Source organism: Narcine bancroftii, chromosome 5 (assembly GCF_036971445.1).
Source record: "Narcine bancroftii isolate sNarBan1 chromosome 5, sNarBan1.hap1, whole genome shotgun sequence".
NCBI lineage: Eukaryota > Metazoa > Chordata > Chondrichthyes > Torpediniformes > Narcinidae > Narcine > Narcine bancroftii.
Window position 1 is genome coordinate 176,299,322 of NC_091473.1, and position 144,179 is coordinate 176,443,500.

Genomic DNA, 144,179 nt, shown 5'->3' on the forward strand with positions numbered 1-144,179 from the left:
TAATTGTGGGAGATTAACTGGTATGCGCAAATCCAATTTAAATGCAAATTGTTTTTTTCCAGTCGGAATTTAAATACTACACCCACGCGGTATATGCGTATGCACGTTATATGAAAATATTTTTACACAATTTATGATTTTCTGCTTGTTATATGTGTTGGTGCATTATATAAGTGAAAATACATATTTGTATAAGCCTTCATGGCCTACATTCAGAGACGATGATTATTGGGAGACTATCAATACGACGCTGATATACACACGTGCAAAGCTAAATATGGAAATCACCCACCAATGTCACATTTTACTTTAATGTGGTATTTGTTGAAAGAATTTTAATACTATTGTAGATATTAATTCCCTACTATCTGTACTGTAAAGGCCAATAAGCCAGAGAAACTAAAATTGCCATGGCCTCACCATAAGTCTTTTTTTAAATTCAATTTACTGTTATAGTTTTTAAAAAATATCTATTTGACTGCAGCAAGTTTAGTGCATTGTACAAGGTACATGATAATAAACTCACTATCATTAGAAATATTCCTTTTCTCTGATCCATCCCCAATTCTGTAACTTAAAACTAACTTGTTATTCTCTCTTTACAAAGTGAGGCAGAGAGAAATTATTCTGGAGAAATTGTAGAGATTTATTTCACAAAAATCAAAAAAACTGCAAATGCGCAATCTGAAATAAAACAAGAATTTCTGGAAGCACTCAACAGGTCAGGCAGTATCTGTGGAGAGAGACTGGTTGTAAGCTTTGATGAAGGGTCTTTGACCTGAAATGTTAACTGAATCTAATCAAATGAACAGGAGCCTTCTTGTACACTTGGAAGTGATTTGGTATTTTGATGATATTGTCACATAGCAGGAGCTCAGAAGTAAAGCTTGTAGCAAATAAACATTTATTTCAGGGTTTCCTTTCCAACATACAGCCAATTTGAAAAGTTCAACATCAGCACTGAACATCAGCTAGAAATTGCCCTCAATTTTTGGTTAATTTTTGTTTTTACAGGTTCTCCCTGACTTGAGACCCATGTGACTTATGTGTGACATCCACACATATGACACAGAAAATATATAAGAAAAATTTAAAATGTCCATGGGTTATGCTGTATTTAATAAACTATAACAAGGATACAGGGCATGTAAGAGCCGAAATGTGCGTACTTACCTCGTTAATCAGTTTCCCAGATCCGTAGGCTGGGTGTGGCCATCTTGATTCCTATGCACATGCACGAGTCTTTGGTTGCCACATGTGTGGTGTGTTCGTGTTTTGGTGTTTAGTTGGCGCATTCGTGAGAGTTAGGGGTGCAAATTCAATATGGTCAAGATGCTTAACTTTCGCGCTTAACTCTTGTGCATGCGTCAACCGAACTCCAGTACGCGAACTCACTGCAAATGTTCCAACTGAAGACTCATACATGCATACTGGAATCAAGATGACCATACTCAGGTTATGGACCCTGGGATGCCAACAAAGTAAGTATGCACATTTTGGCTCTTGTATGCCCTCTATCCTTGCTATAGTTCATCAAATACGACATTTGATTAAAAAGCTTGCTTTAAGACTTCAGTGCTCCATGTGCTTAGGCAAAATTCCAACTAACATCCATTTCGAGATACATCCGATCCTTTGGTCCCAATTATGGTCATAAGTCAGGGAGTACCTGTACTTGAATTATACATTATTTCTGAGGACATCAAACTATAAAACACAAACAAAGGAACAAAAAGCCACAGGAATCTAAAACCTGCAAAATGTAGAGATGCAGGACATGGCCAGTTGGTCATATCAGACTAAGCCCTGAGAGAAAGGCTGAGCCAATACTACAGGTAGATGATCTGATCAGTTCTGATACAGAAAGAGATATCGAACTTCCTGAATATGTAGAATTCAACCAGGAAGGATGCAATGTTTTCTCTGTTCAAATGAAGAGTTCTCAACTAGAAATATAAAATCTTATTCTCTTTCCATATTTCAAAGGACTTTGATTAACACTTAAGATGCCATGGTGGGGAAGGCTTTGGTCCAAGTGCTGGAAAATGGGATAAGAACATTTCTAGAAATCAATACTGACATGGTGGGCTCTCGAGCCCGTTTCTTACTGTAAGGTTTTGCTCAATCTGATCAGTACTTCCAAGACTTTCTCTTCGTATTTCAGAGTTCCAGCAATTTTTATTTGATTTACAAACTGCAGCCATCATCTTCAAGAGTGAACCAGCTCCAATGTGTTTGAAACTATGAGGCAGATAATGAATATATCAGACTGTAATGAAGTTTTAAATGCTATCTCCCTGACTTCAGTTCCCTATTGAATTGCAACAGGGGTGTTTAGCCGAAGTCTTCATGTTGCTGATGTTGTTACCACCATTCATCCAGCAAACCAATGATATTACATCTACCAGTAGAGAGTTACATGTCTGTGAACTCAGTGACATGCATACAATGCCAGTACAGACACAAAGTTATCAGTAGGTCTGGGAGTGAATTGATCCCATCATTTGCTCTAAACTCATTGAGTAGCTGTGTTCATGTCTTAAAATTACAACATATTACAGAGTTAGATTATAAACAGCAGCCTACAGGTCTTGTATTTTGTCATTTATATCTGGAATATCACCTGAACCATAGAACATTACAGCACAGAAACAGGTCTCTTCAGCCCTTCTAGTCTGTGCTGAACCATTTTTCTTGCTGACCTGCACCCAGTCCATAGCCCTCTATACCCCTCCCATTCAAGAACCTGTCAAAATTACTCTTAGATGTTAAAATTGAGCTCGCATTCACCACTTCAGCTGGAAGCTCATTCCACTCTCCCACCACTCTCTCTGTGTGAAGTTCCCCCCTCACGTTCACTCTTAAGCCATGTCCTCAGGTTTGTATCTCAGTGGAAAAGGTCTATCTACATTTACTCTGTCTAACCCCCTCATAATTTGAAATACCTCTCTCAAATCTCCCCTCATTCTTCCACGCTCCAGGGAATAAGGTCCTAACCTGTTTAACCTTTCCCTGTAACTCAGTTCCTGAAGTCCAGGCAACATCCTAGTAAATCTCTGCACTCTTTCTATCTTATTGATATCTTTCTTATAGTTAGGTGACCAAAACTGCACACAATACTCCTGAAATTGTTATTCTTTGCATTTGGCAATTAAACCTAATCCTAGCTGTGTTTATAACATTTTTGTCCATTTAAAATTTTCTAAAACAAGAAAAAATCTGAAATGAACTCTTTTTGACAATCCTCCTTAATCGGTGCATAACATTTTGGAGAACAGTCACTATGTTTGTAACAATTGGAGATCTATGCAAAAAAATAAAAATATGTAGACTAAAAGCTATGACTAAATACGTCTGAGAGTATTACCCAGAAGTTGTTGTCACTCCTGTTGACCAATGGCACTGGGGGCTACTGCCTGTGCTCTAATTCAGATTCTGCCATTCATCCTTCGGCCTTGCTCTTACTTTCCTATGTTGACTCCATTTAAACAATGCCTTGTTTTTAAAATTCTCTTCCTCATTTTCAAATTTACTCCTGCCCTTGCCTCTTCATAGAGACATAGGGAGGGAGGGATACAGTGCAAAAAAGGCCTTTCAACCCTCCAAGTCCCTGAAGTCCATCATTTACACCAATCATTCATACTGTCTTTTATTGGCCTTATATTCACATGGATTCCCTCAGATTCGACCACTTACCTGTACCCAAGGGGTAATTTACAGTAGTGCCAGTCGGGGGCAGAGGAGGTTAATCCAGAGGCGGGAGCAGGAAAGCCGATAATACTTCTGTAATCACCTCCTGTCCTACATCCTTCCAGATCTCTGTGTTGTTCCATACTTGCGCAATCCCACTGGAGTTGTTTCATCCTTGGTGGTAATACTTTTACTTGTCTAGATCTTAAGCTGTGGAACTCCTCACTAAATCTTCATCCTTATGTGCTTCTCCTTCTTCTAAGATCTATCGTACTCCTGGATTAAGCATCGGCACATCTGCCATTGCATCTCTTTTTGAATCTTATTTCCTGTGCATTACCTTTGCATGTTCCATTACAATGATGGCTCAATAAAATTGAACTCATCTGAACGGAAAGCACAGCGAGTAGAGCAACAATCTTCTCCTCCATGCAATTAGCATCAATGACCAGAGATAAACCCCTGACCCCTTTCCTCTGGCACATCATTCTACAATGCAGGGAACAGTTTCATTTAGAAAATTACAGTAACCTAAAAGAACAGCAAGAATGTTTGAATACTGAACATGTTATTAACTTTTCAGAGCGAAGGATTCTTATTAGGTTCTTTTCAATATAATGTAAATGAAACGCAGAGGGCCATTGTGAAACAAAGTAGATTAATAAGATTTTAATTTGATGCCATGAATGGTGTATGAAAAAGCTGCCAAGGAAAATGATTTCTACCCAATGTAAGCAATAAAAAATAAATTTGAACTGCTTGGTAATGAATAATGCAAGCATTAATGGCTGATTCAAAATGTTTCCATGGCAATGTGTCTGACATGAATATTTGTTGGCCATAATTTAACAGAGCAATGTATCCATTGATGTCTGCCATTAGTTAGACTTGACTCTGAATCATTAGGCTTTTATATTTTTTCTATGGCAAAGTTGCTGAAAGTCCAAGCTAATAGCTGGGATTTGAATGGAAAGGCCAAGAACTTCTGCATCTTCTTAATTCCCCCAGGTTTTCCAACTGAAGATAAGTTTCTCTAGGTGAATGTGGCAAAAGGGATTGCAATTGTATTAAAACAATGGATAATAGGGAGAGGGGAGCTAGAAACATTAAAGGTTTGAAATGGAGCTTAGTAAAAGCTGAAGACCAGTAGCCAAGGTTGGAGGTCAAAGGAAGGCAGAGGTTGAAAGTATGGAAGGCAGGGTGAGGGAGACGGGAGATTTTGTGAGGAAATCAAAATAACTGAATTTACTTCTGAGTGCAAGGTTTTGGTGATGCAGATAAATTAAATTCAGTGGTTAACGGCAAAGACACGGCTTCTGGATTCAGACTTGGTGTTCCTTCCACCAGGGACTTTTTCATAGCCCAGAATCTCATGCCCATGATTACGTTTATTATGTTATTTCACTGTGATGCAAACAACCTTATTATAATATCTAAATTGCAATCTGATCCATACAAGCAAGTAGTTTGCCTTGCCTTGAACCTGCTTCTATTTTAAACCAAAGTAGGTGGTTCGGAGGTAGATTGGGTTTCCCCTTCATTTTATTGCTGAAGACAATTTTAATTTAAAGAAGACAGGATGCAGACTGGAGGGGAGAACCAGTTGTGTGTGTGTGTGTGTGTGTGTGTGTGTGTGTGTGTGTGTGTGTGTGTGTGTGTGTGTGTGTGTGTGTGTGTGTGTGTGTGTGTGTGTGTGTGTGTGTGTGTGTGTGTGTGTCTGTGTGTGTGTGTGTGTGTGTGTGTGTGTGTGTGTGTGTGTGAGACAGGAGTGTCCTCTTGTGGCAAGACTTTGCAAAATCAAATAAAATTTTCCCCGAGTTTGCGATAATGGATCAGGTTATATGTTGGCAACAATTACTACATTGCTATTTTTTTAGACTAAACTAAGTTGTCTTGATGATCACCAACTGTGGCAAGTCCCATTCACCAATTATTCCTGGGGTTCTGTCTATTTTGACTTCCAGGTAAGCCACATATTAACATTCCATTTTATTGTCATGTACATAATACATAAAATGCATTAACTTTTTTTTACTGTAAAGGCACATGAAGAGGTGACACTAGCCCATCAACCCCACCAATAAGAAAAAGAGAAGCATAAGGGAGTCCCTTCAATATTCTTCCTCAGATCATCCCTACAGACCAAACAGGATTTATAAAGAATTGATAGTCATACTTTAATATCCTTAGATCAATTAACATAATTTATTCCCCATCATTTAAAACTCCAAAATGTGTGATGTGGTTAGATGCAGAACAGGCTTTGGAATGGAAATATCTGTTTGAAGTTTTGAAAAGATTTAATTTCAGCCCTGGTTTTATCTCTTGGATTAATTTGATTTATCGAGCTCCAGCCACTGCTCAAATTACGAATAATCAAAAATCTTCATTTTTTAGGTGATTTTGAGGAACTAGACAGGGTGTTCCTCTTAGTCCTTTATTATTTAATTTAGCTTTAGAATCCCTAGCATTAACACTTCTGGATTCCAGTGACATTCAGGGAATTAATAGAGGAGATGGAATTCACAAAGCATCCTTTCCTGAGAAATCTATTCCTCCAATGTTGTATTTGCTTTCCCAATTTGGTAGTCTCCCTAGATATAAATTGAATCTTTATAAGAGCAAATTATTCCCAATAAAATGTATGTACCTGTATATAATCATACACCTTTTAGAGTGGTTAAAGACCATTTTACCTATTGGGGTTAAAATTACCAAAACATTTAAAGATCTATATAAATTTAACTTTCTTCCTTTGATAAATTATGTGAAACAATCTCTTTCTAAATGGTCTTCATTGGCTTTATCTTTAATAGGTCATATTAATGCTATTAAGATCATAATATTACCTAAATTCTTGTATTATTTCAAGCAGACCCAGTTTTTATTCCAAAATCCTTTTTTTGTTAATATTGACTCTAAAATATCTTTTTATATTTGGAATAAAAGGAATGCCAGATTGTATAAATTCCATCTGCAGAAATTAAAGAAATATGGTGGTCTGGCTTTACCTAATCTTAAACTCTATTATTGGGCAGTTAACATCCACTATATCATTTTCGGGATCTACTATTCTGTTAAATTTGAACATCCTTATTGGGTAGATTCAGAACTGAATTCCATGCGGAGGTATCAGTAGCCTCTTTATTGGGAGAAACTCTTCCTTTTCTAAGATTAGTAAACATACCTTCAACCCAATAGTTAAACATACAGTACGGATTTAGTTTCAATTTTGGAAGTGCTTTGAATTGAAATTTTTTATTTTATCTTGCACAATTTTTCTTAGTTATTTTTTCAACCATCTATAATTGATCAAACCTTCTCTTTTTGGAAAATTAAAGGAATTATTTCTTTTTCAGATTTGTTTATGAATTATAGCTTAATGTCTTTTAATGATTATCTAAAAAATTTTATATACCCAAGTCACATTTTTTTAGATACTTCCAAATTAGACATTTTCTGAATACTTTACTGCTTAACTTTCCAACATCGTACCAAATGGATTTGGTTGATACATTTTTTTCATTCAAACCCTTCTCATAAGGGTTTAATAGTTAATAATAATAATTATTATTATAAGTTATTAAGATTGCAATCAAATTCTAATGACAAAATTAAAAGGGATTGGGAAAAGGAACGTTACATCTTCCAGAGGAATCATGGGAGAAGATTTTTGGGTTGGTTAATACCTCTTCAATATGTGCTTGTCATTCTTTGACTCAGCTTAAAGTGGTACATCAGACTCATATGTTGAAAGATAAATTAGCCCAAATCTTTTTCTATTGTTAGTCCTATTTGTGATAGATGTAAATCAGAAGTGGCTTTTATAACTCGTATTTTTTTGGTCATGCCCTATGTTGGAGAGGTATTGGACAGATATTTTTAAGACTTTGTCAGCTGTTCTGGATATTAGTTTGCAACCTGACCCATTGACTGCTCTTTTTTCAATTATAGATCCAGAAGTGGGATGAATTCCCACTTACACACATCGGGTTATAGCCTTTTCTACATTGTTGGCTTGAAGAGCTATCTTATTTAAATGGAAAGATTCTAATCCACATACTCTGATTCAATGGTCCTATCAAATTATGTCATGTTTAAGTTTAGAGAAAATTAGAAGTTGTACTTTTGATACTTCTGTTAAATTTGAAGAGACTTGGTGACCTTTTATAAATTATTTCCACATGACTTAGTATAATAATTTTCACTTCTGGACTATATTTAATTTTACTTCCTTTCTCTTTGTTGGTGAAGACCAGATGATTAATTGTTATTAATAAATTCTCTGGATAGGCTGCCCAGTCTTTTTCTTTTTGTTTTTTTTTATTAGATTAGGGGGGATTTTATATAATAAAATTTTCTTTTTTTTTAAGATTTCATTGAGGAGATGAGAACATATTCGTTAATTGTGGTGTAATGAAATATGTTATATGAAGTTGTATATTGATATTTTTCCACTTTTTGATTATGCACTTATTCTCCTCATGTATTGTTTACCTATAATATGATTAATAAAAAAATTGAAAAAGAAAGAAAGAGAATCTCTTCAGAGACATTGAGTGTCCATGTATTCACCTCCTTCACTCTCCTCCTGTCCATTTCCAGCAGTGAACTTGAGCCCCTGGTTCTGGAGCTCCAATATGATAAGGAAGCTGTCAACCACTGATGCTCTTCGGGAACACTGCTTACCATCAGCACCCTCATGAATGGTGGTCCCGATACCTGGTTCTCACAAGCCTGACTCCTGCAGCATCCATTATTTCAAATCCCAGAATGGATTTTCCCCTCCCTACCTCTGGATCTAAATCTGCCCTCTTGATCAAACACTTGTTATTACTCCATTGGTGGCTTTGCCTTCAGCTGCCGAGGCCTGAGGTTCTCTCTAAATGTATCTATCACTAATTCGTTCTTTAACATCAGCCTCTTTGGCCATGTTTTTGGTTATGTGGCCAGAAATCTGGCTCTGAGTCAAATTTTGTTCCTGTGACATGTCTGAAATATTTTGCTGGCTTTAAATTGCTGTATATTTACATTTAGATTGTTAACATATCCTTCTCTTTCACATAGCAATCAATATATTGTCCATTCCAGCATTTAATGGAACTATAAGACTGTATTTTCCTATAAGCAAATGACTGAAGAGCTTCCCTCCTTTTAGGTTCCTGCATTCACACAAAACCTCTAGTTATTTTTTTAAACTGTAAAGGACATCTTTAGCTGTTTATTTCTGAAATATCCTTCTTTTACTGTGATGACAGAGCTGTACTACAGAAATCTGTGCGATCTTGGCCATAGGGCTTTTGATCCATCCCATTCTTTGTCGACATTAGGTTCTCAGCTGGCTGCTGAAGACACAGGATAGAAATATATGCCTGGAAAATAACCATCTAGTGTTCATTAGTAGAGAGGATCTATTTTTGCTTTAAGGCATAATTATGGAGTTCTGTACACTTTTTAGCTGCAAATGCAGATAGTCTAAATTGATGTTGGTTGTAAAGTGCTTTATTTACAAAGGACAATTAAGCGTTGAGTGGAATAGCTTAGATTTAGCTTACTTTTTAAAATAAGCTTTGGATTATTTGCAATATGCAGTATTTAAACTCATGGCATAATTCAAAAGTTTTTTTTTGGCTTGGCACTAGAGATTGCATCTGTACCCAGCAAGAGGTTAGTAACTCTAGGAAAGAAGAATAAGAATAAAAAGATGCATTTGGCAAAAGTGTATAAAGTTTTGACTCCTTATAAACTCTGTGGAATCTTGAATTTATTCAAGGAAATAAGACCACTCCCTATATTTAAAAATGTAGTAATTATTTATATCATTAACTCTATTCCTTAACATCATCTGGTAAAGTCTTAAAATTCTTAGAAACAAGGCCCTTTGGCCCAACTTGTCCATGCTAATCAAGTGAGGCTGACTGCAATAGATCCTCTGGTGTTCAATGTTCGGACTGTTACAATAGTTGCAAAGTATTAAGGACCTGAAAGTGAATATGAAAATCAGCCGTAAGTTTGGAGATGATATATCATTTAGTTACATAGCAAATAGTGAGAAGTATAACAGCAGACCTCAAGTGGATGCTGATGTGCTAGCGAAAAGGACAGACATATGACAGATATTATGTTGTAAGTTTGTATGAGGCTGCAGTCTACAGCAGAAAATATGTAAAAATATTAGAAAGGACAATTGCCCAGAAATTAATCTAACATCACTAGGACTAAATATGCTATATAGTAGAGAGAGAGAGTGCATTATGCACTGCTTCTGAAATTAGTACCTTGAAGTTAACTTCAAAGATAATGTGCAGCAGAAGGTGGTGGGCATGTGGAACAAGCTGCCAGTGGAAATAGTAGAGGTGGGTACAATTGATATTTGGACAGGTACATGGATAGGAAAGGTTTAAAAGGATATGGGCCAAGCATAGGCAAGTGGGACTAGGTCGGATAGGGAACGGACAGTGTGGATGGCCATGATCAGAAGAAGGACCTGGGAGTTTGCAGGTGGAGCAGGCAATCAAGAAGGCAATCGAAATGTTGGCCTTCATCGCTAGAGGGATTGAATTTAAGAACAGGGAGGTGATGCTGCAACTGTACAAGGTTCTATGAGGTTGCGGCAGGAGTACTGAATAGAGTTCTGGTCTTCTTACTGGAGGAAGGGTCCACTGGTTTTGGAGGAGGTTCACCAGGTTGATTCCAGTGAAAAGGGGTTAGCTTATGAGGAGAGATTGTGTCATCTGAAACTGAAAAATCAGATCCAGGGGTCACAGTTTAAGGATAAGGGGGAAGTTTTTAGGACTGAGATGAGGAAAAATTTCTTCTCTCAGAGGGTGGTGGATCTGTGGAATTCTTTGACACAGGAAATAGTTGAGGCCGGTTTCTTGTCAACATTTAAGAGTAGTTTAGATTTGACCCTTGTGGCTAAGGGGATCAAGGGGTATGGGGAGAAACAGGAACTGGGTACTGATCAGCCATGATCATATTGATTGGTAGTGCCGGCTTGAAGGGCCAAATGGCCTACTCCTGCACCTCCTATTTTTCCTATGTTTCTATGTTCTATGTATTCACTTAAATTTAGAAGAATGACAGGGGATCTTATAGAAACATAGAATTATGAAAGGGACAGATAAGATCAGAATCAGAATTTATTGTCATGAACAAGTCATGAAATTTGTTTTTTTTGTATCACCATCATTGCGTAAACATACATATTATAACCGTCTTGCAACATAGCTATAATTTAAAAAAATTAAAATAGTAGTGCACAAAAAGTAAGGCAGTGTCTTCGGTTCATTGATCATTCAGGAATCTGATGGCAGCGGGGAAGAAGCTGTCCTTGTGCCGCTGAGGCACGTCTTTAGGCTCCTGTACCTTTTCTTGATGGTAGCAGAGTGAAGAGGGTGTGGCCTGGGTAGTGGGGGTCTTTGAGGATAGAGGCTGCTTTTTAAAGACACCGCCTCATGTAGATGTCCTCGATGGAGTGAAGTCCGGTGCCAGTGATGTTGCAGGCCAAGTTAACAACCCTCTTGTCCTGAGAGTTGGAGCTTCCATTCCAGATAGTGATGCAACCAGCCAGAATGCTCTCCATGGCACACCTGTAGACATTTTTGAGAGTTTTCAGTGACATACAGAATCTCCTCAGACACCTCACAAAGTATAGGTGCTGGCGAGCCTTCTTTGTGATTGCATCAACATGGAGGCTCCAGGACAGATCCTCGGAGATACTCACACCCAAGAATAAGTTCTTGACCCTGTCCACTACTGAGACCTTGATAAAGACTGGGTCGGGTTCCCCTGACTTCCTTCTGAAGTCCACAATCATCTCCTTTGTTTTGAATTCATACTGACTGGGGCTTTCTGATGAGAAAGTCCAGTTTCAGAGTGGCGTACAGAAGCCTAGAGTTTGTAGATTCTTGACCAGCACTGAGGGAATAATGTTGTTGAAGGCCGAACTGTAGCTGATGAAGAGCAGCTGTATGTATGAATTGTTGTTTTCGAGGTGGTCCAGAACTGAGTGGAGAGCCAGTGATATTGCATCAGCTGTGAAGTGATCGTGATGACAGGTGAATTGCAGTGGACCCAGATTTTTACTTAGGTACATATTCTGGCCATAACCAGCCTCTCAAAGCATTTCATCACAGTAGAAAGTTAGTGCTATTGGGCAGTAGTGGTTGAGGTAGCCCACACTCTTCTTGGGTACTGGGATGGTTGATGCCCTTTGAAGCAGGTGGGAACCTCTGACTACAGCAAGGAGAGGTTGAAAATGTCCATGAACACTCTAGCTGGTTGGTTGGAACAGATTTTCAGTTACATGCCAGGTGCGCCGTCAGGGCCTGACACCCTGTGAGGGGTCACCCTCTTGAATGATGATCTGACGTCATCCTCAGAGACAGATATCACAGGGTCCTCAGCCTTTTCAGGGATTCTACTAGGCTCTGTTTGGTTCTTCTTCTCAAAGCAGGCATAGGAGATAGAGGTAAAGTTTTTTTCCATTGGTGGGGAAGACTAGCCTCATAATTCAAGGTGGAAGATTTAGGACGGAGATGAGGAGGAACCGCTTTTCCCAGAGCGTGGTGAATCTGTGGAATTTGCTGCCCATTAAAGCATTGGAGGCTACCTCAGTAAAAATACTGGTTCTCCCAGATTTGCGACCTATGTGACTTATGTCCATCTGCACATTTTGACCAAATTTTTAAAAAATATAAAATTTACATGGATTCTATCGTATTTGACAAACATAACAGGAATACAGGGCTTGTAAGAGCCAAAATGTGTGTACTTACTTTGTTAGTCAACATCCCGGAGTCCATAAGCTGGGTGCGGCCATCTTGATTCCTGTGCACATGCACAAGTCTTCAGTTGGTGCATGCGCAGTGAGTTCACGTACTGGAGTTCGGTTGGTACATCCATGAATGTTAAGGGTGTGAATTCACTATTGTTAGGGTGCTGAATTCTCATGCATGTGTCATCCAAGCTCCCATGCATGAGCCCACCACCCATGCACCAACCGAAGACTCGTGCATGTGCACAGAAATCAAGATGGCTTCATTCAGCCTACAGACCCCAGGATGGCAACTAACAAGGTAAACATGGACCAGAAAAATGTGGAAAGATTCGTCAAGATTGATTGACAAATTCAGGGAGCATAAATTGTTACTGTAAAATTTATGATTAAAAAAAAGATTTGATTAAAATGTTTGCTTTAAGCCTTCAGTACTCCACGTGCACGGCAAAATACTTACTTACATCCATTTTGAGATAAGACCGATCCTTCGGTCCCAATTACAGATGTAAGTCAGAGAGTACCTGTATTTTAAGACAAGGTGGGATGGATAGTTGGGGAATTAAGGGATTTGGGGAAAAGATCAGCCATGATCATATAGAATGGGAGTGAAGGCTTGATGGGCCAAATGGCCTACTCAGCTCCTGTTTATGATGTTCTTATGTTCTAAGCCAACTAGTATTTTATTACCCAGTCCTAATTTTTGCACTATAGTGACACAAGGATGTTATTTAATGTCCGAAGAAAATTATTTTGCAGAAAGGCTGCAGAGTACTGGAAGATGAAGGGTGGAGCTTGAGTGAATGAGACTAGATTAAAGAGTAAAAATGTGTTCAACATGCTCATGTGCGACAAAAATAGAAACAGGGACCAAAATGCAGAGGGAGCTTCTCCCCTCAAGAGCTGCTTGTACACGGGAGAGGCATTCCAAACTGACTGAAATTCAATGGCTGGAGGTGAGGTGGGCCCAATTGCTTATTTTACAATTTACTGAACCCTCCACATTTTGACAAAATTCAAATGCTGGCAATTTGCTCTGTCTTATTGAACAGGTGCCTGCTTGAGCTTTGCATTAACTTCCCAACATGTAATTTATGATTTAATTTATTTTATTGCTTGTGGCCATGTGGAAAGTTACTGAACCATTTGAAAGTACTGAGCGGTATTAAATAGGCCGCACAGCCTTGGTCCAAACAAATCATACTCAAGGGACTGCTTCTGTACAAAATGATTTGAGTCTGATGCAATGGTATGAAATCCCAGAAACTCTACAACCTATATTTTGTCTCACACAATTTTGACCTTCATTCTCACTTACATGAGGGCGAGGGTGAATTGAAATCCATGAGGGCCACATTAAATACATGGTACATCCTAAACAGGTATAATGATTATTTTGTGAAAGGTGAAGGGAAGTATGGTTCTTACTCTTCTCCAACCCTATTCCCACCTTCAGAGTCCAATAGAATTCTACAAATCATATCATATTTAAGGGTGCAATTCGAAATGGCAGAAGGGAACAGAGAAATCTGTGTGTAAATGCTCAGAACTATTTGAAGAGTGCAGAACTGGTTCAGGGGATTCAAAACCATCACACAGGACACTGAATTTTATAAGGAAGGCATAAAAAATGTACAAGCAAAGAGGTTATAGCAAACCTCATGATACATTGGTTCACTGTTACCAGAATACTGCTTCCAAATCTACTGCAGCTATAAAGTCATTGGAGTAGGTGCAGAAAGATTTAGTGGAACACTCTTGTAGACAAGAGTTTTCGTTGCATCAATAGATTGGAGAGACTAGGATTCTCCTTTGTGTAGGCCGAAAGGTGATTTAGGAATGAAATACAGAAGTCTCCAGATGCTGTGATTGTAGTAAGAGCTGGAGGAACTCAGCCGGTCTGCAGCGTCCATAGGGAGGTAAAGATATAATACTGAAGTTTCAGGCCTGAACCCTTCTTCAAGGTATAAGCAAAAAGCAGGCAGGCATCTCAATAAAGACTGGGAGAGAAAGGAGAAAGAATGGGAGGAGGGAGGCATCCAGACCAACAGACAAAAGGTGTTAATTGGATAGGAAAGGTGAGAATTGATATTAGGTCTGTGAAAGGAGACAGAGGGAGAAAGGAAGAGAGAGAGAGGAAAGGAAACAGGGACAAAGATGAGGTGGGGGGGGGGGGGTTGTTTAACGGAAACCGGAGAAGTCGATGTAAATGCCATTTGGTTGGAGGGTGCCCAGTCGGAAGATGAGGTGCTGATCCTCCAATTGTGGGTGGACTTAGTCTGGCAGTGCACGAGACCATGGACAGACAGGTCAGCAAGGCAATGGTGACTGGGAAATGAAATAGGTGGCCATTGGAAGATCCACACTATTGCAGCGGACAGAGTCAAGGTGCTCAATGAAGCGATCTCCCAGTCTGCACCCAATCTCTTTTATGTAGAGGAGGCCTGCAGATTCACGTGGAGTGTTGCTTCACTTGAAAAGACTGTTTGAGGCCTCGAATGGTGATGAGGGAGGAGGGGTGGGTGCTCGTGGAGCATCTCCTGCGATCATAGGGGTAGGTCCCAAGGAGATGATTGGTGGGGAGGGAGGAGTGGACAAGTGAGTCACGGAGGGAGGAGTCATGGAGGGCGGAAAGCAGAGAGGAGAAGAGAGGGGAAGGTGTGTCTGGTAGTGGAATCACGTAGGGGATAGCGGAAATGGCAGAGGATGATAGGTTGGACATGGAGGCTGGTGGGGAGGTAGGTGAGGAAAAGGGGGATCCTATCTTTGTCGTGCGTGGGGGGGCAGAGGGGGCCAAGGTAGATGTGTGGGTATTGGAGGATATGCAGGTGAAAGCCGAGTTGATGGTGGTCAAAGGAAAGCCACGTTGTATGAAGAAATGGGCATCTCTGATGATCTGGCATGGAAGACCTAATCCTGAGAACAGATGCAAGGGAGGTAGAGGGATTGAGAGAAAAGAATGGAATCTTTACAGGGGACAGATATGAAGAGGTGTTGTCGAGGTAGCTGTGGGAGTTGGTAGGTTTGTAGAAATTGTCTCCAGAGATGGCGACAAAGAGGTCAAGAAAAAGAGGGGTGTTGCTAGAGATGATCCAAGTGAATTTGAGGTCAGGGTGGAAGTTGACAGCAAGGTGGATAAAATCGATGAGCTCATGATGGCTGCATGAGGCAGCACCAAAGTAGACATCCATGTAGTGGAGTAAGAATTGAGGGGCCTGTGTCACATAGTTGACCCATGCAACTATCCCTTTGAATTGGAGAAAGTGGGATGAGTCAAAGGAAGTTATTGAGGGTGAGGACAAGTTTTGCCAAGCAGAGGAGGGTGATGATGTTGGGTCTATTGTCGAGAAAGAAAGGCCTTTGGTATGAGGTTTGGAGGTTTGACGAATTGAATTGTTTATTACCATAGGTACTAGGATATAATGAAAACCTTTGTGTTCTCCAGTCAAGAAAATCAATCCTTGAGCACAGTTAAACATGAAATTCTGCAGACGCTATGATTTTGCACTACATTCCTTGAGTACAACTGATAGAGTTGTACTCAAAAGTGGAAACTATATGGTTACAAAGTTTAATTCAAGTATTGCAAGGCCAACCTCACTTCGAGGTCCATTTAATAGTCTGATAACTGTGGAGAATCCGAGTTAGAAAATGTTTCAGTTGGTTGAAGGCTTGACACCAATCTGAGATGAATGTCAAGGTACCAGGAACGTCACGGGGAAATGCTACTTTACACAGTGGGCAGTGGAATTCATAACAAACCTTTAAAAAGACTTGACAAGTTGCAGACAGGGTACTGCATCCATTTCTGGTTGCTGCCTGCCTCACAGGAAGGATGGGCATTAGAGAGGGTGCAGTGAATAGTGGTGAAAGCATGGCTTTCAAAACGGAATTGACGAGATGTGTATTGTGGGCCATAGGATAAATAGATGGGGAATAAAATTGATTGGGTTGTATTGGATAGGGCTGGTGCGGGATCTATAGGCCAAATATTATTTTGCTCTGCTGCCACATCTCGTGTTTGGATGTGATACAATTGGAATGCTGGATTGATCCGATGCAGGACACATCCAATTTGTCCACCAGCACAGTCCTTCTCGTGGCTTGTAGAAATGGCTGTGTGAGGTTGTGGATGTTAAGGAGGGAAAATCTCCAAAGGATATGCAGTCAGCAACTGTTTAGTTGAGGGACACATGAGGAGGCATTTGGACAAATTGCTTTTTACCCCCATGACGTAGAGGTCAGTTTGCCATTCCACAATAGTACTGCCTTTGTGTAACCAACCAATTTTCCCTTGCAACCGCTGCAACCGTGTCTGCCTGTCCCGCATCGGACTTGTCAGCCACAAACGAGCCTGCAGCAGACGTGGACATTACCCCTCCATAAATCTTCGTCCGCGAAGCCAAGCCAAAGAAAGATCACCAATGTATATAGTTACAGTATCTAGAGTGTAATGACTGTGCTTACAGCGATTGGCTGAGAGCTTTGCCACGCCTACTGTCTGGGCCTTAAAGGGTTGTGTCCCTAGCCAGGTCGGATCATTCCGGACTGTGAAGAGCTCCTGTCTTTTGCTAATAAAAGCCTTGGTTTGGATCAACAAGTCTTTGGTTCTTTCGACGAGCTCTACACTTTGCCATCAGATTCAATAATGATGTGGGGTTGTCCCTCAGCCAATCGAGTGTTGCACCTTCAGAAGGACAAAGACAGCAGTGAGTAAATTTAAATGTAGACATACAGCACAGTAACAGGCCCTTTTGGCCCATGAGCCCGTGCCACCCGATTGTACCCAATTAACCTACTACCCCCCATCCATACATTTTGAACAGTAGGAGGAAACTGGAGCATCTGGAGAAAGCCCACACAGGGAGAATGTACAAACTCCTTACAGACAGCGCGGGATTCGAACCCTGCTCCCAATCACTGCCACTGTTACTGCTTTGTGCTAACTGCTATGCTAATCATACCGCCCTGGAAAATTGAGAGGGTCAATGTTATGTCAAAGGTTAGCAATGAATAAATTGAATAGGGAAATAGGCAGAGGGAGGGTCTAAGTGAATTGAGAATTCTGAAAATTGGAGAAAGAGTCCACAGATGGGGATGAAGACTTCTAGTTAAAGGAATCCACACAAAGGCGTAGGCAGAGGTAAAAGGCCAAAATACCACAACTCTCTTTCTGCCTCACCTGCTGAGAATCTCCAGATATTTCATCTTTACATCAGCGGTCATGGTTTGCCTTTGTCTTGTCCTTCTAATGACTAAAGGATTCAGCGGTGGGTCACAAAGCCATAAATGAAACTGAAAATGTCTATTCGTATGTTATATGACCCAGGCTTTTCCCTTTAAAGCAAAGTAATAAACTCAGAATATCAACAACTAACTACAGATTAAATTATTCTATTCATTAACACCTTACACACAATATCGGATCATGCATAACTAATTTTTTACATAACTCATGCACTTGGTTAACATCTATAAATTTAGCTAAACATTTTTGTTTCTTACTTTCAATTATCTGTGTTCGGCAATGCAGTTAGCCATTCAGAAGAACAGGTAAACTTAGTAAATGATGAATTCAAGGAAAAAGCAAACTATTGGAGGAATTTAGCAGCTCAGGTAGTATCAGTGGGAAGAGAGATGGTCAACATTTCAAGACCCTACGCCAGGACTGAGAATGTAGAGTGGAGGTAGCTAGTAAGAGGCAGGGGCTGGCAGGCAATAGGTGGAACAAGGCGAAGAAGGAGATGAAACCAATTAATGGAAAGGGAGAGAAACTGGGCAATGGGTGGTTTGGAAAGGTGGGGCTAGTTATGAGAGGATCTGAGTGGATAAGAAGGAGAGAGAAAGGAACACAGGGGAGATCAGATACTTGAAATGGGAAAATACAACGTTCATAGCATTAGTTTGTTGGACAGTTTTTTCCTCACTGCTGTCTCTTTCAATTAGGAAATAATTTGCACCTGAGTTTCCTTTCCTGAATGGATTTCATCTTGCTTTTCACTCTCCCTTCCTACATGGTGCCCTGATTGAGGTCAGTGACATCAATAATCCCAGTCCTGAGGTGGCATTTTTCAAGGGATGCATGCAATCTTGAAATTGTTCAAAGTTCAGATTAATTATCAAAGTACATACATGACATCACATACAACCCTGAGATTCTTACAAGGCAAAATTCCACTCACTGGTAGTGCACCAAGGCTGGACTCAAGAAGGTATGTTCACATGCAAACAAATAAAGAAATGTATACAACCTGACCGTGCAAATCAGAGAGAGAGAGACAATCAATGAAGTGCACAAGTAAGAGTCCTTAAATGAGTACCTGATTGAGTTTGTTGTTGAGGAGTCTGATGGGGGAGCTGATCCTGAACCTGGTGACACCTAGACCTCTTTCCTGCTGATAGCAGTGAGTACAGACTGTGGCTGGTGTGCATCCTTGATGATTGCTGCTGCTCTCTGACGGCTGCATTCCCTGGAGATGTTCTCGATGCTGGGGAGGTCTTCACAAATCAACATCACCAGAGCAACCTGCGGAATGCGAGCCTTGTTCAAGCTTCTTATAATTGGCAAAGAAGCCACTCATTTATTATTGAATATATCTTGAATATATGGTTTGTGGCTGGTGGCTTCCATAATCCTCACAGCAAATGTTACACCTTTGTTGCCCACAACATGTAGTCTTTTCATTAAGGAATCACAGAAACATTACCGAAGACATGAATCCATATTTGATCATAGCATTCACAACATTGCCAAAAAAACCCAGCTTCATTGTTGAAAGCTACTCTGCTATGATTCATCTTGCTTTGTGAAAGAATGATATGATCCATTTGTGTTTGAATTGTTATCTTTCTTTGAATGTGGGTCGAGAGCAGCTTTATTGTAATCACCCTTGGCCTCCACTGCCTCTGCTATGAACATTGCCACGGTCTCCTTGGTAACAAAAGCCAATTACAGAGCATGCATTTGAGCTGAGTTGCCTTTTAGTCTTCTTCTGCCACCCAATGGCAATGCTAGGTTTTATCGGTTGGCCTCAAACTCTTGATTTTGAGCATTGACATCTTTCCTGGACTTGAATTGGGAGGAGATTTATCAGGCAATGCAACACTTAAATTGTGACAAAATAAATCTGCTGAATCATTTTGCACTGCATGTAAAGCAGAGTGGCATAGCTAGTTGTGGTACTCTCAAACCACTGTCTGTGTGAACCCTGCATGTATTCCGTGTTATCACACGTATTTCTTCCAAGTGCTCCATATAGGTCAACCACTGTAAATTGCCCCTAATGTTAGGAGAATCGACTACATAGAATAACTGAACTCCTCTCTGAGGGTGAATGACCTCTTTTTATGGTAACAAGTATTCTTCAAATGTCAGATATAACAAAGAAGGTAGGAGTGGAGTTGCTGAATATCATGTGATACTTAGGTATAGACCGCTGGTGTCATTGTTATCCAATAATTGCCCTTGACAAGTTCGTGACTTGTTCAATATTGTAGGAGGAAAATGGAACATTCCAGCTATTACAGCGCCAGCGAACCGGGCTGGAATCCAGCAAGAAGTTTGTATGTTCTCCTCGTGGGTTTCCTTGAGGAACCTCTCAGGTTCCAAAGCTGTTTGGGACTGGTTGCTCACTTGATTGCAGGGGTGCATTTGGCCCATAGGCCATAAGGGCTTGCTGTCGTGCTGAATCTCTAAATTTAAAAAAAAATTAAAATATAAGACTGCATCGAACCCATTTCTTCTTTGAATGCCCGTGCAACTACCTGCCATGCAGAATACTTAAAAAAAAATTTTTAATTACATTACTAATCAATAAGAAGTGTTGAAATTGAAACATAATAGCAAAGCTCATTCCGAAAAATGACTGAGACCCAGACTGAAATACAGGAAGAGAGAGGGGAACAGAAAGAGAAAGAGCAAAATGAGAGAGAAGATTGCAGGTGGAGGTTTTGATTTCTCGCATATAAATTTATTTTTTACATTTAGACATGCAGCACGGTAACTCCCCGTGCTGCCCCATTACATCCAATTTAACCTACATCCCCCGGTATGTTTTGAATGGTGGGAGGAAACTGGAGCCCCGGGGAAAATCCACGCAGACACAGGGAGAACGTACAAACTCCTGGCAGACAGCAAGAGATTCAAACCCAGTTTCCGATCGCTGGCGCTGTAACAGCGCTGCACTAACCGCCACACAAACCGTGCCACCCCCAATCTATTATGATAAATACAACATAGTGTTTCCTCTTTCATTGGGCTGAGAAAAGGTTATAGTAAATTTATTAAAATGAAAACAACATGTTATGTTCATATTCTACCATCAAAGAGATGGGTAATGAAAGTCTTTGATGTGCTGCAAAATAAATTATTTTCATGGCACTCTTGGGATCAATGTGTATATATAGATGTAGAATGATTAATGTAACTTGCGTTGGATATCATGAAGTAGAAGGCTTCACAGTGACCTTTATCTTGTTCGGTTGCATAATAAATTGAGAATCTATGTACCATTAAAATACAAATATTTTGTAGGTTAACGAAGAATTTAAGCAGGGAAGAGACATTATGTCATCCTTAAAAATTTGGTTGCAAGTGAATCTTGTGAGACAAACTGTAAAAAGAGGTGATCAGAAAATTGCAGATATGTTGAATTAATTCCTTCGTTATCACTAAAGGGAATTTGGGCATTCTAATACACAAGATAAAATTGACACTGAGTGCAAAGGGATATGCATAAAGAAAAATTCTCACCTAATAGTTGACAGAGTTAAGCACCCTAAGGCAAACCTTAAACATCAACAGCCATTGCTGACTATGTATCTAGGCCCCTCTTTCGGCTGATTATTTATATTCAATCTTGTTAATATAATGCAATTTTTTTTGTACTTGGAATGTTTAAGTAGGTGAGAAATCCTTTTATTAACAGTCCAGAAGAAGAAGGAATTTCCCAATAAATTCCACGGAACTAAGATGTACGTCTGGGGCCCTACCCTGACCACTAACTCCCACCATGAGATCTATGCAACTTTACGCAGACGTGCTTTGACCCACAACCTTCTGTTGATGCTTGCAGGAAGTATCTAGGTCACTCAACATTTTCTGACCTAACTACACAGCTGTCACTTTTACACCATGAATTTTGACCGTTTTCTTTCACTGCCCCTCTTTACTTGAATGCTGACCTTGCTGTTATGAATTAAAATAGGTTCCTGGATAAGTTGATTCCAAGAGCTCCAATTTTTCGTCCTCTTTTAAGTAATCTACTGGGGCAGTGATCTAAAGGAAGAACAAAATCCAGCCTGTAGGGTTACACAATCCAGTAAGACTGTAGATAATGATGAAAGGGTATTTTTCCAGGGGTAGATACATAGCCTGTAGTCACAGTTGGGTCATACCTTTATCAAATATCACTTTTATCAACAATGTTCACTGTAATCTATTGAGCAGCACTCTTGTTTCTGAGCTGTCCTTGTGCTACTGAGTGCTTGACTTCAGGATCCTGCATCTTTTTCCCAATGGTTGAAGAGTGAAGAGGCCATAGCCTGGGTGGTGGGGGTCCTTGTGGATAGAGGATGCTTTCTTAAGGCACCATGTCTTGTAGATGTCCTCGATGGAGTGGAGACTGGTGCCCGTGATGTTGCAGGACGAGTTAACAACCCTCTGGAGTTTTTCTCCTGTCCTGAGTGTTGCCACTTCCATACCAGACAACGATGCAACCAGACAGAATGAGTGACGTACTGAATCTCCTCAAACTCCTCGCAAAGTATAGCCGCAGCCAAGCCTTCTTCATGATTGCATCGACGTGGAGACTCCAGGACACATTGTCAGAGATGTTGACACCCAGGAATTTGAAGTTCTTGACCTTCTCCACTACTGAAGAGTACTGGGCCATGTCCTCCAGTGCAATAGTGAGAGTAGAGTTAAACAGGAAAGTCTGCAGATGTTGGGATTGTAGTACAATACACAAAAGTGCTGGAGAAACTCAGCAGGCCATGAATCATCTGTAGGAAGTAAAAAGTAACCAATATCTTTCCCTTGAGCCTTTAATCAATGTATAAGCATAAAGCAAGCAGGTGCCTGAATAAAAAGGTAGGGTTGGGGAGAGTAGAGGAGAGATGAAGGGGCAAGTGGATAACAGGTAAGGTGATTATGGGAGGGAGGGTAGAAGAGAAAAAAAGCTGAGGTGATAGGGAGCTGGAGGTAAGGAGACAGAGTGATAGGGAAATGGGGAAGGGGTATAAAGGAGACTGGAGAAGTTGATGTTAATAAAGTTGGTTGGAGAGCCCATACAGAATATTTGATTTTGTTCTTCCACTTTGCAGGTAGCCTCAGTTTGGCATTGCATGAGGCCATGGATAGACATGCTGGTGTGGGAATGGTATGTGGAATTAAAATGGTTGGCCACTGGGTCATTCCTGTTATTGTAGCAGACGGACCAAAGATGCTCAATGAAATGATTTTCCAGTCTGGATCCCATCTCTTTGATGTAGAGGAACCCACAATGCGAGCACAAAATGCAGTAGCTGACCTCTGCAAGTTCACAAGTGAAATGATACTTCACTTGGAAGGCATATTTAAGGCCCTAAAGGATGGTGAGGTAGGAATTGTTGGTGCAAGCGTAGCCTTTCCTTCAGTCAAGGGGGTGATTAGAAGGAAGGATGAGTGGGCGAGACAGTCCAGGAAAGAACAATCCTTGTGGAAGGCAGAGAGGGCAGGATTGTGGAATATGTCTGGAGGTGAGATTACAATATAGGTGTGGAAATTGTGGAGGATAATCTGTTGGATGTGGAGGCTGGTGGGGTGGTAGGTGAGTACAAAGGGAATCTTATCCTTGTTGGACAAGATGGGAGTGGGCTAGGGAGGATGTAGAGGAAAATAGTGAGGAGATGCAGGTAAGTGATAAGTTGATGGCAGTAGAGGGGAAACCATATTTTTTTGAAGGAGGACATCTCAGAAATTTTGGAATGGAGGACCTCACCCTGGGGGCAGATGTGATAGAGGTGGAGGAATAGTGACAGTGTACACTCTGTTAATGACACTGTCTTTGGAAGAGCTTTGTCTGCATTTTCAAGATGGTGGCATCATACTGTTTGAAATAAAGGAGGGAGTTACCTTCAGTGCTATGACCATTACCTTAGTCAAAATTACCAAAGCAGATTATCTGATCCTATTCACTTTACTCTTTCTGGGAACTTGATGTGCTCACTTTTGTTGCTCTTTCGTGTTGCCGAGCACAAATCATGTAATTACCCATGAAGCTCTCTGGGACACCGTGAAAGATCTATTGAAGATTCTATATGTACAAGAATAATTTTTTAACTGTTAAAAACCTGTCTCTTGCTGTGTACTGTCCATAAAGCATAATTTCATGTATAGTGCTAACCTCCCAATGTAACAATTTAAAATCCACATCCATATCATGCTCTATCTAAAAAGCCATTTTTAATCGTAAACAGTCATTGTGTGATATAGTAAAATTCCTGAGGCAGCCTCAAGCAACAGCAAAAAAAATCAAGGAAAATAAATTAAAAAATAATTAAAATACATAAGAATAAAATCATAAGTTAAAAATACCTAAGTTTAAAATTGTAAAAATTAATGTTCTCTGAAGTAACATAAACCTTTGGTGAAGGTGGGAGCAAATATTCAGTCAGCGGAGTGTCTTGGTCGTACTTTGTTCGCAGCAGTTGTTTGAATAAAGTTGTGTGAAGCAGCAATAGCATCACCCAGGATGAAGAGCTGGCTGACGTCACTCACCGTGGGGTGACTCGAAGTATCTCCTTATCCCAGCTTAGTAAGAGTCAACCCGGTCAGAGGCTTTATCTGTAAACTTGGGAGAACTGGGAAGGGGGTGTTAATTATCCTTATTATTCATCTTTTGGACAGCTCCGTGGAGGGGGAGGAACCTGCAGATGCAGCGATGGTTAAATGTTTTCAAAGGATGTGACTGAAAATAAAGTAAAATGCTTTAAGGTTGAAATATTCATGCAAGTGAAGTCTGTGAAGTGAAGTTCAAAACCATATAATATTTTTGTCTTTTGTTTTTTAAACTGTTTATTCTTAATGCAAGTATATTAGTTAGGCATTAAAGAGTAAGTCTCAAGCAACTGGAAAATTCACTTATCTGGCATCTACCCATACCCATAGATGCCAGATACCATGGATTTTACTGTTCTTTGAAACAGCTTGAATCTTTTGAAATAAGCTTCAGCTGATGGCGAACGTAAAGCTCATTTCCAATGCTCACATGGAATTTTAGTAAAGCTTTCTTTGTGTTGCATTGTCCTTTGCATTTAATGTACTGCACCTTCTGATTTTAGATTGATGCTCACAGCCATGAGAAGCTGACAGTCTAATATATTCTCCTAACTCTGCAACATCTTGTGACAAGGTCAAGTGGAATTCTAAGAGTGCTTCCTTCAATAAGTATCAGTGTTCTGTTCACTAGTATCTCATCCAGTTAATCTTTAATATAAGAAGGCCTTTAACAAACAGCCAATTCACAACTAATAAGGTCAAAGGATATACAGTATATATTTATTTGTCACTCGACTTAAATATGATCCTCACCCAACTTTAGCCCGATAGACTAAGATGCCAAAGTGTTCAAATGAAGTTTGCATTAGGTTTACCAATAGTTTAACTGTAATTATCCTGCTCTAATCACAATCTCCTTGTAGTCGTAAAGTCCTTTCTTCTTTTTTCTCACTTTATTTAATATCGACATGCAGATCAAAATTTGTATTATTTTGTTAATATAATGGATATTGATGTTTTACTTTTTGATTATTCTTTGTTTTGGCTGCATGTTGATTGAACATTCTCAAAATAAAATATTCAAAACAAAAGTTGTATGCCACGGCTTACACAAATTAATCACTGGTGATTACAGTCATATTGGGCACCTTGAGCATACTTTCTGTGAGAAACAGAAGGACCTTCACAGAAATTGCTCGAGACAAAAATTGAGAACAAATAACATTTATGATACAACAATGCAAAGTTGGGTGCTTTCCCCTTACCCTGGGAATACACACACACACTGGGGCTCACCCAACTTTTATACAGTTGATTTCAGTATAGAAGTACCCTCCCCCTTACATTCTTCTGCCTCCTGGATGAGTTTGGCATTAGGCAATCCTGTCTGCCTAAGTGCTGTTTCTACTTGGAGGACCAGGGGGTATCCTGTCTGTGTCCCATCATGTCATTGTCCTCATTGTCCTTATTCACAAACCTGCCTTTGTCCTTATTCACACCTTCCCAATTCTCAGGGCTTACTAACTTCTTATATGCAGAACTTGCTAGAAGACCCTTATCTTATTCAGACTAACTTTACTTCCTACATTCTATTATCTAGACCCTTATCCTATTCATACTGGCTTTATTCATTACACATATATCCATACTAGCTTTCTTCATCTCTCATATTTTTATATTAGTTTTACTCATCTCTCACACTTTCCAAAATGAGAATGAGTTTATGCACGCACATCTTCACCAAAATTTTTACTTGTTGCAGCCAAACAGATACAGCAAGTGCCTAAGGTGAATGAGCCTTCATAAATACTCTATGCTTTTTAGAGGAATGAGAGATAATCTCCAAGAAACATACATTGTTTGAAAAGCTTGACAGGGTGGAAATAGAATTGATGTTTTACCTCAATCAAGAAATTCTTTTTCAACACAGATAATAGGGAATCTTTACAACTATCTACCTAAGCTAGGGTGGCCATTTCCAAATTTCCAAAAAGGAGAACATGGTTGTAGGTTACCATAGTGTATTTTAAAAATATAGGCATATTTTAATAAACTTTAAAGCATTATGCAAAAACACTGTAAATATGACCATGCCCTCCTTTTGGAAAGCCCACCCTAGTCACTCAGACATTGTAAATATGACCATGTCCTCCTTTTGAAAAGCCCACCCTAGTCACTCAGACACCGTAAATATCACCATGCCCTCCTTTTGGAAAGCCCACCCTAGTCACTCAGACATTGTAAATATGACCATGCCCTCCTTTTGGAAAGCCCACCCTAGTCACTCAGACATTGTAAATATGACCATGTCCTCCTTTTGAAAAGCCCACCTTAGTCACTCAAACACTGTAAATATGACCATGCCCTCCTTTTGAAAAGCCCACCCTAGTCACTCAGACATTGTAAATATGACCATGCCCTCCTTTTGAGAAGCCCACCCTAGTCACTCAGACATTATAAATATGACCATGTCCTCCTTTTGGAAAGCCCACCCTAGTCACTCAGACATTGTAAATATGACCATGCCCTCCTCTTGAAAAGCCCACCCTAGTCACTCAGACATTGTAAATATGACCATGTCCTCCTTTTGGAAAGCCTACCCTAGTCACTCAGACACTGTAAATATGACCATGCCCTCCTTTTGAAAAGCCCACCCTAGTCACTCAGACACTGTAAATATGACCATGCCCTCCTTTTGAAAAGCCCACCCTAGTCATTCAGACACTGTAAATATGACCATGTCCTCCTTTTGGAAAGCCCACCCTAGTCACTCAGACATTTTAAATATGACCATGTCCTCCTTTTGGAAAGCCCACCCTAGTCACTCAGACACTGTAAATATGACCATGCCCTCTTTTTGAAAAGCCCACCCTAATCACTCAGACATTGTAAATATGACCATGTCCTCTTTTTGAAAAGCCCACCCTAGTCACTCAGACATTGTAAATATGACCATGTCCTCCTTTTGGAAAGCCCACCCTAGTCACTCAGTCACTAAGTGTAATAAAGGCAGAGGTTAATCAATTGTTAAAACTAAAGAGAATCAAGAAACATGGAATTAGTAGAAGTGGCTCTGAAGTAATGATTTGCATGGATCATCAGGTACGAAAGGAAGAACAGCCTATTTCTGCTTCTCTTTTTTCTATTTGTACATTTTTAATTGGGCCTCAGAAATAATTACAAAGCAGTAAAAATAGCTCAGATAATGTAGAACAAAAACTTGGATGAAATAACTTTAAATTAACTTCACTGTTATTGATTATGCTTGCTTGTGAAAAGGACAAGATCTAGTGGCAATAAAAACCTCTCAAAATGGCAGCTGCTGCAGGGCCCAGCAACATTCTCTTTGCTAGTTTAATGGCCGTTTGATACGTGTGCAAACATAGCAGCACTCCATGCATTTCATTGTCAGGACAGAAAATAATTCCTGAATATTATATATGGGTCAGAATTTTGCATTGAACAAATGGATGAAATTTGCTTTTAGATTGGAATTTAATTACATTCCTGAACTTCACTGCTATTCTCCTCTGTACATTCAATTCCACTCACTTGGAAGTAAATACACGTGATCAATATTCAAAGAAGGATTTTTCACTTTTGTTCAAAGATGAGCCTCTCCTCTTGATTCTATTGTATGAGAAAAGGTTAATTTGTAGTACTGGATCGTGTAAAACAGAGACACAGTTGTTGGAAACTCAAATTATCAGCCAGTGCTCATGGAGAGTGATTTTAGCACCAAATGCAGAACATCGAACTCAAGACGAGGGCCATGTGGTGAAATTGCATTAAAATCTGACACTTTCCGAAGATCTATTTGTCAAGACTGAAAAAAAAATCCATTTGCTGATGCCTTGTGAGTTTTTTTACCTGGTTTTGAACAATTAAATTGTCTCAATTAATCATTTGGTTCGCTGCTTACAGTAATAACATTAAAAGAGGGAATGTTAATGACTGTGTAGTCAGTATCATTTTCTAGCTCATTAAGGAACACGTCAAATAGAATTTTCAACTAATGTGGTCAGTGCTATGAGAGCCACAATATAAACAATGTTGTTTTAACAAGTATTATGAAGTACATATTTTAAAATAATAAATATTCTTCCATCTTGTTTCTCCCCAAACCCCTCTCAGTACTTATAGAGTCAACAAATTCTATGACATGGAAGCAGGGCTTCTTCAGCCCAACTTGTCCATGCCGTTCTTTTGACCCATATCCATCTAATCCTTTCCTAGCCATGTTTCTGTCTAAATTCCTTTGAATGTTACAATGATCCCTGTTCTACCTCTTCCTCTGGCATCTCATTCTATCTCCCCCCCCACCCTCTAAGTCAGAGGTGTCCAAACTTGCTTAATGTAAGAACCACAAATGATAAAGGTCAGATGTTTGAGAGCTGCAGGACATGAACAAAATTCACACGTACATGAACATTTTGTTACAAAAATTTTATATTTATTTTAAGAAATGCATATTAAATGCAATAATATTTATTCACACATGCAGTTTTTAAACTGTAAATTTGTATTAGTTTCAGTTATCACAAAGAGACAAATATGTAATAAAAGGTAAACCAAAAAATTAGAGATATTTTAATCAGATTTCCACCTTACAAAATTAGTTTTATTATAGTTATATTTTTATGACTAAAATACAATGCTACAAATATCAAGCTATTAAAGACATGAGTCGGGCAGGTGAGAAACTGGCAGCGCGAGTCAGGCGGGCGAGGTGGGGGGGCGGTCGAAATTTATAGAATATGAGAATTTTCCATGAGCCACATACCAAAGAACCGTATGTGCCTTGCGAGCTGCAGTTTGGCCACCCCTGCTCTATGTGAAGAAGGTCTCCCTCAGGTCAATTTCAAATCTTTCTCCTCTCACCTTAAATCTGAGCCTTCTCAGTTTAGATTCCCCTACCCTGAGAAAACAACTATGACTTATCTCTCCACCACCACCCCCCATGATTTTACAAATCTTTATAAAGCCTCCTAAATTCCAGAGAGAAATGTCCAGCCTATCTCCTTATAAATCAAATCTACCAGTCCTGGTAACCTTCTTGGAATCTTTTCTGACCCCTTTCCAGCTAAACGATATCTTTCCTATTGCTGAGTGACCAAATCTGCACACAATTTTCCAAGTGCCCTTACAGTTGTCGAGGAGCAAGTGAATAGGAACTTGTTCTTTTTTAAATTTCAAGATACAAAAAAATGCTTTAGTAGGAATTCATTCTTTCTGCTAATATTTTAGTTGATATTTTCTTCCTTTTTTCAGCAAATTGGATTTTTGTGTTCTTTTGCTATCTGTCACTGCAAAAGAGCAATCAATCAAGAAGGAATTATTTAAAGGGAAGGTGGTTACAACCTTTACATTACAGGTGAATGCAATGACATTTTCATTCTTTGTAAAATTTAGACATACAGGGTGGCTGCGTGCTACACGAAAGAACGACTCTCACAAGTGTTAACTCTTCTTCATTAGGGCTCAATCCCGACTTTTATATTGTTAAGTTCCCGCCGTTTACTGACGTCACATTCTGCATGACAAAGGCAGGTTTTCCCACACGTGGGTACCCCCTTGCATGACAATACCTTCTTCCCCGCGCACTACCCCAGTCTGTTGGCTGTACAGCGGGGCCAGCGCCATTTTAGGGTCGCTAGCCCTTTAGGCTGCTTCATTCGTTCGTCCACCAGTTTGCTTGCTGGGGCCAGTGCTGCTGCGCGGTCTGCTGGCTTTATGGTGCGCTCACTGCCCAGATGCACCAGCTTGCTCGCTGTGGCAGAGGGCCACCACAACAGCACGGTAACAAGCCATTTCAACCCACAATTAACCTACGACCCCCCTCCAATATATTTCGAAGAGTGGGAGGAAATTGGTGTCCCCAGAGAAAAGCTACGTGGACATGGGGAGAACGTACAAACTTCTTACAGACAGCAAAGGACCTGAATCCAAGTTTTGATCACTGGCACTGTAAAGGCATTGTGCTGACCACTACACCAACCGTGCCACCCCATTCAATGAAATCTTGGTGAACAATAGGCATGATCCTAAAACTACAAATGAATGAAGCACAGAGGGATCTAAATGTTCATTTCTATGTAACACAAAAAGTTAAAATGCAGGTGGAACAAGTAATTAAGAAGGAAACTAGTGTGCTAACTTTGGTTGCTACTGAGTTAGAATTTAAAAATAGAAGAATATTCTTAGAATTGTATGGAATGTTGGAGAGGCTGCATCTGGAATTTAACTCCTTATTTAACAAAGGATTGGAGACAGTTCAACAGAGATTAAGTTGGCTACAAATTTCCATGACTCGGGAGGTACAGAGTGCATTTTATGAAAAGGATGTCAAAATAGTAAGCGGGAACAAGATGAAGGTATTTGAAAATAAGATTGACCTTGAATTTTCTGTGCTCAGGTCCCACGTATGTCAACAGAAATGGTGTATATCAGGCAGTCAGGAACAGCAAAATACTGGATGAGTTGTAGTTCATTGAGTTGCAAAGTGATTTAGCTTGCTTATAAATATAAATCTTTACATTTTGCATTTGGTGGCCTATTTTATGTGAAAATATGTGATTTATGACTCCATTACTTACCAAGATGGACTTATGGTGTGATAAATCCTTCATGTACCTGCAACTGGAAATCCTCATCATGTAGCCTTAGTCTTGTAAACACCATTGCCCAACATCGTTCCCTGGATTGTAATAGGATACCGTCCTCTTTCTATTTCCCGTTGCCTTTTTACTTCAGCTGCCATTTCAGCTGACTCCTTAATTCCCCATGTCCCTGAGATTTGAGTTCCGTTTTAATGAATTCACTTCACTAAGGTATGCACAAGAAGCTTACTTGGGACTAATTGTTTACCTGTCCATTGGAAAAAAAAGTCTCATTGCATGAAAGCCATAAAATATGTATTTTAAAATTACTTATCAATGACATTATTTGAATTTGTCAGGTTATAGAATAGACCCTTCAAATTTGTTCCAGCCTTTTTTCATGCATCCTATATTAAACCCATTATGATTTTGTAGAAATATACAATATATCTTTAAAAATACATCAAGTTAAATGCTTTTTGAGAAATCTAGTGGCCCCATGAACAGTCACAACTTAGGGCTATATCCTTGAATAAGTCTAATGCTTTTCTTGTGAGTTATATTGTAATACAGGCCTTATTATTGCCTTATTTCCCTTGCACAGAATTTACACTCTGTTCTAAGGTGATTCAAACCATTCACTGTCGCTGCTGCACAGTGATAGCTGTTCTTGAAATACCAACAGCTCTATTTTTCAGCTCAGCTGTCAGTTCAAGTGAACCAGAAAAGGACCATTATCTCAGCCCTGCCATGACTGATCCGCTTCTGTCATTTTTTCTAATCAATCCGCACTTCATTCAGATTAGCAGCTGTTAAATAAGGTTGTTAAGCTTTTATTTTTTGGCCTGAGAGAAATGCACAGTAAAAGTTCTAAAATCTATACTGCTCGGTCTGGATGATCAAATTTTCAAGATTTAAGCAGTACTTCTAAATTTCAAACTTAAGGATGAAAAAAAAGAGATGAACAGATACATTTTGATAGTTTATTCGTTATCAAACACAGCTTGCTTAATTTACCAAAATAAGCTGTTTTAAAGAAAAATAAAGTCAACTTTGTCAAAAATGTAAACCTAATTTTCTAATTACAAAAAAGAGCACGCAATGCTTGAAATTATGTTTAAAAAATTAACTTTGTAAAATAAAAAAAAGTATACAACTGAATTTCTTTATGATAAGGTGAATGTATTAAGCATGGTTGCTTGTTACCACTGTGACACTTACACAGGCACACATGCACACAAAAGCCCACTAAATTTTATAAGTCTGAACAGTCTGGATTCTCAGATGGTCTGGATTTCTGGCATCCAGACTTTTGAACTTTTACTGTATCCCCCATCCATGGGTTTTGCCCTTGTGTTGACATGCAGAATTATCCCTGCTGATTGGCTGGTGAAGGAAAATTGCATGCTTCATGTTGGCAGTATGATTCACAGGCCTTCCAGTGCAAAAGTACGGTTTGACTACACAAGTCTATAATGCAAACATGATAACAAATATTCTATGATGCTTCTGTCCCATGCCTCTGCTATTGTAGATATTCATGAGCTGAGACCAATCTGAATATACTGGGTCAGAATTATTGGTGAATGCTGCCAGCTACCACAGGCATTTACTCCTGGAAAACATAGGAAATTTGGGAGTCCCTCCATAAAGAAGAAGATCCAAACCTATTGGGTAAGTTATACTGAAAATTTCCTGGCTCTCTTCTGACATTTGACCCCCCCCCCCCCCCCCCCACCACCACTACAGAGTCCAGTGATCGAACATAGGGTTAGTGGAATTTACTCATGATTCTCTAAGAGAAATCATCTACAGGAATAATAAATTATCTTGTTTAAACTGAAATAGACAATTGGAAAGAAGATGATCAGGACAAGGTCATAGACAATTTTTGGTGCTAGTGGGATTTGTTTTAATACTTTTAACTGTTTAATTTTTTTCAAATATTTTAAAATAGTAGAACATGTAATGCTTTAAATTAACATAGAATGTAACATCACAGTACATGCCCTTCTGCCCATCATGCTGTGCTGATCTATATAAGAATGCTCACCATCTAAACCTTACCTACTTACCCATAACCCTCTATTTTTCTTGCATCCATGTGCCTGACTGAGTCTTTTAAATGTCCCTATTGTACCAGTCTCCACCACCAACCCTGGCAATGCATTCTAGGCACCCACTACTCTGTATAAATTTTTTAAAAATCTCTAAACATTCCTCCACTCACAGATGTCTCAGGTAGTTGGCCCAGGATATAGGTGCTGGGTGTCCATCCTATCTTTGCCTCTCATAATCAGGTAGACCTCAATTCAGTCACCTCTCATCTTTCCTAGATCCAAAGAGAAAAGCCCAAGCTCTGCTAAACTTGCCTGGCGTTCTCCAATTCAGGAAACATCCTGGTAAATCTCCTCTGCACCCTTACCAAAGATTCCACATCCTTCCTGTAATGAGATGACCAGAACTGAGCACAATATTCAAAGTGTGGTCTAACAAGAGTTTCATAGAGCTGCATCATTACCTCATGACTGTTGAACTCAATTCCCTGACGAATGAAGGCCAGCGTACCATTAGATTTCTTAACTACCCGATCAAAGTGAAACACGAAAGTCTGCAGATGCTGTGATTGCAGTAAAAACACACCAAAGTGCTGGAGGAGCTCAATTGGTCTTTCAGCATCCACAAGAGATAAAGATATATTGCCAATGTTTCAGGCCTGAGCTCTTCTTCAAGGAATTGGCAAAGAAGAACAAGAATTTCTGGACACATATTCCGCTCTCCTTCCCTCACCTGATTTGGCAGAGACCACTCCTTTTGTGACTCCCTTGTCCACCTCTCCCTCCCCACCAATTGTCCCCTTGCTACCTACCCCTGAGACCACAGGAGATGATCCACTTGTGCCATCGCCTCCTCCTTCACCACAATTCGATACCCAAAGCAGACCTTCCAAGTGAAGCAATACTTGTGAATCTGCTGGGATTATCTACTGCATCTGGTGCTTTCATTGTGGTCTCTTCTACATGAGAGAGATTGGTCACAGACTGGGAAAACACTTTGTTGAGCACCTCAGCTCTGTTCACCACAATAATGTGGATCTCCCAGTGGCCACCCATTTCAATTCTCCATCCAATTCCCTTGCTGACATGTTTGTCCATGGTCTCGTGCACTGCCAAACTGAGACCACCTGCAAATTGGAGGAACAACACCTTATCTTCTGACTGGGCGCCCTCCAACGGGATGGCATTAATATCAACTTCTTTGACTTTCATTAAACCCCTTCCTCCTTCTTCCTCCTTTGCCTTCCCCCCAGCTCTGTCTCTCTCCCCTTTTTCTCTATCTCCTTTCTTCCAGGCATAATCAACTTTAGCCTCTCCCTTTATCACATTATAATTAACACCTTTTGTTGATCTGGTCTCCTTCCCCCAGCCAACACTGTCTCTATTCTGAGATTTCCTGTTGTTTTCGCTCATTCTGCTTATTCTTTGCTTCTTCCCTGAAGAAGGGCTCATGCCCGAAACTTCGGTAGTATGTCTTTGTCTCCTGTGGATGCTGAAAGACTGGCTGAGTTTCTCCAGCATTTTGCTGTGTTTTAACTACCCTATCAACCTGTGTGGCAACCTTGAGAGAACTAATGATTTGGACCTTAAAGACCATCTGTTCTTCCACAATGTTAAGAATCCTGCCTTTAGCCATGTACTCCACCTTCGAGTTTGACTTTCAAAAATCCATCACTTCACATTTATTAGGATTGAATCCGTCTGCCTCTTTTCTGTCCAACTCTGCACCCTGTCTATATTATGTTGTAACCTACGACACTATCCACAACACTTCCAATCTTGTTAACTGAAAACTTACTGACCCATCCCTCTACTTCTTCGACAGGTCATTTATAACTATCACAAAGAGCAGGGGTCCCAGAACAGATGCCTGTGGAACTCTACTCGTCACTGACTTCCAGGCAGATTACGTTCCATCCACTTTCTGTAGGCAAGCCAATTCTGAATTCACACAGCCAAGGTTCCGTGGATCCTATTCCTCACGACTTTCTGAATGAGTCTATCATGTGGAACCTGGCCAAATGCCTTACTAAAATCCACCCACGCCATATCTACCAGCCTACTGTCATCAATTTATTTTATTACTTCCTCAAAACACTTAATTAGTCTCATGAAGCACAACTTTCCCCTCACAAAGCCATGCCAACTCTTCTGATTGCAATATCTTCTGAATGTCAGGGCTATTCAGAAACGTTCAATTTTCCTTGTCCGGACATGTTCTGGTCTACTCATGTGACAGCAAGGCTCCATGCATGGATCTGCCATCACATAAGCGATACCATCAACCGGTGTCAACAATGAGGAATCCACAAAAAATAATTCCCTTTCTGACCATTTCTTCATTGCCATTCCCTTAAACTGGGAAGTTGGTTCCCAGTCCGTTCAGAATTTTCACCATTGTATCAGCTCCACCTTACATTACTGAAAACCTAAGTTTTTTGGATATTCTTAAATTCATATTTCATGTACATGTTCTTAAACATAGTCACAATTCATGCACTTTTTATTTGAACAATTCTGACACAACAAAGTCCCAAAAAAAGCAGATTCATTTTTTTTCTCCAATAATATTGAGCACGTGGAAGAAAATCAAAACCTTATTTCCTTCTGTAATTACAAAAGTGAATTAGCCCAAGGCAATTGAATACAGATAACAAGATAAATAGCCTTTGGAGTCACCCCTCACCACAATCTATCCTGGAAAACATGACGAAGACCCAAGGAACGCAAAGATTATTCCTAATGGCTTTCTACAAATCATTGTTCACCTTTCAGTCAACCGCTTCTCAACGGTCCGTGCTGATTAAATTTACAATGTTAGGCTAAAAACAAATATAAAAAATGTATTTTTAAATGGTATTTAATATGAATTTGAGACATTATCAGCAGGAAGATGCAATAATAAACTGTATAGACATTTTATTCTAACCCTAAATATCATTCTCTTTACACTTTCAATGCTCTGGGGAAAGGGAAACAGCAATTTTTTTTCTGTCATTTCAGCCCATGTTTAATTAAGTGGCTTCATAATTTGTATTGTCTTTCTGTAGAAGCCCTTAAACTCACATTCACAAAATCCTGATACAAAATAACTACTGCTGTTTTCCAGCGTCATCAGACTGTTACTATGGTGAGATAGAGCAAATGAATCCTCACAATTTGGAACAGGGATAACCTGCATATCAGTAAAACAATGCCTTCTGCTGCAGCGTGGTTCCGTCTGCAGACAGAGTCAAAATTATTTTGAGCAATTCAAATAGGTTGGTTCTGTGTTTTTCTTAATTAGATACCCAGTACAACCCTTAATTATATCCTCTTATAAGGCAATTTTGAGAGCTGTAAAAATGCAAGTTTTCTTTACTCAATACTCATTTGTTGCAGTGTAAATTTTTTTTTAAATTGAGACATACAATATGATAAAAGGCCTTTTCTGCCCAAAAGCCCACACCCTCCAATTAACCTACAACCCCCATACCTTTTGAAGGGTGGGAGAAAACTGGAGCACCCGGAGGAAACCCACGCAGAAAGTGCAAACTCCTTACGTCAGCGCCGGAATCTAAACCGGGTTGCTAGTAATAGCATTGGGCTAACCGCTAATTGTTATGTTGTTACGCTTCTAATTTTTATTCAGAAAAGCATTTGCCCCAAAAATTAGGCAAGTAGGTGACAACCAAGCTTTCCTATGTAAGTACTGCAGGAAATGTTAAAGTCCTACGGTGACTGGCAGAAATTCTAATTGTTTTTTGAATGACTTAATGGCAAGCATTTGGTAATTTATTGTGCTAATGTACTCAGCGTTAATTTAGTACAGATGATTAAAATCCTTCCTTATTTTTCACAGCTCTGAAATTAATGTTATGTGCTGGGAATGTTTAATATACTATGCCACTAGTATAAAATGATTATAAATGTCTGGTTCTTACGGCTCTTTTTGCAAGCTTCTTAATTTATGAAAATTGTGATACCTAGGAAATAATTTCATTCGGGTCATATTGTGTAGCACACTATTCAGCCCTTTTTGCAATTGTTGGCTTTTTAAAGCATTATCTAAGTAAACATACGCTCCTTCCTTCTCCTGCAATGCCAACATAAACGAAGGTGAGCAGATGCGATGAAATGCGTTATCAAATTCATAGAATGATTCCAAAATATCTTCTGTGAGCATTGTAGATTTTATTGTCAGAAGCTGAGTAATCATTGGAAAGATAATAAAATATGCTGGCCATACTCAGCTAGCCAGGCAGCATCTCTGGAGAAAGAAACAGAGTTAACAATCCTTGTTGATCAAACAGCACTTCTGTTCTCTGCACTATCAGTTTTACAGTCCTTTTATATTAAATACATCACCCAGCTGTGCTCATTATTGTGACTTAGGCATCTGTCATCACTTCAGCTGCAGGCATCTAATTTTCTTCTGGGCTCAGTCAAGGATCACTTAGTCCGTACATTTTGACATTTTCATTCTTTCTACAGAATGTTGATTTCTCCGTTCCTACAAAAAGCCTTTGGCTAAATTTTCTTGTTCAGCTTCACTGGGGCATGCAAGGTTCACTTCGTTCCTGTCCCCTATTTATGTAAATGAAAATAATTTATTTTGTTGATCAATATAGAATAATTTTAGACTTCTTTATTCCTTGCAGCTTTTTGCTACATAAGTTGCAATTATAAACCAGCTGATTCTCCTTTGAAAAACAAATTGCTCATAGGGCATGCGAAGGTTCATTATCTCAGACTAGACTCTTATTGGGAGAGGCATTACATGGAGGGGTCTTGGGATAAGAGCGTAGAAAGGGTAAATTTCTACAGATCTCTCCGTTGTATTAAAAAGTATTTTATTCTCACCTAACATCTCTGCATAACTGGAATGGTGGGGGCTGGTAAGAGTTTATTTTGGGGGAGGAGGGTGTTAAGTTACTGGTAGAAACACAATAGGCTGCAGATGCTGAGATGCTGTGGTCAAAACACAAAATGCTGGAGGAACTCAGCTGGTTTATTCAGCATCTATGGGATCTTTTGACGAAAAGATATTGCTGACGTTTCGGGCCTGAGCCCCTTCTTCAAGGAAAAAAATCGGAAAAGGCAGAAGCCGGATAGATCGGGAAGTTTCTGAATTCAAACAACTGGGGGGCTGGGGGGAGGAATCCAGACCAACAAAAGGTGTTAATTGGATGTGATAAGGGACGAGGTGGAACTTGTCATGTCTATGCGAAATGAGACAGGCAAAGGAGGGGCGACGGGGGAATCAAGGGGGCGGGGCAGGGGAAATTTTAACGAAAGCCAGAGAAGTCGACATTAAAGCCATCCAGTTGGAAGGTGCCCAGTCGGAAGATTTCTCCAATTTGGGTGGTCTCAGTCTGGCAGTGCATGAAACTAATAACAGATATGTCAGCAAGGGAGTGGGACGGAGAATTGAAATAGGTGGCCACGGGGAGATCTACGCTATTGCAGCGATCAGAGCGGAGGTGCTCAACAAAGTCATATCCTAGTCTGCGTCAAGTCTTCCCCATGTAGAGGGATGCAGTAGATGACCCCTGCAGATTCACAAGTGAAACTGGTGATGGTCGTGTCAAACAGTGCTAACCCTTCAGATTACACTGTATCATGTAGAAAGTTGGAGAAAAATTCAATGAACTTTTATTGAATTTAGTGTATTTAATTGCATAACGATGCTGACACATGGCGTAAGTTCAACTGACCTAAAAATATTTTGCTGCTAATATTCGTTTGTACTCAGCATCTGATCTTGTGTCAGTGTCCAACTATGGTCGGCCAGCATTGATGGATTCTAATTGCCCTGGTATCGCTTTTCTTTCCATCTGGATGAAGCTTGCCCAGGCAGAAGACTACATTTACATAGCACCTGCACTGAATACATGACCAGAAAAGCTTGCTTTGTGGGCAATATATTAGTAATCTTAAAAAATAGGTTATATCTAAAAGAACAGGAAAATTCTAAGGTGATTTTCATGACCAGCAGCCCACAATAAATAAAATACACCCAAAAGTGTTCAGAAAGAAAAATGTTTGTTTTCAACACTTGGAATAACACTGTGTATTGACATGATGGCAATTTTGCCTGGTCCATAGAAAAAAGAAGCTCAGGGTTATATGTGATATCATGTATGCATTCTGACAATGAATCTGAACTTTGAACTTTAAAGTTCACATGATCATGAAACTTAACTATTCAGAGGAAACTAGTTCTTAATTTAAAGTACCTCAGTTAGCTATTGTTAAGTTAATATAGGAGCGCGTATGATCTAATAAAACTGATAGAAATGACCATATAACAATTATAGCATAGAAACAGGCCAACTTGGCCCTTCTAGTCCAATCTGAACACTTCCTCCCACCTAACCTCACTGACCTACACTCAACCCGTAACCCTCTATTCCTTTCCCAGCCGTATGCATATCTAACTTCTCCTTAAATGCTAATATCATCTGGAAGCTTGTTCCACACACCCACCACTCTCTGAGTTAGGAAGTTCCCTCCCCCCCCCATGCTTCCTCTAAACATTTGACCCCAGACTCTCAGCTCATGTCCTCTCGTTTGTATCTCCCCCTTTCTTAAAGGAAAAAGCCTCTCCATATCAACTCTATCTATACCCCTAATAATTTTAAATACCTCAATCAAATCCCCTCTTAACTTTCTATGCTCCAAAGAATAAAGATGTAACATTTAGCCTTTCCCTATAACTTAGACCCTGTAACCCCAGCAACATTTTAGTAATTCTTCTCTGCACTCTCCCAATTTGATGATATCCTTCCTATGGTGACCAAAACTGTACATAATACTCCAAGTATGGCCTCACCAATGCCTCGTACAAGTTTAACATAATATCCCAGCTCCTATACTCAATACTCTGATTTTTAAAGGCCAACATACCATAAGCTTTCTTCACCACCCTATCCACATATGACTTCACTTTCAGGGAACTATGTACCATAATTCCTATATCCCTCTGCTCTACTGCACTCTTCAAAGCCCTACCATTTATCATGTATGTCCTATTTTGATTAGCCCTACCAAAATGTAGCACCTCACATTTATCTGCATTAAACGCCATCTGCCATCTTTCAGCCCACGCTTCTAACTGGTCTAAATCCTTCTGCAAGCTTTGAAAGCCTTTTTTACTATCCATAGCTCCATCTATTTTAGTATCATTTGCGTATTTACTAATCCAATTTACCACCCCATCATCCAGGTCATTTATGTATTTGACTAATAGTAGTGGACTCAATACTGAGCCCTGAGGCACACCACTATTCACCAGCTTCCAATCTGACAAATAGTTATCTACCTCAATTCTCTGGCATCTCCCATTCAACCATTGTTGAATCCATTTTCCTACTTCAATGTTAATACCTAATGGTTGAACTTCCTAACTAACCTTTCATGAGGAACTTTATCAAAGGCTTACTAAAGTCCATATTATACAACATTCACTGCCTTACCCTCATCAATGATCCTAGTAACTGCCTCAAAAAATTCAATAAAGTTTGTCAAACATGATCTTCCCCTCACAAATCCATTTTGGCTGTTCTAAATCAAACCCTGCCTATCCAAATACAGGTACACAATCCTTTATCCGGAACCCTTGGGGGATAGTGTGTTCCGCATTTTGGATTTTTCTAGATTTCGGAAAGCCAGATTTAAGCCATCCCGAATTATGCTGTCATATCCACCCCCACCCTCTTCAAGTCGCGCTGCCATCTCCCTCTCCCCTTGCCCGCCTGACTCGTGCTGCTGGTTTCTTGCCCACCCAACTAGCACTGCCGGTCTCTCCCCCTCACCTGCCCGACTCACGCTGCCGGTCTCTCTTCCCACTTGCTAGTTTTTGGAGCTTTCTGGATTTTAGATGTCCAGATAAAGGATTGTTTACCTGTATTTATATATACCATCTCTAAGAATACTTTCTATGAACTTACCCACAAGTGATGTCAAACATACAGGCCTATAATTACTAGATTTACTCCGAGCACCTTTTTGAAACAATGGAACTACATGAACTACCCTCCAATCCTCCGGCACTGTAGTGTAATGTTATTAGTTTGGCATTTGACTTGTTGATGATGTCATGAGGCAGCTTCAGTATCATGTTTATCTTGGTCATTGGGGATGATGGAGCTGAAGGAGGGGTCCCGCGTGAAAAGTTTACTGCGGGGTTGTTTTCAGTAAAAGTTCTAAATGCTAAGCTCAAAGTGGTCTTTATTATGTGTATGTGAACCCAACAGAACAGGGACCATTCCTGTTACTAACGGGGAGGGAGATGTCAGCGCGACTGGAAGACGGTGGCGGTGGATATGGCAGCACAATTCAAGTTGGCTTAAACCTGGCTTTCCGAAATTTGGAAAAATCCAAAATGCGGAACACACTGTCCCCCAAGGGTTCCGGATATACTGTCTATACTTTCTTTTTCTGAACCATATTTACAAAAACCCTTGAAAACCAAGGCTCCCTAAAACTTTTAACCTTTCATCCTAACAGGAACATACCATCTCTGTATCTTTAAATTTCATCTTTGAATGCCCTCCATTTTCCTTCTTTATCCTTCCCATAAAACAATTTATCCCAGTCCAGACCTCCTCAAAATTAGCCTTTCTCCAATTAAAAATCTCAACCCTGGGTCCAGACCTATCTTTCTCCATAATTATTTGGAAACCAGTGGTATTGTGATTACTGGACCCAAAGTGCTCCTCCACACACAACTCCATCACCTGGCCTATCCCATTTCCTAATAGCAGATCCAACACTGCACCTTCTCTAGTTGGTGCCTCTAATATGTAGAAAACTATCCTGCACACATTTAACAAACTCCAAATCATCCATCCCATTTACAGTATGGACAACCCAGTCAATATGTGGAAAGTTAAAATCTCCCAAAATCACAACCCAAGCATGAATTGGGGCTAAAATGCAGGTAAAAGATAAGGGAAGGTGATAAATCACCATACAGGATGGAGATTGAAAACTTGGCTGAATGGTGAACCAACAACAATCAGCTCAATGTCACCAAAACTAAGGAGCTGATTGTTGTCTTCAGGAAAGGAAAGCCAGAAGTATACAATCCAGTGCTCATTGGGGGATCAGAGGTAGAGAGGGAGAGCAAATTTAGGTTCTTGGGAGTCAATATCTCAGAAGATCTTTCCTGGATCCAACACATCGTGAAGAAAGCACATCAGTGCCTCTACTTCCTCAGGAGCTTGTGGAGGTTTGGTATGACACCAGAAACCTTGGCAAATTTCTACAGATGTGTGGTGGAAAGTGTGCTGAACGGCTGCATCACAGTCTGGTATGGAAACACCAATACCCCTGAGCGTAAAGCTCTCCAAAAGGTAATGGACACTGCCCAGGATATCACAGGCAAAACTTTCCCCTCTACAAGACTCGCACCACCAGGTTCAGGAACAGCTGCTATCCCTCCACCATCAGAGTCCTCAACGTCAAACTCAATCAGAGACTCATTTAAGGACTCTTACTTGTGCACTTTGTTGATTTTATTTTGTTCTCTCTGTATTGCACAGTCAGTTTGTTTACCTTCATTATCTGTTTGCAGTTCTTTTATTTATTTACATTTTTATGCTGTGAACATCTACATTTTTTGCCCTACCAATTAGTGGTAATTCTACCATGCCTGGAGGAAAAAGTAATCTCAGGGTTATATGTGATGTCATGTATGAACTCTGGCAATAAATCTGAAAGCTGAAAAAATTCTATTATTAGATTTGTTAGGCAGCTCAAGAATGATCAATTAGACTGCCACACTTTAACGAATGTGTCATGTTTCTCCTTAGACTATATGTGATTTTCACCAAGGGAATGTAATTCTGCATTTCCATATTCGAGCCACATCTGAAATGCATGGGCATGTAGATTGACTAGCTCCCCCTCCCTGTGAAATTATAGATTTTATAAAAATCCATCCCGGTGGGGAAAGGATTGGAGTGAAGGAAGTGGAACATGGTGCAGATGACGTGCGTGTTTTCTTTTTAAGTTTGTTTTAGTTTTGTTTTTCTTTTTGTTTTTTTATTTCTTACTTGTGTTATTTAGCCTTTTTTAAGGCTCTGAACCCCACTTGTATTTACTTGTATTGATATGAGCCCAGAGGAACCCCATAACCCAGCAGTAATAGATATTCACCAAGACAAATGGTTAGTTAAACAAAAATTGCTTTTAATTATCTTTAAACATGAAAACAGAATCGCACTTTAACTTAACTAATCTAACTTAACCCCCTCTAATTCTACTTTTGCCTGCATGTAATGTGTGTGTAAGTTCAGAAAAGTTATTTTGTTCACAGTCCAATCTCACATTCCCCCAAGTTCACTGGTTGCAGGTAATTCTTATACTGTGCACAGAATTTAACATTTATAAAGTTCACCAGGCTTGAAAGGTAAGTGGTTTACTGCTCAGGAGGGTTCTTGTCAGTTTTCCAAAAATGGGGCTTTCCATAAGCTTACCAGCTTGTCCTTTTCCAGTCCCAGCTGCTTTTCTCTCTCTCTCTCTCTCTCTCTCTCTCTCTCTCTCTCTGAGAGAAAGCCTGTTTGACTCTCTCTGCAAAAACTACTTGACCCTCTTACAACAGCTCCTGACAGAAGCGGCTCTGACAAACTCTTTCATCTGTTGCCTTTTGCAAACAACAATCCATTAGTGAAGTCTCTTGAGCACTCTTCAAAGCTCTTGCAAAAGCTGTGGAGCTGATAGGTCTAGCATGGGGCAGAGCTCCAGTATTTCAAATAAGATCTGTTTTAAAGTGTTTATATGTGACCTACTCTCACAAAGTTTTCCCAATTTATCTCCCAAAAACATATCTATATACTCGGTCACAGTACTTGTATAATGTTTAATTGGTCTGGTTAAATGGGGGAAAGGGAGGGAGCAACAAAACAAAGATTCTGCACATTCTATGAATGTTGAAATTACTTTATGAGTGTAAAAAATCAAAATAAAATATTTTTAAAAAGAATGTTCAATTAGATTTCCATCAAATGTCTCAAAGAACAACTGTTAAATACCAAGTCAGAATGGGAAGGATTATGTACTAGTTGCCTTTTCATGATTTTGAGGAATAACATTATGTTAATAGTTCATGGTACACTGGATAAGCACCACGAAGGTAGGCATTAATACAAGTGACAAATCTAATGAAGACAGCATCAAATCGGAGTTTTCACATTGTGCCAAAGGGCGAATGTGATTCAGAGCATTGACAAGCCTCAAACATATTATATAATGACATATAAAGGCAGGGAATAGTGATCCTAGTGTGGTACAAAAGAAAAACAGCAAAATTTGTAGAATTCCCTCAAGCAAACCCAAAATCAAATTCCATTACTATTTTTGAGTTTGACCTTCTATCTTCCTCCTTGCATGAACTTTATTTACAGCACAAATTATGTTAAGAAATCTAAATAAAACTTGCAGGGGGCTGATTAGTAAGTTTGCAGATGACTCAAAAAAATAACAGTTGTAGACTTTGAAAGCTGCCAAAGGGATATCGATCAGTTGGAAATAGGGATAGAAAAATGGTGAATGGGGTTTAATCCAGACAAGTATGAGATGCTGCATATTGTGAGGTCAAACGTAAAAGGAAAGCATAGAGTAAATGGCAGAACCCAGAGGAACATTGATGTACAGAGAAACCTTTGGGTGCACCTTGAAAGTGGCCACACAGTGGATAGGGTGGTAAAGAAAGCAAATGCTTGACTTCATCTGTCAGGGCACGGAGTATAAAAGTAGAGAAGTCTTGTTGTAGCTGTAGGCCACATTTGGAGTATTGTGTGCAGTTCTGGTTCCACATTGCAAGAAGGATCAGTGAGGGTGCAGAAAATATTCTGCAGATGAGGTCAAGTTTGGAATATTATGCGCAGCTCTGGTCTCCAAATTATAGGAAGGATATCAATAAGGTAGAGAGGGTGCAGAGAAGATTTACTAAAATGTTGCCTGGATTGCAGTATCTAGAATACGGAGAAAGATTGAGTAGACTGGGTTTTTATTCATTGGAGCGTAGCAGGTTGAGGGGGATTTGATAGACGTATTTAAAATTATGAGGGGGATAGATAGAGTAGATGTGAATAGGCTCTTTCCCTTGAGGGTAGGAGAGAGGGGTCATAAGTTAAAGGTTAAGGAGTAAACCCTTACAAGTAACATGAGAGGTAGCTTCTTCACTCAGGGAGGGGTGGCTGAGTGGAAGAGGTGGTTGCAGCAGGGTCAATTTTATCATTTAAGAGGAGGTTGGATGAGTACATGGATGTGAGGGGGTTGGAGGGTTATGGGCAGGAAACAGGTAGGTGGAACTAGTGAAGTTTCACTTAAATCGGTGTGGACCAGAAGGGTCAATATGGCCAGTTTCCGTACTGTAATTGTTATATGGTTATATGGTTATAGGATGTTGCTTAGTTTAGAGAGTATTAACTCTAAGGAGAGGTTGGACAGACATGGATTGTTTTCTTTGAATCATCGGAAACTGAGAGTGACTTGGGAGAAGTTTGTAAAATTATGTGAAACATAGACATGGTAGATAGTCAGAGTCTTTGTCCCAGGTTAGGAACGTCAAGTACCAGGGGGCATAGCCTTAAGGTAAGAGGAGTAAAATCTAAGGGCGATGTGTGAGGGAAGTTTCATTGAGAGAGTGGGAGGTGCCTCAAACACCCAACTAGAGGTGAAAGTAAGTCTGATGGTAACTTTTAGCATGAACAGGTTGGGAATGGAGGGATATAGACCATTTATGGGTAGATGGGATTTGTTCATTTTGGCATCTGAGCTGTCTCAGACATCATGGGCCTGAAGGGCCTGTTCCTTTGTTGTTCTATGTTCGCAGTGTAACTCAACTTCTGGCACCCAAAGCCTTTCTGCCAGCCATAGGGAACAAATCAGAGCATGATTCACTTGCCTGGATGAGCGCAGCATCAACAACTCAAGAGACTCAACAATATTTTAGGTAAAGCAATTTGCCTGATTGACATCTAAACATTCACATTTACCCTCTCCGCCATGGACACAGAGTGGGGTACTGGCTACTGTTGGAATCTAGGGGTTAAAACAGTATGAAATAAATGATTAATTAATAAGTGTATATTTACTGCATGGTTCAGGGAAAAAGGAATGTGATTAAGTGGCAATCACAGCATGGAGCAAAGTTGGCTGAGCAAAATTGTCTGCTCCAAAATACAGGGAGAGGAAATGCATAAAACGATTTAGGAGGAATGCTCAAACTAAAGGAGGTGGTGAGTAGCACAGGAGACACAGGCCAGATCAGAACAAAGAATGGCCTGCAAGAAACAAAGGGAATGGAAAACCAGTCTAGGAGGAAGATTAAGGCAGGAGGAGGTGTTAAAGAGAACAGCAGAAATTGGCCGGACAAGAACAGAATGGTGATTAGAAATATCTGGGGATGAATTAATTTCTGATCAACACAACGGGATAGTCTGGCCTGGAGGATTAAGATGGGAGTGCTACACCCCAGATATCTGCAAAACAGGAGATGACTTGTGATAACCCTTATGCAAAAAGATCTAGCAAAGGAAGACAACTTTTGTTCTGTATGATAATGAAATCTAGCAAAGGAAGCCAACTTTTGTTCTGTATGATAAGGCTGACCTATATAAACTGAACCAACTGGACAATAGGGGTCAGTCTTGGGGAGTAGCTCACTGTGCAGGTGACCTATGAACTAATGAGTGACCCAGAGCTCTGTTAAGTTTTATTCTTGTGCTGTGTAATAAATTGACTGTTGAACCGAATACCTTCTCCTATCACTTCATTCAAAGAACGCGCTGGACTCAGACTACACATAGACTAAATTAAGAGTAAGGTAAAGCCAGAGTCCAACACTACAACATTTACTCTTACAGGTTACTCCTACAGCACCTCCCGAACTTCCAACCTCGACCACAGGAGCAGCACAGCAGCACATGTGTGGAGCATCATCCTCTGTAGGTTTCGGTCCAAATTCACACAGCAGCCCCCAGACTTGGACATAAATCAGCATTGCTGCTGGCTCTAAATCCTGCAAATCTTCACCAGAGAGGGGCAACAAGAAAACCTGATCCAAACCCTAACTCAAACCCATAACCACCATCGCAAGGGTAATAAATGATAGCCTATAAATACTGGCCTTGCTGTTAATGGCCTTATCCCCAAAGTGGACATGTGAAAAAGAAATACCGTAAAGCCCTCAGTATCTAGCATCTACTGGGTTTGGTGAATAAGTGAGAGAAGCGAGCTTTCCAGTTGCTTGAGACCCACCCTCTTGTACAATCTTGTGCAAAGTGAAATATTATTTATTCATAATTAATAAAAATGGCCATGAGAAAATAACTCTAAACTAAAATAAATATAATATATAATGAATGTGTATGTCTACATCACTACCTCCTTAATCTGACTTTACCTGCCTTATTATCATAGCCTTTAACAAATTCTACTCTACAGGTGGCAGCAGAGCTAGACTAAGGGAAGAACATTTCCCATAGCCCTCCCTCCATGCCATCCAGCCAAACTGCTCCGACACTTTTGAAGAGCTGTGAGAATGTGATTGAATTTAAACGGCTTTGCCCCTAGACCTAGGACGATGCAGTAATGTCCTTTGATCAGCAGTAAGTGCAGATGGTGAGTACCGAGAGCAAGTCCATGCACCAAGCATGGGTGGAGACAACAGAGTCCAAAATAGGCAGCTTATCACCTCAAGAAATTCTGGCCAGTCTACTTTTTCTTAAGAGCCCAATTATCGGCAAAAATATTTTGCAGAACTCTGTCTCCGTAGAATTCTGACTATCACGATACGTTATCGTTTCACTTATTCCCTGTGTTTTTCGTTGCTTATTCTTGTACTTACGAGTAACTGATTTTTTTTCCCAGAAATAGGAAAATCTGGCGCCTTTTGAAGTATATGCAAATTACACTAAGCCAGAAGAACTGATTCAATTCAATGGCCTCCCAGGATTTATGGTAAATGCGATCAAACTCTCTCTCTTGTTTTCCAACTGGTAATTTGCATAGATTTTTTTCTCTCCCCCCCTCCCCCCCGCCCCACCACTCTCTCTCTGAAGCTGCTATTGTCCTTTAGCTCATTCAGTCAACCAATACCTATGAGCTGTTTACAGCATTAAATCTGGTACTGTTTCCCAGTGGTCAGCTTTGTTTCTTGGGAGGTCGACTACTGTGATAAGGGACGTGGATTGGCTTATGTGAATGTTGGGTGCTGGAATACTGACAAGTATCTCGAAACGGAATGATATGAACAGCGGTAAAAATGCAGCAGGAAAATATCTGACTGCCTCATGGTGCTCAGAGGTACCATCGCCTGCGAGCAGGACAGGTGGGGTGGACATGGGCGGCATGGTTAGCGTAGCGGTTAGCGCAACGGCTTTACAGCAACAGCGATTCGGACTGGAACTGGGTTCAAATCCCTTGCTGCCTGAGAGAAGTTTGTATTTTCTCCCCATGTCTGCATGGATTTTCTCTGGCAGCTCCGGTTTCCTACCACCGTTTAAAATGTACCAGGGGTGTAGGTCGAGGGGCTGTAAATTGGGCGGCATTGACCCATGCTGTCTGTTTGAATTAAAATTAAATTAAATTAAAAATCTACTTGGCCAGCTTAGACCAGAAGGCCTACGATCAGATATCACAAAAATAGGCTTTGCGGATGGAATCCGAAATTTGATTAAACTGCTCTTCAAGGACATCTGTAGCACAGTCGAATCAGTGGATGGGAAACAGATAACTTCTCCATCAATTCTGGAGTCAGGCAGGACTGCCCACTCTCTCTGGTCTGATTTGTGTGCTGTATAGACCCTTTGCTAAATTCATCAGGAAGGATGACGGCATAAGAGGAATGACATTGCCAGGCAGTGGAGGAACTCAGTCCAAGGCCTCCTGGTACATGGGCAATGTCACTGTCTTTTGTTCAAACGCTCGATCAGACCACAGATTGATCAGCATCTGCAGCCAGACTGAGTCTCCATCAGGCGCTAGGGTAAACTGGAAGAAGAGTGAAGCAATGCTCTTCAGTAACTGGCCCAACCAGTCCACGATCTGCTTCACAGTCAGATCTAACTGCCTAAAGGTGTTAATGATCTATCTGGTTTGGAGGATTGTAAATGTCCACCAGAAATTGCGTCAGTGGGCATGGTATGGTCCCTCTCAATAACAGGGAAGAACCCAATCATTAGGTGCGAGGTGCTCTCGGCACAGCTGTATGTGGTGCAGGTATGACCCATCCCCCGTCACCAGAGCAGTCTTCCAGTTCATATGTGGATCCAAAATGGAAGAAGTCCAAAAGGTCCACATGTACAAGGCACCAGACAATGCGAGCAGGTATACCCAACATGGTCCTCATCTTCATTTTAATATTTTATTCTTTGTTTTTTTTCCATAACTATACGTAGCAAAGTCTCATATATATAAACCTTTTCTTACAAAAAAAAACCAACCAAAACAATCCCTCCTCCTTCCCTTTTCACAATATAAATCCTCAAACTGTCAAGGCTCAAATTTATGTTGACCATAAAAAAATACTATGGGGAAGTTATTTGCATTTATACCACAGCAGCATCTATTATTGCCCTTTTTATTATTATAATTATAATTGGGCACCAATATGGTTGAAATATTGCTGTCATATCTTGATAAATATGTCATATTTGTTCTTTAAGTTAAAAGTATTTTTTTCCATAAGTATGCAACTCTTCATCTCGTTCTATAAATAGAGGGGAGTAGGATTTCCAAGTAATCATGATACATTTCTTTGCCACTGCTAAGGCTATTTTAAGAAGTGACATTTGGAATTTAGTTAATTTATTGCTTCTTTCAATAAAGTTGCCCAAATACAGTTTCAATTGCACATCTAAACCACATGTCTGATTATTTCAGATTTTGATTTATGTAATTTTTATGGTGTGAGATGTAATTTGTGTAGGAAATTATAGTGTACTAATCCATGTCTTGCATTTATAATTGATGTCATGCAATCCAAACACCAATCAGACCAGCCTCTTCCCATTATTGCAACTCCCATCTCTCTCTCTTGATCTCTGTAAACCTGGTTTTGCACTTTCATTCTGGAGAGCAAAGTACATCTTAGTTATAAATTTAAGTGTATTCCCCAGTCAAACCACTTATTCCATTTCACTAATTTCAGGTGAGGCCAAGTTTGGTCCCCATCTTTCTCTTAAGAACGATCATAACTAGAAAAAACAAAAGAAAGTCCTATTAGCTACTCCATACTTATTTCTTAATTGTTCAAAACACTTGAGAGGTCCTTCCATATAACAATCATCAACATACCTTATTCTTTTGTCATACCGTGAATTCAATATTTTGTTACCCAGATTCAAATGCAGCCACACATTTTTACATAATGGTGCCTTCAGCGATTTACCTGCTTTTTTTCCCCAATACACATTTATTTCTTGCTATTGTAACGTCTCACCGGAGGCTGAATCAAACCGGCTCAAGAGGTTCCAAGTGACGTCGTGACATCACAATGCGATGACGTCATTGGGAATACACGGGGTTTTCAAAAGCAGCAGGTGACTTTTACGGAATTTTGACTTGACTACGTCTGATAATTTTCTCGTTGTTCATTTCGCTCTGCGACACAGTTGATATATTGGTGACCCCGACAGACCCAAACAAATTTAGGACCCAACATGGACAATGCAGTGGTTTCATTCAAACTGCCTGTCTTTTGGACCACTCAACCTGAAGTTTGGTTCAGGAAGGCTGAGGCGCAGTTCCACATTCACCACTAAGTACTATCATGTGGTTTGCGCCCTCAACCAGGACACAGCCAGTCGAGTGGTGGATTTCCTTCAGCTCTCGGCAAGTACAAAGTCCTAAAACCCCACCTTGTCTGGATTTATGGTCTCTCATGTCACGAGCGAGCTGCACGACTACTCCATATTGATGGCCTGGGGGACCGTGCCCCTTCGGAGTTAATGAATGACGTGTTGTCACTGGCAGATGGCCATAGGCCTTGCCTGCTCTTCAAACATTTGTTTTAGACCATATGCCAAAAGACATCCACCTCATGTTGGCTGACGAGGACTTTGATAACCCTTGAACAGTGGCTGCCTGTGCAGACATTTTGTGGCACATGAAACAACAAGGCAGAAAGTAGTGTTGCATCACATCCAAAGGCTCAGGCTTCACGCGTACTGGCAATGAGGGCGCACGTTCCCCCAGACAAACATGACTCCATGACAACCACCTGGTGTTTTTATCATCAACACTGAGGTTCTGCAGCTCACCACTGCCAACCCCCTTGCACTTTTCTGGGAAACACCATGGCCAGTCATCACTAATAGCTATGGCGGCTGGCCACTATAACAGCTTGCTCCATGTCTGGGACAAACTCTCCTAGCACAAATTTCTAGTTTTTTTTTAATTATTTTTCACACTATTAACCATATTGACCAAGATACATACAGACATTTTTTCTCTTGAATATATACAATGTCATTTTCTCCCCCTTTTTCCCCCCTCCCTTCCCTCCCTCCCTCACCCCCTTCCCATTTATTTGAAGTTCAATCTATAATATACATTAAACCCGTTAAACAATGTTGTCACTTAATAAAAATAAACAAGAAATTTTACTGAGTCAGTTCTTTTCATTATCTTCTCCTTCTGTCATTTTAGGTGGTGGAAGTCCACGGTAGGACTTCTCTATTGTGTTTCATGTATGGCTCCCATATTTGTTCGAATATTATAATGTAATTTCTTAAATTATATGTTATTTTTTCTAATGGAATACATTTATTCATTTCTATGTACCATTGTTGTATTCTCAAGATGTCTTCTAATTTCCAAGTTGACATAATACATTTTTTTGCTACAGCTAGGGCTATCATAGCAAATCTTTTTTGTGCTCCATCCAAATCGAGTCCAAATTCTTTATTTCTTATATTACTTAGGAGGAAGATCTCTGGGGTTTTGGTATATTGCTTTTTGTGATTTTATTTAATATCTTGTTTAGATCTTCCCAAAATTTTTCCACTTTCTCACATGTCCAAATTGCATGAATTGTTGTTCCCGTTTCCTTTTTACAGCGAAAACATCTGTCTGATACTGTTGGGTCCTATTTATTTAACTTTTGAGGTGTGATGTATAGCCTGTGTATCCAGTTAAATTGTATCATGCGTAACCTCGTGTTTATTATATTTCTCATAGTTCCGGAGAATAGCTTTTCCCATGTTTCATTCTTTATCTTTATGTTTAGATCTTGTTCCCATTTTTGTTTAGGTTTACCGTTTGTTTCCCCATTCTCCTTTTCTTGCAGTTTGATGTACATGTTTGTTATAAATTTTTAAATTATCATTGTGTCTGTAATCACATATTCAAAATTGCTTCCTTCTGGTAACCTCAGACTGTTTCCCAATTTGTCCTTCAAGTAAGTTTTCAGTTGGTGGTATGCAAACATTGTATCATGAGTTATATTATATTTATCCTTCATTTGTTCAAAGGATAATAATTTATTTCCCAAAAAACAATTTTCTATTCTTTTGATCCCTTTTCTCTCCCATTCTCTGAAGGAAAGGTTATCTATTGTGAAAGGGATTAGTTGATTTTGCGTCAATATTAATTCTGGTATTTGGTAATTTGTTTTATTCCTTTCTACGTGAATCTTCTTCCAAATGTTGAGCAGATGGTGCAATACCGGTGAATTCCTACATTGCACCAATTTTTCATCCTATTTATATAGTATATGCTCAGGTATCTTCTCCCCTATTTTATCTAGTTCTAATCTGGTCCAATCTGGTTTTTCCCTTGTTTGATAAAAATCTGATAGGTATCTTAATTGTGCGGCTCTATAATAATTCTTAAATAGTTGTAAGCCTCCTTGTTTGTACCATTTTGTTAATTTATCTAGTGCTATCCTCAGTTTCCTCCCTTTCCATAAGAATTTCCTTATTATTTTCTTTAGCTCCTTGAAGAATTTCTCTGTTAGGTGAATTGGTAACGATTGAAATAGGTATTGTATCCTTGGGAAGATGTGCATTTTAATACAGTTTATCCTTCCTATCAGTGTTAATGGTAAGTCTTTCCAATGCTCTAAGTCGTCTTGTAATTTATTCATTAATGGATGATAATTTAGTTTATATAGATGGCCGAGATTTTTATTTAGTTGTATACCTAGGTATCGCATTGCTTGTGTTTGCCATCTAAATGGTGATTCTTTTTTAAACTTTGTGAAATCTGCATTATTCATTGCCATTGCTTCACTTTTATTTGCGTTGATCTTGTACCACGATACTTCTCCATATTCCTTCAATTTCATATGTAATTCTTTTATTGATATTTCTGGTTCTGTTAAGTATATTATAACGTCATCTGCAAATAGACTGATTTTATATTCCTTCTCTTTTATTTTTATCCCTCTTATTTTATTTTCTGTTCTTATTAGTTCTGCTAGTGGTTCTATAGCTAACGCGAATAGTGAGGGAGATAGTGGACATCCCTGCCTTGTTGATCTGCTTAAGTTAAATTGTTTTGACATATATCCATTTACTGTCACTTTTGCCAATTGCCCCTTATATAATGCTTTAATCCAATTAATATGTTTCTCTGGTAGGCTGAATTTTTGTAGTACTTTGAATAAATAATTCCATTCTACTCTGTCAAATGCCTTCTCTGCATCTAAATCAACCACTACTGTTATAGTTTTATTTCCTTCTACTGCATGAATTAAGTTAATAAATTTACAGATATTGTCTGTTGTTCGTGTTTTTTTAATAAATCCAGTTTGGTCTAGATTTACTATTTTTGGTACATAGTCAGCCAATCTGTTTGCTAAGAGTTTAGCTATTATCTTATAATCTGTGTTAAGTAGAGATATTGGTCTATATGATGCTGGTGCAAGTGGATCTTTCCCTGTCTTTGGTATTACTGTAATTATTGCTGTTTTGCATGAATCTGGTATGTTTTGTGTTTTTTCAATCTGGTTGATTACTTCCAGGAGGGAAGGAATTAATAAGTCTTTAAATGTTTTATAGAATTCTATTGGGAGTCCATCCTCTCCTGGTGTTTTATTGTTCAGTAGGTTTTTAATATCTCCTGTAATTCTTCTATTTCAAATGGTTTTATTAATATATTTTGTTCCTCTGTTTGTAATTTCGATAGTTCAATTTTAGTTAGAAATTCATCTATTTTGTCTTCTTTCCCTTCATTTTCAGTTTGATATAGTTGTTCATAGAATTCCCTGAAGTTTTCATTGATCTCCGTTGGATTATATGTAATTTGTTTGTCCTTTTTCCTTAATGCCAATACCATTCTTTTAGTTTGTTCTGTCTTAAGCTGCCACGCTAGAATTTTGTGCGTTTTTTCTCCTAGCTCATAATATTTCTGTTTTGTCTTCATTATGTTCTTCTCCACCTTATATGTTTGTAGTATTTAATATTTTATTTTTTTGTCTGCCAATTCTCTTCTTTTAGTTGTATCTTCCTTGATTGCTAATTCTTTTTCTGTATTTGTTATTTCCCTTTCTAACTGTTCTGTTTCCCGATTGTAGTCCTTCTTCATCTTTGTTACATAACTTATTATTTGCCCTCTGATGAATGCTTTCATTGCGTCCCATAGTATAAACTTATCTTTCACTGATTCCGTATTTATTTCAAAGTACATTTTAATTTGTTGTTCAATTAATTCTCTAAAATTCTGTCTTTTAAGTAACATGGAGTTTAATCTCCATCTATACATTCTTGGTGGGATGTCCTCTAGCTCTATTCCAAATAACAGGGGTGAGTGATCCGATAATAGTCTAGCTTTATATTCCGTTTTCCTAACTCTCCCTTGAATGTGGACTGATAACAGGAATAGGTCTATCCTTGAGTATGTTTTGTGTCTACCCGAATAATATGAATATTCCTTTTCCTTTGGGTGTTGTTTCCTCCATATATCCAAAGGTTGCATTTCTTGCATCAATTTAATTATACATTTGGTTACTTTGTTCTTTCTGTTAGTTTTTTTTCCAGTTTTATCCATGTTTGAGTCCAAATTAAGGTTAAAATCCCCTCCTATTAGTATGTTCCCTTGCGTATCTGCTATCTTCAAAAGATATCTTGCATAAATTTTTGATCTTCTTCATTAGGTAAGTATACATTGAGTAAATTCCAAAATTCTGAATATATCTGACATTTTATCATTACATATCTCCCTGCTGGATCTATTATTTCCTCTTCTATTTTGATTGGTACATTTTTATTGATTAATATATCTACTCCTCTGGTTTTTGAATTATATGATGCTGCTGTTACATGTCCTACCCAATCTCTCTTTAATTTCTTGTGTTCCACTTCAGTTAGATGTGTTTCTTGTACGAAGGCTATATCAATTTTTTATTTTTTTCAGTAAATTTAACAGTTTCTTCCTTTTGATTTGGATATGTATTCCATTAATATTTAAAGTCATATAGTTCAACATAGTCATTTCATACTTTGTTTATCTTTCCTTTCCATTTCCTCATCACCACCTTCCCTTCTTATCCATTTCTGCTTTCTTTTTTTGAACACATTATAAGACAACATTTCTAAAACATAAAATATTTCCACTATTCTCATATCTAAAATTCCTTTAACCCCAATAGTCCCTCCCCTTTTTGAGTTGCCCTTTGTCCCTTGTCGGGCAACCACATCTCCCCTCTCCATTTGGATTTGCGAATCCGCTCGCAAGCGTCAACTGATTTTGCAGTGACTGTTATTCTTCCCCACCCATCCCCCCAGAAAAGATTTTAATCTTCATATATAACAAAGGTCACTCGCTTAATTCCCTCCTTACTTCCTTTCTTCCCTTTCTTTCCCTTCTTAGTTCTTACTTATACTCTATTTTATATTCATATATATATATATATATATATATATATATAGTTTGTTGTCATTTTTGTTCTTGTTACATCACTTCATCTCTCTGTCTGTTTTGTAGTTGTTCTGCAAATTTTCGTGCTTCTTCCGGATCCGAGAATAGTTTGCTTTGCTGCCCCGGAATAACTATTTTAAGTACCGCTGGGTATTTTAACATAAATTTATAACCTTTTTTCCATAGGGTCGTTTTTGCTGCATTAAACTCCTTCCTCTTCTTCAGGAGTTCAAAACTTATATCTGGATAGAAAAAAAAAAATTTTGACCCTTGTATTCCAGTGGTTTTTTGTCTTCTCTTATTTTTTCATTGCCTTCTCCAATATATTTTCTCTTGTTGCATATCTTAGGAATTTTACTAGAATGGATCTTGGTTTTTGTTGTGGTTGTGGTTTAGGGGCTAATGTTCTGTGTGCCCTTTCTATTTCCATTTCTTCCTGTAATTCTGGACCCTGGGGATCCATTCTTTTATAAATTCTCAGCACTTTGTTGTTCAATAGGAATTGCCTTATATAATTATTTAATAATTTAAAGAAAGTTTTAGGTCGTGCAATAGGCAACGATTGAAAAAGATACTGTGATCTGGGCATCTCCTTCATTTTAATACAATTTACTCTTCCAACTAGAGTAACTGACAGGTCTTCCATTTCTGTAAATCTTTCTCTATTTTTTCTAAAAGAGGAGTGCAATTTATATAATTTCCGTAAATTATTAGTCGTCATTATTCCTAAGTATTTGATTCACTGAATCTTCCATTTAAATCTACTACCTTTTGGATATCTTTCATAGTTAAAATTCATCAATGGTATTATCTCACTCTTGTGTCCATATTTATTTTATAACCTGATATCCTCCATATTTTTCTAATGTTTTTTATAATTTTATCAATGATTCAGTTAGGTCCAATGTTGAAGCCCTCAATATTTGAATCTCTTCATATAATCTCTGCCAGTGGTTCAATAGCTAGGGTAAAAAGCACTGAGGACAGAGGGCATCCCTGTCCACTCAATCTACTCAAGAGAAAAACTACTGACATTTGATTAATAGTTATGATTTTGGCTTGTGGTTTATCAAATTTATAACATTTCTGCCTGCAGCAAAATTTTTCCAATGTTTTAAATAAGAAAGACCATTCTAAACAGTTGAATGCTTTTTCTCTGTCTATGGAGACTGTTATACATGGATTCAACTTTGATTTTGCCATATGTATTATGTTAAATAGTCTACCCAGACTATTTGAAGAGCATCTTTCGTTAACAAATCCCACCTGATCTGGATCTATTAATTTTGGTAAATATTGTCCCAATTTATCAGCTAGCACCTTTGCCAATATTTTATAATCAGTATTCAGGAGTGATATAGGTCAATATGATGAAGTTCTTAATAGGTCTCTACTTTTCTTCGGTAACACTGTAATTATAGCAGTTGAAAAAAATTCTGGGAGGGTCTGGGTCTCCACTGCCCAGTCCAATGCATCCATCATAAGGGGCATCAATAAATCTTTAAATTCTCTATAGAACTTGGGAGGAAACCCATCCTCCCCTGGAAATTTGTTTGCTTGAAAATACCCAAAGCTTTCTCAATATCTTCTCTTGTGAAAGAGGCATCTAAATCAACCCATTCTCTATCTTCTAATTTTGGAAGTTCAACATTTGTTAAAAGTTTGTCCATCTCATTTTCATCTCTTAATAATTCTGATATATAAAATATTGTCTAAAAATATTATTTAATTCTTTTTGATTATGTTATAATATCAGCCTCTGTTTCTATTGCATTTATCATTCCAAATGATTCCTCTGCCTTTACCTGCCAAGATAAAACTTTTTGTGCCTGTTCTCCTAATTCATAATTTTTTTTGTTTTTAATATAGTTTTTTTCCACTCTATATGCTTGTAAAGTTATCTCTTTTTTTCTCTAATAATCTGTATTTTTCTTGTAACTCCATTTTTTGATATTCTTTTTCCAGTTTTGTTATTTTTTTTCTAAACCATCCAACTCTGTACATATTCTCTGTAAAGATTTTATGTATAAGAGATCCCATATTAAAAAGATATTAATCAGTAGAAGAAAGATTCGTTTCATAATATAGTTCTATCTGTCTCTTAATTAACTCGTAAAACTATTTCCTTTTCAACAGTGTGGCACTGAGGTGCCACTATACATACCTTCTTATTTTTCCATTATCGCAATAGTTAAAGTTAATGAACATGGTCCTCATCATGATGACCACCCTCATGTGTGGATGCATCAGGCTGTGGAACAAAGTACAAGGGCACCAAGTGTTGCTATTTGTTGAGGTTCTACCAGTCCCAGGTGTTGCAAAGGATGGTCCTGGCCCTGTTGCTGTGCAACATCCCAGTCAGCTGGACTTTACCACAACACTTATCCTTTGAGGAAAATATTCCAAGCACCTTTGACGCCAAGGTCAGCACAGAACATCCTGCAGACACTGCGAGATGAGGACTTGATAGATACTAGGTGATGGCTTTCTGAGCAGACTGTCCACGTTATCAGGTGGAATGCCTCATCGCCAGAGCTCACAATCAAGAAGTTTTCAGAGGAGCCCTCCTGGTCAGATACTGCCTGTACAACCAGAATATCATCCACAATGCAATTTGTCCCTGAGATGACTGCGTTGGAGTGGAAACAGTCACCCACCTCTTTGCGGAATGCAGAAGTTGGTAAGAGAGTGAAGGAAGAAAGAAGAGACTTTATGAAACATACCAAAAAGCCAATGTTCTTTGAGAAAAGGAATCACTTGTTGGCCAGAATTGGAAAATCATGTTGTGGAATGGGTACGTAAACAGAGGCCAGATTGCTACATAGTCACTTCGAAATAAAATAAGAACATTTGCACTGCAGTGGGCCAAGTCGCACCCAGACCACAGTGAAGATTTTGAGTCTACAGTCGGCTGGTGCAATCGTTTCATGAACAGGAAAAATCCAGTACTGTGCCAAAAAAACAAAAATTGCACAGAAACTACCAAAAGATCTTGATCATAAAGTTGTAAGTTTTCACCAGTTTATCATACATAACCGGCAGAAACACCAGTTTGCATTGGCAAATATCAGAAACATGGATGAAACCTCCATGAATTTCAACATGATAGGCAATAGAACAGTGGAATGGAAAGATGTTAAAACTGTGCAAACCAGAAGTACAGGCCCCGAAAGGACCAGGTTTACCGTGGTGTTATCGTGCATGGCTGACGGGACATAGTTAAGACCCACAATAATCTTCAAATGCAAAATTAAACCAAAAATAAAATTCCCTGCAGGTATTTTTGCAGATTTTCATGAAAAAGGATGGATGGGTGAAAATGGTGTAAAACTATGGATAGACAATGTGTGGAACAGGCGGCCAAGAATGGAGTTTGCTGTTCTGAGATATGTTTTGTAGCCACTTAACTGAGAAAACTAAAAGTAGATTAGCACAAAATAATACTTACATGGTGGTTATCCCGGGTGGTTTCACAACTCTATTGCAACCTCTCGATGTCTGCTTGAACAACCCATTCAAAGACCATGTGCGCGAGGAATGGAATACATGGATATCAAGTGCAGAAAAGCTGTTTACCAAAGGTGGGGCAATGTGTGCTGCATCACTTGATAAGCTCAAGCCATAGGACAAAAAATGTGATTAAAATCCTTTAATAAGTGCAGTGTCTCTTATGTAATTGATGGCACGAAGATGATTTACTGTGGGACACTGACGACAAAGCTGAAACCGCCTCATCAGATACAGACTGGGATCTGTACGATGACTGGATGTACTTACTGCCATCTTTGCTTCAGATGGTGATGGTGAGAGTGATTTTTGAAGGGTTCTAAATGTATTTTTGTTTTCAGAAAATTTTAGTGATTTTGAAGGGTTCTAATTGTGTTGTTTTCAATGAAAATCTGCCGCAGTCGGTTTTTTTTTTATTTTCAAGGATCGACATTAACAATGGCGTGAAGCAAGGCTGTGCTCTCGCACCAACCCTCTTTTCAATCTTCTTCAGCATGATGCTGAACCAAGCCATGAAAGACCCCAACAATGAAGACGCTGTTTACATCCGGTACCGCACGGATGGCAGTCTCTTCAATCTGAGGCGCCTGCAAGCTCACACCAAGACACAAGAGAAACTTGTCCATGAACTACTCTTTGCAGACGATGCCGCTTTAGTTGCCCATTCAGAGCCAGCTCTTCAGCGCTTGACGTCCTGCTTTGCGGAAACTGCCAAAATGTTTGGCCTGGAAGTCAGCCTGAAGAAAACTGAGGTCCTCCATCAGCTCCCCACCATGACTACCAGCCCCCCCACATCTCCATCGGGCACACAAAACTCAAAACGGTCAACCAGTTTACCTATCTCGGCTGCACCATTTCATCAGATGCAAGGATCGACAATGAGATAGACAACAGACTCGCCAAGGCAAATAGCGCCTTTGGAAGACTACACAAAAGAGTCTGGAAAAACAACCAACTGAAAAACCTCACAAAGATAAGCATATACAGAGCCGTTGTCATACCCACACTCCTGTTCGGCTCTGAATCATGGGTCCTCTACCGGCATCACCTACGGCTCCTAGAACGCTTCCACCAGCGTTGTCTCCGCTCCATCCTCAACATCCATTCGAGCGCTTTCATCCCTAACGTCGAAGTACTCGAGATGGCAAAGGTCGACAGCATCGAGTCCACGCTGCTGAAGATCCAGCTGCGCTGGGTGGGTCACGTCTCCAGAATGGAGGACCATCGCCTTCCCAAGATCGTGTTATATGGCGAGCTATCGACCTCTCCACAGAGGTGCACCAAAGAAAAGGTACAAGGACTGCCTAAAGAAATCTCTTGGTCCCTGCCACATTGACCACCGCCAGTGGGCTGATATCGCCTCAAACCGTGCATCTTGGCGCCTCACAATTTGGCGGGCAGCAACCTCCTTTGAAGAAGACCGCAGAGCCCACCTCACTGACAAAAGGCAAAGGAGGAAAAACCCAACACCCAACCCCAACCAACCAATTTTCCCCTGCAGCCGCTGCAACCGTGTCTGCCTGTCCCGCATCGGACTGGTCAGCCACAAACGAGCCTGCAGTTGACGTGGACTTTTACCCCCTCCATAAATCTTCGTCCGCGAAGCCAAGCCAAAGAAAAAGAAAAGAATTGTGTTGTTTTCAATGAAAATCAGCCGCAGTCGGATTTTTTTTTATTTTCAAGGATCGACATTCGCCGAATTTGTTTTTCAAGGGTCGACTTATACACCGGATCAGTGGGGATTGGATTTTGAGCTGAATTTAAGGGATCAAAAGTATATCCAGCGTACAAGTCGACCCCATCTTTTGAGAGGTTTTTTTCGGGGTTTCATGATGAAATAAGCAGTATCTCAAATTTCCGTCTGTTGATTGAGTTCTGAAGTTAATTGTAAAGAAAGTTGCACATTGGAACATACTATGAGGGAGCAGAGAAATGGAGACAACAAACTTGCAAATTCCTGAACTCTGTTTCAGAGTTGTGATTCAGCAACACTGATTGATTTGTTGTCATCTCCCTCACTGAACCAGCTCAGCTGCTGTTCTTTCGAGCTGCTTGTAGATCTTCAATTGCCCAAAAGGACTTGAGGCTTGGTGATTCTTTGATACTAGGCATGAAAATCCCAGGCCTAGAAATCCAGCAAAGTTACTTGTCCATTGTGGAAGCATGAAGTGTAGTACCTTAACGCTGCTGTTGGGTGACCCCAGGCTCTTGTGTTGGTCTGTTGGGGCTTAGATGTTTTGGTAGAAGAGAATGTATTTGTATTCCCATCAGGGCACAATTATCGCCATTTGCCAATAAACATCACATGAGAATAAAGATCAAAGCAATTGTGCCCTGTTAAGTTTTCCTGAGAAGGGGGATGGGGGGGGTGGGGTGGGGGTGGAGATCCAGATAAAAAGGAAGTGAAGAAAGGAATCTTGGAAGTCACATATTAACCTAAAATCATTCGAGGAAATGGAGGACAATCCATGTATGCAATGTCAACAGAACAGACTTGAGACCAGAATGCAGAGCAGTGCAAAATGGGATGAATAAACATGGTTCCCCACTGGTAAGTCAGGATCTGATGGGCCAAATGGCATTTACCAATACTGTATGAATCTATGACAACATAAACAAACTAAATCAAGTACAGTATTAAAGGGGGGTGAGGGAGAACATTTTGTTCAATAGCCTGAAGGGACATGAGAAAAGTTTTTTTAATTGAAACCTGAATTGACGTCTGAAATTATATTACTTGCAAGATGCAATACATTTTCTCCACTAGAGCACCCCATGATTAGAGTCGTGGAGTCACAAGCGGCTTGGGAACAGGCCTTTGGTCCAAATTCAATCCATATGCCAGCAAAGCTCATCCCATTTGCCTGCATTTGTCAAGTAATCCTCTAAACCTGTCCTAAACATCTACCTGTCTGAATGTCTTTTAAATGTCATAATCATACCATCCTCTACTACTTCCTCTGGCGGTTTGTTCCATATATGCACCGTTCTCTGTAGGCAAAGGTGAGTCTCCAGTCCTTTTTAAATCTATCCCCCCCCCCCTCTTCAGTTAGCGTAGGGGTGGCACGTTTAGCGTAGCGGTTAACGCCACACTGCTACGGCGCCATCATTCAGGACCAAGTTTCAAATCCCGCGGTGTCTGTAAGGAATTTGTACTTTCTCCCTGTGCCTATGTGGGTTTTCCCTGGGGGCACCGGTTTCCTCCCACCGTTCAAAATGTGGGTCATTTGGGTGTAACTGGGCAGCAAGGGCTCATGAGGCGAAAATTAAATTAAATTAATTAAAATTCAATACACCACCTTCAGCGAGATGATAAAAGAAATCTTAAATCTATGACCTCCCGTTTTAGACTCTCCTACCGGGATAAAGACTGTGACCTTTCACTTTATCTGTGCATTCATAATTTTATATGCCTCCTCAAAGTCACCCTTCATCCACCTTTGGAAAAAAAACTCTTCCGACTCTCCTTAGAACTCGAGCCTTCCAATCTTTGTGAGTCTTTTCTGCACGCTTTTCAGCTCCAAATGTGGTTTCAACAATGTCTTGCATAATTATAACATGACGTCCCAGCTCTTGTACTCAGAGCTCTGACCAATGAAGTCAAGCATGTTAAATGCCTTTTTCACCAAATTGCCTACCTGCCTCCCCACTTTCCTGGTCTTTGTTCCACAACGTTCTCCAGGGCTCTTCCATATACGGTGCTGCTCCTGCCCTGGTTTAACTGACCAAAATACAACTCTTCAAGTCTGCCATTTCTTAGCCCACTGCAATAGATCTATTTTCTCCTGTCACCAGAAGCTTATTTCAACATCAGGAAGATTTGACTGATCCTTTCAAGCCGTGGTTGAGCATTTGATGTTGTACATTTAAGAAAAATCTCCAAAGGTCAGAACATGGTAAAAATTCTTTGTTGAATAGCAGTCAGCTTCTTTCAAAGTCTGATGTTCCTCTATGTAGGAAGCTGTGCATCTAAATGCTGCAAAGGTCAGAGCTTGTTAGTGAAGATGCAACCTGCTCGCAGGCATATATCAATTTGGGAAATGCTTCTCATTTCTATTTCACTACAACGGTTGTGAGCTGACCTGAATCTGAGCCTGCAGTCAGTGCTCACAATCATGTTTATTGGGTAGCAGCCCTCTGCATGTGATGGTCACATAAAGAGGTCCAGACACCACTGCCAACGACATATTTCTAACAGGCATCAAAGCCAATGACAGAAGCAGGGCAATGTCAGCTAGTACTAATGATCAACATTTTTAATATAGTTGTGATGGAGGCACCAAAACACTCTAATAAAGATAACAAGATATAGTAGCAGAAGTAGGCCCATTGCCTCATCGAGACTGCCCCGCCATTCTATCAAGAGCTGATCTCTCCTCCAACTCAGCCCTACTCCCCGCATTTCTCCCTATAACCCTTGATGCCCTGATTAATCAAATACCCGCCAATGTCTGCCTTTTTAATACATCCAATGACCTCGCATCCACAGCTGCCCATGGAAACAAGTTCCAGAGACTCACAGACTTCCTCTGACTGAAGAAATCTTTTCCACATCTGTATTAAATTGATGCCCATTCATCCTGAAGTTGTGCCCTCTGGTTCTAGACTCCCCTACCACGTCCACTCTCCATATTTCTTAACAATTACAATTTAGTATTGCTTTAAATTGGTTAAAACACAAAAAAATTTTGAAAATATTAAAGTCACCCTTTATCACCTTTATAAAGTTATTTAGCTTCCCTTAAATCTTTGCCCTGCAATTCCTATTGAAAGCAGAGGGGTCTTATATCCCACACTGCCTAATCTTGCCCAGAATCTCAGACTAATGCTGGAGAATGCCAAAAATGCACAAACCTGCAACCAGGCTCTATGTATATTGTAGGGGTTGACCAGATACAGATTTAGCCTCTTAGTAAATTCTATGCCTTCTGCGTATGTTATATATTTCAACCACTGAATAACAGTCAAAATCTCTGACAACAGCCAGCATTATCCAGTCTATTATTGGATTTATTAGTGACTGTCTGAAACTAAAGCTCTCTCTCCTTTCAGAAAGACAGCTGGACAATGTGAGAGTTGAATAACTTCAATCTCTGTGCCATTTATCTCAAATTATGATAGCTAAATTAAATGAAAATATGTTTCCAATTCATCAATGTCTGGAGTTTGAATGGAGCCGACTATAAATGATGCCATCCAGCAGCTGAGATATGTGAACTTTCCAACGACACTACAACAAGAGGTCATACAACACCCTGAGCTTTCATTCATCACAATTTTGTTTTGCTACAGACTTGTTGGGTGAAACTCAAGTACCATTGTGCCTGCTGTGGGGTTCATCTGCGTCCATTGCTGTCAGAAGATCCTCTCAACCTGGTCGCATGACAAAATTAAAGAGTAGCAGAAGATATTTTTCAAAGTCAAAACATAGGTGCAGCACACAGTCACCATGATAGTTTTTGCCAACAAATGCCAATGAAGGGTCTGGGAACTTAAGCAAATGCAGTACTCCTCAATTCACTGGCCAAACTCTGAGTAGGTTTGTAACTTCCAAGTGCAATCATGAAGTAAGTTGGCCAGCAGTTAGATTTCATGAGGAGTTAGAGAAGGTTTGGTTTGTTACCAAAATCTCTTGCAAGTATCTACAGGTGTACTGTGGAGATTGGTTGCATTACTGTCTGGTACGGAGGTGCCAATGCACTGGATGGGAAGAGGCGACAGAGAGTTGTGAACTCGGCCAGCACCGTTATGGGCTCTAGTCTTCACTCCATTCAGGACATCTCCAAGAAGCGGTGTCTCAAGAAAGCAGCCTCTATCCTCAAGGACCCTCATCACCGCTGCCATCAGGAAGGAGGCACAGCAGTCGGAAGGTGAACACCCAATGGTACAAAAATAGCTTTTTCCCTTCTGCCATGGATTTCTGAATGGACAATGAACCACAAACACTCCCCCTCACTTCTCTTTTGCTCGAATTCATTTTTTAAAATATAACTTATGGCAATTCTTGCACTTGTAATGCTGCAGCAAAGCAACAAATTTCATGACACATGTTCATGATGATAAATTTTGATTCTGATTCATTTCAGTGTCCCAAACAGATGCTGAGAATCCTTGACAGTTCTGAGGAAAATCTTCCTCCATCAGCCAATCACGTCATGCACAGCACTCCCAAGCTCATTGACTTCAAAGGGGATTGGAGAAGTAAAAGTAACTTTGTCGAAGTTTTCAAACTTTTTAAAGACGTTCTAAATGAAAGTTAATACTTGTCCCATTTTTACCTGTTTCTGAATGGCAGAAGCACTTCGTGTTGACAGCTGAGCAGGTGGCAGCTGGGGTTCTTGAGGGGTTTAGTAGTTTTCTTGTCTGTTCGTTCACTACTGGAAACATTGACACTTCGAAGCAGCCAAGGAAGTGGCCTCATCTGGACGAGGTATACTTAAGAGAATAGACTTCATTGTGGTGGTGTGCCGGTACCAGTGGAATCTGGGTTTGAGATCTTTGTCAATGGTTAATGTGTTTTTAATAACAGCCTTACAATCTGGTTTACTGGGAACAGCCTTTGGTACTGCGCTATTAAAATAACATAAGTCAGTGAAGTGTATTGAGTGCAATATAGACAAGAATCTTATTTTTTGTCATATTTACACAACGTCCCTTGGATTCATACATCAAGGAGCCCAAGCTGTAAGGTGACTCTATATTTCCCTGAATTGTGCTGTACTTAAGTGAAAGTTGTATTTTTCTAGGTCATTTTATTAATCTTTACACTTTTAATATTTAAATATGCAATGCATGACTTTTAATATTGTGGACTTTTTTTTGCTATGGTTACCATAGTTACAGATATTGAGTTCCAATGGGCCAATTGCTTGCTTGGAAGATTATTCAAAAGAGATTTGTGAGTTTAGCATTTATCTAGTCAGCTTTACAGCATCTGTTTAGCAGATAAAAGTCCAGAAAATAAGTTTGATTGCAAGAAAGTTTCTTCTGTTTAATTAGGAACTTAATTGTGAACATTTGCAGGGATTAGTGCATTAATAAATGACTTCAAAAAGAATCTCTCTCGATTGCATAATCCAAATCCATGCTTGCATTCTGCCAAAAGGAGTAAGGAAGGCCAATAGTTAGAGTATCGGTACTTAATTTCCAGAATATGTGTGTGTGGTTGGAGATGTTCATGTGGTGGAATTGCTGTAATGGTCACTGGTGTGGACTCAGGAGAAGTGGGGAGAGGAGACAGGCCTTTCAATGTTCCTCTGCAGGTCAAACGTTGAGTACAGTCTTTTTCCACTACCAATAAGTGGTAATTCTGCCTTGCGAAAAAGAATCTCAGGATTGTATTTGAAGTCATGCATATGCTCTGAAAATCAGTCTGAAAAAAATCTGAATATCTAATGCCCAGCCGTCCCACCTGATGATGCCATGCAAGTTTAAACTGCCTGTAGAAAGGGGCTGGCCGCCTTTTTTCATAGGCGATCCCATGGAGGTTTGTGCCCATGCTCAGCAGTCCAGACCATGAGGGTCGGGGGTCCAGGGGAGCAGCAGCCAGTGTAGCCACCAGAGCGGTAGAACACTCCCATGCCCCCTTTCAGTTGAGAAGGATAGGGGATCACAACAGCAGACCAGTGCGGGGATTAGTACTGGAGGACTCACTCCAGGCTGTATAACTGCCTTGTGGGAAGCAGTATTGGGGGAATCGGGATTCATAAGGGTGTCAATGACAGCTTCTTAATTGCATCAGGTATTCAGAACCAGGGTCTGAGGAGGATGATTTGGATGCCTTGAGCTCAGGATCACCGCTGGAATGGATGGAGGCAGTGCAGCTACACAGGTTTTGGGAAGGCAGGAGGCAGTGGGATCAATGAACACTTGATGTCAGATTCAGATTTCAGATAGATTGTCAGGGTACATACATGACATCACATACAGCCCTGAGATTCCTTTTTTCCAGCAGGCACGGAAAAATTGGTAGTGCAAAAAATAAACTATACACAGCATAAACATGTAAACAATCAAAATAACTGTGAACAGATAACAATTGTAAACGAACTGACTGTGCAGAACAGAGAGAACAAAAGAAAATCTATAAAGTGCACAAGTAAGAGTCCTTAAATGAGTCTCTGATTGAGTTTGTCATTGAGGAGTCTGATGGTAGAGGGGTAGGTGCTGTTCCTGAACATGATGGTGCGAGTTCTTGTGGCAACTATGCCTTTCCTGATGGCAACAGTGAGAACAGAGCATGTGCTGGGTGGTGTGGGTCCTTGATGATTGCTGCTGCTCTCTGATGGCAGTGTTCCCTGTAGATGTACTCAGTAGTTGGGAGGAGGTAGTGGTTTGCCTGTGATGTCCTGGGCTCTATCCACTTCCTTTAGCAGGGCTTTACACTCAGGGATATTGGTGTTGCTATACCAGACTGTGATGCGGCCGGTCAGCGCACTTTCCACCACACATCTGTAGAACATTGCCAGGGTTTCTGATGTCATACCAAACCTCCGCAAACTCCTGAGGAAGTAAAGGCGCTGACATGCTTTCTTCACGATGCCATTGGTGTGTTGGGTCCATGAAAGTTCCTCTGAAATTGTCACCCACTCTACCTCTGATCCCTCAGTGATCTCTGGATCGTACACCTCTGGCTTTCCCATCCTGAAGTCAATAATCAGCTCTTTAGTTTTGGTGACATTGAGTACAAAGTTATTATTGGTGCACCATTCAACCAAGCCAAGCCACTAAGGGAACTCTCTTTTGCTTCTCTTTCTCATCCTGTCAGGGGCACTGGACTAGTGTACCTTGACAGGGCAAACAAAAGCAATCTTCAATCTTAATATATGGAAGTGTCACAGTTTCACCCAATCCCTTTGGCTTGGCTTCACGGACGAAGATTTATGGAGGGGTATGTCCACGTCTGCTGCAGGCTCGTTGGTGACTGACAAGTCCAATGCGGGACAGGCAGGCACGGTTGCAGCGGTTGCAAGGGAAAATTGATGGGTTGGGGTTGGGTGTTGGGTTTTTCCTCCTTTGTCTTTTGTCAGTTAGTTGGGCTCTGCGGTCTTCTTCAAAGGAGGTTGCTGCCCGCCGAACTGTGAGGCGCCAAGATGCACGGTTGGAGGCGATATCAGCCCACTGGCGATGGTCAATGTGGCAGGCACCAAGAAATTTCTTTAAGCAGTCCTTGTGTGGCCAGTTCTTTGGTGGCCAGTGGAGAGCTTGCCATATAACACGATCTTGGGAAGGCGATGGTCCTCCATTCTGGAGACATGACCCACCCAGAGCAGTTGGGTCTTCAGCAGCATGGATTTGATGCTTGCGGACTCTGCCAGCTCGAGTACTTCGATGTTGGTGATGAAGTCATTCCAATGAATGTTGAAGATGGAGCGGAGACAGCGCTGACGGAAACGTTCTAGGAGCCGTAGGTGATGCCGGTAGAGGACCCATGATTCGGAGCCGAACAGGAGCGTGGGTATGACAACGGCTCTGTACACGCTGATCTTTGTACACCCAATCTACATCATATTTAATGATCGTTGTCTTGAGAGTGACTGATTATGTCCCAGCTGCCCATGTAGAATTCAAAATGGGTGGATTCTTCATTCCAATTGCCATTAAAGGCCGAGTTGTAAAGTTAAAGATTTTGTTTGCTTTAACCTTCCCAAGCAAAAGCTGTGCAGGATTTGCCTCATTCACAGCCCAGAAAATAATCTTCTTTCAAAGTCACTGGGCCCCCACAGTTGTATTCAACTAAAGCGATCCTATCTTGACCCTAGAAACATATGACAGGGTCAGGGCCAGAAGTCACTGGTGCAACATATGCTGGTGGAACGCGGCCAAGGATTTTTGCCCCAATGTGCCAATGGTGACCTCCTACATTGGGTGGAATTATTACCCAAGCTAACGTTTGACAACTAGCTCTCATGGCATTGTGGTGGGAGGACAGAGGCCTTCTTGTATTTTATTTGTTGATCTTATCCATTATAACCAGCTCTTCTGCCACGCTCTAGCAATTGCTCATGTTGAATAGCTACAAAGGAAGCCCTGAGGCTATCTGTTATGAAACACTAAGCATCATTGAGCAACAGTCAGTTTTTTTTGTTACAATTCCTCAGGCTCTTTAGCCAGTTGCTACTGCTATTCTCTGAGCATGTTTAACAGCTGACAGAGTGAATTATCTTGGGCTGCTTTGCAGTGGAATTCATATTGGAATTTGGACAAATTTCAGTCAGTTCTCATTTATGTTCTGAGCTAAAAGATTTTGTCACAACTCAGAACATGTATTTACTAATTTCCTTGAGTACCGAAATCAGTTTCTTTCCTTGCCTATTTCCATTTTGGCATTGATTTATTATGAGGACGTTCAAATCCTTGGTGAGACACAGCTTGCAGGAAGATCCTTCATCCTTCCTCGTGCATCCAAAGTTCAGGTAGGAATTTGGATAATGAGTGCTGTTGGGCTATTTATCGAGGTGAGCATCATATTTGAGCTGAAACCTGCTCATAAAGCTGTCACCTTGCTCCAGAGAAGCATCTTCAACTCAATTTATCGGTTCCTCACAAAGGATGGTTAGAGCTCCCCAGCATTATTGTGAGAAACAGACCTACTTCCCCACTCCCGGCGCTCCTCCCAATGTCCAGGAGCTGGCACACAGCTCCTAACATTTCCCTGCTGTCCCTCCACAACTTCCTTGACTGCCTGCATCAAAATCTTAGCCTTTCCTTTCTGTTTATCTTCAGACCTCTGGACGTATGCCCTTTGTGCGATCTGTAAAAGATGTGCTATTCCCTGTTCATGCCAATTCTCTGTCTTTTGTAATTTCTTCCTGATATCTGGGGCAATCTATTCAGAAATGCAGAGGGGGTCTCCTCGGGACCTTGGGGAACCTCAAATGCCTTCTTAAAGTTCTGTCCTTTTGGAACAGACTCCTTCATTCCTTTTATTAGATTAATCCTATACTCCTCCATTCGTGTGCGACCATCATTAGTATTCTTATCCCAATTCGAGTTTACCAGGGAGAATTTAAGTTCCCCAGGTATTGCCTCTGGTCCCCCTTTGTGTTTCCGGGAGGTAATTTCCTTCTTAAAATTGCGCACCTCCGCACTAGTCAGAGGCACATTTACGAACCCGAGACTCCCCACATCCCCTCCCAAGGGGACCTCTCGTAAAGGTCTCATCCAGTTAATTTCTGGCTTATCCCCTCTATGATGTTTAGGTTCCTGCCCTCTGGGAGAAAAATCAAAGGGTTCTGCCCTTCCCTCCCGAAGGGTCTCACACTGTTCTGAATGACCTTCATAATCAAAGTCTCCTCCCTCTCGTGTCAAGTGAGGCGGTAATCTTGTACTCTGTGAGCGGGTCATCATACCACCCCTACTTTCTTCTTCTTTCTCTAACTGTGGAGAAGGAGGGGAAGGTAAAGAAGGGTAAAGCATAGATGAGAGGGGGGAAATAGGAGCCGGCACAGGGGGAACATAAGGTGGAGGAAGGGAAGGTTCCTCATCCTTCTTGTTCTTACATTCCTTTTCGCTCAAAATCATTTGATCAAACGATCCACTGAGCCAACAGGCTGCATATTCTCTGCTCTCGGTATTACCTCCTTGATTTTGGTAGAGCCAGATGTTCAGTGCCTGACACATCCAGTCCTCGTCAGATCTGAACTTTGGCCAATATACCAAACTCCCTTTTATCGGATTCTTAACTGTAAGGTAAAACATCATGAGATGGGAATGTGTAAGGAGTTACCCTGTACAGGGCTGTAACAAGATGTGAATGCATCCTTGTACTTACAAGATAAGAGAGACATTGATGGATTGAGAGGCAGGAAGCTAGCAGGGAAAGGATAGCAACAGTTTTAGTCATTGGACAAGTAATGATATGATGATGTTCTAAGCATGTATCCAAGGGTATAAAAAATCACCATTTTGCTGATAACGGCAGAATGCATTCTCCGACTAACATGGTTAGTTGCAAGTGTTACAATCCGGTAATAAAGAACAAAGAACCCTGATTTCGACTCAGTCTGGTGTTTGTCTCACTCATTCATGAACAAAGCAGACCTAACATAATCCATTCCTGACAGCAATACCTGACCATGGTCTGTTTATCTTTCCCGCGGGTTTTCCCCGCACCCCAGTCAGATAACATTAATCCTAATGGACTATGTTTAGGTATCTGATCTTCCTGTCCTTCTTTAGGACTGTTTCCCTTGCTACTTACTCCTCCCATACTAGCAGGTAAATAAAATTTCTCTTACCGGGATCCAGTAGCTATTCCTAGCGCGCTTCCTTAATGTTCTCCCGTCGTTTGTTCTCAATGCCTCTTCTCAGATATCACTCGCTTCGTCCACTGACCAGTCACCCGTCATCCAGGAGTCCAGCTGAATCAGCTGGAGTGCACCTACCCCCATCGTCGGGCACTCTGTCAGTGGAGGGAGAGGGATACCGGACGAGCCCCCAATTGTGAAAAACAGAAGCACCTTCACAGATTTTGCTCGAGACAAAAATTGAGAACAAACATTTATTGTACAACAATGCAAAGTTTGGTGCTTCCCCTTACCCTGGGAATACACACACATACTGAGGCTCACCCAACTTTTATACAGTTCATTTCAGTGTAGAGGTACCCTCCCCCCCTAACATTCTTCTGCCTCCTGGATTGGTTTAGCATTTGGTAATTCTGTCTGCCTATGTGCAGTTTCTGTAAACTTGAAAGACCATGGGGTATCCTGTCTGGGTCCCACCATGTCATTGTCCTTATTCATGAATCTGCCTTTGTCCTTATTCACACATCTCAACCCCCAGGACTTATTAATTCTATATGCAGAACTTGCTAATTCTGTCTATCATTATAAGACCCTTATTCTATTATACTTGCGTAACCCTTCCTCACACTCTTATCGGAATTCATCCCTACTCAGCACTTACTTAACTTCCTCTAGTCTAGTCTAGTATTCCTTATTTCATTCATACTAGCTTTACTTCCTATATTCTATTATCTCTCACATTATGTATATATTCAGTTGGTACGATTGCTCATCAGGCCACATAAACCTTAGTCTTTTGAAACCAGAACCCTGAAAAGCAGAGAGAGAGACACACACACAAAACCTACAGAACTGGAATCTCAACAGACAAAGAATTGCTGGAGGAGCTCAGCAGGTCCGACAGCATCCATGGAAATTGTTAGCCAATGTTTGAAGTTGAGTTATCAAGATTCGAAATGGGACTGGCCATTTCTATCCACAGATGTGGTCTGACTTAATGATTTCCTCCAGCAATTCTTGGTCAGCTCTGGAAAGTAGAGCTCAGTAGATGTGTAATACTGCACAGCCAACAGACAGGGGACAACGCGAGGGGAAGAATGGCATTGTTATGCAGGGAAGTACCCACGCGTGGGAAACCCACTTTTGTTATGCTTGTGGTGACGTCAGCCAAGAAAGGCCACGGCGGGAACAATGCAGGTCTAAAAGTTGGGCCTGAGCCCTAATAAAACTCATACCTTAACCTGACTGGACTACTTGTGTGCGTCTTCTTTCGAGTAACGTGCGGCTACACTATCAGTGATGCACCTGTGGAGGTTGTTAAGAGATTCGGAGATAAGAATGCTGCACATAGGTTACAGGTAAGAAAGAAATACAGTAAATTCCCACGTATCTGGCGTTACAGGGATTGTAGATACCGGATATGTAAATTTTCCGGTTGCCTGAGACACACTCTTAAATGCCTAACTAATACCCTGCATTAAGAATAAACAGTTTAAAAGACAAAAGACAGTGCAAAATGTTGTAATGTAAAAAAAAATTGGCATTGTAGTCCTTAATTTTATAAAGTTCACTTTAATCAAGTAATTCCCATAACTTACAAAATTTAAATTTAAATTTGAACTCCGGTCACTAGCGCTGTAACCATGTTGTGCGAATCTCTACGCTAACCATGTGCTGACATAATTAACTCCCCAGCTGCCTCAACAGCTACCACCCAATAGCACAAGTTTACAGATAAATTAATAAAGATTCTTAGGAGGCAGGGATAGGGAGACACTTTGGGAGAGTCGCCCCAGTGGCAAGTGGCATCAGCCGGCTCTTCATCCTGGGCACCGCCATTTTATTCAAACACAACTTTATTGAAACTTTATTCAAACAGCTGCTGCGGGCGGGGCACAACTGGGGCCCTCTGCTGGCTGAATGTTTGGTTCCATCTTCACCAACATGGTTGTGTGTTGCTTTGGAGAACATTTACTTCTACAATTTTATATATACACCAGCTATGGCAGGGAGTCCAGGCCATTACAGCCTACGAAGCGAGGGAAAACACCAAAGATGGCTGTGATGCTTCATTATCCGATGAGCTGAACACCTTCTATGCTCACTTTGAGAAGAAGAACCAAACAGGGCCCACTAGAATCCCTACAAAGGCTGAGGACCCTGTGATATGTGTCTCTGAAGGCGGCATTTGAACATTATTCAAGAGGGTGAACCCTCGCAAGGTGTCAGGCCCAGTCGGCATACCTGGCCGGTTACTGAAAATTTTCACCAACCAACTGGCCGGAGTGTTCACGGACATTTTCAACCTCTCATTGCTGCAGTCAGAGGTTTCCATCTGCTTCAAAAGGGCATCAACCATCCCAGTACACAAGAAGAGTACCATGGGCTGCCTCAACAGCTACCACCCAATAGCACAAACTTTCTACTGTGATGAAATGCTTTGAGAGACTGGCCATGGCCAGAATTTTAAAAAAAAGCAAAGATCTGGACCCATTGCAATTCACCTGTTGTCACAATCTCTCCACGGCAGATGCAATATCGTTGGATCTCTACTCAGCTCCGGATCACCTCAAAAACAGCAATTCATACATATGCTGCTCTTCATCAACTACAGCTTGGCCTTCAATACCATTATTTTCTCAGTGCTGGTCAAGAAGCTACAAATTCTAGGCCTCTGTACCCCCTTCTGCAACTGGATTCTTGACTTTCTCATTGGAAGACCACAGTCAGTACGAATTGGAAACATCTTCTCCTCACTGATCATCAACACAGGGGCGTCCCAAGGATTCGTGCTTAGCCCACTGCTCTACTCATTATACACCCATGACTGTGTGGCCAGGCACAATTCCAATGCCATCTACAAGTTTGCCGATGACACCCCAGTTGTTGGCATAATGACAAATGGCATTGAGGAAGCGAACAGAAGGGAGATAGATCAGCTCGTGGAATGGTGTAATGACAACAACCTTGTGCTCAGTGTCAGAAAAACCATGGAGATGTTTGCTGACTTCAGGAAGAAGTCAGGGGAACCCGACCCAGTCCTCCTCAAGGCCTCAATAGTGGAGAGGGTCAAGAACTTATTTCTGGGTGTTAACATCTCTGAGGATCTGTCTTGGAGCCTCCATGTTGATGCAATCACAAAGAAGGCTCGCCAGTACCTATAATTTGTGAGGTGTCTGAGGATATTCGGTAAGTCACCAAAGACTCTCGTAAACTTCTATAGGTGTACTGTGGAGAGCATTCTGGCTGGTTGCATCACTGCTTGGTATGGAGGCACCAACTCTCAGGACAAAAATAAACACCAGAGGGTGGTTACTCTGCTTGCAACATCACAGGCACCAGACTTCACTCCATCAAGGATATCTACGTGAGGTGGTGCTTTAAATATCAGCCTCTATCCTCAAAGACCCCCACCACCCAGGCCATGCCCTCGTCACTCTGCTACCATCGGGGAAAAGGTACAGGAGCCTAAAGACGAGCTCTCAGTGGCACAAGGACAGCTTCTACCCGGCTGCCATCAGATTCCTGAATGATCAATGAACCAAAGACACTGCCTCACTTTTCTTGCACAATTATTGTTTTAATAGTAATGTTGTAAAATGGTTATAATATGAATGTTTGCTCTGTGATATGCTGCCACGAAATATCACATTTCATAACTTGTTCATGACAATAAATTCTGATCTTTTATTTAAATTTGTATTTATTCTTATTTATTTTAATTTTTAAAATGTATTTATTTCCTCTTTTTTTTGCCTGTTGCTTGGGGTAGCCACTTGCTTGAATTCTGGATACTGGATTTTTTTTATTGTAGAAGGATATACTAATCAAGTAAGATGAAGTAGACTGCGAGGAGGTAAAAACAGGCATAGAATATTGGAATGAATGGCTATTTTTCATTTTATTCCATACACATTATTTTCCAGCAACAATTATCTATCTTTTTTTTGAAAACCCCTTAATTTCTCTCCAGGATTACTCTGTCAGTAGTTCTTCCCTATGCTCAGTGGACTGTTGCTTGTGAGAAAGATGTTCTTCTGTCCTCAACTATGGTCACTATATATTGCTTTTCTTTGTTATATCACACCTCAAAGATTGAGAATGTTCTTGGCTTTTTCTTCCCTGTCCAAATTTAGGGATTTAAACATCATACTAAACCCATAATCACTTCTGTTTAACAGATTTCCTTGTCTCCGTGTGGTGTGCATGTAGGTCGCATGGTGTCTGAATAAAAGCATCATTACTGAAGATAAATATCTGAGAGTATTCTCCCAAAATACTCTATAATTGGCATCCATAGTTTGCCCAAAGTAACACTTCAAGTTATCAAATACAAACCTTTCTGAGCTCCAGATAGAATCCAATAGCATAATTATCTAATATTCTTCCAAAACCTTCAGCTAGTCCTTTAAGCTTAGCTCTGGAAATCTTTTTTGATCAGAAAGGATTAAAAGTTTTAGCCTGGGGGAAGAAGGCCAGGTTTTAGGGAGGCTGATTACTTGACATGACTTTCTCAGATGGCTTAATGGCTCTAAGCAAAGATAAAGTGGAGCTGCAATTTGATAGGGCTTAGCAATACCTACTTGGTTTCTGCTAAGCCATCTGCATATAAAATTATTGCTCTGTCTCTAAGAAGTTGAGGATGACGGTGAGCAAGTTTTAATAGCATTTTCTTGAGATGATTAATTTTATGAGCTGTTTCCATAAGATAAACATAGCGTATTAGTTTCAATTGTATTGAGTCTCATCTTTAAAAATTTTTAACATTGATGTTCAAAGGGACTAAGATGCAAATCACTGAAAGCCAACCTGCTGACGCAGCAAGTAAAAAGGAAAACACATGAAGAATTTGTAAGGGTATCACTGCATGTACTAAGATCTTGGTGAGACTGCATCTAAGGTATTGTGTACCACTTTGGTCTTCTTAACTAAAAATATGAGTTCCGCTCTGACTGGTCCCACAGATGGTGAGTTTTTACCATTTGAGGGGAGACTGAGCAAATTTGGACCGTGTTCTTCAGAGTTTAGAAAGAAGAGAACAGATTGGAAATTACAGTACATTTTTTTGGGTTTATCAGGCCTGTAATATAGTAATATAGTTCAAGTTTATAATCATCTGTCCATATACAACCAGACAAAACTGTTATGTTGGACACAAACATTCATTATGCATTTCTCACACAGTACAAAACAATCAAATAAAAGCATGAGAGATAACCACATGGAGAGATTTTGTAATCAATACTTTCCTTAATCACCCAATACTCATTGTAGAGGCTGGACAGCAGAAGCTACAAAACATTACTAACTGGAAAAGGTGCAGAAAAGATTCATGAGAGTGCTACTAGGACTGGATGGCTTGAGCTATAGGGAATGTCTGGATAGGCTGGGACTTTTCTCCATTGAGCATAAGAGGCTGAGGGAGAACCCACAGAGGTTTATAAAATAATGAGAGATGTAGATAAGTGGAATTGGTGACAGTGTTTCTCTAAAACCAGGGGGCATAGATTTAAGGTGAGAGGGGAAAGATTTAAAAGGGACCTGAGGTCAAACGTTTGAGAGAGAGGGCATGTGGAATGAGCTGACTGAGGTGGGCACCCTTACAAATTATAAAAAGGAATTATTTAAAAATAATTTAGACAACCACATGGATAGCAAAGATGGCGATTTGGGCCAAATGCGGGTAAATAGTATGAGCTCGAGTAGACAAGTTGGTTGGAATGAACAAGTCAGGTCAGGCCAAACTCTATAATTATAGAATTAACATTGCCTGCATCTAATTGGCCCCTGTTCATTGCTGTATCATTGCATTGTGTATTCATTCTGAACTATATATCTTCAATCGGATCAGACCAGATCAAATACTATTTATTGACACATAATACAACAGAGATGTAAAATTACATGAAATTGCCTTTAGTCTGCCATGAGGCAGGCAAAGATTCCCATACTTTGCTCTAACTTCCTTCAGCAATTCACATTTATCGATCTCATTAGAGAGCTCCCTATTGTATGATGGACCGGTACAAGATTGGCACTGTCACTCAGACTGTTGTCTGAACAAGTAAATGGCACAGGGAAAAGAGTGTCGACTACATATTGATTTCAGAGCTGGTGACTCCAATGTCCTCCATTAAACAAATGATCTAGCTCAAGCCTCTATTTCCACTTTATCTTCATGAGCTCTAGACAGACTTTAGTACTCAGAATAATTTCTTAAAATATTTGTTTGTTTATGAGCTGTTAGATATAAACGAGAAGTGCATCCAGTTGCAGGTCCTGACAAACCAAGTTAAGGAATTGGATCTGAAGTTGGATGAACTCCGAATCATTTGGGAGGCAGAGAAGGTGATAGAGAGGAGTTACAGGGATGTTATCACACCAAGAAGGCAGGAGGAGGGTAGATGGTGACAGTCAGGAGAGGGAAAGGGAACAGGCATGCAGTGCAATGCACACCTATGGCCATTCCCCTCAATAACAAGTACTGTATATAATTTTGGGTACTGTTGGAGGGGAGCACCTACCAGGGACAAGTCACAGCAATCAGGTCTCTGGCACAGAGTCTGGTCCTGTGGCTAAAAGGGAAGGGAGGAGAAGAGGCAAGCTGTAGTGATATGGATTCTATAGTTAGGGGAACAGATAGGAGGTTCTGTGTAAGAGATCAAGTATCCCAGATAGCATGTTGCCTCCTTGGTGCCAGGGACCAAGATATCTCAGACTGAGTTCATAGCATTTTCAGGAGGGAGGGTGAACAGCCAGATGACATGGTCCATGTGGGGACCAATGACATGGGTAGGAAGAGTGAGGAGGTCCTGCAAGGAGAGTTCAGGGAGTTGGGCGCTAGGCTGAAGGACGGGGCCTCCAGGATTGTGATCTCAGGATTGCTGTCCGTGCCACATGCTAATGAGGTTAGAAATAGGAAGTTAATGCAGCTTAATGTGGCTGAAGACATGGTATAGGAGGGAGGGCTTCAGGTTTATGGACCATTGGGCTCTCTCCCAGGGAAGGAGGGACCTGTTCCAACAGGACGCCTTGCATCTGAACTGGAGGGGGACTAATATCCTTGCAGGAAAGTTTGCTAGTGCTGTTCCAGGGAGGTTTGAATTAGATTTGCAGAGAGAGGAGAATCAGAGTGCCAGAGCAGATAGAGGAAAGGAGGAAGGAAAGGATGATGTGAAAATTACAATGGATTGTACGTGGTGGAAATATTCTCAGGTGCAACTATTTCAATGCAAGGAATATTGTAGGAAAGGTAGATGAGCTTAGAGCGTGGATTGGTATGTGGAATTATGACATTGTGGAACTTGGTTGCAGAAGGAGCACAAATGGCAGCTCAACGTTCAGGCTTCCACTGCTTCAGACGAGATAGAACGGGGAGATGGAAAGGAGAGGAGTGACATTGCTCGTCAGAGAAAATATCATAGCTGTGCTCAGGCAGAACAAACCAGAGGAGGAGGAGCTGAAGAACACAAAAAATATGACCACACTCATGGGGTTGTATTATAGATTGCCCAATAGTCAACTGGAATTGGAGGAGCAAATCTGTAGAGATAGCAGACAGCTGCAGCAAACATGTTAGTGATAGTAGGAGATTTTAACTTTCCACATATTGACTGGTATTTCCATACCATAAAAAAGGCTGAATGGCCTGGAGTTTCTCAGATATGTTCAGGAAAGTTTTCTAAATCAATTGATTGAGGTTCCAACCAGCCAGTAGAGCCCCCGGTCATGCCCTTCCTGCAGTTCAGCCAATGGAGCCCTCCCCCGCCTCATCATGCCCTTCCTGCAGTTCAGCCAGAGGAGCCCCCCAGCCGCCCTGCCATGCCCTTCCCGCAGCAGCAGTTTCAATAAAGTTGTGTTTGAATAAAAATGGCGGTGCCCAGGAAGAAGAGCCGACCGATGCCACTTGCCACTGGGGCGATTCTCCCAAAGTGTGTCCCGTGCCCCTGCCTGATAAGAGTCTTTATTGGTAGGAATATTAGTAAGGCTTTATCTGTAAACTTGGTGGTGGGGGGGGGGGGGTGTAATTATGATGGGGGCACGGTTAGTGTAGTGGCTAGCATTACAGCGCCAGAGACCGGGGTTTGATTTTAAATTTTGTAAATTACAGGAATTACCTGATTAAAGTGAACTTTACATCAGACACAAGAATACTGATTCTTTAAAAAATTATTTTACATTTTGCACTGTCTTTTGTTTTTTTTAATGCAGGTCTATTAGTTAGGCAGATAACAGTAAGTCTCAAGCAACTAGAAAACTCGCATAATCCATCCACAACCCCAATAGGTGCCAGATACAGGGGCTTTTATGACAATAAATTTGCATCTCATCATTCCAGGGCCAATGACCACAAGCACCAATAGAATGGATTCCCAGCTGTCTTTTGGTGACTACACACACAAATCCACCTGCCACTGGCCTGCCGACATCCAAGGTCCAAATCTTGGTAATCTTCTTCTTTTCTTCTTCTTCTTTCTTTGGCTTGGCTTCGCGGACGAAGATTTATGGAGGGGGTAAAAAGTCCACGTCAGCTGCAGGCTCGTTTGTGGCTGACCAGTCCGATGCGGGACAGGCAGACACGATTGCAGCGGTTGCAAGGGAAAATTGGTTGGTTGGGGTTGGGTGTTGGGTTTTTCCTCCTTTGCCTTTTGTCAGAGAGGTGGGCTCTGCAGTCTTCTTCAAAGGAGGCTGCTGCCCGCCAAACTGTGAGGCGCCAAGATGCACGGTTTGAGGCGTTATCAGCCCACTGGCGGTGGTCAATGTAATAGGTTCCAAAGATTTAGCTCATGTTCTCTATTTAAAATTGTTTCAGTGATCATCTTTCCTCTCTCATCCATACCACGAGTTACCTGTCAGATTTGAATAGATTTAGCTTGCAAATATTTTGGAGCAGCCAGATAAAATGTTAAAGGAGCATTTGAATCCAAAACCAGAGAATGTGCGAAGGGATGAAGCGCCATTATCAATGCAGAGTTCTGGTCTGAGTTCGTTAAGGCAATCAGAGTGTCTGCTTTTATCATAATTAGGCTGCGCATGTTAGTGTGTGATAACAACAGAGTAACACTGGATAATTCAGTGTTCTTGCTGCTAGACAGTCGCTAGGTTTCTCCTTCAGAATCAACACGTGAAGGGACAAAGGTCTCCAGGGAATCATTCTTTTAATGGAAAAGTTCACAGACCATAACAAAATATATTATACTATTATAAACAGCACCGTTGGCTGTTAAGTGTACACATCAGATAAGGCGTAGTGACACAATGAATAATCTTTTATGAAAAAGGTAGCAGGAAAACAGATAAGACTGTTGACGGATTCAGATCAGAGGCGGAAGTGAACTGGTACGAAAGTGGCAGCCCTGACCTCAATTAAAGAATTACCTCCTCAAATTAATTACTTTCACAACATCTTCTTGTCACTGTTTTCAGGAAGAAGGTCCAGGAGCCCGAAGTCCAGCACCTCTTAGATCAAGAATAGTTCTTTTCCAACTTATATCAGAACTTCACCTTGCTAATAATTATAAATTAAAAGTGTAACATGCATTATTTTGCTTGTCGTAAGGCAGATAAAGAATTGCCTTTCAAATTGCCCATTGTTAGACATTCACACCAGAGGTCACTCAACGTACCAACTAACACACCTTTGGCAAGCAGAGATAATCAGGGGTCTCAGCAGGTGAGACGGCATTGATGGGCAGTCAGTATTTCAGGATGGGACCCTTTTTTGAGACAACCTTTTCCAACAGTCCAGGCTTGAAACGTTGCCTGTACCTTTCCCTCCGTGGATGCCTCCCGACCTGATGATTCTCTCCAGCTTCTCCTTCCAGCAACTGTAGTACTTGCGCTTCTTTTCTTCACCACATCTTCGGGATGTGGAAGGAAAACAGAATTCTTCGGGAAACCCAGGTAATTCCAAATAGAATGCACACGCTTCAAAAAGTCAGAAACTATGTTCATTAAGTCATAAAGTTCTAGTGGTACCATACAAAAATGGCCACGTCCATGGCAAACTCTTGTCCATTGACATGACTCATTGAAAGCTGCTCATAGCATGTACCACTTCCAATTGGGGAAGAACTGTTGAATTATTCTGAAACTAGCCGTTAAAAGTGATTCAGCAGCAAACTAATTGATGCTTTGTCTAAATACGTTACACAGTTGGGATGGAGGGCCTCGATACCTCATTTTTCTGTAGGAATGTTTAAGCTTCAATTAATTCTTGCATAATTATGCAATGTTACTGGGATTATAAGAGTTCATAAAATACTCAAATTTAGTTCAATATCTTTGGAGGTGAACAAGGAATAATTTGACCATAGGAATAACAGATCAAATTCCTGTAGCAGGAATGAAACATTAAGAAATCCAATGAGTGATATCCCATCGGACTTGATTTTTTCTGCTTTAAATAGAGAACAAACAGTAGATTTAGTCAAGCGGTGAAGCTAATTTTGATTAGATCAAAACAAATCTTAGCAAGACTGCACAGTGTAGGACCTAATGAAGAATTGTGCGTTGGCTGCTCCAATTACTCAGGTACCAGCTCAGTCGATGCCGCTGTTGAAAGGAGGAAACAAAATCAATCAATCATGAAGAAGCTTGTCAGTGCTCTCAGCTAAGGCCAGGGAGCAGGTTCTGGTCGAGAGAGAAAATGGGATGATGAGAAAATATATCCACCCAAAGCAGAGATTCCTTTGCTTTCAAAAGAAAACAAAATTATGACCGAAAATACTTGGAATTACTTTGCATTCTTTCTGACGACCACATCAAATATTTGCTTTGGTAAAATTGCGCATTTTTATTACTGTTAAATCCAAATCCATTTCTAAATGCAAATCACATTTCAAATAAAAGGTACCACCTTCATACATTTTTGTACTTGTATTTTACTTCTGGTGAAATGCTTTCAAGTATTTTTGTATGGAAGCTATAAGATTCCTCCAGATGTTCAATCATAATGATTCCACATGAAATACCACCTTTGGCTGTTGTGCATTTATCATTTTTCAAGTGACGTGTAAGATTTTAGTCCTCATAAGCTTCCTTTATCAAGCGTGACACGAAAATCAAAAGGCCCTGCTGAGATAATTACTGCAGTACCAGCAGAGCACATTAACAGAAGGATAAGTCACTGAAGGAGAAAACAAAACTGATGGCTCAAAAAGCAAGAGAATTTAAAGTATTTAATATTATACAGTCCAAGAATTTGGGTCAGATTTATTTTAGATTTATTTTTAAAGGTTTCCAAGAAGCAAAGTAGCAAAGGCTAATAAATGCAGTTGGATTGAGATCAGCAATGAAGTAATTGAATGGTCTCACCAGGCTGGGTGTTTGAAGGTCCTGTTGATTCTATTACCAAATGTACTGTACATCCTTCAGTCCTGTCACACATGAACGGCGTGATCTTGTTTCAAATTTTGCGTTGGGAATATTCTTACAACTTTGAAATATGTTAGAACATGAAGTTCAAAGGATCTACAGGTGCTCCTCAACCGATGATGGGATCACGTTCCGGCAAGCGTAAATTGAAATCGTAAGTCGAAAAAAATTGGAAGTCGAGAAAGAATACTGCACCTACCATTTTTGATGTTTTTTTTGCAGTGCACTCGTTCATGTGATCGCTACAGAGATTGCGAGCTTGGTTAAGTCAGCATCACGGGAGAGTATGCTGGACGATACTCTCGCGCGCTGCTGCCATTGCCCAGCATCGCAACAGAATAGCATGCCACATATCGCAAGTGCAGGTACAGATCGGAATGCGAAATTGAAAGTACGGATTTGAACAATTGTCGCTTCGAAAAATCTTAAGTCAGACCATCATAAGTAGGGGAATCACCTGTATAAATGAAAAAAAGATAATTGGACCATCGCCACAGGTTAGAGATTCAGAATGTGATGTGATCCTTGTGGAGTTGAAGATTGCTGCTTGTGGCAAGGTGCAGACTATACATATAATTAAAATCTGTAAAGCAACCTAATGCTGAACAAAGTAACTTGTTTGTAGAGTAGCTCAGTCATTTTCTTTTCCATTTATTCAGTTTGTGAATGTCTCCCTATTCTTCGACATCCACAGGAAAATTGAATGGGAAGATTGATGAGTTAAATTGGATCACCCCTGAAAGCGATCTAGGGTGGTGGTCCATAAATAACCTAAATGAGTGTTGTACAATGCAGGCAGCGTATCAACTTTACGTTGCCTAATCATCTACTCGATGACGACATGCAGCCAATTCTAACGGTGCTGTTAGGAGTTGTCTGCCTCAGCTAGGAGCCCAATGCTATGGTTGGCTGGTACCATGGCAAGCTGGCCATGAAAGTCATGAAATGTGGCAGGCAGCCTACAGCACAGCTGGCCTGGGACACAGAACAGTAGAAGAACGGGAGAGGGTTAGGGATTTTGATCCACATAAGGCTTTGTTGGAGAAGGTGCAAAATTTAGATGTCTGGAAAAAACTCCCTTCCTCAGTCTAGTGGCACTAGAACCCAATACTCATTCTACAGAGGTCAAGTGAAATGAATTTCGAAGACAAGGAGGAAAGTGTTAATGTAGCACGTTTAGAGCTATTCATTGAGGATAGATTTCTGTGCGTTGGAGGACCAGGAAGCCCACTGGAAAAGGAATAGGAGGAGATAGCTACAGCAGCCAACCTCAACCCCAAAGTCAATGTCCTGAGGATTCTGATGGTCAAAGCACCTTCGGGCACTGCATTTGTCTGGTCAAGATTAGTATTCTGAATGTCACAATACCCTAGCCTCTCACACTAATTCAATATGCTGCACCTTCCCAGCCAATTACCAATGTTGTGCAGGGCACCAAACTTAGAGCAAATGTCAGAGATCACTAAGGCTCCTTTGGGAAGTGGAGACAGAATGTTGCTGGTATAGTACAGGACTCCCAGGCCCTGGAACAGGTTGGGGCTACACAGCCCAAGGTTATCATGCAAGGCTAGTGATGTCATCACAAGTTCTCTTTTCCACCTGAGTGGCTCTGCAATGTTAAGAGAAAGTCTATACCATGGGTGTCAAACTCAAATTCACCGAGGGCCAAAATTAAAAACTTGGACTAAGTCGTGGGCCGAACTAAATATTTATTGAAAATTTTCAACAACGTCTGCATGTTTTCTCTTCTTTCAACATGTGTAATGTTAAACTTTTTCTTATTAAAATAAATGTTTAATAATAGTTTTGGTTAAACTCTTTCCAGAAGAAGCATTAACAAATGAGAAATAAAATATTCAATCAATAATATTTCTCTATAGCCTTTCAGCTCCTTTTAAATGTTTTTTTTTTCACAAGCCAACAAGTTAAAAAAATAACAACTTGCTTCAATCTTTCAACTATGAACAGTCCAAAGTTAACCAAAGAAAATATGAATCCAAGCTTGGCTTGCTACACTGTGATTTACTCTGATCCACCTGGGTCTAAACCAGATACTTGGCATCTCTTCTTAGATGCAAGTTCATCAAACTCTGGGGTCAGAGTTTGCCTCCCACCTGTCTTGAAAGGTCCTGTTTTCTGTCTTTCGTTTGGCCATTTTTCGTAAGGGGTTTATTACATGTGAGTTAGGCGACAGGTCGCAGATGTTAATGAAAGTAAAGAGAGGAGGTGGGGGCGATCAGCGGGCTGAGGGGCCGGCGCCAACGCATTTGCAAAGCATTCTGGGATTTGTAGTATTAGCTGTGCATGCGCTATACTGGCGCGGCAGCCAGCGGGCCAGCTCTAATACATATTTGATATGATCTTGTGGGCCAAATATAATTATATCACGGGCCAAATTTGGCCCGCGGGCCTGAGTTTGACATGTGTGGTCTATACCTTGGTGAAAATATTACTATGTCTCTGAGTATGAACTGTGACAGAGTATTTAGAGGTGGTTTGGGAGGAATTGTGAGAACAGCTTGCGCACACACACATTTTAAAACACAGAATATTTGCAGGACTTTTGCAGAATGCTTTTTGCGGGAGGCAACAAAGTATCGACAGCTGCTTGCCTGGGAGAGCATGTGATCTTTGCAGGCAGAGGAGAAGAGTTTGGCTCTCAGAGAGGGAGGGTGTGAAACAGAGAGGAAAGAGACAGAAATCAGTTCCAGAAGGACAAGCTGGCAAACTTTGGAAGGCTGCCTGGTCAAAGGAGAAGACTAGCTGTCTGAAAGGTGACCTGAAAGAAAGAAGATCATCTGGAGAACCCTGAAGGGGGAAAGTTTCATCATCAAGACTGATTGAGAAGGAATCAGTTGCGGATGTCCTGGAAAAGGAATCTCTCTCTGAAAATCAGCAAAAACCTTCCTGAGTGGTAACCATTTGCTGTTAAGCACCAAAAACTGGTGAACTTTGTTAATGTTAACGTCTGTGCACAGGACAAGAATTGCCTGCAACCAGTGAGACTGGACTGTGATCCAAAGAACTTTTCTAATCTTAAATATACATTGCACACACCTTCGCTCAGTATTAGAGGGGGGATTAAGTAGTTAGGTAGGTAAAGTAATAAGTTAAAGTTTTATTCTGCTTTGTTGTTCAAATGTAATTAAAAACACCTTTTGTTTAAGTAACCCTGTGTTTTAGTAGGTATCTATTGCTGCTGGGTTTTGGGGTCCTCTGGACTCCGTAACAGCAGTAAAATCCCTGTTGTCCAGAATTCAAGCAATCAGCAAAAGAAATTGAGGAAAATAAATAGATAATAAAACATGAGATTTAAAATTTTCGCCGCCTAGCGGATAGTGCGCCAATGATGCAACATGCAATCCCAAGCAACCGGCAAATATACTTATCTGGCATCTACCAAAAGATGATGTCACTGATTATTTTTACTGCAAAAGGTTATCGCAGGTGCTTACTGGTTATTCCCCAGGGGGGCATTACTCTGCCTGGGTCTGACTGATTAATGGATGCGCACGTGGCGACAATTAGTTTTTGCAGAAGCGTTGGACTCAAGCCAACTTCTTCAGCATGTTTCACAGGGCAACCTGTAGAATTGACCAAATCTAAAAAGAACCAGACAACAGAGTAGATAATAACTAACTGATGGAAGTATTGGATGGGGATGCATTAGCTACTTCATGTTCAGTTACTTCAATTTTGATTAAACCATCATCTTTAGAGTTTAGCTCCTAAATGGCAGTAGTTTGTTCACTTCCAGCTGCACCTACACTAAAGAAGTAACCTTCGGCCATGAATGTGTGCACATGTAATGGAAACTGTATTAAGTCTGTTTCTGCAATTCCACAACAAAGGAGTTTAGTAATCTGTATTTTCAAAGAAAATGATCATTTTTGGGTAGTTTCTGCTTGATTAAAGTATAGATTTATTTCTAAATAATAAGAAAATGGCTTTGCCATCTAGTCTATAAGAACAAATTTTAGGGTTGAGGTTGACTATGTACCAAATTGAATTTTTACATTGGGCTTTGGCTGTTTGGCTATTACATAGAAATCTGATTTGGTTTTAGGAATGCAAAGATGGCACATTGAAATGAAATCTTGATTTCCTTTAGAAAAGATAACATATAATTTGAGGGATAAGTATCATTTTTTTTGTAGAAGTGTGGAGCCCATATTTAAAAACTTTTGGAATTTAAACTTTGATCTCCCAATCTGCTCCGGTGGGTGTCTCAGTTGCCACAGCTAAAAAGTTGATTCTTATTATTTTTAGTGAGGATCTCCTTCTTTCTTTCTTTGTAGGTGGGTAGGGGGGAGGAGGGTGTTAGTGGGGTGGATGAGGGAGGTTGGGGGGGGGGGGTTCATTTAATTATATAATGATCGTATCAATATAACGTATAAAATTGTAAATAAAATATTTTTAAAAGAAATTTGAATTTTTGCTTATGTTGTGTTTTAAGACACTCGATTCAAAGTTAAGATGGGCAGAAGGCAAAATTATTAAGAGATATGACTATGTTTAAAATTAGCCACAGTAGGCTACTTGTTGCCTTCATGATTAGTTATAGTGGGTGTGAATGCTTCTTGTAATCAACTGCAGGACACATGGTCAACGTATCTAATCGAAGTAGGCTTCCCAGCATTGGTGACATCATTTCAAGTGACACCTTTCAGGCACTGGCGTGTGTGTTTTGATATCTTGGTGGTTTTTTCCTTTAGGCAACTTTTTGTTCTTCCCAGTCTGTGACCGGCCTAGTTTGTTAGGAAGAGCATTTGTAATTGATTCATCTCACAACCTCCTCCAGTATCAGAGCTTCAGAGTCATAATTATCCTGCGAACGTGTTCCAGCGAACTCAATTCTTTCAAACAGAAGTTTCTTACTTCAACTTCCTATGACTGATTTCATTTCACTATGAGTTTAGATTTCTGATGGCATATTTGCTCTTGAATGTGGGAATAGCAGACTGGTTATTGTTTAAGAACTGAACGAAAAGATGTGAGAATCAATGTGGTCCTCATGTATTATATTTTTTTTCCAATTAAAAATAACAAAAATGACCACATTGGTTTTTTTCTGAATTTTATTTTATTGGCATATGTAACAAAATTGCATACCGAGCTAAAAATTCAATATATCAAAATAAATAAATGCTTTTTTTTATAATTTTCTCCCCCCCATCCATTCCCTCCCACACAGAGAAACCCCCAAAGAAAGCAAGAAAAGAAGAAAGAAGAAAAAGAAAGAACAGAAAAAAGTAAGAAAAAAAAGAATAGATTAATTTTAAAACCATGCTGGATATTACCTTATGGTTAAATTATGACCTAATTATTCTGACACCTAAAACTAGCATTATAATCTTTTAAGTATAAAGTATATAGTAAAATAAAACAGTGTAGCACTGTGACACACACGGAAACATACCACTGGACACGGTGGAAGTTCCAGTAGAACTATTTATTTGAATTTTGCGTGTGCCCCTTTAAGGCCGATGGGAGTTCCGCCCCGCGCAGTGGTGACATCAACCCGTTGCCCAGGGCGCAAGCTGTGGCCTAAGCCATGAGGCAATGAGCGAGCCCCGACGGCGCCATCTTTCTGCAGCTGCCCCGTCAGTGTAGCGGTACAAGCAGGGCCGATTCGCTCACAGAGACGTGCACCGTCACACAGCCCCCTCTCCCCAGAACTGGCTTATGGGTCCCGCTGCTTACACAGCCAATCACTCTGTTGGGCCATCTGCACGGGTTGGGATCTCACCTCCGGATTCTGCGCCCACTCCGGAAAAAAATCCCCTGGTAGCGACAGTGGTGCACTGTAGACAAGTTCTGCGGATGAAGCCTGGAGGTCCTCTTTTGGAGCCATTTGAATGCCTAGCAGGACCTACGGCAGCTCATCTGCTCAGCTGTGTCCTTTTAGCTGTGCCATGAGAGACGCCTTGAGGTGCCGGTGGAAGCACTCTACGAGTCTGTTCATCTGGGGATGATAAGCCATGGTGTGGTGGAGCTTGATTCCCAAGTGGTTTGCCAGATGCACCCAGAGGGCAGAGGTGAACTGGGCACCCCTGTCGTTGGTCATGTGGGCTGGGACGCCAAACCGGGTAACCCAGTTAGTGAGCAGGGTTCTGGGGCAGGACTCGGTGAAAGTGTCCTTGATGGGGATGGCTTCTGGCCACCTTGTGGTCCATTCAACCACAGTCAGGAGGTAGCGGGCATCACTGGACACCGGTAGGGGGCCCATTATGTCAATGTGGATATGGTCAAACCTCCTGGCTGGCAGGTTGAAATGTTGTATCGGGGGTCTAACATGGCGCTGGACTTTGGAGGCTTGGCAATGCATGCAATTCCGCACCATCTAGGTCACTTGTTTTTTAATTCCGTGCCAGACGAAATGTTCCACCACCATTCATACCGATGTTTTGATTGAGGGATGGGCCAGGTTGTGAATCATCCAGAACCCTTCTGCCTCCACTGCGGGGGGACTACCGGTTGCAGCGAGCCAGTCGAAACATTGCACAGGACCGTGTCCGGCAGCTTCAGGTCCTTGAGACGCAGGCCGGTGATGGCGGTTCGGAAGGCCTACATCTCTTCATCATCCCTCTGGGCCTGAGCTAATTGGGCTAGTTCAGCCTGGGGAACAAGTTGTGGATGGTGGGCTGAAGAGCACATCGGCAACGACATTATTCTTACCCTGCCCTGTGTCAGATGTCGGTAGTAAACTCCGAGATATAGGAAAGATGTCGCTGCTGATATGTCAACAAGGGATCCTTAGCCATGGTGAGGGCCTGAGCGAGCGGCTTGTGGTCCGTGAAGGTGGTGAACAGTCAGCCCTCCAGGAAATAGTGGAAGTGCCTGATCGAGAGGTACAAGGCCAGGAGTTCTTCATCGAATGCACTGTACTTCAGCTCGGGTGGTTGGAGGTGCCGGCTGAAGAATGCCAGCGGGTGCCACTGCCCATTGATTTCTTGCTCAAGGATGTCCTCGATTGCCATGGTGGATGTGTCCACCAAGAGTGCTGTGTTGGCGTCGAGCCAGTAGGGTGGCACTAGCGAGGGCGGCCTTGGTCTGCATGAAGGCTGTTTCGGCCTCTTTCAGTCACTTGAGGTCTTTTGCTTGACTGAGATCAGGGCAAACAATGGGCAGATTATGTGGGCGGCTCCCAGGATGAAGCAGTGGTAGAAGTTAACCATCCTGGTGAACTCCTGTAGGCCCTTGCGTGTGTCTGGCTTGGGGAACTGTTGTATGGCCCTGATCTTGTCCTGCGACAGTGCTGCCCCATCCATGGTGATGGTATGGCCCAGGAACTGTAGCAACTCCTTCCCGAACTGACATTTTGCCACATTGACGGTGAGGCCGAATTCAGGCAGGCGAGCGAACAGTGTGCGGAGATGGGTCTTGTGCTCATTGTGATCGCGACTGGCGATGAGGATGTCATCGAGATAGACGAATATGAAGTCCAGGTCTTTACCCACTGTGTCCATGAGCCGCTGGAAGGTCTGGGCTGCGTTCTTCAGACCAAAGGGCATCCGCAGGAATTCGATAAGGCTGAACGGGGTGTTGATGGCAGTTTTGCCAATATCATCCAGGTGTTCAGGGATTTGATGGCAGCCCCTCATCAAGTTGACCTTAGAGGAAACCCTGGCACTGTGTAGATTGGCTGTAAAGTCCTGTTTGTGGGGGATTGCGTCATTGAGCTGGCGGTAGTCACCACACGGGTGCCAACCCCAGAGGCCTTTGGGACCATGTGCAGGGGAGATGCCCAGGGACTGTCTGAACTGCGAACTATGCCGAGTTCCTGGAGAACTCTTCTTTCGCAAGCTGCAGCTTCTCCGGCAGCAGTCATCTGGCCTTGGCATGGCGTGGGGGGCCCTGTGTGGCGATGTAGTGGTGGGTGCCATGCTGGGGCATGGTGGCAGTGAATTGTGGCCGTAGAATAGCAGGGAACTCATCTAGGATGCAGGAGTACTCATTCCTGGGCGTGCAGATGGTGGCTATCCCCAGGCTGTGGGTGCTGGATGGCTCGAGTCAAAGGGACTAGCAGGTACAGGCATGCATGAGTCTCTTGCCCTTCAGGTTGACCAGCAGGCTGTGCGCTCACAGGAATTTGGCTCTTAGCAATGCAGTTCTCAGGTGACCAGTAGGAATTTCCAGCAGTATTTATCCTGCCCGAGGTGTACCTGAATGGTCCATGTGCCGAAGATCTTTATCTTGGTGCCATTCGCTGCCTGCAGGGTCGGGCCTCGTGCTTTCGTGCGGGATTTGAGGGCGGTCGGCGGAAGCATGCTCAACTCTGCTCCAATGTCTATCAAGAAACACCGCCCATTGGTCTTGTTGACCACGTGTAAGAGGCTGTTTGTGTGGCCACCCATCGCAGCCATATCAGCGGTGGCTGGCCTGATTGTTTCCCTGGTACGACCAGGGTTGGTGGCACTTGCGGGCTTGGTTCCCCAGCATTGATGGTAGAAACACCAGTTGGTTTGGCGCTCCTCCAGTTTCTGCCTGAGGGTGGGCTGTGGTCAGCTGGGTCCAGGGTGGGTGACCTGATTCACAGTGGCCTCGTTCTCCCGTTTGGTTTGCCACAGCATGTCGGTGCGGGCTGCAACCTTCCGGGGTTCCTAGAAGTCCTTGTCTGCTAGTAGGAGCTGGATGTCCTCCGGCATTTGTTCAAGGAAGGCTTGCTCAAACATCAGGCAGGGTTTGTCGCCTTCTGCCAGTGCGAGCATTTCGTCCATCAGCGTGGACAGGGCTCTGTCCCCCAGGCCATTGAGGTGCATCAGCCTGGCCACGTCCTGCTGACAGGAGAGACCGAGGTGCCGAGGAGGAGGGCTTTGAGGGCAACATACTTGCCCTCCTCTGGAGGATCGTGGATCAGGTCATCCACTCTGGCTGCGGTTTCTTCATCAAGGGCGCTCACCACATGGTAGAACATCGTGGAGTCAGAGGTGATCTGTCTGAGATGAAATTGCACCTCTGCCTGCCACGTGCAAGGTCGATGGGTCCAAAAGGGGCGAGTTTCACAGAGACAGCGCTGATCGCCGACGAATTCATATTTGGAGACCAGATAACATCTGGGCTCTGCAGGGTCACCAATGTAGTGGCTACTACATACATGGAAACACACCACTGGACATGATGGAGGTTTCAGTTGAACTGTTTATTTGAATTTCACCCTCACCCATTTAAGGCCAACGAGAGTTCTGCCCCGCACAGCGGTGACGTCACCACGTTGCACGGGGCGCGAGCTGTGGCCTAAGTCACGAGGCAATGAGCAAGCCCCGATGGCGCCATCTTTCTGCAGCTGCCCCGCCAGCATGGTGATACAAGTGGGGCCGGTTTGCTCACAGAGATGTGCGCCGCCACAACAGTACTGTGTAATACATAATATTTAATCAAAATCTAAGTATATATAAAAATATATATATATATAAAATATCTAATTAAATAAAATAATATGAGATACATTAAGGTGAGGCCGGGGAGTGACAGAGTTCACACCAAATTTCTACCAATTGATATAATGTAATTACTGTTAAAGTTATAACATTAATCTGTTGCATATATGGGAACCAAATTTTGAAAACATTATTATATTTGTTCTTTAAGTTATATGTAATCTTTTCCAAGGGTATACAGTTTCACATTTCACCGTGTCATCTGTCTAATAGCAAATCCATGACCCTCCGTGTCCAATTTCCATTAAACTGCTATACATTTCATGGCAACTGCCAATGCAACCTTTAAAAATTCTTTTTGAAACCAATCCAATTTTAAATCTGGGCCAATTCTTGATATATCCCCCAAAAGAAACAATGTAGGGTTTCTTGGAAGTTTAACACCTAATACCTGTTACAAATCAATTAAATTAGTCCAAAAATAATTCAATTTGGGGCATGTCCATATAGAGTGTAAAAAGGTGCCTGTGTCCTGTTAACCCAAAATTTCCAACCAAGTCCCTTTTTAATTTTTGATGCTCTTTTTCAATTAAGTGTGTTTTGTGTAGAAAAGCAATATCTACTTTCAATTTTTTAACATATGTCAAAACTCCCCTGACAATGCTACCACCCTCCATTTGTTGGGTTGCAAAATAATGTTCACTGTTCAGCAAGAACCAATCAGCATGTCTCCAGCTCCTCTGAGTATATTAAATTTCTTTCACCACAAGGATATAACTTTCCATCTTCAAGTGTCCACTCTTGGGGTTAATTCTTGACACGTGTCTGGCAAACTTTCCACATATCAACATTTTAGAAGAAATATTAGAGGTGGCTTTTTCATTCAGCGAGTGGTGGCAAAATGGAATGATCTTCCAAATGAGATCATTGCAGCAGGGTCCCTTCTGTCATTTAAGAGAAGGTTGGATGTGTACATGGAGGTGAGGGGGTTGGAGGGTTATTGGCGGAGAGTGGGAGGTTTGAGCTAGTGGAGTTGTTCTAGTGAACCGGTGCAGACTCAAAAGGCCGACATGGCCTGTTTCTGCTCCGTAAATGGTTTATATGGCTTTATATGGTTTATATTCTTGAGTATGTTCCGGATTCATAAAAAATCTACTTGGACCTCCTTGAACAAATACTTTCAGAGTTGCAGGATAACGCAGAATAAAAGTGTATCTCTTCTTCCACAGTATATTTTCAACTGGATTAAAACTCGTCCTTTTCTTCAATAATTCAAAGCTTATATTGGGATAAAAGAAAATCTTGTTCCCTCCAAATTCTAATGGTGCTTTTCTTTCTTTACCCTGTTTGGCTGCTAATTCCAATTTTTTTCCCTCACTTGATAATGAAGAAATTTGATCAAAATGGTCCTCGAGCTTTGATCCAGCTGAGGTTTAGGTCGAAGGGCACTATGGGCTCAATCCATCTCAATATCTCCTTTAAAATGCTCTTGTCCAAAAGTCTGAGGGATCCAAAGCTGTAAAAATTGAATAATATCTTCTCCTTCCTCTCCTTCTTTCAAGCCAATAATCTTAATATTATTTCTTCAACTAAAATTTTCTAATGAATTCACTTTTTCAGACAATTGCTTATTCATTGCCAACACTTTATCCACTTTATCTACTTTTTCTTGAAGAATTTGATTTTCGTGATAAGGTCAGGCCAGGATGAGAAATCTGGCTCCTCTGAGAAAAAGTTAAAAAAGTGAAGAGAAAAGCTTGATATTCATCTGAATTAGTCAGAGACCAATAGAGTGTGATGCAACCAAAGGAAAAAACTCAATGCTTCTAAAGAGAGACGAAGAAGCAGAGGAAATTACAGAGAAGATGAAAGAAAAACAATAAGAAGAAAAAAAAAGGGCCTACCTTGGAGAATAAGCCTGGACCTGTGGTGAAGCCTAGTCTTCAGATGAAGAGGGCCTTGCGACTCACCTCCCAGCGAGCTGCAGCGTCCCTGCAACAGCAGGGATGTCCGGACGAGTAGGGGAGAGGTGCGACCTGACTGTGCATGCTCGAGGAGTTGCGCTTGAGCAGTCGACAGCCACAGGAGACCCTGTTAGAATGGTTCACTAACCTTACTAGACAGGCTCCCGGGCACTCCAAGAGACTGTCTGAGGAGGGAAAATTATTAGAGCTGGCAGAAAAAGGAGAGGAAGGAGAAGAAGAACAACAAAGCTTAGAGGAAACGTTGGAAGAAGAAGGGGTAAGAAAGAAAGTTAAAGCTATCCCTAAAGTTCAAGACACACTGATTATGATTATGGAAGAGTTAAAGTTAATAAGATGTGCAATTAAGAAATCAGAGGCTAACGTTAATAAAGTATGTGAATTTGTTAAAGAGATGCAGAAAAACCACTAGGAAGTGGATGAAAAAATTCGACCACATTGTTTTTGACAGACATTGGAAATCAGTTGAGTGTGATTCAAATTAAAATAAAAATTCTGCATCAATAGTTCTACTCAAAGTCAAGAGACTTTAATTTGAATGGATATCTAACATACTTCTTCAATTATTCAGCAAAAATATTTATAAATCACATTGTATATGTGGCGCGCTGAGGTCTACCATATGGTCCATCTTCTGGTGAAAAACAACGACTCCGTTAGTGACCCCAAACTGGACCCAGCATTACTGGTAGAGGCGCCCATCTGCCTCGAAGGTGGTATATGATTTATCCTGGACGTAGACAGGGAGCTGACTTTAGGTCAATTGTCGAGAAGACCTTATAGCAGGCTATCTCATTGACCATGTCAGCTATTCGGGTAGGGGGTAGGCATCCAGTTGGGTGTACCAGTTTATGGCCTGGCTATAATCAATGACTATCCTTGGTTTGCTACCCCCTTTTACCAATAGATCTTGAGCTCTCCAGGGACTGGTGCTGGGCTCTATGATATCGTCTGCCAGAAGCCGCCTCACTTCTGCCTTAATGAAAGCCCAGTTGGCCGCGCAATAGTGCCTGCTTGGCAGCTATGGACTTGCAGGCTGACGTAAGGTAGTTGCAAAGGGCAGGAGGGGTTACCCATAGCATGGAGAGGCCACAGGTGGATTGAGGGCAGTCGCTGAGCTATGGGTTGTGGAGTGTGAGTGGGGGGAGGGGCCTGCCGAAAGCGAGGGTAATACTTTGAAGGTGGCACTGGAAGTCCAGCCCTAAGAGGACTGGGGAACAGAGCTGGGGCACGATCAAGAGCCTAAACCTTTGGTATGTCCCCCCCCCCCCCCCCCCACCCACTGTCAATTCCACTGAGCAGCACTGGAGGGCTGTGATGGATTGGTCCTGGGCAGTGAAAGCGATGTAAAAGTTTGTGGGGTAGATTTTGAGTTTTAGTGTTCAGGTGCACAAAGCTCTCAGTTCTACTACTATAAAACAGGCATTTTGTTACCTTCCCATTGAGAGCGATGTCCATCATTGAGTGCCCATGTCCATGGGGAAGGTCCCTTTTTAAGGTGGTGGACATTAGGACCATCTTGGGGTCAGAGTCGCTGCTCCCTGATGGATGAGGCGAGTAGCAGCCAGCGGCTTCATTCCGGGGCGTGGGGTGCATCGGGTGAGTGATCGGGTATGCGCCCATGTTGACCATGTCATCCCGTCGATGGGCGGGCTAGCTCACACAGGACCCCAGATAGACATCTGCCGTCTCACCTGGCTGCGGGGACCTGATGCTGAGCAGGTACTGGGCGTAGACTACGATTATCGGGGGATTGTACCTGCTCTCCAGGACGGCAGGTTCATAGTCCATGCAGTCTTTGATGGCCTGGAAAACTCGTGGGCCCAGCTTGGTGTGGAGCACCATGAGCCATTTCCGGTTGGTGTTGATCATCTCAGCCTGTGTTAGGATGATCGCCTCAATCGCGTGCTTCCAGATCTCAAAGCGTGCCTGGGCATCTGGGTGTTGGGGGTCAATCTCCAGGCTCCCGATCGTCAGAAGCTTCTCAATGGCCTCTTCTTAAAATTTTTACTGGAATAAATTGTGGGGTGCTAAGGTAGCAGCGAGCCAGCACAAAACTCAAAAGACTGTACCACAGTCTTTTATTCCAGTAAAAGTCTGAACACCAATTCATGCCTTGGTGGCTCCCTGAGTGACAGGCTTAGGAGGGGCTGGCTCAGGTCTATATTCAGGTCATCTGATTGACAGCCGGCCAGGTGGAGTCAGCCCCCTAGGCTGAATTCCTGTAGGTTGAGAGATCGCCTCCTGCAGTAGGTTGGTGGTCGTATCACCACAGTAGAATAATCTCCCAGAAATAATTTGAATGGATTCACATTTACTTCTGCTGAGGGCATTCAACTGACTTAAATTTTCAGTGCCGATATTTCTAGAAAGTTAAGTTTTCACCAATGGCTTTTTCATAACACTCCTTTTCCTTTGTTTGTGTGAGCTGATCTCAACTCTTGTGCCAGGATTCTCTATGGCATCCTGTTAGCACAGCCTTGGGGTGGCTTTTCCAGTAGAAATCTGGTTCATGTACAAAATGATTAATGTGCAGAAAATGTTGTGTTTTGTGGCTCTTTTTGTTCCTTTGTGTTCAAAAGCACAATAAAGTAAATTAATCTAAATCACTCTCAACTGATTTCCTGCATCTGTGCAGAAAGAGACATAATCATTCCTGACAGCTTTTATTGCTTAAAAATCTTTAATATGTAAGGAACACATTTTTTCCCACAGAATTTTACTTGAGTTGCCAACTTCTGCAAATGAAGTACACGATGAGTGTACTTTTTTTGAGAGCTCATTAGTTCCAAATCGATAGTATAACATATGGATAGATTGACTTGATTTATTCCTTACAAATAGGAAATAACTTGAGTTTTCAAAGGGGTATTGTCAGTGACCTTTAGACTAGGAGTCGACAGCTGGCAACATACAGTTAGATCTGATCATCTGGGTTAATGTCATTTTTGCCAACCTGTTTCACCCTTTAACATAATTAACTATAATTCGGGAAGGAGAGAAATTCATTTATTGACAATGAACACAATTCCCATTAATCTTTCATAATTAGTGGGACTACTAATAGAATTAAATTCTTAAAAGCGCCCTGTTGTTCAGGGCTGGTAATTATGGTAAATAACTGAAATTCTCCAATTTGTCATCAAAGACAAATTCTTGAACAACACTTGTAGAAATATGAACTAAACAGCACAAAGCTGCAAATCAACGACCCTGACATATGTCGACCTGCCTGGTTTAGTGCAACTTTTCAACACTAAACCTTTAGCAGCTGGAAATTGACAATCACACAGCACCTGCCAAATGGAACAACCACCCCTACCATTAAAGATTTTTAAAAAAATATGTGATTTAGAAAACGATTGTTCTGAGAACGTATTTTATGTAGTACTTCAGATTGCATGTTCTTAGTAGTTATGAATAAATAAGTTAATGATCAAAATGTACAATAAAATGAAAGCCTCTCCTCCAAGCCTCCTATTGTACAACAACATCTCCAAAACTAGAGTATCTCCTTAATTGTGAGATGGTTTGTGGTATTCTGAAGGCCAAATAAAATGTGTTCCATAAATAAGTCTTCCTTTCTACCTTCATATCACAATTTGTCATTTCTTCCAACTAGAAAAGCCACAAATCTCCACATTTTGGCAATACAGGTGCTTGCACTTCCATGACCCAATTTCCAATTCTTCTACAGTTTTTATGCTTTCTATATCCATCTATATCCTCCCACAACAGTCTGGGTTCACAAGTCCTCTTCCCACAGAGGACACCAATCAATCTTCCTCCAGTGCTTGGTGGTTTATGATTTTCTGCCAGGAATACTGGGGAGACCACATGCAGATTAATTACGTTGGGGGGTTTCTCTCCTTTACATTCCCCTATAATTTGTGCAGTAGCTGGCTCCTTATCTTGTCCATAAAATGTTTCCATGGAAGTTCAATATTAAACTGTTTTGATGAAACTTAAAGGAAATGTCTGCATTGAACACAGTAAATAAACTGGGTGCATGGTGCCACCAAATTTGTCCCCAACTTAAAAAGTGTTTTTTTATAGTTCCCCCTCAATCCCATTTGCACATTGCGAATGAACAATGTGATGCAAACCAGTGGCACTCTAGAATACAATTCCAAGTAATTTTTTTGTCATGAAAAGAATTCTTTGATATATATGAATGAAATTTTGGTCCAATTGATCAATTCAATTACAAAGAGATTTATCGCAATAAATAAGATGCATTTGTCAGTGTATCAGTCCTCTCAATGCATCACCAGATTTCTAAACTTGCAAAAATCACATTATTGTGAGATCTATAGTGCTGTTTGCTTGTTACATTGGGGTGGAGTAGCCATTATTAATTTAAAAAAAAAACCTTCAGAGAGATTTTAAATATTGCTATTAATATCCTTGCACAAAAAAGACCAGTTTAAGGCAATGTCCCATTGTGGTCCCTTGGAGGGCAAGGCTTGCTTCTCCAGCCATTCCTTTTAAATTTGTTTGAATGACTGTAGAAAACCCAATTACTTGGAATACAATTTTGCACTTGGAATTTCACAATCTTTCCAATTGCATATTGATATCAGAAAAAGGTTGTCACTCAAACCAAGAGATGAGACCTCAGACCAATATGATTTAGTTTTCCTGGGCATTTTTATAGCTCTCTGATCTGATCATTTTCTTTGTGTGTCCCACTCCATTTACTGTATAAATGGAATGTGTTTCTAATGTCCTAATGTCCACCACATTAAGGGATATCAAGAAGGGAAAATCAGAATCAATTTCTCCTATTCCATGTTTCCTTATGACTTCGAAGGAGTTAATTTTGGTCCACAAAATCTAAGCTTGCTCACACTAAGCTTCAATACAGCTGTTGTGAAAAAAAAGCTGAACATGATTAGAGGTGTTCACAAGAGGAATTGAGTGTTGCCAATGGCAGCAGAGCGACAAAAATAATGTTAACACAGCAACGACATCCCAAACAGCTTCATAGAAGCATGACTGAATAAAATAAATTATACCCTTCAATTTATGGAGATATTAGAATAACTGACCAAATGTTAGTTAAAGGGGTAAATATTTAAGCACCATCAAAACAGAAAAAAGGAAAGTGGTTGAGGACAATGCAGACCTTTGACCTTTTCCTGCTGATGGTATCACAATGGGTCAATAAAAATGCCAGAATTAGAAGAGGGCTGGACCTCAGTGGACAGAATGTGTTGCTGTTTGATGTAAAATTTTGATAACCTTGGAGTTATGGATAACAGAATGGGAAGTTCACCATTGGAATAGTCACAGTCTGGGGTAAGAAAGTGTTTTGTCAGCAGATGAGCTGAGGCACAGCTGGAGCTGAGAAATGCAGTGGAACAAGAAATAATGGGAATCTTCGAGATGATAATGATAAATTCAACCAAGCATCACATAGGGTACCAAGGCTCTGAATTGTCTGGCTCAGTTTCAGAATGCTGCCATTGAGAGGATTGAATAATAGGGAATGGAGTTTCTGTTGAGGACAGAAGCAAATAGATCTGGTCTTCCCAAAATTTAATTAGAAGAAATTTCTGCTCATCCAGAATTTATGTTGGGCAAACAGTCTGACAACTTAGAATCAATGGAAAGATGATGAAGGTGAGGCAAGGGACAAGCATAGTTCTAAGGCCACACGTTTGGTTGTTGTGGAGCAACACATCATTAACCTGAAGCATTTACCTTGTTTTCGCTCTTGGACTGCTGAATAGTTCTAGCATTTTCTGTTAACTCCAGAGGTAACAGAAAGAGATACCATAGCTTGGGATCCTCCACCCAGGTAAGGATAGACAAAGACATAACTAAGCAACTGGAGCCATAATGAGCTGGATAACAGTTGAAAGGCTTTGGACCAGGTACTGTTATCAATCACATCAAAGACTGCAGGAAGTTTGGAGAAAGATATATCCTAGAGAAAGGGACTATTCATTTTATTCTAACAGACATGATTCCTATTCTAGAATTGATATCAGCAAGACTTCAAGGTAGGGTACAACAAGTTCAATATAAGGCAAGGCTAATATCAGATCATTCTCCTTTGTTCTTAGCATTATATTTAGAAGACAAGCAGGATGGGAGTATTAGATCGAGGTTTAATAGTATGTTGTTGAAAAAGAAAGATTTTGCCAGTTTATTAGGAATTAGATAAAGCAATTCTTGGACTTTAACGCTGATTCTATTGGTAATAAATTTTTCTATGGGATGCAATGAAGGCGTATATATGTGGACAGATAATATATTTTTCTTCTAAAGTTAGAAAGGAGTATATGTCTCAAATTAATAATTTAGAGAGAGAAATATCAACTCAATAACCATATAACCATATAACCATATACAGCACAGAACAGCCCAGTTTGGCCCTACTAGTCCATGCTGGAACAAATCCCCACCCTCCTAGTCCCACTGACCAGCACCTGGTCCATACCCCTCCAATCCTCTCCCTTCCATGTAATTATCCAGTCTTTCCTTAAATGTAAATAATGTCCCTGCTTCAACCACCTCCGCCGGAAGTTTATTCCACATCCCAACCACTCTTTGCATGAAGAAATTTCCCCTCATGTTCCCCTTATAATTTTCCCCCTTCAATCTCAAACCATGGTCTCTGGTTTGAATATCTTCCACTCTTAATTGAAAAAGCCTATCCACGTTGACTCTCTCTGTCCCTTTTAAAATCTTGAACACCTCCATCAAATCCCCCCTCAATCTTCTACGCTCCAGAGAAAAAAGCCCCAGGCTGCTCAACCTTTCTCTGTAACTCCAACCCTGACATCCTGTCAACATTCTTGTGAACCTTCTCTGCACTCTCTCTATTTTGTTTATATCCTTCCCATAATTTGGTGACCAAAACTGTACACAGTATTCCAAATTTGGCCTCACCAATGCTTTGTACAATTTCATCATAACATCCCAACTCTTGAATTCAAATCTCCGATTTATGAAGGCCAACATTCCTAATGCCTTCTTCACCACTCTATCTACCTGAGTAACAACTTTGAGGGTACTATTTACCATAACTCCTATATCCCTTTGTTGCTCTGCACTCCTCAATTGTTTACCATTCAATGTATATGACCTATTTAGATTTGCCTTTCCAAAATGCAACACTTCACACTTATCCGTATTAAATTCCATCAGCTATTTCTCAGCCCACTCCTCTAGCTTTTCTATATTTCTTCTTAAGCTATGGTAATCTTCCTCACTGTCCACAATGCCACCAATCTTTGATTCATCTGCAAACTTACTTATCCAATTCACCACCCCTTCTTCCAGATCATTAATATATATAAAACAAACAATAGTGGACCCAGGACCGATCCCTGAGGAACTCCACTAGTCTCCGGCCTCCAATTTGACAAACAATTTTCTACCACTACTCTCTGACACCTCCCATCCAACCATTGCTGAATCCATTTCACCTCCTCCTTATTTATGCCTAATGCCTCCACCTTTTTTCCTAACCTCCTGTGGGGAACTTTATCAAAAGCTTTACTAAAGTCTAAATAGACAACATCCACAGCCTTCCATTCATCAATCATTTTTGTAACCCCCTCAAAAAACTCTATAAGGTTTGTTAAGCATGATCTACCCCAGACAAAACCATGTTGACTACTACCTATCAATCCCTGATAGGTAAGGAAAGGAATTACAAAAAACAGTCATCAGAAGAAATAAGAAGAATTCTTTTGAATATAAAATTGTAGTATAATACATTAAAGTCTTATAGAATGGAAAAAAAAATGATTATGAGACCTAAGAAGAGATATTATAAACTGGGGGATTGAGCACATAAAGTTTTAGCATGGAAATTGAAAACAGAACACGAATCAAAAGTTATTATTTCAACTAGAGATTTGTCAAGTCACATATCCTAGAAACACCAGGATATAAATAATCGTTTTAAGTAATTTTATATGAAATTATATAAATCAGAATCTATGCAGGATGATAATAAAACTGATCAATTTTTAACTCAAGTAAGTTTGCCTAAATTAAGTAAAGAAGAACATAAAATATTAGGAACCTCTTTTATAGTTGAAGAGATTGGAAGCTTCTTTACAAAATAAAAAAATCCCCTGGTGAAGATGGATTCATATCAGAATTTTATAAAGAATTTAAAGATGTGCTGATTCTTGTATTTATGAAAGTTTTAATACAATTAGAAGAAAGTGGAAATTTACCTGATTCTTTTAAGACAGCAATTATAATGGTAATTCCAAAAAAAGGTAATGATCCATTAATGCCATTGTCCTATGGACGGATATTTTTATTGAATGTGGATTACAAGATAGTGGCTAAATTATTGGCAAAAAGGCTGGAAATTGATTTACCAAAACTAATTAACAAGGACCAAACAGGATTTATTAAAAAAATAAAATCAGAGGATAATGTAACCAGGTTGATTAGTTTAATTCATCTAGTTCAAAAGAAAGAAAATTTAAGTGTAGCAGTGGCTTTAGATGAAGAAAAGGCATTTAATAGAGTAGAATGGGACTTTCTTTTTAAGACACTTGCTAAATTTGGCTCAGGACAAATATTTAAAAATTGGATAAAAGCTTTATATATTGATCCAAGAGCAAGAGTAGTGACAAATGGTCTCATGTATGATTATATTAAATTAACAAGATCAACAAGACAAGATTGTCCATTATCGCTTGTTTTTTGTATTAGTAATTGAACTGTTAGCTGAATTTATTAGAGCAGACCTAGATATTAAGGGTATTAAAATAGGGGCTAACAAACATAAAATTAGTTTATTTGCAGATGATGTAATTATTTATTTGACGGATCCACAAAATTCGTTAGATAAATTACATATGCAATTAGAATAATACGGAGCTGTTTCAGGATATAAAGTTAATTGGGATAAATGTGAAATCATGCCATTGACTTTTGGTGACTATACCCAATGTCGGCAAAATATGAAATTTTGCCTGAATGTGGGATTAAATATTTGGGAATTAGAATTGATAACCAGTTAAAAAAATCTTTTAAAAATTAATTATGGATCATTGTTTAAAAAAATTGAAGAGGATTTTAAAAAATGGGTTGATTTACCAATTACATTAATTGGTCGTAAATTGTATTAAAAGGAATATTTTCCCATGGGTGCAATATTTATTTCAATCTTTACACATTGATATTCCTAAAAAGTTTTATGAGGATGTAAATAGAATTATAAGGAAATTCTTGAGGAGAGGCAGGATGTCGAAGATTTCTATGGAAAAATTGACTTGGAGATTTGAATCAGGAGGTCTACAACTTCCAAATTTTGAATATTATTATAAAGTAGCCCAACTACAATTTCTTTTTTCTTTTTTTTGATGAAGGAGAAAAAGTGGCGTGGGTTAATAGAGAAATGAATAAAATAGGTGAAAAAGAAACTGAAGAATTTCTATATAACCATATAACCACTTACAGCACAGAACAGGTCAGTTCGGCCCTACTAGTCCATGCCATAACAAATTCCCACCCTCTTAGTCCCACTGACCAGCACCCGGTCCATACCCTTCCAATCCTCTCCTCTCCAAGTAACTATCCAGTCTATCCTTAAATGTAGCCAATGATCCCACCTCAACCACGTCTGTCGGAAGCTCATTCCACATCCCTACCACCCTCTGCATAAAGACATTTCCCCTCATGTTCCCCTTATAATTTTCCCCCTTCAATCTTAAACCATGCCCTCTAGTTTGAATCTCCCCCACTCTTAATTGAAAAAGCCTATCCACATTTACTCTGTCTGCCCCTTTTAAAATCTTAAACAGCTCTATCAAGTCCCCCCTCAATCTTCTACGTTCCAGAGAAAAAAGCCCCAGTCTGCACAACCTTTCCCTGTAACTCAAACCTTGAAATCCTGTCAACATTCTCATGAACCTTCTCTGCACTCTCTCTATTTTGGTTATATCTTTCCTATAATTTGGTGACCAAAACTGTACACAGTACTCCAAATTTGGCCTCACCAATGCCTTGTACAATTTCATCATAACCTCCCTAAATGGAATGAGTTATTATTAACTAGAGTAAAAGGCACACCAATATTAAGATATTTTGTCAGAATGTGGCATAAGATACATAAGTTGATGGGAGTTGAGGAGTATGGATTAGTGAGAATGCCACTGGTACAGAATAAATTGATCCCGTTTACGTTGAATAATATAAATTTTATTAACTAGTCAAAAAAAGGAATAAAATGTATTAAAGATTGTTATCAAGGCAGATACTTCATGACATTTGATCAATTGAAAGCTAAATATGGAATACAAGATAATACAATATTTGGATAATATCTATGAGAAAGATTAACTACATCTTATTTACTGTTAGAAGATGATAAAATAAAAACAATAACATCAAATCCAAATACAAAAAAGTGTGTATCAGTTATGTATTTATTACTCTTGAGGGGAGTAAAAAAGAAAGATGTTCATAAATCTCAACAAAAGTGGGAAATGGACCTGGGTATAGATATAAATGGTAGAAATCGGACACAAATATGTTATGATAGTATGAAAAATACAATAAATGTTAAATATAGAATGGTGCCATACAATTTCACATATCAGTTATATTTACACCACAAAAGCTTAATAGATTGAAGGTAGATATTTTGGATAATTGTTTCTTATGTTAACAGGACATGGGAACATTTTTACATTCTACAAGGACATGCCCTAAATTGAATTTTTTTTGGAAAAATTTAATAGATTTTCTTCAACAGGTAATTGGTGCTAAACTCCCGAGAAACCCCATGTTGTTTCTTTTAGGGGATATATCAAGGATTGGCCCCGATTTAAAATTTGATTGGTTTCAAAAATAATTTTTAAAGATCACGTTGGCAGTTGCCCGAAAATATTTTAGTCGTTTCATGGAAATTGGACACGGATTTGGTATTAGACAGATGGCATGGTGAAATGCGAAGTTGTATACCCTTAGAAAAGATCACTTATAATTTAAAGAACAAATATGATAATTTTTTGAAAATTTGGTTTCCATATATGCAAAATATTAATGTTATTAACTGCATAAGTAATTAAAATATGACAATTAGTAGAATTTGGTGTGAACTTTGTCACTCCCCGGCCTCACCTTAATGTATTTCATTTTATTTTACTTAATAGATATTGTATGTGAGTCTTTTTGTATATATGTACTTGGATTTTGATTAAGTGTTATGTGTTGCACATACTGTTTTATTTTACTATATACTTCATATTTAAAAGATATAATGATAGTTGTTAGAATAATTAGGTCATAATTTATCCATAAGGTAATATCCAGCATTATTTTAAAATTAGTCTTTTTTTCTTACTTTGTTTGTACTTTTCTTGCTTTCTTCTTGGGGTTTTTCTGTGAGGGAGGGAATGGGTGGAGTTGAAGAAAATTATAAAAAAAAGCATGTATTGATTTTGATATATAGAATGTTCTAGTTTGTATGCAATTTTGTTACATGTGCCAATAAAATAAAATTTTGAAAAAAAAATGCAGAAAGGTCGGTAGAAGGGGTGTCACGCCATCAGTGACTTTTATCACTGGTACTATGGCAGAGTTTGAAATCTGACTGGCGAAAGCCAAGCAAAGTGATGTGTTTACATAGTTGTATCACGTTCAAAGAATTTGACAAGTAAAGGAAGACTAGAGGCAGGGATCGAGTTGCAAGGGTAGCAAATCCCAGAGAACGGTGACTTGTAAAGAGAAAAGGAACATGAGTAAAGAATCCCAGAGAATGGTGAGTTATAAAAGAATAGGAACGGAGTAAAGAATCCCTGAGAATGGGGATTTATAAAGAGCAAAGGAACAGAGTACATAATCCCAGAGACGCGGACTTACAAAGGGAAAGGGAATACGAGTAAAGAAACCCAAAGTACGGGGATTTATAAAGAGAAAAGGAACATGAGTAAAGAATCCCAGAGAACCGTGACTTATAAAGAGAAAAGGAACATGAGTAAAGAATCCCAGAGTACAGGGACATATAAAGAGAAAATGAACATGAGTAAAGAATCCCAGAGAACGGGGACTTTTATAGAGAAAAGGAACAGAGTAAAGAATCCCAGAGAACGGGGACTTTTATAGAGAAAAGCAACAGAGTGAAGAATCCCAGAGAACGGGGACTTTTATAGAGAAAAGGAACAGAGTAAAGAATCCCAGAGAACGGATATTTATAAAGAGAATAAGAATGGAGTAAATAATCCTAGAGGATGTGGACTTATAAAGAGAAAAGGAACAGGTGTAAAGATTCCCAGAGAACAGCGAATTATAAGGAGAAATGGAACGGAGTAAAGTATCCAAGAAAACGGGGTCTTATAAAGAGAATCTATGAGGACCTTGAAAATCTCAGGATATACCAACCTAAGAAAGCCTCTGCTTCCTCAGGAGTTTGTGGAAGAGCTAGTGGAGTTGTTCAAGTAAACCGGTACGGACTTGAAGGGCCGACATGGCCTCTTTCCGTGCTGTAAACGGTTATATGGTTATATGGTTAAGGAGACCACTTGTTGTTTAAGAGGAGGGATAACTGCAGATTTGAGGCAGGTAGTACTTTAAGTGAGGAGGATAAACTGGGAAAGCAGATAAAGATAGGCTCAGGGGTGTACAATATGGCCGAGATGAGTTTGTAGTGGAGAGTGAGGGGAGATGCAGGATGAACCAGGATATACGCAGTAGGGGTATATATGTAAATATATATATATAAAAGAGGCCAGCCTCATTGGGTCAGTGAAAAAAGGAAAGCAGCCATCTATGCCAATTCTTTCAGCTTTTACTTCAGGTTTCCAACATTTGTAACTTTCACTTTTAGTTACTGTTGTAACTGCATCGAGTCTCTATGCATTATTCCCTTTAAGGCTCCAGAATAAAAGGCTTAATCACTTTTCATCTTTGTTGACCTGGTTTAGCAACTAAGCAAACCCATTTAGGTACAAAGATCCAAATAAACTCTTTACAATGGAGTCATTTTGAGTGTAGAAAGTAAATCCTGATGAAAGTTGTGTGAGTGAGGAACAAAAAATCCTGGAGTAATTTGCTGTAACAAAATAGAACCTTTTATTTGATTCTTGGTTCTGATTTATTGGATTGAGTCCAGTGCTGTTGAATTACACAGTAATAGTATTGTTAAGCATGAGAGCAGTATTGTGGAAGTTCACTGAAAGTGAGAAAGACTACAAATAGCAGCCATCCTTGATTATACATGAAATCAACCGTTCCATGATTAAACTTGTGTTTAACTCCTTTTAGCAAGAAAGAAATTCCTGTGGAGTTAATTATGTTTTCCCTTCATGTAAGAATCTATGTGCTCTAGATATAAATGAACGATACCACCCAGGAGTGATATCGTTTCCATATGTCTGGACTGAATAAGAGTGGAATTTGTGGACAAAAATGTTCCCTGCTCATTATTTCCAGTGAAATTGCATTTACATCATCTTTACAATTTATTATCTGTAGGTAAAAACCTTTGCTAAAAATGCAACAATATGTTCAATATTATGGCAACGATAGGTAACTTTCTTTGATTTATTTGTACATTTGGAAAGCAGTTGTGAATTACTTTCTTGAATAGTTGCAGTCCCTTGGCATTTGGTGCACTCCTAGGACTGTTAAAATGGGAGTTCCAGAACTTGCACCCATTGTCAACGAAAGAACATCATACCTTTTGTAGCGCGAATAAATGCTCTCACAACTGGAGGGAGAACAAGTGCTTTATTTATTAGCTTATAACTAAGGGTAGGGTCTCACAGTGGTCTTCGGAAGTGTTCTGGGTTTAGGCAGGAAACCAGGGTTATATATGAGTAGATGGGGGCGGAGCCTGGAGGCAGAGCCAGCCATCAACACAACACCCTACCAGTGAATCTTCTACCCAAGATACGTAAACCTAACCATCCGGGCAAACCCATTGTCTCTGTTTGCTCTTGCCCCACGGAACTAATTTCATCCTACCTTGACTTCATCTTTTCTCCCCTAGTTAAATCTCTCCCCATCTACATCCGCAATGCCTCACACACCCTCCACCTCTTCCAGGACCGGACCACCTCATCTTCATGATGGACATCTAATCCCTTTACACCTCCTTCCCCACACAGAAGGCCTCAAAGCACTTTGCTTTTTCCTGGACCTCAGACCTGAGCAGTCACCTTTCACCACCACCCTTCTCCAGCTGGCAGAACTTGTCCTCACTCTTAACAATTTTTCATTTAACTCATCCCACTACCTCCAGATTAAAGGAGTAGCCATGGGTAACCACGTGGGTTCCAGCTACGCCTGCCTATTTGTAGGTTTTGTGGAGCAAAACATGCTCGAAGCCTACACAGACAAGACCCCCCCCCCACAATTCTTCCTCCAGTACATAGACGACTAAATCGGGGCGGCCTCATGCACCCACAATGATCTTGACAATTTCTTCAGTTTTGTGGCCAATTTCCACCCAGACCTCAAACTCACCTGACCCATCTCTGATGACCCTCTCCCTTTTCTGGATCTCTCTGTCCCCATCTCAGGAGACAGACTCTCCACTGACATTTATTACAAACCCTCCAACTCCCACAACTACCTGGACTACTTGTCCTTACACCCTGTCCCCTGCAAGGACTCCATCCCCTTCTCTCAATTTCTCCATCTCCATCGCACTTGTTCCCAAGATGAGGTCTTCCCTTCCAGAGCCTCTGAAATGTCTACCTTCTTCCACAAACGTGACTTTCTCTCCACAACTATTAACTTGGCCCTCACCCGCATCTCCTCCATTCCCCACTCATCTGCCCTAGTCCCCCTTCCCCCAGAAACAATAAATACAGAATTCCCCTCATCCTCACCTACCACCCCACCAGCGTCCGGATCCCACACATTATCCTTTGAAATTTCCGGCTCTTACTACAGGATCCCACCACCAGACCCATTTTTCCTTCTCCTCCCCTCTCAGCCTTCCGTAGGGACCGCTCCCTCCGTGACTCCCTTGTGCACTCTTCCCTCCCCACCCATAGCTTCCCCCCCACCCGGCACCTTCCACTGTGGTTGCAGGAGGTGTCATACCTGCACCCACATCTCCTCCCTCACCACGATCCAAGGTCCCAAATAGACCTTTCAGGTGAAGCAACATTTCACCTGTACCTCCAAAAAACTCATTTACTGCATCCAGTGCATCCTCTGTGGCCTTGACCACATCGGAGAGACCGGTCACAGATTAGGAGATCGCTTCACCTAGCACCTCCTCTCCGTCTGCAACAAAAGTGACCTCCCCATAGCCAACCATTTAAATTCTGAGTCTCACTCTCAAGCTCACATGTTTGTCCATGGCCTTTCACACTACCCTACCCTGACTACCCGCAGACTGATGGAAAGACACCTAATTTTTCGTCTGGGCACCTTCCAACCCCAGGGCATGAACATTGAGTTCACTGCATTCCACTAATCAGTTTGATGTTTCCCCCCTTTAACTAGTTATTCCAGTTCCTTTCTCTCTCCACCTAGCCTAGACTCCTCCCCCCTTCTTGTTGTCCTCCCCTCCCCCCCCCACCCTCACCACCCCCCTTTCCACTTTTTGTTCGGACATCTCTTGTGTTCCCCCATACGTTGATGAAGGGCTCAAGCCTGAAATGTCGGTGATGTATCTTCATCTTTGCTACATCAAGGCACTCTTTGACCTGTTGAGTTTCTCCAGCAATTGTGTGTTTTTTCACCAGTGAATCCCAGTTCACTGAACCTTTCCAAGGCATTCTGCTCCAATACATTAGTCATCATAGTGACCAGGGTTTTAACAAGACGTTGTTCTAAGAAAATATCTGGTCCATTCAAAAGACATGATTTGCATAAACCAAGTTACTGATGCCAGCAAAAGGAATGTTGTTGTAGGAAAATGGAGAAACCCAAAATCTGCAAGTGCTGGAATCTTGAGCAGACAAAGAATTGTTGGGGGAACTCAATGGGCCAGACAACATTCATGCGTTGAAATGGTCAGTCAATATTTTGGCGTAAACTCTTATCGATGTTTGAAATATTATCGTTGTCCAAAAATTGTGAACAGGGAAATAAAATTTTCGGTATAGAGTACAAGGCTAAAATCACTTGGCTTTGAAAGAACTGTCGCATTTTTTACATGGGATTATGTCAGTTTTAAGCAATGATTGAACTGCTTTGCATGTTTATTAAATGAAAACTTTCTGACAATATTTCAGCATTTCTTGCTTTGGTTACAGAAGGATCTCAGTGCCAAATATGTGAATAGAATATATTGTGTAGCCAAATGCTTTCCCAAATGTGATCAACTGATGAAAATAATGACCTATTGTGTTTCTCGAGGCTAATGTTTGTGCCTGTCCATGTACAAGATTGCTCTGCATACTTGAACTATGTCCTTGAATCAGGGTTATGCAATGAATAGCGGATTGCGACAGGACTGATATAATATTTGACCAAGGCAAAGAGTTCAGAATCCAAATTTATTGTCAAGAACAAATCATGAAATTTGGTGTTTTGTACATTCATCTTACTACATCACTGTAAGGAACAAAAAATAGTGCACAATTAGTAAAACAGGGTCTTTGTGTTCATAAAACAATTGATTATGCAGGAATCCGATGCCAGCGGGGAAGAAGCTGTCCTTGTGCCGCTGAGTGCTCGTCTTTAGGCTCCTGTGCATTTTTTCCTGATGGTAGCAGAGTGAAGAGCGCATGGCCTTGGTATTGGGGGTTATTGAGGACAGAGGCTTCTTTTTTTAGGACTCCGCCTCATGTAGAGGTCCTCGATGGAGTGAAGTCTGGTACCTGAGATATCACAGGCTGAGTTAACAACCCTCTGGAGTTTATTCTTGTCTTGAGATTTGGGGCCACCATACCAAGCTGTGAGGCAAACTGGTCAGTATACTCTCCACAGTACACCTGTGGAAGTTTACGAGAGTCTTCGGTGACATACCGAATCTCCTCAGACACCTCACAAAGTATAGCTGCTAGCGAGCTTTCTTTGTGATTGCATCAATGTGGAGGCTCCAGGACAGATCCTCAGAGATGCTGACACCAAGAAATATGAAGCTCTTGACCCTCTCAACTTCTGAGCCCTCGATGAGGACTGGGCTGTGTTCTCCTGACTCCCTCCTGAAGTCCACAATCATCTCCTTGATTTTGTTGATGTTGAGTGTGAAGTTGTTATCATTGCACCATTCAATGAGCTGATTTATCTCCCTCCTGCACGCTTCCTTATTGGCGTTTGTGATTCTGCCAACAACTGTGGTGTCATCGGCAAACTTATAGATGACATTGGAATTATGCCTGATCATACAGTCATGGGTGCATAACAAGTAGAGCAGTGGGCTAAGCATACATCCTTGGGGCGTGCCTGTGCTGTACTGTTATCAGTAAGGAGGAGACATTGTTTCCAATTCATACTGTCTGTGGTCTTCCAAAGATGAAGTAAAAAATCCAGTTGCAGAGGTAGGTACAGAGGCCCAGAGTTTGTAGCTTCTTGAACAGCACTGAGGGAACAATGGTGTTGAAGGCCAAGCTGTAGTTGATGAAGAGCAACCGAACATATGAATTATTGTTTTTGAGGTGATCCAGAGCTGAATGGAGTGCCAGTGATATTGGAGCAATTGTAATGATCGGCAAACTGCACTTGTGATGAAGGCGAACTTCACCACTTATCCTCCAGATATTGACATTTAATTAGGATATTGCCATTTTAAATTAGAACATTCTCCAGTAGTTAATTTGCCTAAATCTAAGACAATGAAATATTATTTTCAAACCTTTGCTGGTTTTGTGTGTAGCAGTAATATTCTCTCACAAACAAGAGCTGAGGAATCCCTTACAATTGAAATGACCTTGCACATGCATATCCACACAAAGATCAACAGCAATGCAACATCGGGAAGAGGGAGGGGGTGTCACCAACGCCCATGTATGTGCTTTCTTGTGAGTTATAGAATTATAGAGTTATATAACATGGAAAAAGGACCTACACCCCAGCCCCCATTTGACCTTACCAACCAATCTAGTCTGCATTTGGCTCATGTCCCTCCAAACCTTTCCTATCCATCCTGATGTCTTACTGTGTTTGAGACCTATCAATTTTACTTCACTCTATGTTTTCCCTTTGGAAGTTTGTCCACAAACCAACAACAACTGTCTGTGTGGGAAAAAAAGGTCCCCTTCTTGATGACATTGGAATCATTTTCTTTGCATTTTAAAACAATGCCATCTAGTTTTATACTCGCCTATCATGACAAAAACTATTTACCCTATTGAGCAACTCATGATTTTATTTATCTCTATTAGAAATGGAGCAGTCTGATACTACTGGTTCTGTATCTTTAAAGCCAATAGGACTGGAGCAGTTTGATACTACTGGTTCTGTATCTTTAAAGCCAATAGGACTGGAGCAATGTGATACTTCTGGTTATGTATCTTTAAAGCCAATAGGACTGGAGCAGTGTGATACTACTGGTTCTGTATCTTTAAAGCCGATAGGACTGGAGCAGTGTGATACTACTGGTTCTGTATCTTTAAAGCCGATAGGACTGGAGCAGTGTGATACTACTGGTTCTGTATCTTTAAAGCCGATAGGACTGGAGCAGTGTGATACTACTGGTTCTGTATCTTTAAAGCCAATAGGACTGGAGCAGTGTGATACTACTGGTTCTGTATCTTTAAAGCCGATAGGACTGGAGCAGTGTGATACTACTGGTTCTGTATCTTTAAAGCCAATAGGACTGGAGCAGTGTGATACTACTGGTTCTGTATCTTTAAAGCCGATAGGACTGGAGCAGTGTGATACTACTGGTTCTGTATCTTTAAAGCCGATAGGACTGGAGCAGTGTGATACTACTGGTTCTGTATCTTTAAAGCCAATAGGACTGGAGCAGTGTAATACTTCTGGTTATGTATCATTAAAGCCAATAGGACTGGAGCAGTGTAATACTTCTGGTTATGTATCATTAAAGCCAATAGGACTGGAGCAGTCTGATATTTCTGCTTCTGTATCTTTAAAACCAATAGGACTGGAGCAGTGTAATACTACTGGTTCTGTATCTTTAAAACCAATAGGATTGGAGCAGTCTGATACTACTGGTTCTGTATCTTTAAAACCAATAGGACTGGAGCAGTGTGATACTACTGGTTCTGTATCTTTAAAACCAATAGGACTGGAGCAGTCTGATACTTCTGCTTCTGTATCTTTAAAACCAATAGGACTGGAGCAGTGTAATACTATTGTTTCTATATCTTTAAAACCAATAGGACAGGAGCAGTGTGATACTACTGGTTCTGTATCTTTAAAACCAATAGGACTGGAGCAGTGTGATACTACTGGTTCTGTATCTTTAAAACCAATAGGACTGGAGCAGTGTGATATGACTGGTTCTGTATCTTTAAAACCAATAGTACTGGAGCAGTGTGATAGTACTTGTTCTGTAACTTTAAAGCCATTAGGATTGGAGCAGTCTGATGCTACTGGTCTGTATCTTTAAAGCCAATAGGACTGGACCAGTCTGAAGCTACTGGTTCTGTACCTTTAAAGCCAATAGGACTGTAGTAGTCTGATACTACTGGTTCTGTATCTTTAAAACCAATAGTACTGGAGCAGTGTGATACTACTGGTTCTGTATCTTTAAAGCCAATAGGACTGGAGTAGTCTGAAGCTACTGGTTCTGTATCTTTAAAGCCAATAGGACTGGAGTAGTCTGATACTACTGGTTCTGTATCTTTAAAACCAATAGTACTGGAGCAGTGTGATACTACTGGTTCTGTATCTTTAAAGCCAATAGGACTGGAGTAGTCTGAAGCTACTGGTTCTGTACCTTTAAAGCCAATAGGACTGTAGTAGTCTGATACTACTGGTTCTGTATCTTTAAAGCCAATAGGACTGGACCAGTCTGAAGCTACTGGTTCTGTATCTTTAAAGCCAATAGGACTGGAGTAGTCTGATACTACTGGTTCTGTATCTTTAAAGCCAATAGGACTGGAGTAGTCTGAAGCTACTGGTTCTGTATCTTTAAAGCCAATAGGACTGGAGTAGTCTGATACTACTGGTTCTGTATCTTTAAAACCAATAGTACTGGAGCAGTCTGATACTAATGGTTCTGTATCTTTAAAGCCAATAGAACAGGAGCAGTGTGATGCTACTGGTTCTGTATCTTTAAAGCCAATAGGACTGGACCAGTCTGATGCTACTGGTTCTGTATATTTAAAGCCAAATGGACTGGAGCAGTGTGATACCACTGGTTCTGAGTCTTTAAACCCAATAGGACTGGACATGGCTGATGCTACTTGTACTGTATCTTTAAAGCCAATAGGACGGGAGCTGTGTGATACTACTGGTTCTGTATCATTAAAGCCAATATGACGGGAGCTGTGTGCTACTACTGGTTCTGTGTCTTTAAAGCCAATAGGATGGAAGCAGTCTGATACTATTGGTTCTGTATCTTTAAATCCAATAGGACGGGAGCAGTCTGATACTACTGGTTCTGGATATTTAAACCCAATAGGACTGGAGCAGTCTGAAGCTACTGGTTCTGTTCCTTTAAAGCAAATAGGACTGGAGGAGTCTGAAGCTACTGGTTATGTACCTTTAAACCAATAGGACTGGAGCAGTTTGAAGTTACTGGTTCTGTACCTTTAAAGCCAATAGGACTGGAGCAGTCTGATATTACTGGTTCTATACCTTTAAAGCCAATAGGACTGGACCAGTCTGATACTACATGTTCTGTACCTTTAAAGCCAAAAGGACTGGAGTGGTCTGAAACTACAGGTTCTGTATCTTGAAAGCAAATAGGACTAGAGCTGTCTGATACTACTGGTTCTGTATCTTAAAAGCCAATAGGACTGGAGCAGTCTGATACTACTGGTTCTGTACCTTTAAAGCCAATGGGACTGGACCAGTCTGAAGCTACTAGTTCTGTATCTTTAAAGGCAATAGGACTGGACCAGTCTGATACTACTGGTTCAGTACCTTTAAAGCCAATAGGACTGGACCAGTCTGATACTACATGTTCTGTACCTTTAAAGCCAATAGGACTGGAGCAGTCTGAAGCTACTGGTTCTGTATCTTCAAAGCCAATAGAACTGGACCAGTCTAATGCTACTGGTTCTGTACCTTTAAAGCCAATAGGACTGGAGCAGTCTGATGCTACTGGTTCTGTATCTTTAAAGCCAATAGGACTGGAGCAGTCTGAAGCTACTGGTTCTGTATTTTAAAAGCCAATAGGACTGGACCAGTCTGAATCTACTGGTTCTGTATCTTTAAAGCCAATAGGACTGGAGCAGTCTGAAGCTACTGGTTCTGTATCTTTAAAGCCAATAGGATTGGAGCAGTCTGAATCTACTTGTTCTGTATCTTTAAAGCCAATAGGACTGGAGCAGTCTGATACTACTAGTTCAGTTCCTTTAAAGCCAATAGGACTGGAGCAGTCTGATACTACTAGTTCTGTATTTTTAAAGCCAATAGAATAGGAGCAGAGTGTTATTACTGGTTCTGTATCTTTAAACCAATAGGACTGGAGCAGTGTGATACTGCTGGTTCTGTATCATTAAAGCCAATAGGTCGGGAGCTGTGTGATACCACTGGTTCTCTATCTTCAAAGCAAATAGGACTGGACCAGTCTGATGCTACTGGTTCTGTATCTTTAAAGACATAGGATGTGAGCAGTGTGATACTACATACATGTCCTGTATCTTTAAAGCCAATAGGACTGGAGCAGTCTGAAGCTACTGGTTCTGTATCTTTAAAGCCAATAGGACTGGAGCAGTCTGAAGCTACTGATTCTGTTCCTTTAAAGCCAATAGGACTGGAGCAGTCTGATATTACTGGTTCTGTATCTTTAAAGCCAATAGCACTGTAGCAGTCTGATACTTCTGGTTCTGTATCTTTCAAGCCTTTAGGACTGGAGCAGTTTCATACTACTGGTTCTGTAAATTTAAACCCAATAGGACTGGACCAGTCTGAAGCTACTGGTTCTCTACCTTTAATGCCAACAGGAATGGAGCAGTCTGATACTACTGGTACTGTATCTTTAAAGCCAATGGGACGGGAGCTGTGTGATACTACTGGTTCTGTATCATTAAAGCCAATATGACGGGAGCTGTGTGATACTACTGGTTCTGTGTCTTTAAAGCCAATAGGACTGGAGCAGTCTGATACTTCTGGTTCTGTATCTTTCAAGCCATTAGGACTGGAGCAGTTTGATACAACTGTTTCTGTACCTTTAAAGTCAATAGGACTGGACCAGTCTGATGCTACTGGTTCTGTACATTTAAAGCCAAATGGAATGGAGCAGTGTGATACTACTGGTTCTGAGTCTTTAAAGCTAATAGGGCTGGACGTGGCTGATGCTACTGGTACTGTATCTTTAAAGCCAATAGGACGGGAGCTGTGTGATACTACTGGTTCTGTATCATTAAAGCCAATATGACGGGAGCTGTGTGATACTACTGGTTATGTGTCTTTAAATCCAATAGGACGGGAGCAGTCTGATGCTACTGGTCTGTATCTTTAAAGCCAATGGGACTGGACCAGTCTGAAGCTACTAGTTCTGTATATTTAAAGGCAATAGGACTGGACCAGTCTGATACTACTGGCTCAGTACCTTTAAAGCCAATAGGACTGGACCAGTCTGATACTACATGTTCTGTACCTTTAAAGCCAATAGCACTGGAGCAGTCTGAAGCTACTGGTTCTGTATCTTCAAAGCCAATAGAACTGGACCAGTCTAATGCTACTGGTTCTGTACTTTTAAAGCCAATAGGACTGGAGCAGTCTGATGCTACTGGTTCTGTATCTTTAAAGCCAATAGGACTGGAGCAGTCTGAAGCTACTGGTTCTGTATTTTAAAAGCCAATAGGACTGGACCAGTCTGAATCTACTGGTTCTGTATCTTTAAAGCCAATAGGACTGGAGCAGTCTGAAGCTACTGGTTCTGTATCTTTAAAGCCAATAGGATTGGAGCAGTCTGAATCTACTTGTTCTGTATCTTTAAAGCCAATAGGACTGGAGCAGTCTGATACTACTAGTTCTGTTCCTTTAAAGCCAATAGGACTGGAGCAGTCTGATACTACTAGTTCTGTATTTTTAAAGCCAATAGAATAGGAGCAGAGTGTTATTACTGGTTCTGTATCTTTAAACCAATAGGACTGGAGCAGTGTGATACTGCTGGTTCTGTATCATTAAAGCCAATAGGTCGGGAGCTGTGTGATACTACTGGTCTCTATCTTCAAAGCAAATAGGACTGGACCAGTCTGATACTACTGGTTCTGTATCTTTAAAGACATAGGAAGGGAGCAGTGTGATACTACATACATGTTCTGTATCTTTAAAGCCAATAGGACTGGAGCAGTCTGAAGCTACTGGTTCTGTATCTTTAAAGCCAATAGGTCTGGAGCAGTCTGAAGCTACTGATTCTGTTCCTTTAAAGCCAATAGGATTGGAGCAGTCTGAAATTACTGGTTCTGTATCTTTAAAGCCAATAGCACTGTAGCAGTCTGATACTTCTGGTTCTGTATCTTTCAAGCCTATAGGACTGGAGCAGTTTCATACTACTGGTTCTGTAAATTTAAACCCAATAGGACTGGACCAGTCTGAAGCTACTGGTTCTCTCCCTTTAAAGCCAACAGGAATGGAGCAGTCTGATACTACTGGTACTGTATCTTTAAAGCCAATGGGACGGGAGCTGTGTGATACTACTGGTTCTGTATCATTAAAGCCAATATGACGGGAGCTGTGTGATACTACTGGTTCTGTGTCTTTAAAGCCAATAGGATGGGAGCAGTCTGATACTATTGGTTCTGTATCTTTAAATCCAATAGGACGGGAGCAGTCTGATACTACTGGTTCTGGATATTTAAAGCCAATAGGACTGGAGCAGTCTGAAGCTACTTGTTCTGTTCCTTTAAAGCCAATAGGACTGGAGGAGTCTGATGCTACTGGTTCTGTACCTTTAAAGCCAAAACGACTGGAGCAGTTTGATGTTACTGGTTCTATACCTTTAAAGCCAATAGGACTGGAGCAGTCTGATATTACTGGTTCTGTACCTTTAAAGCCAATAGGACTGGACCAGTCTGATACTACATGTTCTGTACCTTTAAAGCCAATAGGACTGGAGTGGTCTGAAACTACAGGTTCTGTACCTTGAAAGCAAATAGGACTAGAGCTGTCTGATACTACTGGTTCTGTATCTTTAAAGCCAATAGCTTTAGACCATCTGATAGTACTTGTTCTGTAACTTTAAAGCCATTAGGATAGGAGCAGTCTGATGCTACTTGTCTGTATCTTTAAAGCCAATGGGACTGGACAGGTCTGAAGCCACTAGTTCTGTATCTTTAAAGGCAATAGGACTGGACCAGTCTGATACTACTGGTTCAGTACCTTTAAAGCCAATAGGACTGGACCAGTCTGATGCTACTGGTTCTGTACCTTTAAAGCCAATAGGACTGGAATACTCTGATGCTACTGGTTCTGTACCTTTAAAGCCAAGAGGACTGGACCAGTCTGATACTACTGGTTCTGTACCTTAAAAGCCAATAGGACTGGACCAGTCTGATGCTACTGGTTCTGTACCTTTAAAGCCAAGAGGACTGGAGCAGTCTGATACTACATGTTCTGTACCTTTAAAGCCAATAGGACTGGAGCATTCTGATACTACAGGTTCTGTATCTTAAAAGCCAATAGGACTGGAGCAGTCTGATACTTCTGGTTCTGTATCTTTCAAGCCATTAGGACTGGAGCAGTTTGATAGAACTGTTTCTGTACCTTTAAAGTCAATAGGACTGGACAAGTCTGATGCTACTGGTTCTGTACATTTAAAGCCAAATGGACTGGAGCAGTGTGATACTACTGGTTCTGAGTCTTTAAAGCTAATAGGGCTGGACGTGGCTGATGCTACTGGTACTGTATCTTTAAAGCCAATAGGACGGGAGCTGTGTGATACTACTGGTTCTGTATCATTAAAGCCAATATGACGGGAGCTGTGTGATACTACTGGTTCTGTGTCTTTACATCCAATAGGACGGTAGCAGTCTGATGCTACTGGTCTGTATCTTTAAAGCCAATGGGACTGGACCAGTCTGAAGCTACTAGTTCTGTATCTTTAAAGGCAATAGGACTGGACCAGTCTCATACTACTGGTTCAGTACCTTTAAAGCCAATAGGATTGGACCAGTCTGATACTACGTGTTCTGTACCTTTAAAGCCAATCGGACTGGAGCAGTCTGAAGCTACTGGTTCTGTATCTTCAAAGCCAATAGAACTGGACCAGTCTAATGCTACTGGTTCTGTACCTTTAAAGCCAATAGGACTGGAGCAGTCTGATGCTACTGGTTCTGTATCTTTAAAGCCAATAGGACTGGAGCAGTCTGAAGCTACTGGTTCTGTATTTTAAAAGCCAATAGGACTGGACCAGTCTGAATCTACTGGTTCTGTATCTTTAAAGCCAATAGGACTGGAGCAGTCTGAAGCTACTGGTTCTGTATCTTTAAAGCCAATAGGATTGGAGCAGTCTGAATCTACTTGTTCTGTATCTTTAAAGCCAATAGGACTGGAGCAGTCTGATACTACTAGTTCAGTTCCTTTAAAGCCAATAGGACTGGAGCAGTCTGATACTACTAGTTCTGTATCTTTAAAGCCAATAGAATAGGAGCAGAGTGTTATTACTGGTTCTGTATCTTTAAACCAATAGGACTGGAGCAGTGTGATACTGCTGGTTCTGTATCATTAAAGCCAATAGGTCGGGAGCTGTGTGATACTACTGGTTCTCTATCTTCAAAGCAAATAGGACTGGACCAGTCTGATGCTACTGGTTCTTTATCTTTAAAGACATAGGAAGGGAGCAGTGTGATACTACATACATGTTCTGTATCTTTCAAGCCAATATAACTGGAGCAGTCTGAAGCTACTGGTTCTGTATCTTTAAAGCCAATAGGACTGGAGCAGTCTGAAGCTACTGATTCTGTTCCTTTAAAGCCAATAGGACTGGAGCAGTCTGATATTACTGGCTCTGTATCTTTAAAGCCAATAGCACTGTAGCAGTCTGATACTTCTGGTTCTGTATCTTTCAAGCCTTTAGGACTGGAGCAGTTTCATACTACTGGTTCTGTAAATTTAAACCCAATAGGACTGGGCCAGTCTGAAGCTACTGGTTCTCTACCTTTAAAGCCAACAGGAATGGAGCAGTCTGATACTACTGGTACTGTATCTTTAAAGCCAATGGGACGGGAGCTGTGTGATACTACTGGTTCTGTATCATTAAAGCCAATATGACGGGAGCTGTGTGATACTACTGGTTCTGTGTCTTTAAAGCCAATAGGATGGGAGCAGTCTGATACTATTGGTTCTGTATCTTTAAATCCAATAGGACGGGAGCAGTCTGATACTACTGGTTCTGGATATTTAAAGCCAATAGGACTGGAGCAGTCTGAAGCTACTTGTTCTGTTCCTTTAAAGCCAATAGGACTGGAGGAGTCTGATGCTACTGGTTCTGTACCTTTAAAGCCAAAAGGACTGGAGCAGTTTGATGTTACTGGTTCTATACCTTTAAAGCCAATAGGACTGGAGCAGTCCGATATTACTGGTTCTGTACCTTTAAAGCCAATAGGACTGGACCAGTCTGATACTACATGTTCTGTACCTTTAAAGCCAATAGGACTGGAGTGGTCTGAAACTACAGGTTCTGTACCTTGAAAGCAAATAGGACTAGAGCTGTCTGATACTACTGGTTCTGTATCTTAAAAGCCAATAGAACTGGAGCAGTCTATACTACTGGTTCAGTATCTTAAAAGCCATTAGGATTGGAGCAGTCTGATGCTACTGGTCTGTATCTTTAAAGCCAATGGGACTGGACAGGTCTGAAGCTACTAGTTCTGTATCTTTAAAGGCAATAGGACTGGACCAGTCTGATACTACTGGTTCAGTACCTTTAAAGCCAATAGGACTGGAGCAGTCTGAAGCTACTGGTTCTGTATCTTTAAAGCCAATAGGACTGGAGCAGTCTGATACTACTAGTTCAGTTCCTTTAAAGCCAATAGGACTGGAGCAGTCTGATACTACTAGTTCTGTATTTTTAAAGCCAATAGAATAGGAGCAGAGTGTTATTACTGGTTCTGTATCTTTAAACCAATAGGACTGGAGCAGTGTGATACTGCTGGTTCTGTATCATTAAAGCCAATAGGTCGGGAGCTTTGTGATACCACTGGTTCTCTATCTTCAAAGCAAATAGGACTGGACCAGTCTGATGCTACTGGTTCTGTATCTTTAAAGACATAGGATGTGAGCAGTGTGATACTACATACATGTCCTGTATCTTTAAAGCCAATAGGACTGGAGCAGTCTGAAGCTACTGGTTCTGTATCTTTAAAGCCAATAGGACTGGAGCAGTCTGAAGCTACTGATTCTGTTCCTTTAAAGCCAATAGGACTGGAGCAGTCTGATATTACTGGTTCTGTATCTTTAAAGCCAATAGCACTGTAGCAGTCTGATACTTCTGGTTCTGTATCTTTCAAGCCTTTAGGACTGGAGCAGTTTCATACTACTGGTTCTGTAAATTTAAACCCAATAGGACTGGACCAGTCTGAAGCTACTGGTTCTCTACCTTTAATGCCAATGGGACGGGAGCTGTGTGATACTACTGGTTCTGTATCATTAAAGCCAATATGACGGGAGCTGTGTGATACTACTGGTTCTGTGTCTTTAAAGCCAATAGGACTGGAGCAGTCTGATACTTCTGGTTCTGTATCTTTCAAGCCATTAGGACTGGAGCAGTTTGATACAACTGTTTCTGTACCTTTAAAGTCAATAGGACTGGACCAGTCTGATGCTACTGGTTCTGTATATTTAAAGCCAAATGGACTGGAGCAGTGTGATACTACTGGTTCTGAGTCTTTAAAGCTAATAGGGCTGGACGTGGCTGATGCTACTGGTACTGTATCTTTAAAGCCAATAGGACGGGAGCTGTGTGATACTACTGGTTCTGTATCATTAAAGCCAATATGACGGGAGCTGTGTGATACTACTGGTTATGTGTCTTTAAATCCAATAGGACGGGAGCAGTCTGATGCTACTGGTCTGTATCTTTAAAGCCAATGGGACTGGACCAGTCTGAAGCTACTAGTTCTGTATATTTAAAGGCAATAGGACTGGACCAGTCTGATACTACTGGCTCAGTACCTTTAAAGACAATAGGACTGGACCAGTCTGATACTACATGTTCTGTACCTTTAAAGCCAATAGCACTGGAGCAGTCTGAAGCTACTGGTTCTGTATCTTCAAAGCCAATAGAACTGGACCAGTCTAATGCTACTGGTTCTGTACCTTTAAAGCCAATAGGACTGGAGCAGTCTGATGCTACTTGTTCTGTATCTTTAAAACCAATATGACTGGACCAGTCTGATACTACTGGTTCTGTACCTTTAAAGCCAATAGGACTGGGGCAGCCTGATACTACAGGTTCTGTATCTTAAAATCCAATAGGACTGGAGCAGTCTGATACTACTGGTTCTGTATCTTTAAAGCCATTAGGATTGGAGCAGTCTGAAGGTACTGGTCTGTATCTTTAAAGCTAATAGCACTGGAGCAGTCTGATACTACTGGTTCTGTATCTTTAAAGCAAATAGGACGGGAGAAGTCTGATACTACTGGTTCTGTACCTTTAAAGCCAATAGGACTGGGGCAGCCTGATACTACAGGTTCTGTATCTTAAAATCCAATAGGACTGGAGCAGTCTGATACTACTGGTTCTGTATCTTTAAAGCCATTAGGATTGGAGCAGTCTGAAGGTACTGGTCTGTATCTTTAAAGCTAATAGCACTGGAGCAGTCTGATACTACTGGTTCTGTATCTTTAAAGCCAATAGCACTGTAGCAGTCTGATACTTCTGATTCTGTATCTTTCAAGCCATTAGGACTGGAGCAGTTTCATACTACTGGTTCTGTAAATTTAAAACCAATAGGACTGGACCAGTCTGAAGCTACTGGTTCTGTACCTTTAAAGCCAACAGGACTGGAGCAGTCTGATACTAATGGTTCTGTATCTTTAAAGCCAATAGAACAGGAGCAGTGTGATGCTACTGGTTCTGTATCTTTAAAGCCAATAGGACTGGACCAGTCTGATGCTACTGGTTCTGTATATTTAAAGCCAAATGGACTGGAGCAGTGTGATACCACTGGTTCTGAGTCTTTAAACCCAATAGGACTGGACATGGCTGATGCTACTTGTACTGTATCTTTAAAGCCAATAGGACGGGAGCTGTGTGATACTACTGGTTCTGTATCATTAAAGCCAATATGACGGGAGCTGTGTGCTACTACTGGTTCTGTGTCTTTAAAGCCAATAGGATGGAAGCAGTCTGATACTATTGGTTCTGTATCTTTAAATCCAATAGGACGGGAGCAGTCTGATACTACTGGTTCTGGATATTTAAACCCAATAGGACTGGAGCAGTCTGAAGCTACTGGTTCTGTTCCTTTAAAGCAAATAGGACTGGAGGAGTCTGAAGCTACTGGTTCTGTACCTTTAAACCAATAGGACTGGAGCAGTTTGAAGTTACTGGTTCTGTACCTTTAAAGCCAATAGGACTGGAGCAGTCTGATATTACTGGTTCTATACCTTTAAAGCCAATAGGACTGGACCAGTCTGATACTACATGTTCTGTACCTTTAAAGCCAAAAGGACTGGAGTGGTCTGAAACTACAGGTTCTGTATCTTGAAAGCAAATATGACGGGAGCTGTGTGATACTACTGGTTCTGTATCTTAAAAGCCAATAGGACTGGAGCAGTCTGATACTACTGGTTCTGTACCTTTAAAGCCAATGGGACTGGACCAGTCTGAAGCTACTAGTTCTGTATCTTTAAAGGCAATAGGACTGGACCAGTCTGATACTACTGGTTCAGTACCTTTAAAGCCAATAGGATGGACCAGTCTGATACTACATGTTCTGTACCTTTAAAGCCAATAGGACTGGAGCAGTCTGAAGCTACTGGTTCTGTATCTTCAAAGCCAATAGAACTGGACCAGTCTAATGCTACTGGTTCTGTACCTTTAAAGCCAATAGGACTGGAGCAGTCTGATGCTACTGGTTCTGTATCTTTAAAGCCAATAGGACTGGAGCAGTCTGAAGCTACTGGTTCTGTATTTTAAAAGCCAATAGGACTGGACCAGTCTGAATCTACTGGTTCTGTATCTTTAAAGCCAATAGGACTGGAGCAGTCTGAAGCTACTGGTTCTGTATCTTTAAAGCCAATAGGATTGGAGCAGTCTGAATCTACTTGTTCTGTATCTTTAAAGCCAATAGGACTGGAGCAGTCTGATACTACTAGTTCAGTTCCTTTAAAGCCAATAGGACTGGAGCAGTCTGATACTACTAGTTCTGTATTTTTAAAGCCAATAGAATAGGAGCAGAGTGTTATTACTGGTTCTGTATCTTTAAACCAATAGGACTGGAGCAGTGTGATACTGCTGGTTCTGTATCATTAAAGCCAATAGGTCGGGAGCTGTGTGATACCACTGGTTCTCTATCTTCAAAGCAAATAGGACTGGACCAGTCTGATGCTACTGGTTCTGTATCTTTAAAGACATAGGATGTGAGCAGTGTGATACTACATACATGTCCTGTATCTTTAAAGCCGATAGGACTGGAGCAGTCTGAAGCTACTGGTTCTGTATCTTTAAAGCCAATAGGACTGGAGCAGTCTGAAGCTACTGATTCTGTTCCTTTAAAGCCAATAGGACTGGAGCAGTCTGATATTACTGGTTCTGTATCTTTAAAGCCAATAGCACTGTAGCAGTCTGATACTTCTGGTTCTGTATCTTTCAAGCCTTTAGGACTGGAGCAGTTTCATACTACTGGTTCTGTAAATTTAAACCCAATAGGACTGGACCAGTCTGAAGCTACTGGTTCTCTACCTTTAATGCCAACAGGAATGGAGCAGTCTGATACTACTGGTACTGTATCTTTAAAGCCAATGGGACGGGAGCTGTGTGATACTACTGGTTCTGTATCATTAAAGCCAATATGACGGGAGCTGTGTGATACTACTGGTTCTGTGTCTTTAAAGCCAATAGGACTGGAGCAGTCTGATACTTCTGGTTCTGTATCTTTCAAGCCATTAGGACTGGAGCAGTTTGATACAACTGTTTCTGTACCTTTAAAGTCAATAGGACTGGACCAGTCTGATGCTACTGGTTCTGTATATTTAAAGCCAAATGGACTGGAGCAGTGTGATACTACTGGTTCTGAGTCTTTAAAGCTAATAGGGCTGGACGTGGCTGATGCTACTGGTACTGTATCTTTAAAGCCAATAGGACGGGAGCTGTGTGATACTACTGGTTCTGTATCATTAAAGCCAATATGACGGGAGCTGTGTGATACTACTGGTTATGTGTCTTTAAATCCAATAGGACGGGAGCAGTCTGATGCTACTGGTCTGTATCTTTAAAGCCAATGGGACTGGACCAGTCTGAAGCTACTAGTTCTGTATATTTAAAGGCAATAGGACTGGACCAGTCTGATACTACTGGCTCAGTACCTTTAAAGGCAATAGGACTGGACCAGTCTGATACTACATGTTCTGTACCTTTAAAGCCAATAGCACTGGAGCAGTCTGAAGCTACTGGTTCTGTATCTTCAAAGCCAATAGAACTGGACCAGTCTAATGCTACTGGTTCTGTACCTTTAAAGCCAATAGGACTGGAGCAGTCTGATGCTACTTGTTCTGTATCTTTAAAGCCAATAGGACTGGAGCAGTCTGAAGCTACTGGTTCTGTATTTTAAATGCCAATAGGACTGGACCAGTCTGAATCTACTGGTTCTGTATCTTTAAAGCCAATAGGACTGGAGCAGTCTGAAGCTACTGGTTCTGTATCTTTAAAGCCAATAGGATTGGAGCAGTCTGAATCTACTTGTTCTGTATCTTTAAAGCCAATAGGACTGGAGCAGTCTGATACTACTAGTTCTGTTCCTTTAAAGCCAATAGGACTGGAGCAGTCTGATACTACTAGTTCTGTATTTTTAAAGCCAATAGAATAGGAGCAGAGTGTTATTACTGGTTCTGTATCTTTAAACCAATAGGACTGGAGCAGTGTGATACTGCTGGTTCTGTATCATTAAAGCCAATAGGTCGGGAGCTGTGTGATACTACTGGTCTCTATCTTCAAAGCAAATAGGACTGGACCAGTCTGATACTACTGGTTCTGTATCTTTAAAGACATAGGAAGGGAGCAGTGTGATACTACATACATGTTCTGTATCTTTAAAGCCAATAGGACTGGAGCAGTCTGAAGCTACTGGTTCTGTATCTTTAAAGCCAATAGGTCTGGAGCAGTCTGAAGCTACTGATTCTGTTCCTTTAAAGCCAATAGGATTGGAGCAGTCTGAAATTACTGGTTCTGTATCTTTAAAGCCAATAGCACTGTAGCAGTCTGATACTTCTGGTTCTGTATCTTTCAAGCCTATAGGACTGGAGCAGTTTCATACTACTGGTTCTGTAAATTTAAACCCAATAGGACTGGACCAGTCTGAAGCTACTGGTTCTCTCCCTTTAAAGCCAACAGGAATGGAGCAGTCTGATACTACTGGTACTGTATCTTTAAAGCCAATGGGACGGGAGCTGTGTGATACTACTGGTTCTGTATCATTAAAGCCAATATGACGGGAGCTGTGTGATACTACTGGTTCTGTGTCTTTAAAGCCAATAGGATGGGAGCAGTCTGATACTATTGGTTCTGTATCTTTAAATCCAATAGGACGGGAGCAGTCTGATACTACTGGTTCTGGATATTTAAAGCCAATAGGACTGGAGCAGTCTGAAGCTACTTGTTCTGTTCCTTTAAAGCCAATAGGACTGGAGGAGTCTGATGCTACTGGTTCTGTACCTTTAAAGCCAAAACGACTGGAGCAGTTTGATGTTACTGGTTCTATACCTTTAAAGCCAATAGGACTGGAGCAGTCTGATATTACTGGTTCTGTACCTTTAAAGCCAATAGGACTGGACCAGTCTGATACTACATGTTCTGTACCTTTAAAGCCAATAGGACTGGAGTGGTCTGAAACTACAGGTTCTGTACCTTGAAAGCAAATAGGACTAGAGCTGTCTGATACTACTGGTTCTGTATCTTTAAAGCCAATAGCTTTAGACCATCTGATAGTACTTGTTCTGTAACTTTAAAGCCATTAGGATAGGAGCAGTCTGATGCTACTTGTCTGCATCTTTAAAGCCAATGGGACTGGACAGGTCTGAAGCCACTAGTTCTGTATCTTTAAAGGCAATAGGACTGGACCAGTCTGATACTACTGGTTCAGTACCTTTAAAGCCAATAGGACTGGACCAGTCTGATGCTACTGGTTCTGTACCTTTAAAGCCAATAGGACTGGAATACTCTGATGCTACTGGTTCTGTACCTTTAAAGCCAAGAGGACTGGACCAGTCTGATACTACTGGTTCTGTACCTTAAAAGCCAATAGGACTGGACCAGTCTGATGCTACTGGTTCTGTACCTTTAAAGCCAAGAGGACTGGAGCAGTCTGATACTACTGGTTCTGTACCTTAAAAGCCAATAGGACTGGACCAGTCTGATACTACATGTTCTGTACCTTTAAAGCCAATAGGACTGGAGCATTCTGATACTACAGGTTCTGTATCTTAAAAGCCAATAGGACTGGAGCAGTCTGATACTTCTGGTTCTGTATCTTTCAAGCCATTAGGACTGGAGCAGTTTGATACAACTGTTTCTGTACCTTTAAAGTCAATAGGACTGGACAAGTCTGATGCTACTGGTTCTGTACATTTAAAGCCAAATGGACTGGAGCAGTGTGATACTACTGGTTCTGAGTCTTTAAAGCTAATAGGGCTGGACGTGGCTGATGCTACTGGTACTGTATCTTTAAAGCCAATAGGACGGGAGCTGTGTGATACTACTGGTTCTGTATCATTAAAGCCAATATGACGGGAGCTGTGTGATACTACTGGTTCTGTGTCTTTACATCCAATAGGACGGTAGCAGTCTGATGCTACTGGTCTGTATCTTTAAAGCCAATGGGACTGGACCAGTCTGAAGCTACTAGTTCTGTATCTTTAAAGGCAATAGGACTGGACCAGTCTCATACTACTGGTTCAGTACCTTTAAAGCCAATAGGACTGGACCAGTCTGATACTACATGTTCTGTACCTTTAAAGCCAATAGGACTGGAGCAGTCTGAAGCTACTGGTTCTGTATCTTCAAAGCCAATAGAACTGGACCAGTCTAATGCTACTGGTTCTGTACCTTTAAAGCCAATAGGACTGGAGCAGTCTGATGCTACTGGTTCTGTATCTTTAAAGCCAATAGGACTGGAGCAGTCTGAAGCTACTGGTTCTGTATTTTAAAAGCCAATAGGACTGGACCAGTCTGAATCTACTGGTTCTGTATCTTTAAAGCCAATAGGACTGGAGCAGTCTGAAGCTACTGGTTCTGTATCTTTAAAGCCAATAGGATTGGAGCAGTCTGAATCTACTTGTTCTGTATCTTTAAAGCCAATAGGACTGGAGCAGTCTGATACTACTAGTTCAGTTCCTTTAAAGCCAATAGGACTGGAGCAGTCTGATACTACTAGTTCTGTATCTTTAAAGCCAATAGAATAGGAGCAGAGTGTTATTACTGGTTCTGTATCTTTAAACCAATAGGACTGGAGCAGTGTGATACTGCTGGTTCTGTATCATTAAAGCCAATAGGTCGGGAGCTGTGTGATACTACTGGTTCTCTATCTTCAAAGCAAATAGGACTGGACCAGTCTGATGCTACTGGTTCTTTATCTTTAAAGACATAGGAAGGGAGCAGTGTGATACTACATACATGTTCTGTATCTTTAAAGCCAATAGGACTGGAGTAGTCTGAAGCTACTGGTTCTGTATCTTTAAAGCCAATAGGACTGGAGCAGTCTGAAGCTACTGATTCTGTTCCTTTAAAGCCAATAGGACTGGAGCAGTCTGATATTACTGGCTCTGTATCTTTAAAGCCAATAGCACTGTAGCAGTCTGATACTTCTGGTTCTGTATCTTTCAAGCCTTTAGGACTGGAGCAGTTTCATACTACTGGTTCTGTAAATTTAAACCCAATAGGACTGGGCCAGTCTGAAGCTACTGGTTCTCTACCTTTAAAGCCAACAGGAATGGAGCAGTCTGATACTACTGGTACTGTATCTTTAAAGCCAATGGGACGGGAGCTGTGTGATACTACTGGTTCTGTATCATTAAAGCCAATATGACGGGAGCTGTGTGATACTACTGGTTCTGTGTCTTTAAAGCCAATAGGATGGGAGCAGTCTGATACTATTGGTTCTGTATCTTTAAATCCAATAGGACGGGAGCAGTCTGATACTACTGGTTCTGGATATTTAAAGCCAATAGGACTGGAGCAGTCTGAAGCTACTTGTTCTGTTGCTTTAAAGCCAATAGGACTGGAGGAGTCTGATGCTACTGGTTCTGTACCTTTAAAGCCAAAAGGACTGGAGCAGTTTGATGTTACTGGTTCTATACCTTTAAAGCCAATAGGACTGGAGCAGTCCGATATTACTGGTTCTGTACCTTTAAAGCCAATAGGACTGGACCAGTCTGATACGACATGTTCTGTACCTTTAAAGCCAATAGGACTGGAGTGTTCTGAAACTACAGGTTCTGTACCTTGAAAGCAAATAGGACTAGAGCTGTCTGATACTACTGGTTCTGTATCTTAAAAGCCAATAGAACTGGAGCAGTCTGATACTACTTGTTCAGTATCTTAAAAGCCATTAGGATTGGAGCAGTCTGATGCTACTGGTCTGTATCTTTAAAGCCAATGGGACTGGACAGGTCTGAAGCTACTAGTTCTGTATCTTTAAAGGCAATAGGACTGGACCAGTCTGATACTACTGGTTCAGTACCTTTAAAGCCAATAGGACTGGACCAGTCTGATGCTACTGGTTCTGTACCTTTAAAGCCAATAAGACTGGAACACTCTGATGCTACTGGTTCTGTACCTTTAAAGCCAAGAGTACTGGACCAGTCTGATACTACTGGTTCTGTACCTTAAAAGCCAATAGGACTGGACCAGTCTGATGCTACTGGTTCTGTACCTTTAAAGCCAAGAGGACTGGAGCAGTCTGATACTACTGGTTCTGTACCTTAAAAGCCAATAGGACTGGACCAGTCTGATACTACATGTTCTGTACCTTTAAAGCCAATAGGACTGGAGCAGTTTGATACAACTGTTTCTGTACCTTTAAAGTCAATAGGACTGGACCAGTCTGATGCTACTGGTTCTGTACATTTAAAGCCAAATGGACTGGAGCAGTGTGATACTACTGGTTCTGAGTCTTTAAAGCTAATAGGGCTTGACGTGGCTGATGCTACTGGTACTGTATCTTTAAAGCCAATAGGACGGGAGCTGTGTGATACTACTGGTTCTGTATCATTAAAGCCAATATGACGGGAGCTGTGTGATACTACTGGTTCTGTGTCTTTAAATCCAATAGGACGGGAGCAGTCTGATACTACTGGTTCTGGATATTTAAAGCCAATAGGACTGGAGCAGTCTGAAGCTACTGGTTCTGTTCCTTTAAAGCCAATAGGACTGGAGGAGTCTGATGCTACTGGTTCTGTACCTTTAAAGCCAATAGGACTGGAGCAGTTTGATGTTACTGGTTCTATACCTTTAAAGCCAATAGGACTGGAGCAGTCTGATATTACGGGTTCTGTACCTTTAAAGCCAATAGGACTGGACCAGTCTGATACTACATGTTCTGTACCTTTAAAGCCAATAGGACTTGAGTGGTCTGAAACTACAGGTTCTGTATCTTGAAAGCAATTAGGACTAGAGCTGTCTGATACTACTGGTTCTGTATCTTAAAAGCCAATAGGACTGGAGCAGTCTGATACTACTGGTTCTGTATCTTTAAAGCCAATAGGACGGGAGCAGTCTGATACTATTGGTTCTGTATCTTTAAAGCCAATAGGACTGGAGCAGTCTGAAGCGACTGGTTCTGTTCCTTTAAAGCCAATAGGACTGGAGGAGCCTGAAGCTACTGGTTCTGTACCTTTAAAGCCAATAGGACTGGAGCAGTCTGATACTACTGGTTCTGTACCTTTAAAGCCAATAGGACTGGACCAGTCTGATACTACATGTTCTGTACTTTTAAAGCCAATAGGACTGGAGCAGTCTGAAACTACAGGTTCTGTATCTTGAAAGCCAATAGGACTAGAGCTGTCTGATACTACTGGTTCTGTATCTTTAAAGCCTATAGGACTGGAGCAGTCTGAAGCTACTGGTTCTGTATCTTTAAAGCCAATAGGACTGGAGCAGTCTGAAGCTAATGGGTCTGTACCTTTAAAGCCAATAAAAATAAAGTAATCTGATACTACTAGTTCTGTATCTTAAAAGCCAATAGGACTGGACCAGTCTGATTCTACTTGTTCTGTACCTTTAAAGACAAGAGGACTGGAGCAGTCTGATACTACTGGTTCCGTATCTTTAAAGACAATAGGACGGGAGAAGTGTGTTACTACTGGTTCTGTATCTTTAAACCAATAGGACTGGAGCAGTGTGATACTGCTGGTTCTGTATCATTAATGCCAATAGGACTGGAGCAGTCTGATACTTCTGGTTCTGTATCTTTCAAGCCATTAGGACTGGAGCAGTTTGATACAACTGTTTCTGTACCTTTAAAGTCAATAGGACTGGACCAGTCTGATGCTACTGGTTCTGTACATTTAAAGCCACATGGACTGGAGCAGTGTGATACTACTGGTTCTGAGTCTTTAAAGCTAATAGGGCTGGACGTGGCTGATGCTACTGGTACTGTATCTTTAAAGCCAATAGGACGGGAGCTGTGTGATACTACTGGTTCTGTATCATTAAAGCCAATATGACGGGAGCTGTGTGATACTACTGGTTCTGTGTCTTTAAATCCAATAGGACGGGAGCAGTCTGATGCTACTGGTCTGTATCTTTAAAGCCAATGGGACTGGAGCAGTCTGATACTACTGGTTCTGTACCTTTAAAACCAATATGACTGGACCAGTCTGATACGACAGGTTCTGTATCTTAAAATCCAATAGGACTGGAGCAGTCTGATACTACTGGTTCTGTATCTTTAAAGCCAATAGGACGGGAGAAGTCGATACTAATGGTTCTGTATCTTTAAAGCCAATAGGACGGGAGAAGTGTGTTACTGCTGGTTCTGTATCTTTAAAGCCAATAGCACTGTAGCAGTCTGATACTTCAGGTTCTGTATCTTTCAAGCCATTAGGACTGGAGCAGTTTCATACTACTCGTTCTGTAAATTTAAAACCAATAGGACTGGACCAGTCTGAAGCTACTAGTTCTGTACCTTTAAAGCCAACAGGACTGGAGCAGTCTGATACTAATGGTTCTGTATCTTTAAAGCCAATAGAACAGGAGCAGTGTGATGCTACTGGTTCTGTATCTTTAAAGCCAATAGGACTGGACCAGTCTGATGCTACTGGTTCTGTATATTTAAAGCCAAATGGACTGGAGCAGTGTGATACTACTGGTTCTGAGTCTTTAAACCCAATAGGACTGGACCTGGCTGATGCGACTTGTACTGTATCTTTAAAGCCAATAGGACGGGAGCTGTGTGATACTATTGGTTCTGTATCATTAAAGCCAATATGACGGAAGCTGTGTGCTACTACTGGTTCTGTGTCTTTAAAGCCAATAGGATGGAAGCAGTCTGATACTATTGGTTCTGTATCTTTAAATCCAATAGGACGGGAGCAGTCTGATACTACTGGTTCTGGATATTTAAACCCAATAGGACTGGAGCAGTCTGAATCTACTGGTTCTGTTCCTTTAAAGCAAATAGGACTGGAGGAGTCTGAAGCTACTGGTTCTGTACCTTTAAACCAATAGGACTGGAGCAGTTTGAAGTTACTGGTTCTGTACCTTTAAAGCCAATAGGACTGGAGCAGTCTGATATTACTGGTTCTGTACCTTTAAAGCCAATAGGACTGGAACAGTCTGATACTACATGTTCTGTACCTTTAAAGCCAATAGGACTAGAGTGGTCTGAAACTACAGGTTCTGTATCTTGAAAGCAAATAGGACTGGACCAGTCTGATACTACTGGTTCTGTACCTTTAAAGCCAATGGGACTGGACCAGTCTGAAGCTACTAGTTCTGTATCTTTAAAGGCAATAGGACTGGACCAGTCTGATACTACATGTTCTGTACCTTTAAAGCCAATAGGACTGGACCAGTCTGATACTACATGTTCTGTACCTTTAAAGCCAATAGGACTGGAGCAGTCTGAAGCTACTGGTTCTGTATCTTCAAAGCCAATAGAACTGGACCAGTCTAATGCTACTGGTTCTGTACCTTTAAAGCCAATAGGACTGGAGCAGTCTGATGCTACTGGTTCTGTATCTTTAAAGCCAATAGGACTGGAGCAGTCTGAAGCTACTGGTTCTGTATTTTAAAAGCCAATAGGACTGGACCAGTCTGAATCTACTGGTTCTGTATCTTTAAAGCCAATAGGACTGGAGCAGTCTGAAGCTACTGGTTCTGTATCTTTAAAGCAAATAGGACTGGAGCAGTCTGATAATACTAGTTCAGTTCCTTTAAAGCCAATAGGACTGGAGCAGTCTGATACTACTAGTTCTGTATTTTTAAAGCCAATAGAATAGGAGCAGAGTGTTATTACTGGTCCTGTATCTTTAAACCAATAGGACTGGAGCAGTGTGATACTGCTGGTTCTGTATCATTAAAGCCAATAGGGCGGGAGCTGTGTGATACCACTGGTTCTCTATCATCAAAGCAAATAGGACTGGACCAGTCTGATGCTACTGGTTCTGTATCTTTAAAGACATAGGATGGGAGCAGTGTGATACTACATACATGTTCTGTATCTTTAAAACCAATAGGACTGGAGCAGTCTGAAGCTACTGGTTCTGTATCTTTAAAGCCAATAGGACTGGAGCAGTCTGAAGCTACTGATTCTGTTCCTTTAATGCCAATAGGACTGGAGCAGTCTGATATTACTGGTTCTGTATCTTTAAAGCCAATAGCACTGTAGCAGTCTGATACTTCTGGTTCTGTATCTTTCAAGCCTTTAGGACTGGAGCAGTTTGATACAACTGTTTCTGTACCTTTAAAGTCAATAGGACTGGACCAGTCTGATGCTACTGGTTCTGTAAATTTAAAGCCAAATGGACTGGAGCAGTGTGATACTACTGGTTCTGAGTCTTTAAAGCTAATAGGGCTGGACGTGGCTGATGCTACTGGTACTGTATCTTTAAAGCCAATAGGACGGGAGCTGTGTGATACTACTGGTTCTGTATCATTAAAGCCAATATGACGGGAGCTGTGTGATACTACTGGTTCTGTGTCTTTAAATCCAATAGGACGGGAGCAGTCTGATGCTACTGGTCTGTATCTTTAAAGCCAATGGGACTGGAGCAGTCTGATACTACTGGTTCTGTACCTTTAAAACCAATATGACTGGACCAGTATGATACTACAGGTTCTGTATCTTAAAATCCAATAGGACTGGAGCAGTCTGATACTACTGGTTCTGTATCTTTAAAGCCATTAGGATTGGAGCAGTCTGAAGGTACTGGTCTGTATCTTTAAAGCCAATAGGACGGGAGAAGTCGATACTACTGGTTCTGTATCTTTAAAGCCAATAGGACGGGAGAAGTGTGTTACTGCTGGTTCTGTATCTTTAAAGCCAATAGCACTGTAGCAGTCTGATACTTCTGGTTCTGTATCTTTCAAGCCATTAGGACTGGAGCAGTTTCATACTACTCGTTCTGTAAATTTAAAACCAATAGGACTGGACCAGTCTGAAGCTACTGCTTCTGTACCTTTAAAGCCAACAGGACTGGAGCAGTCTGATACTAATGGTTCTGTATCTTTAAAGCCAATAGAACAGGAGCAGTGTGATGCTACTGGTTCTGTATCTTTAAAGCCAATAGGACTGGACCAGTCTGATGCAACTGGTTCTGTATATTTAAAGCCAAATGGACTGGAGCAGTGTGATACTACTGGTTCTGAGTCTTTAAACCCAATAGGACTGGACCTGGCTGATGCTACTTGTACTGTATCTTTAAAGCCAATAGGACGGGAGCAATGTGATACTATTGGTTCTGTATCATTAAAGCCAATATGACGGGAGCTGTGTGCTACTACTGGTTCTGTGTCTTTAAAGCCAATAGGATGGAAGCAGTCTGATACTATTGGTTCTGTATCTTTAAATCCAATAGGACGGGAGCAGTCTGATACTACTGGTTCTTGATATTTAAACCCAATAGGACTGGAGCAGTCTGAATCTACTGGTTCTGTTCCTTTAAAGCAAATAGGACTGGAGGAGTCTGAAGCTACTGGTTCTGAACCTTTAAACCAATAGGACTGGAGCAGTTTGAAGTTACTGGTTCTGTACCTTTAAAGCCAATAGGACTGGAGCAGTCTGATATTACTGGTTCTGTACCTTTAAAGCCAATAGGACTGGACCAGTCTGATACTACATGTTCTGTACCTTTAAAGCCAATAGGACTGGAGTGGTCTGAAACTACAGGTTCTGTATCTTGAAAGCAAATAGGACTGGACCAGTCTGATACTACTGGTTCTGTACCTTTAAAGCCAATGGGACTGGATCAGTCTGAAGCTACTAGTTCTGTATCTTTAAAGGCAATAGGACTGGACCAGTCTGATACTACATGTTCTGTACCTTTAAAGCCAATAGGACTGGAGCAGTCTGATACTACATGTTCTGTACCTTTAAAGCCAATAGGACTGGAGCAGTCTGAAGCTACTGGTTCTGTATCTTCAAAGCCAATAGAACTGGACCAGTCTAATGCTACTGGTTCTGTACCTTTAAAGCCAATAGGACTGGAGCAGTCTGATGCTACTGGTTCTGTATCTTTAAAGCCAATAGGACTGTAGCAGTCTGAAGCTACTGGTTCTGTATTTTAAAAGCCAATAGGACTGGACCAGTCTGAATCTACTGGTTCTGTATCTTTAAAGCCAATAGGACTGGAGCAGTCTGAAGCTACTGGTTCTGTATCTTTAAAGCCAATAGGACTGGAGCAGTCTGAAGCTACTGATTCTGTTCCTTTAAAGCCAATAGGACTGGAGCAGTCTGATATTACTGGTTCTGTATCTTTAAAGCCAATAGCACTGTAGCAGTCTGATACTTCTGGTTCTGTATCTTTCAAGCCTATAGGACTGGAGAGTTTCATACTACTGGTTCTGTAAATTTAAACCCAATAGGACTGGACCAGTCTGAAGCTACTGGTTCTCTCCCTTTAAAGCCAACAGGAATGGAGCAGTCTGATACTACTGGTACTGTATCTTTAAAGCCAATGGGACGGGAGCTGTGTGATACTACTGGTTCTGTATCATTAAAGCCAATATGACGGGAGCTGTGTGATACTACTGGTTCTGTGTCTTTAAAGCCAATAGGATGGGAGCAGTCTGATACTATTGGTTCTGTATCTTTAAATCCAATAGGACGGGAGCAGTCTGATACTACTGGTTCTGGATATTTAAAGCCAATAGGACTGGAGCAGTCTGAAGCTACTTGTTCTGTTCCTTTAAAGCCAATAGGACTGGAGGAGTCTGATGCTACTGGTTCTGTACCTTTAAAGCCAAAAGGACTGGAGCAGTTAGATGTTACTGGTTCTATACCTTTAAAGCCAATAGGACTGGAGCAGTCTGATATTACTGGTTCTGTACCTTTAAAGCCAATAGGACTGGACCATTCTGATACTACATGTTCTGTACCTTTAAAGCCAATAGGACTGGAGTGGTCTGAAACTACAGGTTCTGTACCTTGAAAGCAAATAGGACTAGAGCTGTCTGATACTACTGGTTCTGTATCTTTAAAGCCAATAGCTTTAGACCATCTGATAGTACTTGTTCTGTAACTTTAAAGCCATTAGGATAGGAGCAGTCTGATGCTACTTGTCTGTATCTTTAAAGCCAATGGGACTGGACAGGTCTGAAGCCACTAGTTCTGTATCTTTAAAGGCAATAGGACTGGACCAGTCTGATACTACTGGTTCAGTACCTTTAAAGCCAATAGGACTGGACCAGTCTGATGCTACTGGTTCTGTACCTTTAAAGCCAATAGGACTGGAACACTCTGATGCTACTGGTTCTGTACCTTTAAAGCCAAGAGGACTGGACCAGTCTGATACTACTGGTTCTGTACCTTAAAAGCCAATAGGACTGGACCAGTCTGATGCTACTGGTTCTGTACCTTTAAAGCCAAGAGGACTGGAGCAGTCTGATACTACTGGTTCTGTAACTTAAAAGCCAATAGGACTGGACCAGTCTGATACTACATGTTCTGTACCTTTAAAGCCAATAAGACTGGAGCAGTCTGATACTACAGGTTCTGTATCTTAAAAGCCAATAGGACTGGAGCAGTCTGATACTTCTGGTTCTGTATCTTTCAAGCCATTAGGACTGGAGCAGTTTGATACAACTGTTTCTGTACCTTTAAAGTCAATAGGACTGGACCAGTCTGATGCTACTGGTTCTGTACCTTTAAAGCCAATTGGACTGGAGCAGTGTGAAACTACTGGTTCTGAGTCTTTAAAGCTAATAGGGCTGGACGTGGCTGATGCTACTGGTACTGTATCTTTAAAGCCAATAGGACGGGAGCAGTGTGATACTACATACATGTTCTGTATCTATAAATCCAATAGAACTGGAGCAGTCTGAAGCTACTGGTTCTGTATCTTTAAAGCCAATAGGACTGGAGCAGTCTGAAGCTACTGATTCTGTTCCTTTAAAGCCAATAGGACTGGAGCAGTCTGATATTACTGGCTCTGTATCTTTAAAGCCAATAGCACTGTAGCAGTCTGATACTTCTGGTTCTGTATCTTTCAAGCCTTTAGGACTGGAGCAGTTTCATACTACTGGTTCTGTAAATTTAAACCCAATAGGACTGGGCCAGTCTGAAGCTACTGGTTCTCCACCTTTAAAGCCAACAGGAATGGAGCAGTCTGATACTACTGGTACTGTATCTTTAAAGCCAATGGGACGGGAGCTGTGTGATACTACTGGTTCTGTATCATTAAAGCCAATATGACGGGAGCTGTGTGATACTACTGGTTCTGTGTCTTTAAAGCCAATAGGATGGGAGCAGTCTGATGCTATTGGTTCTGTATCTTTAAATCCAATAGGACGGGAGCAGTCTGATACTACTGGTTCTGGATATTTAAAGCCAATAGGACTGGAGCAGTCTGAAGCTACTTGTTCTGTTCCTTTAAAGCCAATAGGACTGGAGGAGTCTGATGCTACTGGTTCTGTATCTTTAAAGCCAAAAGGACTGGAGCAGTTTGATGTTACTGGTTCTATACCTTTAAAGCCAATAGGACTGGAGCAGTCCGATATTACTGGTTCTGTACCTTTAAAGCCAATAGGACTGGACCAGTCTGATACTACATGTTCTGTACCTTTAAAGCCAATAGGACTGGAGTGGTCTGAAACTACAGGTTCTGTACCTTGAAAGCAAATAGGACTAGAGCTGTCTGATACTACTGGTTCTGTATCTTAAAAGCCAATAGGACTGGAGCAGTCTGATACTACCGGTTCAGTATCTTAAAAGCCATTAGGATTGGAGCAGTCTGATGCTACTGGTCTGTATCTTTAAAGCCAATGGGACTGGACAGGTCTGAAGATACTAGTTCTGTATCTTTAAAGGCAATAGGACTGGACCAGTCTGATACTACTGGTTCAGTACCTTTAAAGCCAATAGGACTGGACCAGTCTGATGCTACTGGTTCTGTACCTTTAAAGCCAATAAGACTGGAACACTCTGATGCTACTGGTTCTGTACCTTTAAAGCCAAGAGGACTGGACCAGTCTGATACTACTGGTTCTGTACCTTAAAAGCCAATAGGACTGGACCAGTCTGATGCTACTGGTTCTGTACCTTTAAAGCCAAGAGGACTGGAGCAGTCTGATACTACTGGTTCTTTACCTTAAAAGCCAATAGGACTGGACCAGTCTGATACTACATGTTCTGTACCTTTAAAGCCAATAGGACTGGAGCAGTTTGATACAACTGTTTCTGCACCTTTAAAGTCAATAGGACTGGACCAGTCTAATGCTACTGGTTCTGTACATTTAAAGCCAAATGGACTGGAGCAGTGTGATACTACTGGTTCTGAGTCTTTAAAGCTAATAGGGCTGGACGTGGCTGATGCTACTGGTACTGTATCTTTAAAGCCAATAGGACGGAGGCTGTGTGATACTACTGGTTCTGTATCATTAAAGCCAATATGACGGGAGCTGTGTGATACTACTGGTTCTGTGTCTTTAAATCCAATAGGACGGGAGCAGTCTGATACTACTGGTTCTGGATATTTAAAGCCAATAGGACTGGAGAAGTCTGAAGCTACTGGTTCTGTTCCTTTAAAGCCAATAGGACTGGAGGAGTCTGATGCTACTGGTTCTGTACCTTTAAAGCCAATAGGACTGGAGCAGTTTGATGTTACTGGTTCTATACCTTTAAAGCCAATAGGACTGGAGCAGTCTGATATTACTGGTTCTGTACCTTTAAAGCCAATAGGACTGGACCAGTCTGATACTACATGTTCTGTACCTTTAAAGCCAATAGGACTTGAGTGGTCTGAAACTACAGGTTCTGTATCTTGAAAGCAATTAGGACTAGAGCTGTCTGATACTACTGGTTCTGTATCTTTAAAGCCAATAGGACGGGAGCAGTCTGATACTATTGGTTCTGTATCTTTAAAGCCAATAGGACTTGAGCAGTCTGAAGCGACTGGTTCTGTTGCTTTAAAGCCAATAGGAATGGAGGAGCCTGAAGCTACTTGTTCTGTACCTTTAAAGCCAATAGGACTGGAGCAGTCTGATACTACTGGTTCTGTACCTTTAAAGCCAATAGGACTGGACCAGTCTGATACTACATGTTCTGTACTTTTAAAGCCAATAGGACTGGAGCAGTCTGAAACTACAGGTTCTGTATCTTGAAAGCCAATAGGACTAGAGCTGTCTGATACTACTGGTTCTGTATCTTTAAAGCCTATAGGACTGGAGCAGTCTGAAGTTACTGGTTCTGTATCTTTAAAGCCAATAGGACTGGAGCAGTCTGAAGCTAATGGGTCTGTACCTTTAAAGCCAATAGGAATAAAGTAATCTGATAATACTAGTTCTGTATCTTAAAAGCCAATAGGACTGGACCAGTCTGATTCTACTTGTTCTGTACCTTTAAAGACAAGAGGACTGGAGCAGTCTGATACTACTGGTTCCGTATCTTTAAAGACAATAGGACGGGAGAAGTGTGTTACTACTGGTTCTGTATCTTTAAACCAATAGGACTGGAGCAGTGTGATACTGCTGGTTCTGTATCATTAATGCCAATAGGACGGGAGCTGTGTGATACTACTGGTTCTGTATCTTCAATGCCAATAGGAGTGGACCATTCTGATGCTACAGGTTCTGTATCTTTAAAGCCATTAGGACTGGAGCAGTGTGAAGCTACTGGTTCTGTATCTTTAAAGCCAATAGGACTGGAGCAGTCTGATACTACATGTTCAGTACCTTTAAAGCCAATAGGACTGGAGCAGTCTGATACTACAGGTTCTGTATATTAAAAGCCAATAGGACTGGAGCAGTCTGATACTTCTGGTTCTGTATCTTTCAAGCCATTAGGACTGGAGCAGTTTGATACAACTGTTTCTGTACCTTTAAAGTCAATAGGACTGGACCAGTCTGATGCTACTGGTTCTGTAAATTTAAAGCCAAATGGACTGGAGCAGTGTGATACGACTGGTTCTGAGTCTTTAAAGCTAATAGGGCTGGACGTGGCTGATGCTACTGGTACTGTATCTTTAAAGCCAATAGGACGGGAGCTGTGTGATACTACTGGTTCTGTATCATTAAAGCCAATATGACGGGAGCTGTGTGATACTACTGGTTCTGTGTCTTTAAATCCAATAGGACGGGAGCAGTCTGATGCTACTGGTCTGTATCTTTAAAGCCAATGGGACTGGAGCAGTCTGATACTACTGGTTCTGTACCTTTAAAACCAATATGACTGGACCAGTCTGATACTACAGGTTCTGTATATTAAAATCCAATAGGACTGGAGCAGTCTGATACTACTGGTTCTGTATCTTTAAAGCCATTAGGATTGGAGCAGTCTGAAGGTACTGGTCTGTATCTTTAAAGCTAATAGCACTGGAGCAGTCTGATACTACTGGTTCTGTATCTTTAAAGCCAATAGGACGGGTGAAGTCGATACTACTGGTTCTGTATCTTTAAAGCCAATAGGACGGGAGAAGTGTGTTACTGCTGGTTCTGTATCTTTAAAGCCAATAGCACTGTAGCAGTCTGATACTTCTGGTTCTGTATCTTTCAAGCCATTAGGACTGGAGCAGTTTCATACTACTCGTTCTGTAAATTTAAAACCAATAGGACTGGACCAGTCTGAAGCTACTGGTTCTGTACCTTTAAAGCCAACAGGACTGGAGCAGTCTGATACTAATGGTTCTGTATCTTTAAAGCCAATAGAACAGGAGCAGTGTGATGCTACTGGTTCTGTATCTTTAAAGCCAATAGGACTGGACCAGTCTGATGCTACAGGTTCTGTATATTTAAAGCCAAATGGACTGGAGCAGTGTGATACTACTGGTTCTGAGTCTTTAAACCCAATAGGACTGGACCTGGCTGATGCTACTTGTACTGTATCTTTAAAGCCAATAGGACGGGAGCTGTGTGATACTATTGGTTCTGTATCATTAAAGCCAATATGACGGGAGCTGTGTGCTACTACTGGTTCTGTGTCTTTAAAGCCATAGGATGGGAGCAGTGTGATACTACATACATGTTCTGTATCTTTAAAGCCAATAGGACTGGAGCAGTCTGAAGCTACTGGTTCTGTATCTTTAAAGCCAATAGGACTGGAGCAGTCTGAAGCTACTGATTCTGTTCCTTTAAAGCCAATAGGACTGGAGCAGTCTGATATTACTGGTTCTGTATCTTTAAAGCCAATAGCACTGTAGCAGTCTGATACTTCTGGTTCTGTATCTTTCAAGCCTTTAGGACTGGAGCAGTTTCATACTACTGGTTCTGTAAATTTAAACCCAATAGGACTGGACCAGTCTGAAGCTACTGGTTCTCTACCTTTAATGCCAACAGGAATGGAGCAGTCTGATACTACTGGTACTGTATCTTTAAAGCCAATGGGACGGGAGCTGTATGATACTACTGGTTCTGTATCATTAAAGCCAATATGACGGGAGCTGTGTGATACTACTGGTTCTGTGTCTTTAAAGCCAATAGGACTGGAGCAGTCTGATACTTCTGGTTCTGTATCTTTCAAGCCATTAGGACTGGAGCAGTTTGATACAACTGTTTCTGTACCTTTAAAGTCAATAGGACTGGACCAGTCTGATGCTACTGGTTCTGTAAATTTAAAGCCAAATGGACTGGAGCAGTGTGATACTACTGGTTCTGAGTCTTTAAAGCTAATAGGGCTGGACGTGGCTGATGCTACTGGTACTGTATCTTTAAAGCCAATAGGACGGGAGCTGTGTGATACTACTGGTTCTGTATCATTAAAGCCAATATGACGGGAGCTGTGTGATACTACTGGTTCTGTGTCTTTAAATCCAATAGGACGGGAGCAGTCGGATGCTACTGGTCTGTATCTTTAAAGCCAATGGGACTGGACCAGTCTGAAGCTACTAGTTCTGTATCTTTAAAGGCAATAGGACTGGACCAGTCTGATACTACTGGTTCTGTACCTTTAAAGCCAATAGGACTGGACCAGTCTGATACTACATGTTCTGTACCTTTAAAGCCAATAGGACTGGAGCAGTCTGAAGCTACTGGTTCTGTATCTTCAAAGCCAATAGAACTGGACCAGTCTAATGCTACTGGTTCTGTACCGTTAAAGCCAATAGGACTGGAGCAGTCTGATGCTACTGGTTCTGTATCTTTAAAGCCAATAGGACTGGAGCAGTCTGAAGCTGCTGGTTCTGTATTTTAAAAGCCAATAGGACTGGACCAGTCTGAATCTACTGGTTCTGTATCTTTAAAGCCAATAGGACTGGAGCAGTCTGAAGCTACTGTTTCTGTATCTTTAAAGCCAATAGGATTGGATCAGTCTGAATCTACTTGTTCTGTATCTTTAAAGCCAATAGGACTGGAGCAGTCTGATACTACTAGTTCAGTTCCTTTAAAGCCAATAGGACTGGAGCAGTCTGATACTACTAGTTCTGTATCTTTAAAGCCAATAGAATAGGAGCAGGGTGTTATTACTGGTTCTGTATCTTTAAACCAATAGGACTGGAGCAGTGTGATACTGCTGGTTCTGTATCATTAAAGCCAATAGGTCGGGAGCTGTGTGATACTACTGGTTCTCTATCTTCAAAGCAAATAGGACTGGACCAGTCTGATGCTACTGGTTCTTTATCTTTAAAGACATAGGAAGGGAGCAGTGTGATACTACATACATGTTCTGTATCTTTAAAGCCAATAGAACTGGAGCAGTCTGAAGCTACTGGTTCTGTATCTTTAAAGCCAATAGGACTGGAGCAGTCTGAAGCTACTGATTCTGTTCCTTTAAAGCCAATAGGACTGGAGCAGTCTGATATTACTGGTTCTGTATCTTTAAAGCCAATAGCACTGTAGCAGTCTGATTCTTCTGGTTCTGTATCTTTCAAGCCTTTAGGACTGGAGCAGTTTCATACTACTGGTTCTGTAAATTTAAACCCAATAGGACTGGGCCAGTCTGAAGCCACTGGTTCTCTACCTTTAAAGCCAACAGGAATGGAGCAGTCTGATACTACTGGTACTGTATCTTTAAAGCCAATGGGACGGGAGCTGTGTGATACTACTGGTTCTGTATCATTAAAGCCAATATGACGGGAGCTGTGTCATACTACTGGTTCTGTGTCTTTAAAGCCAATAGGATGGGAGCAGTCTGATACTATTGGTTCTGTATCTTTAAATCCAATAGGACGGGAGC

General features: G+C 40.9%; 1 long non-coding RNA gene across 1 annotated transcript; it reads right to left on the minus strand.

Moving 5' to 3' along the window:
* Positions 1-9,488: 9,488 nt before the first annotated feature.
* LOC138762862 (uncharacterized) lies at positions 9,489-59,262 on the minus strand. The gene is made up of 4 exons (XR_011357215.1): positions 59,186-59,262; positions 18,790-18,995; positions 16,937-17,156; positions 9,489-9,671 (listed from the first exon to the last, which is right to left on the minus strand). It is a non-coding gene; the product is annotated as an uncharacterized lncRNA (long non-coding RNA).
* Between the last annotated feature and the right edge of the window lie 84,917 nt (positions 59,263-144,179).